General features: G+C 36.8%; 1 protein-coding gene across 2 annotated transcripts; it reads right to left on the bottom strand.

Moving 5' to 3' along the window:
* Positions 1-36,812: 36,812 nt before the first annotated feature.
* ZC3H12C (zinc finger CCCH-type containing 12C) lies at positions 36,813-121,498 on the bottom strand. 2 transcript variants are annotated; one of them, XM_020996150.2, is made up of 6 exons: positions 120,971-121,498; positions 64,213-64,976; positions 48,105-48,244; positions 45,967-46,201; positions 44,669-44,775; positions 36,813-43,998 (listed from the first exon to the last, which is right to left on the bottom strand). In XM_020996150.2, the coding sequence occupies exons 2-6, from the start codon at positions 64,902-64,904 to the stop codon at positions 42,602-42,604; spliced, it is 2,571 nt and encodes an 856-aa protein (XP_020851809.2). In that variant the 5' UTR covers positions 64,905-64,976; positions 120,971-121,498; the 3' UTR covers positions 36,813-42,601. The 2 variants fall into 2 exon arrangements, with proteins under 2 accessions (XP_020851809.2, XP_078012971.1); XM_078156845.1 differs by lacking the exon at positions 120,971-121,498 and adding an exon at positions 120,462-120,738.
* Positions 121,499-144,179: the final 22,681 nt, after the last annotated feature.

Below are 144,179 nucleotides of genomic sequence, written 5' to 3'. Positions count from 1 at the left end.
TCTATGTGACCCTATAACATATCACCATATTTCTTTGGAAGATTGAAATGATCTGGCCTCAGAACCTAGGAGACCCTGGTTCAAGTTTTACCACTGACACCTACTGGCAGTGTGACTTTAGGCAAGTCACTTAACCATTCAGTGTTATTGGCAACTTTCTAAGATTATGTAAGTTACAGAGAAGGTGCTGCCAAGAAGGAATTAGCTTATCTAAGAATTACATATGTTAATGAAATCATAGGTTCAGTCCCTGTCTCTATCACCTTGGAAAGCTATATCATCGTAGATGGACTTAAGGGTTCCTGTAGAAGTTGTCCTACTTTATAATTTGTGGCAGTTATACTTCTACTTATTAATAAAGTCATTTTTAATTTCCAGTGCTAGACTTTTCCAATTATGCCAGATTTTTACTTGACTTATAAACTTCAGAAGAAACATAAATAATAATAGTCCATAAGCAATAAACCAATCAAGCCAAATATAATATCAGCTACTTGGGAATATTTTTTCTGTGTCTTCTAAATTATTTAGTGCTAGTGGATTTAAAGTCAGCAATAAACATTTCCCACATCTGACTTAAAACCATTGTGTTGCTACAGAAAAATATTAATATTTATCAATCACTGCAAGTGGTACAACATATTTCTATGTCAGACTAGTTAACTGCCTGTGTTCCATCTTTGTAGGACTGCATATAAAATAGTTCTGTATTCAAATATCATATAAGAGGGAAAGAAAGATGGAATATCAAAGTTATATTAGTATTAAAGGAAACTATCTCCCAGCCTTTTGGTTTGCACATATAAAGACCATCCTAGACAAGCTAAAAAGTGTTAATGGCTGGGTGTATGTATTTTATAAGCATTTTAACATTTTTAGGGGAAACATATCTTTGGATTCATTTGGAATCAGGAGGCCTGAATTTAAATTCTAATTAATGTCATTTATGATCATGGATAAGTCCTTTAACTTCTGAGTCTTTTTACTCATTTGTGAAATGGGGATAATTAATAATTCTGGTATTACTCTCATAGGGTTGTTGTAAGGAAAGTACTTTGTAAACCTTAAAGAGATTTAGAAATGAGTTGTTATGGTGGTATTGGTGGAAGTATTGTTATAATGATATAACCGGTGAAAGTTTTCAAAAACCTAATAACTTAGATTACAAAAGCAATTGCTTCTACAAAATAAAGTCTTCTAGTCTTGCAAACTCATTGTCAACCTGAAATCTTTATTCTTATTCTCCACACATACCTGGTCTGTTGCCACATTTTGTCTGCCTTTGAAACATCTCTCCTGTACCTTCCCTTCTCTCCACTCACATAATTACCACCTTGGTACAAGCCCTCACCACTTTTTGCCTAGACTGTTGCAATAACCTTTTTAAAAAATTTTTTATTGATTTTTAAAAATTTTTACATCCTGTAAGTTTTCCCCTGCATCCCACTTTCCCTCCTCCTAGAAAGCTAACCATAAAACAAACAAAATTTAAAGAAAAAGAGGAGGGGGGGGATCAGCAAAAGTGAGCACTACATCCCTACCCCCACCCCCCAAAAATTCAGTGTTCTGCCTCTGGAACTCCTGCCTTGATAAAGAAGTTGGGTTGATGCTTTCTTGTATCTCTTCTTTGAGGCCAGTGCTCATCCTTTGTAATTTTGTAACACTTACTTTGGGTTATATTGTGGTGGTAGTTTTTTCCATCTCTGTTGTTGTAGTTGTGTGTCTTTTTTTCTTGGCTGCACATACTTCGTTCTGCATCATTTCATGTCTTTCCATGCTTCTCTGTATTCACCATATTGGGCCTTTCTTACATCACAGTAATATTCCATCACATTTATATACCACAATTAATTTAGCCATTCTCCTGAAATTAATTTCCAATTGTTTTCGCTGCCTCACTTAAGTCTCTTCCCCACTGTAGTCCATTCTCCACTCTGCTGCAGAAGTGATTTTCCTAAAGCACAGATCAGACACCCTCCCTCTCAGTAGACTGCAATGGCTCCCTATTACCTCCAGCATCAGGTATAAAATTCTGGCTTGTAAGTCCCTTCACAACAAGTCCTCTTCCTACCTTTTCAATCTTCTTACATTTCACCACCCTCCATGTATTCCCCGATCCAGCTCCATTGGCCTATGTGCTGACATCATCCATGTTTCTGCTTCTGCATTGACTGTCCTTTATGCCTAGAATCCTCTTCTTATTCCTGCTTCATTTTCCCTGTCTTCCTTCAAGATTAAGCTCATAAACCACCCTATCCAGGGGGCCTTCCCTGATATATCCCCTCCCTCTTCTGCCCAGCTGCTACTGTCTTTTTCTCTGGAAATTCCTTCTGTCTCCTGTATATATCTTGTAAAAATACTTGTATATATTATTTATAAGCTGTCACTCCCATTAGAATGCTAGCTTCTTGAAGGCAGGGACTGTTTTTGCCTTTCTTTGTACCCTCAACACTTAGCACAGTGCTTGGCACATAGTGCGCACTTGATAAATGCTTATTAACTGACTGAGACAGTTTTTTAAAATTATTATTTAGGTCAGTAATCTTTTTTACCTAAAATATACAGAGAACTACAACAAAGTTCTGCTCTGAATCATAATATCCTCATCTTTAAAATGAGTCAGTTCGGACATGATTTCTTAAGGTCTTCCTGCTCTTAAATCCTATCATCCTATGGTTTGGCCTTGAATTATCTGAATAGGAGATGGGAGAGCTGAGTTTGAGTGAAGAGAGCTGGCACTGTCACCAACAACTTTGAATGAGACATGACCTCTCTGGGTCCCAGATTCCTTGTCTTTAAAATGAGTGAATTGAACTGGATCATCTCTAGGATCCCTTCTAGCTAAAACACTTCGATTCTTTGAAAAATTAAAAGTCATCATTCTCACTGATTTAAAGAAATAATAATGAATTCTTTTGTAAGGTGAAAAGCCTTTATAAGAGGGGAGTAGTTACTGCCTTGTATCTTCTCCCTTTCCCTTTTGGGGGAGTTAGATTTTTTTTTTTTAACACATATCATGTTTGCTCACATCACAACTGCAGTTGACTCAGGCCTTGAAAAGCAAAGAGCTAACCTAAAACCTATGCTGAAGTAAGGAAATCACATTTGATTTTCTGAATACAGTGATTTGGGAGTGGGTTTTTTTTTTTATCTTTTGGTCTTTTTGTTCCTAATACTATATTTCTCCATGCATTATTTTGTTACTATGTGGTTCATGATTATATAATCTAATTGGTAAAACACTTAGCTAATGCAAAGTACTTTGTCAAAACAGCTATTAAAAGTAATAATGCTCTGCACAGATCCTATCCTTCAGGATTTCGTGGACTTTGAAACTTGCTTGAAGTGGGGAGAAGAACTTTAAAGTGCTTTTCTGAATATTTAAAAATAAACTGAAAACGTAATCTCAGTTGATGAGAAAAGAAGGAAACACATACCTCCAGTTAAAAAAGAAACTTAAGATCATGTATGATTATCCTTGTGAAACTGAGGGAATGCCCTTGAAGTGTCATAACTTTTGTTTTCTAGATTAAAGATTTTCCTGGTTGCTGTGAAAATGAGCCTTTAGGCTGTAAATGATCTACTTTACTCTATTTCCTATAGCTATAACAGTTTTTGACATGCCAACCAGTTTATCAAGATTGTTTTCTCAGCCAGCTTGGAAGGGATCTTCAAGTGAGTCCAATAGAACAAACCCCTGCCTATTAAAGCATAACAGATATTTAAATACCATTCTTAAAAATATTCAGAAGAGGACATTCAATAATCTCTCTTGGCAGCCTATTCCATGGGTTCTGTGTTGGCTGAGCTGAAAGCTAGAACCCAGTGGCCCTTGTTATACAGGTCTTATAGCTTTAATAATTTAACCTCCAAAAATTTTTACTGCTGTGAATTGCTAGAAGGAAATGTCCAATCTAAGTTTCTGCTGCTACAAATGATGCTCATTTTTTCCTCATTTTTGGTGGAACACTGGAGATCAACCTTCCTTAGATAAAAACATTTCTAAATTTTGTCTTTTTTTTCATCATGAATTATATATTCTAGCAAGTTAGTTTTTTATTGGTTTTCTCTAGCACCCTAAGCTTGAGTATAGTTCTTGAAATCTTATGTTTTTTAAATGTTCTAGGTTTATTCTGTTCTTTTTTAGAAACTTTGTTGTTAAGACTGTTTCTCCTTTACCTTCTGGTCTGTGCTGTGATGTCTGTTGCTAGACCTATGATATCTTGTACCTGACCAGTTATTTCCATTTGATCCCATCTGGGTAGTCATGTTTTCTTCTTGGTTTTCATAGCCTTACGTGTTTACACTGAAGCTCCTGTCAGTTTTTGAATGACAATTTCTCTAACTGATCAAAATAATTTTAAATTCTTGTATTTCCTTAGATTTTAGCAACTTCTAGTTTAGCTTAATCTTTAAATTTAATGACCATGTTCTTTATTCTATTTTTGGAGTAGAGATTTTTTTTTTCTTTCCCTTTTGATTTCATGAGTATGGGGAGCTACCAGAGAGGAAACTTCTACCACTAATGCAGATGAACTTATCTACAACTTATGGCTTTAAAGTTGACTGGAAGCTGAGAGATTAAGTGATTCACTCATGGTCACACAGCTGTCAGACATGTCATGTCAGATATGTCATGACACACAGGTGTGAGAGGCCAGACCTGAACCGTCTTCCAGACTTTAATAATGGCCATTTTTTTTCACTACGCCTGTGCCAAGTTGGCACTGAATCATTGCCATGCAATGCAAATTCAGCACGCAGTGGTGCTCCCACTTGGCAATAGTATGATTCAATGTGTCCAAAAGACAACTCATTCCCTTTCCCCTAAATCTTCCCCATTTCTAAATTTTCTATTGCTGTAGAGGGCTATACTATCTTCCCAGTCCTTTAGGCTCACAACTAATTCATCACGTATTCCTCTCTCTCACCTTACCCCCATCCAAGCTGTTGAGAATATCTGTCGATTTCACCTTTGCAATATTTCTCCAAAATGCCCTCTTTTTGCTTTGACATTGCCAGTACCCTAGTATAGGCCCTCATCTCATCATGCCTAAATTATTGCAGTAATGATAATCTCATGTTCTACAGGAAGTCTTCTCAAAATCAAAGAACTCATGATGAAACATGCTATGCTATCTAACTCCAGAGAAAGAATTGATATTGTCTGAATACAGACTGAAGCATACTACTTTTCCTTCTTTCTTTTTTTCTCTCTCTCTTTCTCTTTCTTTCTCTTTCTCCTTCCTTCCTTCCTTCCTTCCTTCCTTCCTTCCTTCCTTCCTTCCTTCCTTCCTTCCTTCCTTCCTTCCTTCCTTCCTTCCTTCTTCCTTCCTTCCTTCTTTTTCTTCCTTTCTTTTCATCCTTCCTTTCTTCCTTGAGTCTTCTTATACAAAATGACTAATATGAAAATATTTTATATCACTGTACATGTATAACCTATATCAGCTTGCTTGCCATCTCAGGGAGTGGAGAGGGGAGGAAAGGAGGGCTAGATTTTATAACTCAGAATTGAAAAAAAAATGTTAAGAATTGTTTTTATATAATTGCGGGAAATAATGTATTATTAAAACATCAAACAGCTTTGTTGAAATTGTTTAAATAAAACATTTAACATTTGAAAAAAATAGTATGATTCAAAATAGAGGTGATTCTTTTTTTTGGCTGCCTTCCCTGTTACCTACTTCTGATAGTGAACTGTGATTCTGGCTTTACTTTATCTCAGTCTCCATTCCTACCATCTATTTTTGGGGTACACCCTGAACTTCCTTTAATTTAGGCTAGTGTAAATTACTGTTTTCTTTGGCCAGAAAAGACATGGAAAAGTCTCTCTTTTTGTCTCCTTTATAATGGGATAGGGTCCCATGGAGCCATTTTGCATATAACTTTCATAAGATTATCTCAGATACAGACTACATTTTCCTAGTTTATTGATGGAAAAAATTCTTGATTCTCTACCTGGAAGGATTAGAGGGCCTCAACATCTTCTCAGAAATTCTAATTTTTATTGATCTTGTATAGTGTCAGCAAAGTAAAGCCAGGCACTACATAAAGACCTATGCTGAGTGCTATTCTTTTTCATTTACACTCCTTGTCTGGTTTGAAAGAATAGACTGCATAGAGGAATTTTTTTTCTAGTACAAAATAAATCAAATGTCACTTCTCCCTCATGATTTACCTTCAGAAAATCTTACAGATACATGTCTTTTTTTTTTTTTGGTGTTAGAGCTATCAGTTATTTGCTAGTTATATTAGTTTATATGTTATCTAGGACTCCTGCTCCCTTTCTAAAGCTCCTTTTTCTAGCAGGTTCTTTTTGTGTTTTTATACTCATTCTTCTGCTTATTTTATCAGAAAGTAGAAAGGGGAAAAGATGAAAACTGAAGCAGTCAATTCTGCTCCTGGCATCTCTAAAACATTCCTCCTCCTTTTAATTCCTTCTTCCCCACTCCCCATCCCCCTGAAGCTAAGGCTTAAATATGGTTGGTACACTACATGTATTCATGCTATCCTTGTTACATTTACATCATTGTAGTGGGTACTACTTATTACTAACTGTGGCAACAATGCAGAATGAATTGTGTAGCTCTTTTTTAAACTTTGTGTTTTTATCATGCAAATTTTTGTCATACCCTTAAAATTCTATGAGGCACTCACATTGATAATAGTTGCTCTTCATAGATAACAGAAAAGACCTTAGGGGATCATCATAAAATCATAGGACTGGAGTTAGAAGGGGCCTCAAGGTCATCTAGTACAAGCTCCATGTTTTCCAAATGAAGAAACTGAGGGCTAGGAAGGTTAAGAAAGTTGCCCAAAGTCATATAGGTAGTTAGAGGGCAAATTTTTAACCCAAGTCCTGTGACTAGAACCATTACTTTTTATACTATACCAAGCTGCCACATCATCAAGTCTAATCCCTTTTTGAAGGAGAAGCTGAGTCCAGAGGTTGTGACTTGCCCAAGATGATACAATTACTTATAAGATGCAGCATCAATTCATTTCAACTCAACAAACATTATCTCCTCATTCCTACTCTGATGTTCATCAGTACTACAGGATTTTGCAGCTAGGGATCAACTAGTCCCAACCCCTAGTTTACAGATGAGGAAATGGGCCCTCAGAAAGGGTATGATTTGTTTGAAGTCACAGTGAGTGGTACTTTTCCAGAGATTAAACTGAGGCACAGGAAAGTGATTTTTTGCCCATTTTCTACAGCTGGTTTATCACAAAGATAATGTTATAATCCCCCAAGTTCTGACTCCCCAATACAGTTTCCATTCCTCTAAACTTGGAGCCAACAAATTGAAGCAAATTAGATTGTAGTATATCAGTGATCCCAACTTGTGATGTTTGGGGGATGTCATTGTCCCTTGTGTGAAGAAGAAAAGTGTCTTCTTTTTGGTGTATTTGCTAATCATTCAATTTAAGGAAGTCCAAAGTAACAAATGTCTGAAGGCGAGATACCACAGAAGTAATGCTCATCACTACAGGAAGAACCCAGAAAGCTCTAGTGGTTTGTTTCTGAGGTTCTGACAGATAATGCTTAGTGATTCAACACTGACTGTGCAGACTTTTCTGGGTTCTTATCAGAATGTAATAAGTTTTTCTGAGACAGATTCCCATGAAAGAAATGGTAGCTTAAACCCTTGCCTTTTGGTGAAAAAGTACATGTCTGGTGTTAATAAAGAAAATGACTCCTACCAACTCCCCATGGGCAGTGTCAACTTTAGAAAAAAGAGAAGAGGGAAAGGATCTTGAGGAATGCATTTCAAAAATAGTATTTTCATTGTCTATCTCCTGCCCTCCGCCCCTTTATTGTATAAATGGTGTCTTCTCTGAGGGTGGTTTAAGACTATATAGAAAAAAATTTTATTCACCTGGAATGTGCAGACTAAGAGGAATAAATTCAGTATGTAAAACTCCTTTTTTGCTTAATACCATTTGTTTTAATGGGCATCATTAATTCCTTAATGTCAAGGAATTAACCAAGCAGGTACAAGTATGATTGTAAAATCAAATAGGAAAAAAAAAAGTCCTTAGAAATAAATGATCCCCTCTCTTTTCCTTGTCTCTGCTGCTTCTCACCCAGAGTAATCACATTTGAGCCAAATGCCTTTTCCCTAACTTTCTGGGTACTCACTCATCTCCATTATGAATGACATTATGAAGTTTAAATGGCTTTGGAATTAGAACTTCGTCTTTTCCTTTACGTGATAAGATTATATGGGCTAATGTACCATGTTTTCATAAAGATTCAATCAAGCTTCCCAGTTTGGCATGTGCAGCTTCACACCCCTGTCTTTTTAGGGCCAATTATCCACTATTCTTTAATAAAGCAATATCCAGGGAAAGATAGGCAGGAAAATATCCATCCTTAGGACTGCAGAGAGAGACAATTTCCACCAAACTGATGTCACTGATGCAAAAACCAAGTACATGTGAAACTTCTCTTCATTCTGGAGAATTGCTGAGTATCTGAAAATCATAACACTAAAGTACTGTGGTGGGGTATGCAATTCCTCAGGTACCCTCTATGAACACTGGGAGATAACTTAAGACCCCAAAGAATCTAGTTTCATAAGGGACAGTGCCAATATCTTGAATGAGTACCGAGGACTTTACAGATACTCCTGGGAAATGTATCTTACCATAATGAATATACATGATTAACTGTGTATCATCCTACTTATATTTATTTATTTCCCCCCCCATTGAGTGAAAAAAATGTGTACATAAATACCAGATGTCAACATATTCACCTTGTTAGCTAATTTTGCATGGTTTGCATAACAGGTCATTCAGATTATACAAAAAAAATCTAATAACAAAAATACCATCCTGAGTTGGTGTTCATTATTAAAATAATTTGCTTATCTAACTTATCTACCACCAGCTAAATTTTTTTCTGAATTGTTTAAAAGCTAAATTATATGTTAAGTCAAAGGCACATTTTCCATTACCACTATCCTGTATAATGAGCAAATATGATCCAAATTAAAGAGCAGACTAAAGGAGAAAAATTCATCTAGAGTTCAAAAGAGAAATGTCTTACAATGATATTTAAATTTATTAACCAAATGGCAATGTTTATATGTATAGTCATCTAACAATCAGATTTGGCTGAATATAAGTTCTAGCTCAAACAACCATTTTGAGAACATTAGTTATATTTCTCTTCATTTCAAAGAGTTCAGTGCACTTTCATATATGTTATCCTATTCGTCTTCTCACTATCCAAAGAATGTAGTCATAGAATTAGAGAATTTGAGAGCTAGAAGAGAACTTAAAGATTGTATAGTCCAGTCCCTATGGCCAGGTGTTTTTCTCGAATTCAAGATTTGGGAACTAAGGCTTGAAATATGTAACTAGCCAGCAGAGAAAATTCATGTAGAAAGAGAATATTAAATTGGCTTTCAGAAAGTAGATATGACAATTATTTCATTAAAATTCACTAGTTAATTCTTTGTAATTTACTAAAAGGATTAGAAGGGAGGGGAAGTAACCTAATAACATGGGATCTCCCAAAAGTTACCAATGATCTCTTCATTACCAAATCTAATGGCATCTTTTCTATCACCATCCCTCATGACCTCTCTGCAGCACTTGACACTGTTTACCACCTTTTCTTGCTGTAGTCTTTCCTTTCTAGGTTTTCATGACCCTTCTGCCTTGGGTTCTTCTATCTGTCCAACTTGGATGTTAATCTCTGTCATTACAACTAATTGGGTATCCCCTAAAACTCTGACAGGGCCCTCTTCTTTTTTTCTATGTTCTCTTGCTATATTCTCCTCTCACTATGTTCTCTTACTATGAGTTGATCTCATAAACTTTGATGAGTTATAATTATGCAGATGATTCCCAGATCTGTTTATCCAGTCTGTTTCTCTCCTGGTCTCCAGTCCCCTATCACCAATTGCTTGTTAGACATTTTGAGCTGAACGTCACACAGTAATCTCAAACTCAACATACCCAAAACAAGCCTCACTCTTTTCTCCCAAACCCTCCTGCTCTTTTGAACTTCCTTATTACAGGGTAAGGCACCACCATGCTTTCCAGTCACCCTCAGACTTCTCTTTTGCTAATGCGTGTATCTAAACAGTCGCTAAATCTTATAATAATGTTTTATATTATCTCCTGTGTACATTTCCTGGCCCTTCACACAGCCACCACCCTAAATCAGGTCCTCATCAATTTTCTCCTGGACTATTGCAATAGTCTTCTAATTGGTCTCTCGGTAGTCTCTTCCTATTCTAATTTATCTTCCACATGAATGACAAAACGATTTTCCTAAATCACTTCATGGTGGAAATCTGACCTTATCATCTTCCTTTCTTTCACCCCCACTTTCCTCTTTCCTTTGGCTTCTTAATTTCCTATGTGATTCAATCTAATGTCCTTTTTTTCAAGTCTTTGTAACTTGATCCCTTCCCACCTTTCCAGTTTTCTTACATTCAACTCCCCTGCACACATTCTGCAGCCATGCTGGCCTACTTACAGCTCTTGGCATACAATGCTTTGTGTCTCACTTATGTGCCTTTGCAGTAAGATTTATAAATATTATTAAATGAGATAATAATCATAAAACACTTAGCACAGGGCTGGTACATATTAGGTGCTTAATAAATACTCCTTCACTTTCCCTTTTCTTTCCCTTTCAGATTAAAAAGAACTCCAGTTTTAAGTAGTGTGGAAATATTATAGTTTTGTTTTGCATTTATCTGGTTTTTTTTTAAACTGTGGCCACTGATTTTTCCACAATAAAGTTTTTCTTTAAAACATTTTATATCCTTAGTGTTCAAGAATAACTCTTACAATATGTACACTTAATTCCACCTTTTGTAGCATTTCTAACAGAAAAATTTCCCCAAAAAATTGTCATTCAGGGATTGATGAATGCCAAATTACTTTTAGACTTACTCTTATTTAGTAACCTATAGTTTGGCAAATATAGGCACACTGAGTTACAAGTAACTGAGTTGTGCATATCATACATACTTGAGTGGGTGGTGTACACTTTGCAGATACACCTACACATACATACACATACACCCCCCCCCCCATATTCTGTTCTGATAATTACAAATTCATTCAGGAAATTGTCTGGTACTCTTGGCACCACCTGGTGGCCCCTGTGGGCAACTATCCTATCCAACTTCACGTCCTTTCTTCTTCCTAGGAAGAATCGTGAATATTACCTTTTCCATTTGCTTATTTGTTTGTTTGGCTTGGTTTTCATTGCTTACAACTTATTTACTTCCACATCAAGTATTCCTCTTCTCACATTTTAGACATGTCTTCTTTAACCTCCTTTTCCCTTCCATATCTTTTCCAACTCTGTTCTATTTTCTTAAAATCTTTCCTTCCTCCTTCTTTCTCTCCTTTTCTTTGTTCCTACCCCCAATCATGGCTTATCAACATTAAAAAAAAACAAAGTGTCAGATCTAAATTCAAGACGACCTAAGTTAGAATCCTGTCTTAGATACTTATTAACTGTGTGCTCCTGAGCAAGTAACCTCACTTCTCTTAGCCTCACTTTCCTCATCTGACACTCAGGACTTTTGCAAGGATCAAATGAGATAAAGTGTGTAGAGAGTTTTGTGACTCTTGAAGCATTTAAGTACTAATTCTTATTATAATAAAAATAGTGCTAGGGATGCATTGTAAAGGAAAAGGAAAACTGTAAATTTTTAAATGAAATCAGACACAGTTAACAGGTTCCTTGCTGTCATCTTCTAAAGCCCTTACAAATTCAAGAAATTGCCTTTTTAGTTTCCACAACAGCCTCCATTTACTTTTTATCCTTCCTTATGTCTACCTGCTTCCAAAGAACAAGTATTTATGATAAATTTTAAGCAGTGGTTTTTATTCAAGTTTGAGAAGTTTAAATAGTAGTGATGAAATAGTATTATTTTCTGCCTTTTTAATGCAAATTCCCAATATTTCAGATATATTTCAGGTTAAATAGACTTATATAGATTGTCCTGAAACAAATAGCTACTATTTACAAAATTCTTTCTATAGGAAAATATACTCTTTCATTTTAAAAAATATCAACTTGCAGATGAATTTTTACAATAATGTCTATATCTAAAGTACCTGTGTTTTCATTTGCTCAGTAATATAGTCACCCAACTTTCTCTTGGTCATAGGACTATGATAAACTTTATTTGCACCAGTTATAAACACATTCTGGCTTTGCTATTTCTCCATGCAATGTTAGTGATAATCATGAATTTTCAGTATCTATTAAAGGTCTGAAGCAAAGTGGGAGAAAGGTTGGTGACCTTACTATAGATAATTGGTGAGGGGGAGGCAGGAAAAAGAAGGTGGAGAGAGCAACTCTAGAACAGAGACCCCCATGTAATAATGCCAAAGTAGCCACAGGGAAAACATTTTCTAAAGAAGCTTTTCATCCACTCTTCTCAGTTTGTTCCTTGGCCTTCACTATTCACCAGTTAGAATGGTTTTATAGAACAGAAAAAATTGTATTCCATTTTGAGACCTAGCCCCAGCAACACCAAAATTGCCAAACTGTCCTGGAGAAATAGGATTTCTGGAGAATTTTTTAAAAATTCTTTCTCATTTAAAGGGCTTTGGTCTCCCTGGGGGAGTTAAACAGTATTTATTTTTGAACATTACTGGGCAGAATGATTGTGCCTAATAACTGTACTATGTGCATGTTTGGTGGGGAGGAGTGGAAAGAGAGGACTCAATATATGCTTGATTTCCTGGTAAGAAAATTTGCAAAACATAGTAGTTTCCCAAACCTATCTAAATGCAGAAACCAGTGAATAAATACAGAAATTATGCAAGTTACTACGAGGCCTGTCTGGCTAGCACCTGAAAGAAAATAAAATTAAGACTACAGATAAGAATGATAGTAATAGTAATTATGACTTATGATAATTCTGTCTCCAATTTACATGGAAAATTATGAAGTTTACAAAGTTCTTTCTTTATAACCACCCTGTGAAGGTAGCCTGTGCAAATATTCAGGGAAGAGACAAGCCCAAAGTCACACAAAATAGATGAAATGAATTAATATCCAAGTCTTCCAGCTCCAAGTCCATTGTTCTTTTCACTGTATACTGCCTGCACTATGTTTCAAATATTGTTGCAAATAATAAGTCAGGTAGTTCTTTTTCTCAAAAACTCTCAAAACAATATCTTTAGAACATCATCTGGCTTTCCAGTATAAGATTATATAGTAGTGATTTCAGCAATATACATCTCATTATGTGGCTCTCTAAGTTTTACCTCCTTGTTGGTATTATCCCCCAAAGTAAAATTTAAGTTTTCTGGATCCTTTGTAATTTCTGTCCCCCTCCCCCCTCTCCAACCCTCAATTTTCACTTTTTAAAATAAATTTTTTTTTCATTTTTTTTCATTTTTATTTTAAAGTAATTTTTTCTTTAGGGGAAAAAATGCTGATGATTCGGCTGACTGCATTTACTGCCCAAAGTAAGAGAAAGAAAGTCTTGACAATTCACTAGTGATGTCAAGATCAACTGAGAGGAAGAAATATTGAATTTCCTAGGAATGAATCTATTAAGGGATTAAGGGAATTGACAGTTGTCACATCCATCAACTTGAAATGTCACAGGTGACAGCCACGGAGAAGTTGCTGGTCTTTCTCTGTAATGTATAATGTTTCTCACCCAGAATCAGAGCATTCACTTTAAGTCATCTTGGGGGTAGAAGAGATAACTTTGCTTTGATCTATAATATATAATAAATATTCTGTTCTTTGTTGTTAAGATATCCATAAAAGAGAGGGCTGTCTAGGTATAGAAGTGTAGAATGTGGTCATGACACATAGCACAGCATGCTTTGAATCTATGGGATTGAATCCATTTTCCTGGCCTCATTAGCTAACTGGCAGAGCTAACCAACAGCATTCCTGTGCCATGAACATGCCTTATTCCTGGCTCTAGGCTTCTTGGTCATCTCTAGGCTCTTGTTCTTCTCCTCTCATAGCTGTTTGTAACTTAGGAAGCTAGGTCAGACCTTACCTGGAGATTCCCTTTCTGTTACCTGTTTTTCCAGCTTGCCTTGATATCACATAATTTCAGCTCTCTGTATGGGGAAGTGGCCTGAGATAGAGCTAATGGTGAAGGAGCAAATAGGTGCTGGTGTGAAGCTTCAGTCATTGGAGGCAATACTATCCCAGACTTAAAAGCTTTGTTTTTTTTAATCCTCCTTGGCTTAAAATACAGGAATGTTGGGTGAATAGAGTTACAATCTTGTTTTCTGAGAGCTATTTCAGTCCCAAAGAGTCTCAATAGCAAGGCTGGGATGATGATAGTAATTGAAGACATTGGCTTAGGGCCTTATGCCATCTCCCTTGTTACTGATATGTTTGTTTCTTTATCCATCTGATTTGAGGTTTTGATGCTTTGGAAGAGCTGTGCTTTCATCATTGCGAATATTCCCTCCTATTCCCTATTATGCAAGTAACAGTTGTTCCACATTTCAACCTTGGTCCATGCTCTCCTCTGTGGTAACCACACAGATTCTACCCAACATACTTCAGGCCTTCCTCTTGTTCTTTTATTATCTCAGTGCACTACTCAGCTATTCATCTATTTTTCCTCATTCTTACCACATGGCCAGCCCACCTCATTTTCCATCTGGTTAAGGATGATAATATGAAACGATACCCTTACAAATGGTTTTGGCATTACTATAATTCTATTCTTGGTTGTTGCAAGATAGAATTATACTACATTGTGGTAAGTAGGCTCTCACTAGAGCCCAAAATAATACTAGCTAAGTTGGGGATAGAGTATACAATATGTGAAAGCTTTCTCCATACCCTCTGTTACAACTTGGTTTCCCAAGGAATGGCATTAGCTGTCAAGATCATTTGTCTTTAACAATATTCCATTTCCCTTAGTGTACCCTTAGGAACTCAGTTCAATCTCAGAGAAGTGTCTGAGGCACATTAAGATCAATATTAAAGAGAGTGTCTGCATGATTGGAGATTTCCAGTGTTGGGTTTTGCTTGATGCCATCACAATAATGTTGAAATTTACTCATTGTTGGTTTTTTCTTCTTTCCTAACTTTGCTGCTTAATTTCTCTGTCTTTGTGCAGGTCACTGGAATCTGATCTCTGGCGAGCCTTAGGATAGACACTTTCTAATGATCAAATGTTTTGAATATATGGTTTCCATAAGTGGAACCATTTACAGCTAAAACAATGTGGAAGAGTCCAGGCTCTCAACCAAGGTTCTCACTGATGCTCTCTCTACACTTTCTTGACTGCTGATTTTTCCTTTCTTGGTCTACTATGTTTCCTTTTGGTCATCTTTGATTATGTTTTCCTGGATAGATTTTAGGAAGGTGAGCTGTGACTTCTGAGCCCTGCATCCCACCCAGCAGACTCAATCCAGCATTCCTTAGTTGATAAGTGACCAATTCCCCTTTTCAAACAGGTGCATGAGGTCACCTATCTATTGTCAACCCTCCAAGTTCTGCATGATCAACTTGTGGGGAAGAAAATGCAGTCTGATTTCCAAAGACCTTTCAGGTTTTGAAGAAAATGTACATAATTTGTATTTAGCTCTGAATCAGAAGAAGGCAATTGTGTACAGCTCTATATGCCAATATACATCTGTGCTCTCCTTAATACATTGTGGCCACATTCCTTTTCTGCAGCTGTTTGTATATGTGTAAATAAATGGGACAATAAATATATTCTGACATTATAAATGAGTCCTATTTTCATTTAACTCCACCTTGGGATCAGGCATGATTTTTAAATGCAGATGTAATTATCCTGCTTACTGGGAAGGAGGGTTTGCCTGCCCCACTCAGGTTGTAATTTTTTTCTGATGGCAAGAAAAATGTCATTGTAGTTAGTTCCCAGGTACTTTGTGCAGTGCATGGATTGAAGAGGTAATGATGATGGTGTTGCTTTTATCCAATGTGGCTTAAATTGCCTGGTGTGGAAGCTGAACACATCAAGTAACAGGAAGGGAGTTTGGGGTAACAGGCAAGCTATTTGAGCATCTGGGCATGAACATGAAGATCCATCACTTCTAGGATATTGAATTTCCTGTCACTCAGTGATCTACTCTGAGACCAAGAGGCCTGTACTTACTTTCACATGGAAGGAACAGCTTCAGGAAGATAATTCTCTTTCTACAGAGAGGACATTAGCACATCAGCCATTAACCTTTTCACATGGTAGGAATGATGCTGTTTATCTGTGTCAATTAACATTTGTTCCCCAACTTGATTTGTTATCATTTGGAGGTCTTTATTTATTTTAACAAGCATTTAAAAAAATGTTAGTGTGGAGGAGCTGATTGTGTTTATCATTTTAAAAGTTATTTAGTAATTTGCTCTAGCTTTGTGTTTAAGCTTCTTTCTCACCGAAGGTGAGTTGTTTCCAAAATCAATGCTGTGCTTTTTGCACAAGGTATTCATACAAAAAAAGAGATTCAGGATGGGATTCTTACACTCTAGCCACTGGTCATATTCTTATGATCTAGCCAATAGCTTACTAATGTTCACACTCCTTAAGAGTCTGTTCAATATGACAGATGTTCTAATAAACCTAGTCTTTAGCTGAAAGAAGGTTTGGGTTGAATTCTTTTGGACAGGACCTGTGTTGTGATTTTGGGGTCCCAGCACCGTCAAGCCCTTAAATCTCATCAGACTGATTGATAAGACTACAAATAATTGAGGTATAGTAGATTAATATAATTCTAGCATAGAGTCTGCCCAATATGATGGATGTTTTAATAAACCTTGTCTTTGCTGAAAGAAGGTTTGGGTTGAATTCTTACGGACAGGACCCATGTGTTGTGATTTTGGGGTCCCAGTATCCCTGAACCCCTAAACTGCATCATTCCCAAGTTTTTCTGAAGTCATCCTGCTCATCATTTCTTTTTTTAACTAGGGTTTTTTAAATTCTTTTTTATATTTTATTAATTTATTTTGATTTATCAACAGTAACTTCCATAAGCTTTTGAGTTTTAAATTTTTTCCCCTCTCCCTCCCCAAGACATCACTCAATCTGATATAGGCCATACATATACATTCCTATTAAACATATTTTCACATTAGTGATGTTGTAAGTAAGAATTAGAACCAATAGGAGGAACAACCAGAAAAAGAAAACAAAACAGAAGCAAAAAAGAGATTCAGACTTAAAAGGAGGACAATATCAACATAAAAGAAGATGGAGCATTATGTTGCATATATAATAGTAGCTAGGTGGTACAATGGATAGAGCACTGGATCTCGAGTCAGGAAGACCTGAGTTTAAATCTAGCCTCAGAAACTTACTAGACTTTTTGTGACCCTGAGCAAGTCATTTAACTTTGTATGCTTCAGTTTCCCCACCTATGAAATGGGGATAATAGTTGCACCTACCTCGTAAGGTGGTTGTGAGGATAAAAATGAGATAATATTTGTAAACTACATTGCAAATCTTAAAAGGTTAACTATTATAACTCACAGTGCTATGGTACTTTAAGGTTTTATAAAGTGATTTCCTTATAATAGGCTTATTAGGTAGATAGTGTAAATAGTGCCATTGACATTTTTCCACATGAGGAAACTGAAGTTCAAAGAGGTTAAATGATTTGGCCACGATCATGTGAGATTTGAATCCAGTTTTTCTGACTCCTAATCCAATGTTTTTTGAACTATACCACACTGCCTGGATTTATAATACTTGAAATATTTCTTAAACATGAAAGGAATAGAATGAGAGGTTAGAAGGGTATTTAGAAAGTCATTTGGGTCATTCCTTCTGCATTCCAGGAGATAAATCTTCAAACTATTCAGGAAAGATGATCATTTGGTCTGTTTTGGGGGATGTCATTTCTAATATTGAGTGCTCTAGAAGAATTTTAATATGTGTCTGCTACATTGGGATCTAAGATTTAGAGCAAGAAGAAGACGTCAGGGGTAATCTTTCTAATCTGACCTCCTCCTCATCTTGAAGATAAGGATACTAAGACCCAGAGGGGTTCCTTGATTTCCTCAAGGTCAAATAGGTAGAAGCCTCTAAGCAAAACTGTTAGACCACAACTACTTTATTCTTTAACTAGGTATATTGAGTGGGGCGGGGGGAGAAAGGAGGAAGGATATCATTCCACAGGCCATTAGCTAGATTGTTTCTAAGAAGGACCAATGGGAAAAAGCTTTGAACTGGCTCCACTTCTAAGTAGCTGTGTGACCTTAGGCAAAATAGTACACTTTACTGGACCTCTATGTTCTTATTCAACTCAAGAGCATCTACAGTATGCAAGGCACCATGCTAGGTCCTGGGGCTATAAAGACAAAATGAAAAACAGTTCCTGAATCTGTAAAATAAGGGGATTATAGTAGAAGGCACCTAAGGTCCTTTCCAGGTCTACACCACACATGGGAGCACTGATGGATAGCCCTAAGGGCAGGGATTGGAAAACAGGGTTTGGAGATTCTGAAACACAAACAGATCTGCCATCTCACCCTGTATTCCTGCCCAAGGTAAGTAATGCCTAAGTTTTCTCATGAGTGCCTCATTCTGCTGAACATGCAGAATGTCTGGTCTGGTGTCTAGTCTGAGGTTGGATTTGAACTCAGGTCCTCCTGACTCCAGGGCCAGTACTCTATTCACTGCACCACCTAGCTTCCCCTATTAGTGTATTCTTTAGACACTAATGAAAAACTTATTTTTCAAAGAATGACAATTCAAAGCCAACAAAGTCAAATCCCTTAATAGACCTACTTCATTCATTTCTGTCCTTTCATATCTATTTTCATTTAAAATATTCTTTTATTTTGATTTGACAAACATGAACATTGCTATATACAAATAACAAATATGAACTTCTCTTTCATAGTTTTAAAGTATATTAAATTAAGCATGGTAGTAACAAAACTGCCCTGCTTGTTTGTTGGTTAAAAAGTCAATCAATATACATTTATTATGTACCTTCTATATGCCAGGCACCATGCTAAGCAATAATGATACAAAGAAAGGCAAAAGACAATCTCTGCCTTCAAGGAGCTCACAGCCTAAAGGAAGAACACAAATAGACAAATAGACAAGATGTTTACAGGATAAATTGGAGATAATCAACAGAGGGAAGGCCCTAGCATTAAGGGGGTTCAAGAAAGGCTTCTTGGAGAAAGTAGGATTAACCTGGGACTTTAAAGGAAGCCAGACAGTGGAGATGAGGAGGGAGGGCATTCCAGGTATGAAGGTAGCCAATGAAAATGCCAGAAGTCAGGAGATGATGTTTGTCACTTTCTGAACTTTCAATTCTTCTATGTATTTTTCTTTGCTGATTTTATTCCTCTCTATCTTGGTCTCTGTCTGTCTCTGTCTCTGTCTCTGTCTCTGTCTCTCTCTCTCTCTCTCTCTCTCTCTCTGTCATTGTCACTAGCTACTAACTTCTGCCCTCCCATTGCATATAAGTTCTATCATTTTATTTCTCATTGGTTGGATTTCTCCTCAGGCTCTTATCAGCTTAGAGCAAAGATCCATCCTTTCATCATCATTGAAACAGGGAAAGCTGTTATCCCAAATTAAAAGTCACTCTAATGAGCAAACCACCTGTGTCTTCAAGAGCTCATGGTGGGACATGGATATCCCTGGGAGATGAGGTTTGACTAAGGCAGATATATACAATGGACTTGTGCTCCAAAGTAGCTGAGGAGACCCTCAGAGATCAATCTCTGGTGATTAGAAAAATGTATTTTCGCCAAAGTTAATGATACTTACAAGTCAGTGTTTCTGTTTTTATTATCTCAGCATGAAGCAAATTGTAGAGTCTGCCTACCATTGTTTGCCTAATCATTGATGGGCAAGGTCATATAGCTATTTATAGTTTTAAAAATCAGTTTAATAGCATTAGCTTTTTCAACTCTCATAACAATCCCTATAATTTAGATTTGTTTTGGTCCAGACCTATGATTTCATCAGTGTTGGGAATTCCTGCTATGGAAACTCCCTCCACTGATGCAGATTGGCAACTCATCTGTAATTTATAGTCTTAGAGTTTCCTGGACTTGCTCATGATCACATAGCTAATAGGTATTAGAAGCAAGACTTGAACTGTGAATTCTCTGACTGATTCCACTGCTAGTCCTTTCATTATGCCACACAACTTCTCATAAGGGAGGTCTACAGGAAATATTCCCATTTTATGGGTGAGGAAACTGACTTTTGAGGAGGTTATGATTCATACACAGTCACTTTAGTATTTTAAGGATCTGTGATTTTTTTTCAATTTTCTCATTGTGAATTCTGACACCAATTCAACCCCATCTATGCTTTAGTCAATGAACTACTATTGCTGAAAATGTCTTCACTTGGCTGTGAACCTCTCTGAAGTTTGCTAGACTGGTCCTCAGACAAGACACACTGTCATATCACCAGCACTTAAGGCTTTTCCAGTTTGTGGAAAGAATTTACACTGCTTTGCAAAGCCTTTAAGGACCCAGGATCACCTCTCTACTATGAAGAAGCACTGGAAGACTTCAGTGGAGACATGTGGCCACATAGTTAGGCAATGTGAGAGGCAGAATTTGAACCCAGGTGCTTTCTGATTCCCAAGTCAAGCACTCCTTCCACGTCGTCCTGCATCTTTATATATTCCCAGGTTAGATGCCATAGGTAGCCATAAGGAAGGAAGCAGACTATCAGTTGAGATACCTGAAAGTTCCCAGGAGACAAAATCCAAAAAAGGAATTGGTAGCAAAATCTGTGGCCACAAATTTCTATAGACAAATGCCCAAAGTTTAGGCAACAATCAAGGATTAGAGGTACTAACAAATTAGAGGGTCAAATTTAACCTTATACATATCATGAATACTTGGTGGAATGTTACCGATGACTGGAACATGGCTCTGGATGAATATACCTTATTCAAAAGAAACAGGCTAAGTAAAAGGGAATGCGGGAGTGGAGTAGCATTTTATAATAAGATATATTCATGTACATCCTGGAGGAAATCTAGGAACCAAAGGCATTCACTTCCTCCAATTGAATTCAAGTGTTGAGTTAATTGTTGGACAAATAATTCACAATTACGGTACCAATATTAGGTTAATGCTTTTAGACAGTCTATAACTGTGTGATTTGTATCACCCTTGGTACTCTTGTTTACTATTCTGCTACTGTCAATGTTATAGAGTGCTATGCAGGATTGAGAATGATTTTTCTATTTTTATTTTTTTCATGGGTTGCCATGGATTAGAATTCATTACCTAGGGAAATTGCGATGGAGTTTGCTGGAGCTGAAAAGTTAAATGAATTGAGAGATCAGCTGTTAGAGGTTATTAATGGGAATATATTCAAGTCCCTCAGGATGATAGCAAGAAAGAATAGTAAAAGAGACGATCATGAGGCTGCAAAAAAGCCACTAAGAAAGATGAGAAGGTTATTTCAAGGGTGTTAGGTAAAGGACAAGAATTTCATGGACTTCCAAATATGGAAGATCACTGAGGGAGGAGAGTCAGTGAAAATGTCTGGAAACTCCTCAAAAGCTTACATGCTAATGTGTGAAAAAGTAGTGGGGAATCACGGAGTAAACTACATGAATGATCAGACTCAAAGTGTAGACACTGATGGTTTGATGTCAGCTTGGCATAGATGACTTGCTTATCAGATGTGCAGATGATATAAACTAAAAGTGAGGGTTAATGCTGAATAGTGAAGCTGATAGCAGTTTGTCTAAAGAATGACTGAAATGTCAAAAGTTATAAGGTTGGAGAGACTCCTCCAAAGTTGATCAAAATGTAATCCACAGGTAGAACCAAGATAGCAGAGTAAAGGCAGGGACCCATCTGAGCTTTCCCAAATTCCCTTCCAATCAACTTTAAAATAATGGCTTAAAACTAATTCTGAAGTGGCAGAACCAACAAAAGGAGGGGTGAAACAATTTTTCAGCTCCAGACAACTTAGAAAATCAGTAGAAAAGGTCTATCTTATTGGAGTGAGAGTGGAGCTTAGTCCAGCTCAGCCTACATCAGCTTCCCAGCAGGTCATCAGCACGTTTGGGGGTGGTGGTGGTGACTAAATTGGTAGTGATGGATTCCAGAACTCTCAGCCCACAGAAGATAGGGGGGTCAGATTGCTGGGGATCCTTTACTGGCACTGGGTGCAGGAGTCTCTGTTATACTGCTTATATGAAGTTTTAGGTCACAGTCTCAGGGTGAGGAGGAGCACTACACACTAGAGCATGTGGCTCTAGGGGAGCAGGAACCCTGCTCACAGTTAAGGGCAGACCAGAGCATGGGCCAAGAGAGTAGTGACTATACCTAATCTTTGATCATGCCACATTCAAAGAACTGAACATTTACAGCTCTTCACAACTAGCTTTGAAAAGAGTAGCATGAAATACCTGAAGCTTGGGATAATGCCCTCTACACCCTGGGAGCAGAGCCCAACTTCAACATAAAGTTAAAAGTCAATTAATAGGTTGGGAAAATAAGCAAGCAAGCAAACAAAAAAAGAACCTAACCATAGAAAGTCACTATGGTCATGTCAAAAGTTATGTCAAAACAGCTACATGCAAAGCTTCAAAAAATGTGAATTGTTCTCAGAATTCCTGAAAGAGCTCAAAAATGATTCTAAAAATCAAATAAGAAAGGGAAAAGATGGGGAAAAAATGGGAGTGATGCTAGAAAATTTTAAAAAAATGTCAACAGTTTGGTAAAGGAGGCACAAAAAATACTGAAGAATATAACATCTTAAAAAACAGAGTAGGCCAAATGCTGAAAGAGGCACAAAAATTCACTGAAGAGCTCTTAAAAAAAAGAAACAATTGACCATATGGAAAAAGAGGTGCAAAATTCGTTGAAAAAAAGAACTCCTTAAAAAGTAGAATTGGCTGAATGAAAAAGGAGGTACAAAATCTCACTGAAGAGAATGATTGGAATTGGATAAGTAGAAGTTAGTGACTCCATGAGAGTCATCAAGAGACAATAAAATAAAATAAAAAGAGTGAAAAATATAGAAGAAATGTGGAATATCTCATTGGAAAAACAACAGACCTGGAAAATAGATTATGTAGAGGTAATTTAAGAATTATTGGACTACTGGAAAGCCATGATCAAAAAATGAGCCCAGACATCCTATTTCAAGAAATTATCAAGGGAAACTGTCCTGATATCCTAGAACCAGAGGATAAAATAGAAACTAAATGAATCTACTGACTACCTCCTGATAGAGATATCAAAAAGAAAACTCTCAAGAATATGATAGCCAAATTCTAGAGCTCCCAGGTGAAGGAGAAAATATTGCAAGGAGCCAGAAAGAAATAATTCAAATATTCTGGGGCCACAGTCAAGATAACACAAGATTTAGCAGCTTCTACATTAGAGGATTGGAGAACTTGGGATATGATATTCCAGAGAGCAAAGAAGTTAAGATTACAACCAAGAATCACCTACTCAGCAAAAGTTATTCTAATCCTTCTGGATATTTAATGAAATAGAGGACTTTTAGGCATTGCTGATGAAAAGATCAGATATAAGAAAATTTGACTTTCAAATACAAGATTCAAGAAAAGCATGAAAAGTTAAACAGGAAAGAGAAATCATAAAGGATTCAATAAAGATAAACTTTTCATTCCTACGTAGGAAGATGATACCTGTAACTCCTAAGAACTTTATCGTTATTAGGGACAGTTAGAAGGAGTATACATATGCGGAGGGCATGGGTGTGAGCTGATTATGAGGGGATATCTAAAAAAATAAAATAAAATCAAGGGGTGAGAAAGAGGAATGCCCTGGGAGACAGGAGAAGAAAAAGGTAGAATGGGGTAAATTATCTCATATAAAAAAGGCATGAAAGTCCTTATGCAGTGGAGGGGAAGATGGGGGAGTGATAGGCAATGCTTGAAACTTACTCTCAAATTGAGAGGATGCCCATAAATTGGGGAATGGCTGAGCAAGTTGTGATATATGAATGTAATGGGATACTATTTTTCTAAAAGAAATGATGAACAGGCTGACTTCAGAAAAACCTGGGAAGACTTATATGGTCTGATGCTGAGTGAAGTGAGCAGAACCAAGAGGACTTTGTACACAATAGCAGCCACATTATGCAATGACTAAGAATGTTAAACTGAACCCTTCTCAGCATTACGAGGATCTAAGACATCTCCAGAGGCCTCAGGATGGAAAATGCTGTCCACATCCAAAGAAAGAACTATGGAAGTCGAATCACTCTCGCTTATTTTTGCCTTCAGTTGAGTTTTGTTTCATCTTTCTGATGGTTCCTCCTATTGGTTTTAATTTTTACTTACAACTTCACTAACGTGAAAATAAGTTTAATGGGTATGTAAATGTAAAGCCTATGTCAGATTGTGTACCGTCTTGGGGGGGGGGGAGAAAAAGGGAGAAAAAATTTTCAACTCAAAAGCATATGGAAAACAAAATTTAAAAAAAATAAAATTAAAATTAAAATAAAAAAAAGAAACTTACTCTCAATTGGCTCAAAGAAGTAATAATATACAAATTCAGTTGAATATAGAAATCTTAGCCTACAGGGAAGTAAAAAAGGAAGTGGTTAAGGAGGGGGAGGGCTGAAGGGAGGATTGATTGGAGGAGGTAGTGGTCAAAAGCAAAACACATTTGAGGAGGGATAGAGTGAAAAGAGAGAGAAGGATAAAGGGGGGGAATAGGATGGAAGGAAATATACAGGTAATCATAACAGTGAAAATAATTTTAACAGTAAATGTCTCTCATACAGGCCTTATTTTTCAGATATATAAGGAATTGAGTTAAATCTATGAGAACATTCCCCAGTTGGTCAGAAGATAGGAACAGGCAGTTTTCATATGAAGAAATCAAAGTCATTTATAATTATATAAAAATGTTCTAAATCACTACTGATTAGAGAAATGCAAATGAAAACAATTCTGAGGTATCACCTCACACCTATCAGGTTGGCTAATGTAATAGAAAAGGAAAATTACATATGGAGGAGATGTGAGAAAATTGAGACACTAATGCACTGTTGGTGGAGTTGTGAAGTGAGTCAACCATTCTGGAGAGCAATTTGGAACTATGCCCAAAGGACTATAAAACAGTGCATACCTTTGACCCAGCAATTACCACCACTAAGTCTGTATCCCAAAGAAATTTTTAAAAAAGGAAAAGAACCTGTATACACAAAAATACTTATAGCAGCTCTTTTTGTGGTGGCAAAGAATTGGAAATTGAGGGGATGTTCATCAACTGAAAAATGAATAAACAAGTTGTAGTATATGTGAATATACTAATGTGGTATAAGAAATAATGAGCAGATAGATTTCAGAAAAACCTGGAAAGACATGAACTGATGCAAAGCGAAGTGAGCAGAACCAGGAGAATGTTATACACAGTAACAGCAATATTATAGGATAATCAAGTGTGAATGACATAACTATTCTCGGCAATACAATGATCCAAGACAATTCCAAAAGACATATGATGAAAAATGCTATCCATCTTCAGAGAAAGAACCGGTGGAGTCTGAATGCATATTAAGGCATATTTTTTAAAAACTAAATATATTTTTATTTTTTTGGGTGGTGGGGAGTTGTCTGTGCTTTCTTTTACAACAATGTTTTTCATGAGTGCACATGTATATAGCAAATTGCTTGTCTTATTGAGAGGATAGGGGCAGGAGAGAGAGAATTTGAAACTCAACATTTTTTAAAAAATGTTAAAAATTGTTGTTACACATAATTGGGAAATTTTTTTTAAAAGTGTAGTATATAAGAACATCAAGCCTGGACTGAATTTCTTTATATAATATGTCACATTAGACAATTAGAATTAGGTAATGCTGTTTTTTTCCCTCTCTAAAAGGGAGACTGAAAATGAACCTTATGTAAGTCAATGCTCTGTGCCCTGAATATTGTCTTCATCCCTAGATTTAATTAAAGTGTAGCCTAAAATAGTAGTTAAAGAGAACAAATTAGGTGAAAGTTTTCATGCTTGCTTTTTGGTCATATTTATTCACATATAATAGTGACCCAAGAGAAATAGGACACAGATAAACGGAGAGAGCACTTACTAAGTACTTACTGTGTACCAGATGCAATGCTAAGTGCTAAAAAGAGAATTGAAGCAACAAGGAAGACAACCCCTGACCTCAAGGAGTTTATGTTCTAATAGGCAAAACCAATAGGATTTAATGCCCAGGTGGTTGGAAAACCAAGTCAAAGATGACTCCAAGGTTTTAGGACAGGTTGAAAAGAATATACTTTGAGAGTTGTCTAAAGTTAGCAAAACGTGCTTCTCTTATGTATTTTTCACATTTGTCCTGTCATAATCATCAGACGGTTTCTGCTCTCAAAGAGCTTATAGCATCTTTTCCTTACCTCCTGCTTAGTGGGACTGGGATTGGTAATTAGTGGGTGCTCAAGCTGGATAAGGTTCGAGCAAGATCCTTCCTCGGGTGTAAGATGAAGTTAGGCACTTTAGGGAAATTGACTAGTTCCTTTCAGGCCACCAGACACATTCATAAGTGAATGCTGTAGGGCATTATATCTTATCTCTATGGTCTAGACGAATTAATATAGCTCCTTAACAGGCTTCTCATCCTATGAGTCATTTATAGACAGAGGATCTGGCTTCAGCTGGCTCTTTTTGCTGCTAGTGACCTCCAGGCTTAGTCTGTGGGTTTTCAAAATGAAGGCACAGAAAGCAGGCATGGGACTTTCTTGGCCTCAACTATCTCAGTGTGGCTCTGGTCTAGGAAGAGAACTCCGGGTTGTTGTCATGGTCTTTCCTTTAACCCAATCTATCTAGGTTATATGCCCACATTTGCAATGATGATGGGGACAGCTTTACCTGTGGGAAGAATATTTACCTTAGCTCTATTCCCCTCAGTGTCCTAGCCTCTTGCATGGTTTTGATTTTTGAAATGTCTTCTTTTTTTCTGCCTTTGCCTCATGGCTTCATCATAGTTTAAACCCATAGGAAAGATAAACTGACACGGAACCTCACCATCATTTAAGGCCCCACAAATCAGCAATTGGAATGGGCTGGTGGGAATACAGTGTGTGTGTGTGTGTGTTCTGAGAGCCTATACCACTTTCAGAGCATCTAGGGTGTAAGAGGCCACTTTGTAAAGGCACTAACCCTTGAAGCCTCTTTTATTGCTTTGCAATGACCAGGCTCCTGTCTGATGGTTTTATAGCCAGAAAGATTTAATGCCTCTCCTAAAATTGCTCCAGTTTTATGTAGTTAAATGCAGACTACTGGGGGCTCCTGAGAGGCAAAGATTTCTGGATGGGATCATATAGAATAAAAATATAATTATTAACCATAGGGAGTATTTGGGAGGCTGAAGGAATTTCTTAAGTATAGGAGGTTTATGGTGCAAGAAAACTAGTCCAATGATTTTCCTTCCAGGTTGATTATATTAACAAACATACCAGGAAAATTCAGACATATAAAAGCCAACAAATTAGGAAGTACACCAGGTCACCTCGACTCCTCTTTTAGAAGTCTGAAGAGCCAGAGCCATGCCTTGGCTCTCTTCTTGATCTTCCTGTTCATTCCCCTGGGCCCTTAAAAGAGGGCATTGCCCAACATATGTAAACTAGTTTTCTTCAACAACATAGTCAAAGCTCGTGGCTACATAATTTCCCACACCACATCATTTCATCAACACTGTAGCAGTAAATTTATAATGCACCAGGTATCACTTCCTGCTATTAATTTAAGAGGTTCCTATCAGGCAAAATGTTACAAAGTGAATTGAGTTAAATCATAAAGTTCCTAATGGTTCCTTTGGTTCGTTCTTGGAACCTGCACGAATTTAGAATATGTAACATCAGTGCCCTGGGCAGCCCCAGGCTAGGAATGAATGGGCCAGCAGTACCTGGGGAACTCTGGACTTTTCTGACAATCAGGAAGTGATGTTGGGACTGAGGAAGGCATGAGACAGAGTTGGCATTTCCTGGACTGTGGCCATTCTGTCTCTTACCTACCTTTATGACATCTTAACTAAACATGAACCATATATAGAAGTTGTACTGTTTGTTATAAAGTAATTTTGCTCTCTGCTTTACTTGTAAGTTATCTATATGTCTGTGAATTCTTGCAGGTACAATACTGGTTTGTCCTTGCTTTATTAAATAATTTGATTAATAGAGCAAGTCCATGAATCCTTGCTGGAATTTATAGAGTATGAGAACTGCTGAGCCACTAAATTTTGTTTTTTTCTATCTCTCTTGTCCCTCAGCTCAAGCCATTTCATAGCATACTGGAGATAATGTTGGGCCTGGAGTCAGGAAGACCTGGCATGAGACTCCTGTTAGCTGGGTGAACCTGGGCGAGTCACTTTACTACTGTCTCCTTCAGTTTCCTCAACTGTAAAATGGGGATAATAATAGGAATACCTCCCAGAGTTTTTGTGAGGCTTTGATGAGATAATTGTTCTTTTAAAAAAAAAGCACTTAACAGTGCCTGTCACATAATAGGCCCTAGGGAATAAATGTTTGTTCCCTTCCCTCTTTTTTTCTCTGCCTCAAAGTTTTTCAAATACCTATTTGAAACTATACACAAATGAATCATTTACTTCATTGAAAGAGGAGAGAGTTTGGAAAGTCTCAGATTTTGAGGCCAGATGAAACTGCTCACAGATTCTTTATCCTACAGAACTGACCCCAAGGCAATAGATATGGTGCTATAGTGATGGTAGGGGCAAACTGGTGACCTTGTACATATTCCACTTACTACTCAGTTTAGGCAAGGCAGAGAGCTGATGAGCAATCAGTGGGTGGGAACCTTTGAATACTTCCTATTCTTTTACACTTCTGGTGGCACTAGTTTATTTTCTTGAAGTATAATTCCCCCATGGTGACTGAGTTGGGCATATATTTGGTGATCTAATTAAACTTTTCCATTTTCAATCTCAGGTTGAATTTGTGCAAATAAGGAAGCACTTGAATATAAATAATAGCTGATTTCAACACAGTGGGGTTGCTACACCAGGAAAGTGGTGTTAGGAAGAGCTAGAAAGCTCTTCAAAACAATTTTTAAGAAAAGGTCCCAGAGGAAGACACTGGCGATGACTACAGATGGCTGAAAATTGTCCTGTTGCCTTTCATTTCCCAACACCACATAGAATGGTCTCAATATATTTCTTTCTGGTAGAAGTAGGCAATACCTTGCAACATGTCCAAATCAGAACTCATTTTCTCCCCAAAATCCCCTCTCAACTTTCCTCTCCAGGGCACTCTCATCCTCCAAGTCACCCAAGCTCACAAGCTCTCTCTCATCTTCCACTCATTTTCACATATCCAATCTCATCAAGTCTTGTTTTTACCTTCACAAAATCTCTCACATAGGTCCTCTTCTTTCCATTTGACTGTAGTGGAAGTCCTCATCACTTCATGCCTACACTATTTTAATAGCCTTCTGGTTGGGATCCTTGCCTTGTTTCCCTCATTTCCAATCCATTTTCTACACAGTTGTCTAAGTGATTTTCCTAAAGTTCCCAGTACGGCCATGTCACATACTCCTCCTCCCATACTATTGTTGTTGTTCAGTCATGCCCAACTCTTTATGATTCTATTTGGAATTTTCTTGGAAAAGATACAGGAGTGGTTTGCCATTTCCTTTTCGAGCTGATTTACAGATCAGGAAACTGAGGTAAGCAAGGTAAGTGGCTTGCTCAGGGTCACACAGCTAGTTCCTAAGACTGGATTTGAACACAGAAAGAGGGGTCTTCCTGACGCCAGGCTCAGAAAACCTCAATGGATTGTTCTTACCCCTAGGTCCAGATATAAAATCCTCTGGTACTTAAATCTCTTCATAACTTGAGCCCTTCCTACTTTTCCAATATTCTTGAACCTTACTACCCTCCACACACTCTTTGATCCAGCTATGTTGGCCTACATATTGAACCTCCTACCTACCACCCCATATTTTATCTCTGTACTTTTTCTACTGGCTGTCCCTCAGGTCCTGTTGTCTTCCCTCTAAAATGATTTTCTGGTTATACTGTATTGATCTTTTACATAGTTTTTGGAATGTTGTCTCCCCATTAAAATGTGAACTCACTGAGAGCAAGGACCCAGTTTTTGCCTTTATTTCTGTCCCCAGCTAGTGCTTCACACTTTGCATAGTGAGTCTTAAATGCTTGTTGACTGACTTGACTGTATGCTGTGGAAACTTAGAGACTGACCAATAGCTGCACACCCTGAATTAGGAGATAAACCATAAAGGTCAATATTTCTATTAATGCAGGAGGCCCCTTAAATCTTCAGGGTTCATTCACGTTGTCATCTCCATCAAGCATTAAGGATTTCCCTTTCAACACCTCTTGAATTCCTTATAGAAGGTGTCAGATTGATTTCCAGGGACTGGAAACCTTCTGATTGAGTCAAGCCTCTCATCTTTTACTAGTTAGTTCTGGGATAATGGATACCACTGGATCTATGCTTAAATCCTTTGCAACTTGGTAAGACTTTGCTAGTGCTTGCAATCTGTTGGCATGGCCTTTTGGAAATGCATGTTATTTCCTACACATCAAAATGGATCTTTAAGAAAGAGTCAATGTTAGTCAATATATCCACAAGTATATTTTGAGTACCTACTAATTGCCAAGCACTGGGGATACAAGAAAAAAGTAAAAATAATCCCTTTGTGATACATTCTATCGGGTGAAACAACATGTACATATGACACAATGTAAATCCAAATTAATTTCCAGGGCAGGTCGAAGGGAAATTACCAAAGACCTTATGTAGAAGGGCATTGTCAATTCAACATTGGAGAAAATATTTAAGAGCAAATGGATCAAGCAAGGTACTTCTGAATAAAATATCCTGTACTCATACCAATGATACTGCTCTGTTTTCAAGTGATCAGATATTACTTGTGGAAAAGATACTATTCACTCTAGATTATCTATTACTCTGGCCTATTTTTTCCCCTTAATCGAATTTGTCAGCTTCTGTTGATCTTAACTTTGCAACAGGTATTGAATCATAGAATCTCAAAGCTGGAAGGGATCTTAAAGACCATCTTATCATTCAGTACAAGATTTCACCTTTATAATTTATACATCAATGGGATCCATGAACTCTTGTATTTCTTCCATTCGTGACTTTATGCTATCCATGCCTTCTCATCTTATGTGTGTCAGTGGTTTCCCAAATATTTCCCATTGAGGATCTACCCAAGGAGCTGGAAGTCCTCCTTTATGCCTTGTTAGTTTACACATAGCAGTACAGTACTTGGTCTGTCCATCTATTTCCCCTTCTTCTTAAATGATAGAAGCATCTCCTCGGTCCAAAATTTGTTATTTTTTAATGCCACTTCTTGCACAGTTTATTAATGAAGATTATGTGTCCATTTCCTTAACATATCGTAAGTCTCTCCACTGCCTTTTTGGTCATCTACAACTTCAGAGATTATGCAATGTTTCAAATTGCAATCTCATGGCATTCCAGAACACTGGTAATAAAGGTAAGTTTTTGTGATGGGGAGCAGCATGGGATCTAGTAAGAACAATGCTTCATTTCCCAAACAAAATCTAATACACTCTGTTCTTCTTGTCAATTCTGGGTGCAGGTCACTGCCCATGTGCAGTACTTGTTTATGCAACTAAATAGCCTGGTTTGGACAGAAAATATGTTTCACCTAAGTTTTTCCCACTCAAAAGATTTCTACAACATCCTTATCTTGTTTCTAGGGTTCCTAGATTTTGAAGCTGGAAAGGAATTCAGATCACCTAGTCCAATGTGCATCAGACCCACCACCCCTATTTTCCCTTGAGTAATTTCAGTTAACCACTTCTTTGTGAAATGGCAGTCCATTTTTACACAGAAGCCCTGCAAATTAGTGCCAAGTATGCTCACTTTACAGATGAGAAAATGGAGTCCCAGAGAAATGTAAACGGATGGCCTAAACTAAAACTAGCTAAAAACAAACAAAACAAAAAACAAAAACAAAAACCCAACACTACAATCTAATTGGCCTGGGTTCTTCTATTCTGCTACTTACTTCCGTATTGTGTAGGCTATGCTAAGTCTATTAAGCCTCTCTAGGACTCATGTTTCCACATTCATTTTTTAAAAAAAGGGGCTGAATGAGATGGTTTCTAAAGTCTTTTGTTTTAAATCCTAGGATCTGAAGTGGCCAAGGCAGGTCTTCTGCTTCCAAAGTTCAATGCACTTTCCATTGCTGTAATTAATATTATGTTCATTATAACAAACCAAAACCTGCTACCTGTAACTCCCCAAAATTGTTCTTGGATGAGCACTCAAATGTCTGTCCTCTTCCATGCTATTACTTCCCTCCCCCACCTTCCCATGTCTTCTATCCAAGTTAAATATCTCACTGCCTTCGACTATTTCTCATTTGACCAAGGTTTGTAGAACCCCTCCCCGTCCCAATTACTCTTGTCTGGACAGCTCCAATTTGTGGTGCCTCAAAATACAATGCCAAGAGTAGGACACAATGCTGTAGTGGTCCGACCCTTTGTGCAACACAAAAAAGGACATTATATTTCCATGAACTCTACTAATGATTAGAACTTCTAAAAAAAAGCCTCTAAAATACTGGAAAAAGAAACATTTCTACTAATTATATTTTTTCTACTAATAATTTTTCATGTATAGGTGGGAAAATGGGTTTATAGAGAGGAAAAGGAAAGAGACAAAAAAAAACAGGTGATGAGAAATGATGAACACAAATCCATGGATGTATGGGAAGGCCTAAACAAACTGATACCAAGGTAAATAAGCTGAACTACGAAAATAATATATACAATGATTTCAGCAATGTAAATGGAAAGAACAACAAAACATTTGAAATGGAATGTTGTACAATTATAATGCCAAGGCTTGACTCTAAAGAAAGGATATGAGAATATAACTCCTTGTTTCTTTAAAGGGCAAGAGATGGAACACTGCATGTAATGTCAGATTTTTTCAATAGGTTGGTAAGTTTTGTGCCACTTTTTTTCTTCCCTTTTTTTCTTTTTTATTGGAGATGTTCTGGTGAGAAGAGTTGGGCTGAGATGTACAATGGGAAATTTGGATGATATAACAAATGATATCAATAATTTTTTAAAAATTGGTACCACCTCCCAAACAAAACCCAGTAACAAACAGATAACCAAGGAAAAGGAAAAGCATATTTAGGAAGAGACCAGAGATAGTAGAGGGTTGAGTTTGTGGGTTGGAATAAGTAGCATTTCTAAAGAAAAATCTTTTCACCAGAGTGGAGCCATATTACCTAGGTTTTTTTTTAAATAGGATCAAAATTAATGTATTGTGTTGTTACTACTTCTAGGCACTGAGCTAAGCAATGAGGATACAAAGGAAAAAGGGTAACATTCCCTTCTCTTAAGAACCTTACATTCTAATGGGGAAAAACAGAAGTGTGAGTTACACACACATATATGAAAGTCATATACAAATATATGAGACACTCACAAAGTAGATAGAGAGGAATGCACTAGCAACTGGAGTGGAGGTGGGGTAAGAACATTTGAAAGGCAGAATTTTCATTGATTCTTGAAGAAAGCCAGGGATTCTAAAAAGCAGAATTGAGGAGGGAGAACATCCCAGACCTGTGGGACAGTGAGTACGGAGACAGAAAGTCTAGAGAGATGTATTGCGGGGGGTTGGGGGAGGGAAGATGAGTTCCCCTTTGGACACGCTGAACTTGAGATGCCTACATTCAGTTTGCAGTTTGTAAAATGGGACGGCAGCGCATGAGATACACCCAGGGCTGGAGGTTGTGTGTGTAAGAGAGAGAACACCATTATTCAGTATCTATTATTATGACCTACAGAGGTTCTGCTAAGGAAAACTTACCTACTGATTTTTTTCTTTAAACTTGAACCTTTAAAATTTAGTTAAATACTTAAAATTTATCAGTTTTCTTTCTTTTTTTTTAATCACCTATATGTTTAATTAAAAGAGCAATAAAATATCAGGACTCCTGGTAACTTCTATTGTATAGTCTCCTCAAAACAGTATTTTTCAAAAAGACAAAAAAATGACAAAGAATGGTCGTTATGTGTCCACTTGGTGACTGATCACAATTTGTGTTTCCTATCTATGCTGTAAGCACGGGTCCATATCCAATCTGCACTTTATATCATTGACAATATATGATGTCAACAAAGTTACCCCTCAAATTGCTGAAATGATACTTCAAGGGAAACATTTAAGTAACAAACTGCCTGTATCAGAAAGTTGAAAATATGTTAAGAATCAATAATTTCAAAATTTAACTAAGATGACATGAAAACTTGAAAACTCCACCTAGAAATGATTGTGTATTCATTCTAGTCACCTAAAAAAAGTGTTTTGTTCTACTGGAGACAGAAAGGGGGCTTAGAGAGCATCTTTGGGGCTACATGAAACCTGGAATCCGTACATCCTCCAACCCCTTCACATTCTGTGCTGTGTATTTATGAGGTCACTAAGCAGGAATATAAGAAAATCCATTGCTTGAATGACATCCTTCCAAACACCCTCAAAAAATACATGGAAATGTTGCATTGCAAACTGTGACTGGAACAAGGCGAAAAAGAAGTGAACCAGGGATCTGTCTTTGATTGAATGAGTCTCCAGGAATTTAGTTAATTTGTATTATAATCATAATATCCTAAATAATAAACTCTTCCTTTTTTGGAAGGAGATTTAAGTTAATTGTATGGGAAGTAAAGTTATCATATACAATTGGATATTTGTTTGTTGAAAATAAATTGAAAATGAATGTTTTCTAGGGTTGTTTTTGTTTTGTTTTGTTTTTCCTCCTGGCATCTGGGAACTGAAGCACCAGTCAAGAGACAGCTATGTAGGACGCACATAATTGTTACTGCTACTAGATTATCAGTCTAAAACCACAATCTGTAATTTATTTTTGTGAATGGGCTCAAGCCTAAACTACTTTTATATTTTACTGGGAGTGCAAAAGCATGCTACTTCATATTTATATAGCATTTTAAGATTTATAAAAACATGGGATTAACCTCACATTCTAACCTGATGGATTAATGAGACAAAAGGAAGTTATATGACAGATTTTCAATCAATTATGGTCAGGGTTTGCTAGCTGGATTTAATGCTGGGGGAACTAGAAATAATAATTTCCCTCATTTTATTTTTTTAGGCAATTGGGGTAAAGTGACCTGTTCAGGGTCACACAGCTAGTAAGTGTCAAGTTTTTGGTCCGAGGCCAGATTTGAACTCAGGTCCTCCTGACTTCAGGGTTGGTGCTCTATCCACTGTGCCACCTAGCTGCCCCTTTCCCTCATTTTTTCATGGATGAGGAAACTGAGTTCCAGGGGGATACAATGATTTGCTCAGTATAGTAAGCCCAGAACAAGGTTTTGAATTCAGGCTATGAGGCAAATCCTGTGCTGTTCTTACTATTATTATTATTATTATCATCTATGTCAACCACAGACACAGAGGTCATCATATTTGTTGACAACACTTCTAAATCTAAATTGACATGGCATATCAAAATATATTAAGGACAAGTAACCTTACAACCACATCTGGACTATGGTGAATCTCATAACACTAAAAATTTTCAATTCCCCAAAATCAGAAAAAGGGAAAGAGAGAATGTGGTGCAATGTTTTATAGCTACAAGAAGCTTAGACAACTTTTTTTTTTTAAAGGAAGGCTCTAGGAAAACTGAACCACAGTTTTCAGGTTCCAACATAAAGGAAAGAATGAGGCGGTGCAGAAGTGGTAGATAAGGAAGGACCTGATGGTATCAGTCTAAAAACAAAGGGCAAAGTGTTTAGGTCAAACATTAGGAAAGAATTCTTAGTTTAAATGGGTAGGAGGGAAGGGAAGTATTCCTAGGAAAAGCAGCTAGAAAGATAAATTTCCTGTTTTACTTGAGAACGAATGGCAGCAGCTCTGGCAGCTGACATCCCATAATACCAATTTATTTGTGGCTCTTCTTTTATCTACTAACATCTACCCCTGTTCCTAGAACACATGTGAAAAATGTTTCTACCTTAATAAAATCAAGTTGGTGACTCTCTCCACCATAGATAGGGTTAAAGGCAAACACTTTAAACACAGTTATTGCCTTCTACTTCAGAATCCTACTGGAGGATATTCACAATCTAAGGACATGTCCAGGTCTCAACAGAACAAAAGTAGTAGAGGGACATGCTAACAGGTAGGATGATGGCCCAAATGAGTAGAAGGGGGTAGAAGACATAGAGACTAGATGACCAGCCCTGGAGGAACTGAGAGTTGCCTTCAGATTAACTTTAGCGTGATGGCTGGGCACCTTCAGAAGCTGTGAATTCTAACTTAAACAGTTCCAAATGTCAAAGGGTTAAATGTTGCATTCTATTTCTGTTATTGAAGGTCTGCTCAGATACTCTTCAAATACCATTTATTCCATGTTTAACTTGAGCAGGGTACTTCTTTCAAATAATGACATTTACTGCTACTACAACTAGACAAATTTTAGTATGGACTATAATCTAGCTCAACCTCTCTTACATGTAGACAAAAGAATAATGTCAGTGTCATCGGGCCTCAAGTCAAAGTTCATCAAATTTGATGAGATTCAAAACATATTGGACAAAACTTGCAAAAGGTTAGAAAGAAAACAATTCTGTCCTCTCTTCTGATACCATTGGTTCTTCTCAGCATGTTTCACTTGCAGTAACAATGACCTTAAGAAACAGTCCATTAAGTGAACACGATCCTCTGAAAAAGGAACTTTTTAACATCATAAATTATGCTTAGTCCAAGCACACTATGCTGATTTTATAATAGCTTCATTAAGTATTTATTATTTTTATGGACAAGGTCAACTTTTTGAAGAAACAAAAACAAATCAACCATAAGGAAAATGTATGTGGTTTTTTTTTAATTTTTTTTTTGTCAATGCCAGAATCACATAAATGTTTGGTAAAGAGTTTCATTAAATCTAAATACTGCTTTTTGGAGATATCCCATCACAGAACAAGTACGGAACATCTTAAATAAAACAACATAATTAATAACACCAGTTTATCAGGCAGTTCATCTCAATACTTTCGACTCACTTTTCCATTTAGAGAAAACTGAATGAGAAAAACTTAAATTCTACCTGTAAGCACACAAAGAATAAAATAAAATTAACAACCTAAAATAGGTTCCATTTTATACTTTCTGCAGGCGTTTGTTAAAGGTGCTTTGCATTTGGTGGTTGACATATATTTGCACATTTAAAAGAGCTGGGTTAAATTCAACATAGACACTGTAAAACAAGCAAAAACCACTCTCTCCCAAGAAATACAACCTGCTTTATGAATGGTGGCACAGGTTTTACTGAACAACGTTTTATTATTCATTTGAAACACCTGGACAAGGTATGGGAAAATTTGGTACATTAGTCTGAAGAAGTAAAAACTTTAAAAACTGTGTTTACCTAAACTAAAATATATAGATTTTTTTGATCCCAAACAATGAGGAGCTTAGGGAGAAAAAAGATTTTTTACACTTTAAACAAACAAAAACACTGTTTTTTTTTAACAAGTACCAAACATTGAGGGTAACAGACAATATTAGAGGAAAAATAATTAATTGATCATTATACAAATAACAATAGCACTGTTTAAAAGCTAAAGTTCTGTACCAGTACACACTTGTAACTATTAAGTTAAACAGGTAGGCATTTTAATATCTGTATGAAAATAATGTCACACAATATAGTACAATTTATAAAGCACTGTGAATGAGAAAATTTTCTAATGTGTCTAGTGCTAATGCACTCAAAATTACTTATGACCATACTGGAGCACCATTCACCAAGGACCACAAGCACAGTCTATCTATATTAAAAACCCAGACAGGGACAAGTCTAGGTATACTTTGTTTTCTAGAAAAAAATACACATGTAACCAATACACTCATAGCTACAGTTATACTAGTCACAATTTTCACATCTTAAAGATCTATAGTATGTGCAATTTCAACAATGGATTTGTTTTCCTCAAAAATGTTTTTTTTTTAAAGATCTGCTGTTTATGCAAAGCACAAAACAGGACATGAATGTGGCTTATCAACATAGTTCCTATAATAAAACAAACTGAATAGTTTTTTTTTTTAAAGCTGGATTTTGGGTCCATATGGCCTATTAAAAATCAAGGAGAAACAAGATAATCCCATTCATCATTATTAAAGCTAGCATGCTTATCAAGATGTCTTCAAACATCCAAAATATTTTAGTATTTTTAGGAAATCTCTATACAGAGCATTTAGTGGTGAAACTTCTGCTAGTTAAAAACACACACATTAAAACAAGCTTGAAATATATCTGATAATCACTTAGTATGACCAGCTGAAGGAAGTAAATCAAGGTGATTTAAACTACATTAAAACCTTCTCGTTGAAATTAAAGTCAACAACTATAACAGGTTTGGGTACTTTTTAGTGGCACTGGAAATAGAATTCTTTTTCTTATTAACAACACATCAAGAGTCTTATGCCCAATTTGCTAATATTTCTTATTCCCTGTTAGAGACAGATGCCAATCTAAAAGCCTTGGTGTAGAGTTCTCTGTTTTCACCAACACCTTCCATGTATTGTTCCTTCCAATTTATTTATTGGCACTTACCTTGAAGGATTAATTAAAAATGACATTCTGTTGGCTTTGTCTGGAATATAAATACTCTATTGTGGCTCATTTCATTCAGAATCAGACCTCAAGGCAACAGAATGAAATGACTAGAAAAATACACATTTATTTATCTTGGACAGGGAAACTGACCAGACGTTATGAAATTAAGATTAAGCATATAAAATGATGAAAGTCAAATGCGTGTTAGAAAAAACATCACAAAGCCTTGTACGTTTTCCTTCATTCAGGAAAACTGTCAGAGGTCTTAAAAAAAAGCAATAACTATCACAAAACTCTGAGGTGTGTTTGTTAGTTTGGATATATATATATATACATATATATATGTATATATATGTATATATATATATATATTACTGTATATGTACATATAGATACATACTCACAAGCCAAGTTAAATAATTATTTTTATAATTGCTAAAATTTTAAGCATTCTTTGTTTTAAAATTACAGTTCTGCTAAAATTATCAAAATAATTCTCTATAAATACTGGGAACAAAATCAGAAGTGTTGTTCTCCTTTCAACTGTGGCCATAAATCTCATCATCAAGCTTGGTCACCTAAAGCCACATAGCTCAATCAGAGCAAATTTTGGCAATCAATAGTAAATTCTCCCTCCTTTAATTTTAGAATATATATGTGTGTATATATATATATATATGTCATATATATTATCTGTACTCACACTTCTTTTAGTTATATTATAATTTTTCATTAATGAATTTACATAAAAACACACAGCTCGAGATTCTACAAGTACTGAACATTTTGTACAGGTGCGTCTCTTCTTCAAATGTTTGAGATCTACAATGAACTCCATCAGGATTCCGAGATCATAAAAATGATACTGCACACAGCATACACTAAAAATGAGGAAATACTCAGGCCAATCGATATGGTCTGGGCACTTCCTCCATACTAAAACAAAGACTATGAACTAGCACATCATTGCACGATACAGTCAATTCTCAATTATTCAGGGTATGACTGACCACTGTAACTTCTCCTTTCCCCTCATGGTGAACCTGTGGGCCATTTCACTACTCATGTTAGCACCTCACGACAAGGTGTTCCAGAAATCCTAGCTATTACAGCTTGAAACCCGTACAAGGACTTCTGGGATACTCCATTGAAGGTTATGACAGGGAAAGTGAGAGAATGTGAAATATCTTACTTCAGTTTGCTTCTAATTAATTCACTTGAAAATGTGGTGGGGAGAATCTTTGAGTTAGGTGTTAATCTTATTTATTCATGAACTACCTCCCCCTCATCTTTTAGATAATTAAGAACTGACAATAACTAAATATTGCCAAATAACCCTTGTCCTTACACCCTGCAAAGTAACTCTGATGCTTCAATACAAAATGAAATGCTCCACTTGACAGGAGAATACTGCAACTTATTCACAATTAGTTGTTATTGAAGAATTCAGCACGGGTAGTCCAGATCTGTTCATTGCATGACACTGTTGTAGGCTATCCTACTGCTTTCTTATAGTTTCAACCATGAGGTCAAACTAAAGTAGCCATTAATATGCAATCTGTTAAAACATCAGAAAACCACAATGAAAATGTGATTGATATACGTCTATATATCTTTCACTTTAGACGGTATTCAAAGCAATCTGGGATAGTTTGGCAGACAGACATATAATTAAAATGAAGAGCGATGGAAACAGAAAATACAAATAAAATCACTGCTACACTATGCTAGCCATACCTACACTATGGTGTAGTATTTAAAAAGTGTGGTTTCATTAAAAAAAAAAACACCCATACAACTACGATAAAAGCCATCTACATACATAACCCTGTTATTGGCACTGAATTAGCCTCTACATTAAAACATGTTCTACAGATAGTGACCGACAAATTCAAGGATAAATATTTCCACAAGTGCAGAAGGTGTCTCCCAGACACCACTCAGGAGAGTTCATGTAGCATCACCTATGTTATTACTGAATACAGATGAATGCAGATCCCACCCTCAAAAACAACAGTAAAAGCTGTATAGAAGAACACGTTCCTGAATTAGGTTTGCTGAACACGGTTCAGATTATTGGCTATGTCAATAAGCACAATGCCTTGGAGAAGCATTTACAGTATACCCAAATCCTACTCCATGCAACACACAGTGTCACATAAGTAGGGAAAATGTCATCCTAGTCAAAGGTGCTTGGGCGTTATTTTCAGGCAGCATTTTACCTTTATTTTTCATTACGTTCACACTAGATAAGTTTTAGGAGAAAGAAAAATGCCAATAGAGTGACTTTAATAGATACTTATATATCATATAAAATTGAGACAGACATTTTAAATTACCTAAACAAATTGTTTCTTTTATTTTTCTACCCTATTCTAGATCTCAATTCTACTTTTCTTTTTAAAAAAAATTAAATAAGGGATAAAATGTTGCCCAAAAGTCTAATCATAGTTACGCATTTGTGTTTTAACTACATCTACAAATAAAAATGGTTCTTATAGTTAAAAAGATACAATTTGTATCAACAGTAAAAGGTACTTTCTGGTTTTTCAGGGTTTCACTCCATACTGCAGCAAGTAGAATAATCAACAGTAAATCACGAACTATGGAACTGTCTCAAAGCCGACTGACCTGAATAATCCCATTATACTATGCAGAATTCTACAACGTAGGCAATAGCCCAAGCTATGTCAATCAACTGTCTACTGCCAAATGCAAAACCTATTTTCTAACCCATGAAAATGGAGCTAGCAAAACCCATGACTTTTAAACCAGAAATATCCCTTACTAATACTAGAACAGACTTTAGTCTGTTTCTAAAACTACTCTATTGTGGCAAGAATCAGGCCCTAATAATATAACAGGCCAAAAAACTACCTTCAAGAAAATATACAGTATCTTACAAAAAAACTTAAGTTACCATTTACATTTCCTCCACCACCATCCCTATAGTGCAGTATCAATAAATTTTGCATATCCTCAATGCATAAAACCATCTCAGGCCAGCCTTGATAAACAGCAAGAAAACTGAACAGTACATTAAATATAAAAGTTGCATTGAGAATAATTAGATTCATTTAAAAATAGGTAAATATTGTGAAAGGGTGTTTTATCCAGTATTCCTGTGTGCCAGTACAAAGAGGCAGACACACATAAAACAAGAGCTTAATGGAAATCTAGGATTTCAATTCCATTTCTATTGTTTAGAAGCACAAAGAGCTGGATAATGATACAGATCTAAATCGAGACTTTTTAGGCTTTTGCCTTATCCATAAGGAATGGAAACTAATTTGTTTTCCATTGATTGCATCTGCTGTCCTCTAAATCAATCATATTAAATCAACTATTTAACTAATAGAAAACAAAATAAAAACAAAAACAAAACAATAAAAAGTGCCATGTATTGTAAATCACTCTAATATACTGTTACCCATTTCAATAAAAACTGGTAACTTACATTTTGTTTAAAAAGATAAAGTCAGTGCTGTATAATATCTTTGTTTTCTATAAATAATGATTCTAGCACAAAAAAGCCCACTTCCCCCAAATAAAAATAATTTTAAAAAGCTGTAAAAGACTCAAATTAAGCCTGGCTTGACAAAAGTATGCTAATCTAGTCAAATGCGCTCAACTTTCTGAAAGTATTGTAATTTCTTGCAAATGATAGGCAAAGACCCAATTAATTAAACATAAAACAAGGATTAAAAAGTGCTGCATATAAACCCCTGATGCACCAAAAATTATTATCAAAGATCACAGATACATCTATCAAACCAACCTGGAAAAATTTCCAGTTGTGAATATAGTTTTAAAAAAAGGAAACATTAAAAAAAAGTCAAGTTTGAAGGTAAAAGAATCCCGTGATACTTCCAATGCATGGGGCTATACATACAGATACCATGATACAGGATTTCACATAAAGGGATTACTAGAGAACCTCCTTGCTGAGAAGGAGATCACAAATGCTACTGTAGCAAACCTCCCTCAGCATCTGAGCTGAACAAACAACGACTAAACACCACGAAGATGCGTCATTGCTCAATAACCCAGCTGTGATTTCTCCACTAAAATAGCTGCAGCAAGTTGCTGAGCATCGGTCATGTGTGGGTTTCTTTTCATGACAACTCTCACAAGGTCGGATGGGAAAATGTTGCACAGGTTGACGTACACCTTTTCTCGGCTGTCCTGGTATCTCGGAGCATCTTGCGGCAGGCCACAGAAAGGTGCCCGCCACGTCTGGTCCTGCTGCTCAGGTAAGCTTTGGAAAGTAAATGGCTCATAGCATGGCTGGGTGGCGTTATCAGGCAACGAGTACGTCTGACGGTAGCCATATGCATCAATGCCATAATTCTGCCTCTCCCAGGTCCCCGGCCCCTCTTGGCGGGAATAAGGCTTTCTTTGTCTAGAAGGAGAACTGTCATAGAGCCGAGAATCTGAAATACTGTCTATCCGTGTGGACACTAAAGATCTCCCCAGGTGTAGTGTCTTAGAGTGTGCTGAATTCTGAGGAGAGGGATAATCGCCAGGGCAACTGGACCGAGCCCCCACAGCTGGATGCTGCAAATGCACAGCCATGTATGGAACGGGAGGCTTATGATGATGCTTTGGTTCTTCATGACTGTAACTTTGCACTCTAGTTAAGGGATCATGGAAAGTTTGTAGAAAGGGCTGGGAATTAAGGCGGCTGTGTGGGTGCATGTGTTGACACTTTAAGCTCTCCTCCAGTTGTGGGTCAGGAGAACTAACATAAGACCTGTCATTGTACCCCACATAGGAATCACTGCTCCCACAACTCATGCTCCCTTCACTACTGCAGTCAGAGGCTACAGAACTGATTCTGTAATCTGTGTCTAAGGAGAAACGCCTTTCAGGACTCCTGGGGCCAGAGACACTAAGATTTGAGTATGCATTCAACATGGAATAATATCCAATGTCAACAGGTGAATCACATTTTGGATACTGTTCATAAGGCATTGGCGTTCCATGATTTTTGGTTGCCATCATCATCGGAGGATACTGACCCTGGGGTCTTTGATCCTGAGGTGAGAAATGAACTCCAGACGGAAGGCCATTGCTTAAAGGCGTAGTACTTTGGGGTTTTGCAGCAGAGGAAGATGGTATACTAACTAAAGAAGGAACAGACCTGGTTTCCAATTTGTTTTTGGTGGGAAGCTTTTCCTCTAAGTCTTGATAGACTTGAGTTCTTATGCTAGGATCTGATTGCCTCTTTGGAGCAGCCCGTTTGACATCAGAAGTGCTATCAGTTTTAGTGCTACAAGGAACACTATTGCTTTTCACTAATCCTCCTTCATTTGCAGTTTTGGCTGCTGTATTTCTAGACATGGCACGAAGTTCATCAGCTACTGATCTCTGTGGCTGACTTCCCCTCTCAGGATGGTAGTATTTGCACTTGTGTCCATAGGTACATTTCTTTCCTAGGAAAAGCAAAACAAAGTGAACTAGAAAGCATAAAAAGGGTCTTTAAAATCCAAATGAACATTCAATTTTAATATGAGAAAAATAAAGGAAATTTGACACATATTAGGAAGCATCCTCTTTCCTCTGGAGAGAAATCACCTTTGAATTCACACATCATTCTTCTCTGTCATGAAGGCTGGTTTGAGTAGATGATTTAAATACTTCTACAGTGCTTTGGCTATGATATTACAATCCTACCTCACAACACATTGATGTAAAGTTTTACATCAGGCAGAAACTACCACTTTGTAAAGTGATAATCATGTTTACTTGAGTTGCACTTTGGCAAAAGACATAAATGCAAGTTTCTAAGAGGGGACAAAGAAAGCTACTGGGTGAAAACTAATCTCATGTGGAACACATCTCTGACTTGTGGAACCACATTTTAATTCAGGCAAATTTCTTCATAACTGACTCTAACCATGTTAATAAATAGGTAGTTGGCAAGTATAAACCTCTTTCTCTGCCACAGATCAACTCAATGAGAAGCTGAACCAAGATACCAAAATATTTTAAAATCTCATCACAACTAAGAAGACTGTGTACCATTCTAAGTTATATTTAATAAAAAATAATAATTAACAGTTACATACTCAACTAAATGCAAGTCTACATAATGCAAGTTACCATAGGGACATGGCTGTTTCTTATGTTCTGGAACAATAGGCTTTTTCCTTAGAAAGTTGTCCAAGCTTGGGCCATGCCGGCCAAGAGGATCATCAGGGGGCATGAACCTAAAACATATAGGATGAAGAATTCCAAATTAACAAAGAAGTGGATATACTAATTCCAATGCAGCTATTTTGTATAATAACTCAGTCATTGTATGGTATTTTAATTAAAGATTTAATCAAAGAGATTTTGTTTAAAATTTTGCAAAGCAAATATTTAGTAACTGAAGCCCAGTTTTCATTTGCAAAACAAACTTAAGTCACCAAGATGTACATAAGTTTGTTTTGCTCCAAATATTATTTGAGATATAAGATTTTCCAATTACTCATTGCCTCCTTCCTCTTAGTTCTCCTGATGTTTTGTAAGCATACAACTGAAGAATATCTTGGCTCAGAATAATGTGTTTTGGCACAATGCTTAATTTCATAAGAATGTTCCTATATGAGTGAACTTATACTCCCATCTGTCTTCAGAAGACTATTACATGTGCATATTTTTTAAAAGATCTTTATAAACATTAACATGCAAAACACATAACTGGCAATTATAAACTCCCTTGTCCAGAGAAAGAAAATGATGTAGAGACCAACCCAATGAGCTGCTGACCCACTAGGAGACCTTAGGACTACTAAATCACAGTCAAGGTACCAGCATTAGAGAGCAGAAGGAAATTTATTTAAGTAAATTGCTGGAAATATTGGGAGGACTGAGGATGAAATCAAAAAAGTCTGGATACACTAAAATATTTTCTCTAAATTGATCAAGAAACAGTTAAAATTGGGCCCCAAATTAGATGTTTCTGTTCTCTTGCTCTTGTACCCCCTGCTATCCCAATTCAAGGACAAGCTAAGATAGGGAAAAATGTTTTAATATCTCCCTTGGGCAAACCCTCAAAAAAAGGGGGCAGGAAGGATATAGTGTGACTCTTTAACCTGCATAATCGAATTAAAATTAGGACTCAGTTCTAATTCTAGCTTTGTCACTGTTTGACCTAAGAACAAGGTAAATCATTTAACAATGTCTCAATTTAACAATGTTAACTGAAATGTTTTTAAAGATGGCTTTGACACCTTAAAGTTGGCCCTGACCTTGAGCGAAGGAGGGACAAATTAGCCTCTGAACTTAACTGTGTTTCTTGTTTGCATTAGCTTAATTTTAAAACTTCAAAAACAATTCAGATCTCTAACAAGTTAGCAATGTTCCAGCATGTTTTTTTTTGTTTTGTTCATAAAGTTCAAAATCCAATTACTTACTTGTCATTAACAAAGGAATACATCAGCAACCGCTCATCTATAAACTTCTTCCATTCTGGCTTTTCATTAGCCAGATCCCTGTAGTTATCATTGGACACAATGATACCATCAGACTCAAAAGCCAATTTTACAATGAATCTGTCATCATAACATACTACTCTTCTTCCCTGAACACGTCGGGATGGAGTGAACACCAAAATTTTCTCCTTCTCCAACTTACGTAAAATTTCTTGATCTGGAAGCAAAAGACAAGCAAAATTTCAGTAACAAGGGAGGGGGGACATACATACACACATACATACATACATACACACACAAACATACATACACATAATATATTACATATATGTACATTAATATATGTATCTGTGTATAAACACACATATATGTATGTAAATGGTATTTGCCAGCACACATATCAACAGTAGGATTTTTTAAACAGTTCTTTCTGATTGACAAAAATTTATTCAAACTATACTTTAAAAAACATTCTTTTCTGCAAAGTTATATAATTTAAACTGTATGTAAAATGAAATAAAAGCACAACTTTGCATTTTTATTACTACTCTCCTAGGGAAAAATAGGCGACCATTTTTGAAAGGGTGATCTGACAAAACTATAAGATGAGAGGAAGTACCACTGCCATCTTCTATGAGAACATGGAGTCAGGATTATTTTTCTTGCGTGAATTTGCTCATTTTCTAACTAATGGGGAATCAATGAAGGAAGAGAAGTGACAGGAAAAACACATCTCAAAAGGCAACGGAAGATGGGCTTCTTCATATCTATCTTAGCAGCGTGATAATCAAGCTCAAGGAGAGAGGCAGACTTAGAGTTGCAGGTACACAGGTAGACAGGCCTGTTTACCCTTAAAGAGTGTACCTGGCAACACAATCTTACTTCACAATCTTCATCCTTGTTTGTGACTGAGTGAATGTAGGACAAGAGGCAATTATAACAAGTGAAACTGGGTGGGTAGGGGAGAAAAAAGGAAAAGACCAGACCAAGAAGTGCTTATAATGACACTTCAGCAATTTTCTTTTTCTTCATCATTACTTCTGTGCTACTCATAGCCAATTGTTCCTGAGATTATTAAACCTCTGGATTGCCCTAGATCAATTAGAAAATCTTTTTGGCATTTAAGAGCCCTTCACAAGGTGGTCCCTTCCTACCTTTGCAGCATTACATTTTATTTCCCTCCACTCACTCTATCACCACACTATACTGGCTGTTCCCCATGGCTGGAATATTCTCTCTCCTCTTTTCTACTTCCTAGCCTCCCAGGTCAATCCTTTCTACAGAAGGCCTTTTTTGGTCTACACTGCTACTAGTGCCTTCCTTCTGAGATCACCTTCTTTTTACATGATCTAAATCTTATTATTTATATTACTGTATCATAGTAATTTGTGTCCTGTCTCTCCCATTAGAATGTGAGCTACTTGAGGGCAGGAACTGTATTTTTCCTTTTTTTGTATCTTGGCACTTATCATAGTGCTTTGTACTTAATAAATGTTCATTTACTGAACTGACTGTGATCCGTAGTGGTACATGGGTGTTATCTGTATATGTTCTGCTTATCCAAGGTGTAGCCGTGGCTCTGGGATGGACCCAACAAGCCAGTCAATGGCAAAAGAACCAGGTTTCCTAACTTTCAGGCTAGTTCTCAGGTGCTGTTATCTATCTCCCATGTGTCAAAGGTTGAAGGAGAATCTTACAGAATTAGTCAAAGGTTCTACAATGAAGCAATATTTACTCCTCTAATTAACAGAGGAAAGAGGTCATGAACCAAGGTCTTCCTGATTCCAAGACTGACTTCCAGACATTATGCCATGTTGCCTCTAGAGCTGTTACTTTCACTTAAATTTTGGTAGAGTAGGATGTACCTTTCCTTGTCATGTACTGAGTAAGTTACTGATCTGGCTGCTACGTTTTATTTGATGAAAAAAATCAGTCTGCACTTGGCAGGTGTGTTGATTGTATTTGCTTGACCATTGGAAAGTTACTTAACCTCTCAGGGCCCAAGCAATGCTAAGATGATCATGGTGAATCTGCAGCAGTGGAGGGAGTTTCCAAACCATGAGTTCACTACCCAGATGAAATCACAGGGTCAGACCAATCTATCTTACCCCAGAGCTTACCTGTGATGAGAGCATCAGGTCTTGACTGCTCTTTTCTCCAAGCAGGAACAAACACTGTAATATCTTTGTGGCCTCTTTCCAAAAACCAATCAACAGCCAATTTTATTCCACGGCAGGAAAATACTTCTTTATTCCCATGGCTGAAAGATATTATTTTAGAACACTTGAAACATAAAAGTCAACAAAATTTAAAGTTCCTACTAAATTTAAGTCACTTTGCCAGGCTAAGAGGGGCTGTACAGAGATAAATAGCCTCTGCCTTCAAGGATCACACAATCTAACAGCAGAGAATAATAAATGCCCAAATAGGAAGTACATTGAAGGTACAAGTAAACTACAACATGAATCCACCATAGGGATGGAATACTTCTAGACAAAAGAACCAGGGAAGGCTACTTGGAAGAGGTAGTGTTTGACTGGTCTTAAAGGAAGAACAAGATTTTCAGTAAAATGTCAGCTCTTTGAGGATAGGGAACTGTTTTTCTTTTTTTCCCCTTTGTATCTCTAGCACCTAACACAGTACCTGGCACACAACAGTGCTTAATTAATGCTTGCTGAATTGAATTTCAATTGGTGGCAATGGGGGTGGGAATTGGCATTAAAGTACATGAAAGAGTGTAAATGCACAGAGGGAAGAAAGTATGTCAGAATGGCGAATAACTAGACTTAGCTGGAATGTAGGGCTCTGGAAGGAAAGGAACTTCTTGCCTGGCTCCACCCCAACTCTCTTTACTCTTCTGTCCAACTGCTTGTTTAACTCTGCCCCAGCAGCTTCCTCACTCTGGAGATGCCTCTGCCCCTCTGTCTCCCTCTTTAGATTGCTGAATTTTTGCCAGAACTGTCATTTAAAGAAGTGCCCTAGCTAGTCATGTTCACTTCTCTCCCAGCTCTGCCCCAGAATCTCCAAACTCTGCCCTTGTGAGGGTATATCCCACCCCTCAACCTCCTCCACAGCTCTGCTCCCTTTTCCATATTATCCTCCTCCGTTAGAAGGTTAGCTCCTTGAGGACAGGAATGGCTTTCTTTTAGTTTGTATTGGATTCCCAATGCTTAGCACAGTTCTTGACACACAGAAGTGCATAATAAATGCTTTGTCCAGCTAAAATAAGGCTGGAATCATAATAAACTATCTCTGCCTATTGAAATCCTTTCCTTATTTGAAGGCTTTATTCTGATGCCATATCCTCCATGTCCTCCATTCCCCACGTCCCCTCTCCTTCCTTCTACATGCTTCTTTGTTTGACACTCACATGTACTTAAAAGTCAGCAAACAGGACAAGCTGGGAAGGGACAAAAAAGGGGGAACTTTTTACAAGAAGGGAAAGTGATAATTTAATTATAGTTTTCAACTTCAGGAAGGATATTCTCCAGAGAGAGAAGACAAGCTTTTCTCCATCATCATTCAACGTACAACCATAGAAAATGGGGTTAAATTGCAATATAAAGAATTTAGATTTACTTTAAGTAAGATATTCCCTTTGGTAAAAAAACACGAAATAATGGAATAGAATACCAAGAAAAGCTGTGGAATCTTTCATTTTCAGGAATTTTCATCTTAAGGTACCCTGGAGTCATCCTATGTCCATGCTTAATGTTAACAAGCATGAAAATGCACCACACAGAATCACTACAAGATAGCTTCCTTCCCTCATGGAATAAAATTACTTAAGAAAAACACACTTTCAGCTGTGCCTTAATGAACACAGTTGGTTTCTGTTCAGTAATTTAATTTTAGATGAAGATTACCAACAACAAAAGAATATCCTGAATTGTATTGACACTCCAGGTAGAGAAAAGAAAATGCTTCAATCAAAGAATGATCAGCACAAATTACAATTTCAGAGCTGGAACGGCCCGCAAAAAGATCACATAGTCCAACCTATACCTGAACAAGAATCACCTCTAAAACATACCTAATTAATGGTTAGTCATGGAAAACCACTGCTCAAAGCTGCCCATATTCCTTTTGGAAACAGTGCTAATTATTAGGAAGTTTCTCCTTGCATCAAGTCTAAATTGCTTCTTTGCAACTTCTAATCACTGTTCTTAGCTCTTCCAGCCCAGGGCCAACTGGATACACATCTTCGTTTATAAGCATTTCTTTAACCCTTTAAGCTATGTTTATGAATTACCACACCCCAAAGAATAAGAAAAACCTTTTTCTTTGATCGAAAGTTTGAAAGATAAAAGGATGTAATGCTTTTCAAATCAAAGACCCTTGATTGGGGTGTAATGATTCAGTCACTATCTTAAGAGTTTAAAGTACCATTATGGAGACCTTTTCAGGAATGTTCTAACTGCAATGTACTCTGCAGAGGAACACCAGAACTTTCTAGTGAAAAGCCAACTGAATCTATAAAAGGCTAGCTAATAGGCTAAACTGGGTCACTGTGTATTTAGCGGCTACAAGTATAAACCCAGCCCTGAAAGGTCTCCAGAACCATTCTAAAGATCCAGGGCAAGATTAGTCACTACTCCTAGTTTTACAGTCATTCTAGGATACAGGAGCATGAGCTGAGGGCAATGAATGAACAGTTCATGGTGCCTTCCAGAAGAAGATAATGACTATCCATCCAATGTCCAAGGGTAGAAGTTAGCATTTACAGAATCCTCTCGAAAACGAAGTAGAACCAGGCCACTGTAGCTGGAATGGAGCTGGGAGATACTGCAGCAGAAGGGGCTCTGTCTAGAGGAAGGACCTGGGTCTGAATCCTGGCTTTGCCACTGACTGCTTGTGGCTTTGGATAAATTACTTTATATTCCTGCTCCTCAGTTCTTTTATAAAATGGGAGGGGGAGGGATTTAGATCAAATGACTTCTAAGGTCTATTACAGCTCCACAATATATGTCCATTTTACAGAGAAGAATACTAAAGAATGGAGGTGAAATAATCTGTCTGAGGTCACCATTTAGTGGCAAAGTGGAACTTAATCAAAGGCCAACTGACTCCTTGGAGTTTAGGGCTCTTTATACTACATCTGCTAATTTGTTACTGCTCTTCTGCCAAAATTTCGAAGTAAGAATGATCAAGCTTAACTAGAAGAGACCACTTATGGGTGAGCCATGTATCTTCCTACAGAACACACTGACTGAACAGTAGGGAGAACACCTACTGTCCAGTACCTGTACTGATACTCAGTAGCTGTGTGCCACTAAGCAATAATGACTTCTGGGAGTCTGGTTCCTCATTTGCAAAATGGTTACAACAAATCTGCAGTACTCTTTCATAGGCTGTTGTAAAGAAAGCATTTATAAACATTAAAGCCTAAACTTTTAAAGTACTACATAAAAATAAAGCTTTTACCTGGCAGATAATAAGCAGTTAAACGCCTTTGCATCATTCCATAAAAAAGAGGGAGTCAGGTAGACACTAACTTAATACTCATCATTTGTATTTATATACAGACACTCCTTGAATAATAAATGTAGATTTATTTACTTTAATTCCCAGAGATTTTAATAGGGCCTGATGCACATACTTAAACATGAGTATATATATTTACATGTGGAGGCACTTTTTCCTTGCCCTGAGTAGTATGCCTCTCATTCCAAGACTACTAATATATAATATGATCTTCTGGAGATAAAAATTAACATGCCCCAAATTCCGAACATCCAGATTACGTGTAGAGCATTGAGACCTAGTTTGGTGCATGGGGGTTTGGGAAGGGGAATAGTTAATTATTTAAATGGAATTTTTGTGGGGGAGAGGGGAAGAAGGGAGGAGTCTGGTTATGTGGTTTCATTCCTGTGGGGAATACAGACAGGAGGCACTGGGCCCGGAGTCAAGAAGATCTGAGTTCAAATCCAGCCTCAGATGCTTAACTAACCATGTGACTTAAGCAAGTCACTTAATCACTGTTGGCCTCAGTTTCCTCAATTGTAAAATGGTGACAAATGAGATATCTGTGGGAAAGAAAGGGCTTAGCATAGTGCCTGGCACATACTAGGTGCTATATAAATGCTTGTTCCATACCCTCTACCAATCTTCAGCAATTTAGTAATGTGAATGCCATAACTTATAGACAGAGTTGCCTGGGGCGTTAGGTGACTTGCCATGGTCACAAAGCTAGAATGTCAAAGGAAGCCCTGAATATAGGTTTTTCTGATTCATGACACAGGAGGGATCTGAAATAATTTATGTAAGCAATGATCTGTCTGGAGCCCCCACACAGAGTTCATTGGCCAGGGAGTAAACAAATGAACGGGTTTTTCTGCTGTATACATCACCATTACCCTCTCTTTCTATTTATGGTCTTTCCTACAAATTAACTGTCACTAGTATTTTCTTCCTGCAAATATTATAAGCAAGGAAGTTTTCATGTCTTATTACATTCAGAAAATAGTAAGTAGCTTCCATTCAATGTTTCATCCCTTAAAGAACCTTCAGAATGGTAAAAATTTTCAAATACTAGGAACTTGTGAACAAAAAGTAAAGTGGATCAGTCAGGTAGTGAGTGTGAGAGAAACTAGTAGACACTACCTGAGTTCTCCACTGGTAATTCACACAATGTCAAGAGATCCAGAAGGCCCTCAGATCTCAAGGTAGACAATGGGGAAAATGGACAGGAAGGCATAGACAAGAATTGCACATGATGAGAAGGTAAAGACAAGTCTCAAACTATACCAGTGGAGTCATCACTCTGATGAAATTACACATCTATAGAAGTTCAGTACAAAAGAAAGTAAGGAGGAAGGTAGGAGTTTGGGAAGGAACATTGATCTCTTCATCCCTACATGAATTGGTATGTCACAAAATGGTTGTTGGATTGGAAGGTGTGGATTATATGGGTAGATAACAAGATGAAATAAAATGGGCAATTTTGGGCTGAGGAGACTAGGATGAACCTAGGATTTGCAATCCTACTAACTAATCCTGATAGTTTTAGGCACGAAGAAGCTCTGTAAAATATTAATAATAATAATGATGCTACTAACATATTTGTACAAAGGCTTTATAATTCACAATGAACTTTCACATACATTGTAACAAGAACATTCTGGCAGAAAACATTTTATAATCTTCCTTTTTAAAAATGAATAAATGGCTTCAGAATGGTGAAGGTCACATGGTTAGTCAGCTGCATTCCAAAACTCTCCTGATGACTGTTAATCTACTGTACCACAAGCCTTTTTGCACAGCAGACAAACTGTTCATTATTGGTCCCCCTGTCTTCATAAGGCACTGTTGCTGGTCTTTTAAGATACCCAGAGCCCTGATGCTGCCCTCTCCCTATCAAAGCCACAAAGGCTTTCAAAATATCCAGGGTTGAGCATGTTGAGGAATTAAAAATGCGGCTTTTCTGGATACCATGCCTGCTTCAAACCTTGTCTGGAGCCCCCACTCTCCATCTTTGTTGGCTAGGGAGTAAACAAATGAATGGATTTTGCTGCTGTATACAAGACTATTACTCTCTCCCTCTACTCTGCTCTGTCAACAGAGCACAGTAACAAAAGCCATGATTTGGTGAGCATGCAGTTATTAGGCACTGTAAACTGCAAATAACTAAAATGAAGTGTCAAGATCCTCCTTTACATGGACTGAAATGGGAGGGGACAGGTGGTAGTTACTGTCAGAACTAGCTTAAGTCAGAAGGGATCTGAAATAATGTATGTAAGCAGTGACTAATGACCTACAGGTCTTGACCAAAATCTAGGCTAACTGGTACCACAAATGGTATGCAAAGAGTGGACCCTAGGTCAAATTCTATTTGGGGTTAGAGGAACTGTGGTTTGAATCTTAGCCCTGCTACTTACTACCTATGACTATTATCATATAGACAGTTAACCTACCTTCCTGGGCCACATTTTCATCATCTATAAGATGAAAGGCTGATGATTATGAATATTATTTTTTCCTTACCTGATTCATTGGAGGGATTGGGGGGGGTGCAAAGAGAATGAGAAGTAGAGAAAGAAAGGAGAAGAGAGACTGACCTCCTATAATGAAAAAGATATTATACTTCAAGTCAGCAAAGATATGAATTCAAATCCCACCTCTGATCCTCTTTAGGTGTTTTATCATAGAGAAGTTATTAAATCACCCTGAGATTTGGTCTTTTCATTTGTGAAACAGGGATAATAAAACCTGCAGTATTTACCTTTAATTATTAATGTCAAAAGAGACAATGAACTTTACAAAGCAAACACTCAAGAATAATAATAGCTGATATTCACATAGCTCCTTAAGGTTTATAAGTTATTATTGCTATAGATGATTTTGAACTATGTATGACTATGAATTTGGCCTCAAAATGACAGTGTCAAGAATGGTAAACATATTCCTATCAAGCCTAGTGAATATTCTACTGTCTTTCAACAACCTCAAATTATACTAAAAATTCACTCTGACACAAGTGAAGTAGACAAAATTATCTTAACTCAAACCACTACAGCTGCAGTTATCATCCTATCTCATTTTGATTGAAAACAGCTCTGACAATTACATGAGTAATTATGCTATATACTAAGATGCTATCTGTATGTCCTAACATGCATCAGGACATGGAGAATAAAGGTAATTTTATAATAAAAACTGTTTAGTTCATTAATTTCCTATTAGACTGAGGGCACAAGATAGGACTTATATTTTGGTACCATTTTCAAAAAAGGATAATAGGACCATTCACATCTTATGTTGAAATGGCCATATTTCTGTTACGACTACTTCCAAGAAAAAAATGCCATACAATTGTACAGGTAAGCCTTCCTTTCATTTATACATTGTCATTGTCCTATAATGGGTAGCACTATTTCAAAACTATCACCTATTCACTTCACTGTGGTAGTTAAGGATTACTGATTGAAAAGCAATCTGAGAAACCCAGGCAAAAAATTCAATAAGGGCATACTTACTCAGACTATTACAGAAAATGAAGGAATATGTTAATGAGAATAGTATCAAGGTTTCTAATATTTCTCTCTCTTTTTTTTTTTTACAATTTGATTTTGCCACAGGTACTGGAATACCTGCTCCAAACTGATATGTTGCTTATGGTATTCTAAGACAGTTCAGCTGAAATCCAACTACAAATATCATAAAGAATGACTTTTGAAACCAACACAATCCAGTAAGCATTTACTGGTTGCTTACTACATGCTTAAAGGAGCTGTGCTACCAATTTTGGAGCAAAGGAAAAATGAAAAATAAATAATTCCTGACCTCAAAGAGTTTACATTCTATTTAGGAATACAACATGTAAAGAAAGAAGTCTACACATGATAATCTGAGACAGAAAACAGCATTGAGGAGTAAAGAACAGGCTTCCACAAAAAAAGCAGAGATGAGTGAGTGCATTTCAGGCACTGCCAACAAAAACACAGTGGTGGGAGATAGAACTGTAATAAAGCCAGTTTGTCTGCAATGTAGATGATGTGAAGGGAATGGATATGAAATAAATCTGGAAATATAAGACAGAGATAGATCACTTAGGGCTTTAAATGCTAAGCTGAGGAGTTACTATTTTATCTTAGAGGGAATGGGGAATTACTGACAATTCTTGAGCAAGTGAGTATGATTCTGGGGGTTGCTGCAATTGTCCAAGGGAATGGAAATGAGTGTCTGAACTAAAGAAGTAGCTGCATTAAATGTAGAGAAAACACAGACACAAGTTACCTCATGCAAATACAATGGAAAAGTTTAGACAGCTTGAATAGCTATAGGAGGTGATGGAGAAGAAAGAGTCCAGAACGACTCTGTTTCAACATGGGGTAACTTGAAGAATGGTAGTCCCCAAGAGAAAAGGGAAGTTTGCTGGAGGACTTGATATTGAGTTTGAAGGAGAAAAGGTAATGAATTGGAGATACTTATGGAACATCTGACTGTAAATGTCCAATAATCAGTAATATATTACTAATGTTCTACAGAGATGATAATTTAACCCACAAAAGCAAATGCGCTTGACAACACTCGTGGTCTTTTGAATTATTAAAATGAGGAATTTAAAATCAACAAAGTCTCTTCAGGTCTACATCCACATAACACGCTAAAAAGTTCAGATTTAGGAATGATAATTATTTTGTAAAAATACAAAGAAAGACAAATAAAATTTAATTTAAATCCAATACTTTATATTTCACCCTGAAAAGTGAATTTTTAAAAGAAATGTATAATAATACTAAAAAGTCACTCACTAGCACTAATACAATTTCAGTATAAAAATGAAAGTAAGCTCAAGAAAACTGGAAGATTCTAAATAGCGAGAAAATTATTTCTCTATAGGATCATTTTGGACAGGAGGACCACGGTGAGGGATAAGGAGAACGTAACTGTCTAGTAAGACTTGGAAGAAAAGATTTTAAAATGGTTTTAGGCAATGAAAAAAATTATAGACCATCACTAGGAACCTCGAGGAATATATATAGTCAACCATTAACTCTGCAACTAGGAAAACTGACTTTAAAAAAAAAGGGCAATCATTACTCTCTCAAGGCACTGTTTCAAGAGTTTTTTTTTTCTTAATTGTGTTATGAAGGGGAAAAAAACCCCAAACTCATTCTTTTTACTTATTTATTTTTAGGCAACTGGGGTTAAGTGGCTTGCCCAGGGTCACACACCTAGTAAGTGTCAAGTGTTTGGTCTGAAGCTGCATTTGAACTCAGGTCCTCCTGACTCCAAGGCTGGTGCTCTATCCACTGTGCCACCTAGCTGCTCCCCCTCCCCCAAACTCATTCTGCCATCCAGATCTAGAACTGAGAATTGTGCAAACAGTAACTGTCAAGAAAATGCTGAATTTACTCTGTAGTGCTCCTGTGCACTTCTCCTATATTCAAGTTTTCATCAGTCCAAGATTGATATACAAGCACTTTATTTTCCTGCCAATTGTGAAAAAATGAGATAGCTATAAAGTACTTCACAAACCTTAAAACACTATATAAATGTTAGCTATTATTACTATTGTTATTGTCAGGTAGTTTATTTCTATTACATTCCTCTTGCTTATGAAGCTCATGACATTTTGATTTCTTTTTTAGAGTGTTATTTATATTAACAGAAGCCTTTAAATTTATATTGAGGGATGGTATAATGATACTTTCTGAAGCTGAAGATTAGTACTAATGCCTATACCATTAGTTATACTGATGGACAATTCTTTTTTTGTTTGTTTGTATGTTTGTTTGTTTTTTTAGGCAATTGGGGTTAAGTGACTTGCCCAGGGTCACATAGCTAGCAAGTGTCAAGTGTTTGGTCTGAGGCTGGATTTCAACTCAGGTCCTCCTGACTTCAAGGCCGGTGCTCTATCCAGTGCGCCACCTAGCTGCCCCTGGACAATTTCTGAGTCAAAAAGTGGGCTCTTTAATAAAGTTACTGAATAAAGGAAATTTAAGGCTTTAAAAATGTTGAAGCCTATTGTGTTGCACTTCAAAGATGTACCTACTTTATCTTTGAACTTTTAACTTACATAATCAAAGAACTGTTTACATCAAGCACACATCAAGCTTTTGGATATATAAGGAAACTTTTTGTATATGCATATATCTGTGTGTGTATGTATATGCATGTATATATGTATGTGTATAGATATTTATAGATTTATATATGCACATATATACATATGTTTCTTTTAAAAAGACATAATTACTGACCTTTTTTTTCAAAATCAAAATAAGTGTTATAATTTAGCTTTAAAAAGTGATTGACTTTAAAATGGGGCACGCATACAACCTTATTTACTTTTCAGTCATATTAATTTAAAACTAAGATTTTTAAACCTTCAAAAAAACCAATGTGTTATAAGCATTAAAGTGAATATGCCATTTTATGCAGGTCTCATAGGTGGCAGGATGAAATATTTGCTATGAATCCCTAAAATGGTTATAGCTCTTTTTCAGGTTAGGAATATGAACCTAAATTTTTCAAATATGATCGAAGGAAATATTGATGAATAAAATAGAACAGAAAATTTCTAACTGCCAAACATATAATCATATTACTAGGAGAACTGCATCACATCAATACTGATATTTTTAATACAAACAAAAGGTAGAAGAAAATTATAGTTAAATGGAAAACAGTACACAAGTACACGTTATCCTCGGAGCAGAAAAAAAGGGGGAGTTGGAAGGTGGTTTTATCAAATATCCTAAAGCATTAGGAAACATCATTTATGAAGTATCTGACCAACTCATCTAATTGTGCACAATGTATACAAGCAAAAAGAACACTACTCAGACAATGGCAACTAAAAGCATTAATGTTTACTACAGAGAATGAAGAGGTAGAGGAAACTACAATATCTGATAAGATCTTTCCAAATATAGTCAATGAGTACTTTGATATACTGGGATGTCATTGAGGAGCAGACATGGAAAGGATAACAAAAAATTAAAAATAACAAATATTCTGAGGTAATTGAGAATGGAAAGACTTATAGGAATTGATACAAAATTAAGTAAGCAGAATCAGGAAAACAATACACATGACAAGAAGTCACTTAACCCTAATTGCCTCACCAAAAGAAAACAAAAGCATAAATAAAACTTTTTTTAAAAGTATTGGCTCTTAGGGGTAGCTAGGTGGCACAGTGGATACAGCATTGGCCCTGGAGTCAGGAGGACCTGATTTCAAATCCGGCCTCAGACCAAACACTTGATACTTACTAGCTCTGTGACCCTGGGCAAGTCACTTAACTCCAATTGCCTAAAAATTAAAAAAGAAATTTAAAAAAAGTATTGGCTCTTACAGGAAAATGCTATTCTTCTCTAGTTATTGAAGGTAAATGGTGATCAAAAAAGAACCTAGACATCATATTTCAAGAAATTATCAAGGGAAACTGTCCTGATATTCTAGAACCAGAGGGTAAAACAGAAATCAAAAGAATCCACCAACCACCTCCTGAAAGACAGCCCAAAACGAAAACTCCCAGGAATATTACAGTTGAATTCTAGAGCCCCTAAATCAAGGAGAAATATTTCAAGCAGCCAGAAAGAAAAAATTCAAATATTGTGGAGCCACAGTCAAGATAACACAAGATTTAGCAGCTTTTACATTAAAGGCTTGGAGGGCTTGCAATATGATATGCCAGACAGCAAAGAAGTTAGGATGACAAACAAGAATCATCTACCCAGCAAAACTGATTCTAATACTTCATGGAAAAAAATAGATATTTAATGAAATAGAGGGCTTTTAAGCATTGCTGATGAAAAAACCAGAGATGAATAGAAAATGTGACTTTCGACTTCAAGACTCAAGAGAAACATAAAAAGGTAAACATGAAAGAGAAATCATAAAGGATTCAATAAGAATTCCTACATGGGAAGACGATACTTGTAACTCTTAAGATCTTTATCATCATTAGGGGCAGTTAGAAGGAGTATGCATAGACAGGGGGCATGGGTGTGAATTGGCTATGATGGGATGATATCCACACAAATAAAATTAAGGGATGAGAAACAGGGATGTACTGGGAGAAGGGAGAAGGGAATAGAAAATCTGACTTTCGACTATAAGACTCAAGAGAAGCATAAAAAGGTAAACAGGAAAGAGAAACTATTTTCACATTAGTCATGTTGTAAAGAAGAATTAGAACCAATGGGAGAAACCATGAGAATAAAAAAAACAAAGAAAAAAAAGAGCAAATAATACGCTTCAATCTGCATTCAGACTCCATAGTTCTTTTTCTGGATGTTGACACATTTTCCATCATGAGTCTTTTGGAGTTCTCTTAGATCCTAGTATTGCTGAGAAGAGCTAAGTCTATCAAAGTCACTCATCACACAATGTGGCTGTTACTGTGTACAATGTTCTCCTGGTTCTGCTCACTTTACTCAGCATCAGCCCAGGTTTTTCTGAAGTCTGCTTGCTCATCATTTCTTATAGCACAATAGTACTCGATTACATCTCTGATAAAGGCCTCATTTTTCAATTTTATATAGAGAACTTATTCAAATGTGTAAGAATACAAGCCATTCTCCAATTGATAAATGGTCAAAGGCTATAAACAGGTAGTTTTCAGATGAAGAAATCAAAGCTATCTATCCTCATATGAAAAAATGCTCTAAATCATTATTGATGTGAGAAATGCAAATTAAGATTACTCAGAGGTACTACTTCATACCTATCAGACTTGACAGAAAAGGAAAATGGCAAATGTTGGAGGGGATGTGAAAACTGGGACACCAATGCACTTTTGGTGGAGTTATGAACTAATCCAACCATTCTGGAGAACAATGTGGAACTATGTCCAAAGAATTATAAAATTGTGCATACCCTTTGACCTAGAAATACCGCTACTAGGTCTATATCCCAAAGAGATAAAAAAAGAAAAAGACATACATACATACATATATACATATATGTGTGTGTGTATATATATATGTATATATATATATATATTTTCTTTTTATAGCAGCTCTTTCTGTGGTGGCAAAGAATTGGAGATTGAGGGGATGCCCATCAACTGTGGAATAGCTTAACAAGATCTCATATATGATTCTGATGGAATACTAATGTGCCATAAGAAATGACAAGCAGGATGCTTTCAGAAAAAACTGGAAAGACTTACATGAGCTGATGCAAAGTTAAGTGGCAGAACACTGTAGAGAGTAACAGCAATAGTATACAATGATCAACTATGAATGACTTTAGCTATTCTCGGAAATGTAATGATCTAAGACACTTTCAAAGGATTTATGATGAAAAATGCTATTTACCTCCATAGAAAGAATTGAATGAGTCTAAATGCAGATTGATGAACTTTTTTATTTTTTCTTATTTGGGGGGGTTTGGAGGAGTCTGTGTTTTCTTTCACAAATGACTAATATGGAATTATGTCTTCCATGACTGCCCATGTACAATCTGTATTAAATTGCCTGCTTTCTCAATGATTGGGAAGGGAAGAGAGCAAGAGAATTTGGGAATCAAAATTTTAAAAAACTGAAGTAAAAAATTGCTTTTACATGTAATTGGAAAAAATACAAAAAAAAACCCAACCCCAACAACTCCAAGAGGCCATAAAACTTATAGACTACCCAGATGCCATATGCCTACATACCATGAATATTTTCTTCAAAGAAGAGAACTTGAGGGTGCTGGACATGGCAAACACTGTAAAGCATCACAAGACAGAAATGGACTATCCCAAAAGAAAAGAAATAACTAATTATTGATGCAGGAGATTTGCTAAAATCAGACCATCAATTAATCAGAATAAAGGCCAAAATCAACATCAAATAAAAAATTATGAGAATACTAGGCAAATATTGCAACATTTTAACAAGACTTATTCAAATAAGCTGCTGACCCTATAATGGGAAAAGGGAAAAGAAAAAGATATGACTTCATTTATCATCATTTTCTAAAGGAGCTTAGCCCATGAAAAGTAATCACCATAATAAGAGACAACTACAAATATTCCATCTTTCTGCCAAGCAGAGGGCAAGGGCAACAATATTGATTCAAAATACAAACTTATTTGCAAAACTCCATGTAGAAAGTTGGTGAAAGATTGTAAGCAGTTCTGCCACATAAAACAACAAAAATCAGTAGTAACAGAAACAAACCTAAAGAAATCTTAGTGTAAGACCCAACTGAGTTGCATCATTACAAGAACATTTACAAAAGATTTGGAAATAGGACAACAAATTTATCCATGTTTCCACAGTGGTATTCTTTTTTCATCAAAAGGGACAAGTGAACTACCACATTTAGACTATAACACCTTAGCCCCAGTGCAAAGATGAAGTAAAGAAAGAGTGCTGGTACCAAAACAAGCACACCCCAAGGAAACCTGCTAAAGGCAACATAATCACTTGGGAATTGTTTTACAAAATATCTCAGGGGGTAAAATACCAAAATAATTGGAAGATCTCAGATAATTCTCTGAACAAAAAGACAATGGAAAGAAATGCAGTAAGTACAGATACATATATCTACTTCCTCAACTTTTATGAACATTATCTACACCTCTGAGTATACCCTTAATGAATATATAGGAAGAGAACAGACAGACTCACCTATGACTCTTTAGAGCTAAGTGCACAATTGACTGAAAGGTGTAGGGACTACCATTGTTTTCACTGCTATCAGAACAAAGATGGATTCTGTAGAATACAATCTTAAAGGAATCTCTCATGAATTTTAAGCATCTATGATTCCCTGAGAGAGATATTTTTTGCTAAAGGTATTTTCATCAGTGATATCAATTACCAGATAAAAATGGAAGACTGATTCCTTATGTAAGGTGAGGTCCTCCAGATGTTAGTGGATTATATTGTGTTGATTACATCAAGACTTAGCCCATAAGTGGGCTTTGTAAGATATATGATTAGTGAAAAAACCAGAAGAATCCACAGAAGGAAAAGTAAATGGATGAAAAATGACAATTGTTCAGACACGCATGTTCAACACGCAGTTGAATGGCCAGTCAACTGAGTTAATATATATGGGACAAGTATTGCAGATGAACAAATGACCTGGGGCCAGAACTGAATGGGAAGAAGAGAGGGATTAGATTGCATTAGGTAAACTGTGCAGTGTTTTTAACAATCTTAAGCTGCTTCCCAGCACAAAACCCCCTTTTTTTTAAAATTCAAATATTCTTCTAGCAAAGATGCGTGGCTATGAATACTGGAATACTATTTTTCCAATGAATCAAAGGCAAGCAACCGAAAAGGCAATGCAGTGTGTGAAGGTAATCTTCAGCACATCTGCAATGAAGACCTACAGGAAAGAGATAGTATAAAGGACATCTTTGAAAAAAATGCATGAGTGGATGTAGAGGTGTACCCTGTCATGTGGCAAGAACATGTGAAAACAGATGGACTTTTCTGTTAAAAAAAAAATGTAAAGCAAGCAACATGCTAATTAAGGCCTCAATGGATGAGAGAAGATCCTAGACAGAACTGCATAGAATGAGAATATATTGATGGACTGCAATCTATACCAGTGAAAGGAATACCCACATTCCCATAACACCCAGAGTTACGTTGAGGTATTGAAGCTCTGACAAAATATATTTTCTGGTGGTAGAAGGGAACAATAAATCCATATTTTCTATCTTTTTTGGACATTAAAAATTAGGCTAGCTTCCTCTATTAGTTGGTGGAGGAGAAAGCTTTTTCTCTTTCATAATTAATTGAGAAAATGCTATTGGATGCAAAGCCTATTATTGTGCATCTATTTTTTTTTAAACCAAAACTATCCAAATCCATTGCTACATCAAAAGATTGCCATAGATAGTATATAAGATGGTTCTGCATCACGAGGTATGGTTTTACGTGAATTTCCAATAATCTAAGTAACTACTATGTTAATATAGAATTGGGGTGGCCAGTGGCATCTGAATAATAGCTAACCGTGAAAATGCATTTCCATGGACTAATTTAGAGTTCCTCAAATTGCTACTTGGTAGTTCGCTGGCCACTAAACTTTTGTCCTTCAGTAATCTTAGGCCAAGAAATTTCTTAACTTTTCCTGACCATCTAAATTAAAAAAACATACACCAGATGACAAAATATTCTCACATCTGCATGATACTTCTCAATTAACTAGGAACATTTGGATAACTTCACTGTGCAGAGCAAACTCATCTAAAATTAACAATTCAAAGAATAATTCACAAAAATTAAGCCACCAAAATATTAATGCCTTTTCACTGGTGGCTTACCCAGTTAATTTTCCGAGCACTTATTAAGTTTTTCCAGTTCCCAAAGATGCTATTCCTTGACTATAGTTCTTAAGATGGATTAGGAAACAAAAAAATAGTTACAACTTCTTCTCACATAAGGAAAAATAGCTAATTTATTTTCCAAGAATTAGGATTTTCCCGATGATTATTAGTTCTCATAAAGAAATAGGTAATTGACTCTACTATACTGTTGCAGAGTCTCACAAAATCTTCATTTCTAGCATATCAGTGATTAAAACTGATATCCTTAAAGTATGTGCACCAATCTAGGAAAGTAAGTAAAAATAAATGACAAATTTGAGAATATATTTGATGTTGGGAGCAAGGTAAGGAAAAAGAGTTCAAATAAATAATAAATGAGTTCATTCTGCATCAAGAGGAATGGAGAGAGAACTTAAATCATTTTTCAACAATTATGATTACATAAGGGCCACAAAACAAGAAATCACTTCGGCAAAAGTGAAGAAAGATTTCCTACATACCTCATTGCCACATTGCTGCCGTCAATAACTACTGGTCTCAGATTCTCACCATCATCTGTCATGATCTCCTGAAGTGGGGAGTCAGATCTCTGAGATTCTAGGGAAGATGTTTCTCTAATTATGCTGCTGTTAATTGTACTAACAGTTGGATCAGTTTCACTTTTATTTCCAAGTTTGACCAGTTCTCCTAAGATATCATTGATTAAAGCATCAGTACCAAGTTTATTTAGCACAAGCTGAACCTGTTCTTCAGAATAACCCAACTTAAGTGCAAATTCCAGTTTGGCTTGGTATTCTTTCACCACATCAGGGGGCTTCTTCACTTCCTTAGGCGTTATCTGTGTCTCCTCTGTTTTTAAGTCTTGCAAGATTTCGTTGCATTTGAATATGTGAGGCTCTAAACAGGGAGACCTACGTAGCTGTCTATGAGTCTTAGTTAACAAGCATGGCTCTACTGCAATGCTACCCAATTGTTCTGAATCATTATCAGAATTTGTGTTTTCTTCCGAATCACAACTGGAGCTTCCAATATCTTCAGATACCACCTTTTCTGCATCTTCCTTTCTAGAGTTAACTTTATCCATCGTTGGTTTCTCCACCATTGACCAAGGTACAATAGCACTTATGTGTGTGTCAGTGCTCTCCACATAAAGGTGGCCTAGGTCATGCCCCAAGTGATCCTTCAAGCCCATGAAGCTGCTGCATGTACTTGACTCCACTTTGCTGTTTTTCCTGTGTTCCTGGAGATAACCTGCCCTGTATTCCTAGGAAAAAAAAAACAAATTGAGATATTAGGCAACTACTTTCACATATCTGAAATTTCACATAAAAATGCAGTTTAACATCAACTGACATAACTCAAAAGTAGATGGTCATTCACATACATGAAAATTTTGTCTAGGAGTGACATTGAGAATATTCAAAACAAAAAAAATCTTAGTTACCATATTAATTATGCTTTAGGATTAAGCTAGTGAAAACTACCTCCCATTTTCTCTAATATAGTTCATAAAAGTTTCAATTACTAGATACCCAACACAGAAAGACTAACTATTTTTATTCCTTAATCAATTGAAGAAACATTTCTTAAGAGCTTACTATGTACCAAGTGCTGGGAAACCGAAGACAAAAATGAAGCAGTCCCTACTCTCAAGTAGATTACATTCTATCAGATGAGACAACAACATACAAATAAAACCAAAGTAAATTTTTTAGTTGAGGAAGAAGAGGCGCTAGCAGTTGGGTGGACTAGGAAAAAAAGTACACAGACAATACCTAAGGAAGTGAAGAAACCCCCTGATGTGGTGAAAGAATACCAAGCCAAACTGGAGTTCGCACTTAAATTGGGTTATTCTGAAGAACAGGTTCAGCTTGTGCTAAATAATGAAGGAAGTACAATTTCAGCTAAGCCTTGAAGGAATCTTTAGCTTCTGAGAAGCAGAGGCAAAGAAGGAGTTTATTCCAGGTAGGTGACACAATTTATACAAAGCCACTAAGGTGGGAAAGCTCTGAGTCAGGAATAGTAAGAAGGCCCATTTAGCTGAATCTTACAGTGAATGAAGAAGAGTAATATACAGTAAGGCTGGTAATATATGGTAAGCTGTAGCAAGTCTGTAAGGGGTTTTATTTTTCTTTAACTTATTTTTTCTTTAATTTACTTTTTGATTTTCAACATTCACTTCCGTAAGCTTTTGAGTTTTAAATTTTCTCTCCCTCTCTTCCTTCCTCCCTCCCCAAGACGGCGTGCAATCTGATATAGGCTCTACATATACATTCCTACTAAACATATTTTCACATTAGTCACATTGTAAAGAAGAATTAAAACCAATAGGAGGAACCACAAGAAAGAAGAAACAAACAAAATAGGAGGAAAAAAAGGAGCAAATAGTATGCTTCGATCTGCATTCAAACTCCATAGTTCCTTCTCTGGATGTGGATAGCATTTTCTATCATGAGACTTTTGGAGATGTCTTAGATCCTTGCACTGCTTAGAAGAGCTAAATCTATCAAAGTCAGTCATCACACAATGCGGCTATTACTGTGTACAATGTTCTACTGGTTCTGCTCACTTCACTCTGCATCAGTCCATACAAGTCTTTCCAGGTTTTTCTGAAATCTGCTTGCTCATCATTTCTTATAGCACAACAGTATTCCATTACATTCATATATCACAACTTATTCAGCCATTCCCCAATTGATGGACATACCCTCAAAGCCCAATTCTTTGCCACCACAAAAAGAGCTGCTATAAATATTTTTGTACACGTGGGTCCTTTTCCCATTTTTATGATCTCATTGGGATACAGACCTACAAATGGTATTGTTGGGTCAAGATGTATGCACATTTTTATAGCCCTTTGGGCATAGTTCCAAACTGCTCTCCAGAATGGCTGGATCAGTTTACAACTCCACTAACAATACATTAATACTCCAATTTTCCCCATGTCTTCTCCAACATTTCTCATTTTCCTGCTTTATCATGTTAGCCAACCTGATAAGTGTGATGTGGTACCTCAGAGCTGTTTTGGTTTGCATTTCTCTAATCAATAGTGATTGAGAGCATTTTTTCATATAACTATAGACAGCTTTAATTTCTTCCTCTGAAAACTGCCTGTTCATATCCTTTGACCATTTCTCAATTTGGGAATGATTTTTATTCTTATAAATTTGACTTAGTTCTCTACATATTTTAGAAATGAGGCCCTTATCAGAGACACTAGCTGTAAAAATTCTTTCCCAGTTTTCTACTTCCCTCCTAATCTTGGTTGCATTGGCTTTGTTTGTGCAAAAACTTTTCAATTTAATGTAATCAAAGTTATCCATTTTGCATTTCATAATGTTCTCTATCTCTTGTTGGTCACAAATTCTTCCGTTCTCCATAAATCTTACAGGCTTTCCCAGTTTGCTTATAGTATCAGCCTTTATATCTAAATCGTGTTCCCATTTTTACTTTATTTTGGTATACGGTGTAAGATGTTGGTCTATGCTTAGTTTCTGCCATACTATTTTCCAGTTTTCTCAGCAGTTTTTGTCAAATAGTGAGTTCTTATCCCAGAAGCTAGGGTCTTTGGGTTTATCAAACAAACTTATAAACCCAGAAGCCCATGAGCACCAAGATGAGTTAACAGAATAGGGCTTAATGAAGAGGCTATGACTGCCATTGGTAGAGGGAGTATACACATGACCAGATTCTTAAATGAATAAAATGTAAGGAATAAATAAATCACTTTAAGATTTACAAAACAGATTTTGCACAGTAACCTAAAATGTTGTTTAAAGAGGAAAGGCAAACATCAATCAACAAAGACAAAATGAGCAATGGTCTACACTATTTAGATTGTTTTTAAGTGCATGATTATTCCTGATCATTAGCTGACACAAAACTTTAAAGTTTACACTTTACAGATGAGGAAACTAAGGCTCATGGAGGTTAAATAATTTGTCCACATTCCAACAAACACTAAGTGTCAGAGGCAGGGTAGAAACTCACATTTTTCCCAATGCTAAATCCAGCATTTTCCCAAGGTATACCAGTGCCTCACTATACTACAGAAAGAACTTCAGTATTCCTGTGAAAAACCACATGTTCAGAATAAATGACCAGAAATTAATTTGAAGATAAATTATATTATACTTCAACAGCACCACCCCCACAAATGAGTATTTCATAAACACTGCCACACAGAAATAAGAGCGGATTTAAAAAGCTTCACAAGACAAAACTATAAAAACTTTTCACCTCTGTCATATGAATAAAACAATATGTATAATTAGCATTAATTAGTCAGTCTACGGGGGTGCGAGGACATGGACAAGAAGATGTGGAAAGGTTCTATGGATAGAGAGAGTTCATGACCAGCCAAGTGACAGAAGGGATCACATAAAATAAAAGGGATAATTTGATTACACAAAATTCACAAGTTTCTGCATAAACAAACCAATATGGCTAAGATTAGAAAGTAAACAGTTAAATGAGAAAAATTTTATCCAGCAAATTCATATGATAAAAGTCTCACATCCAAGATACAGAAGGAACAAATTAATAAAAGTAAGACCCATTCCCTAATTGATAAATGGTTTAAAGATATGAATAGGTAGTCTCAAGGGAGGAAATTCAAGCTATCTACAGTCATATGAAAAAATGCTCCAAATCATGGATAACTGAAGAAATGCAAATTAAAGCAATTCTGAGATTCTACCTCATGCTCATTAGATGGGCAAAGCTGACCCAAAAAAGAGAAAATGAGAAATGTTAGAGGGGCTGTGGGAAAACAGGCATATCTGTATGCTCCTGGTGGAGCTGTGAATTGGCCCAAGCATTCTGAAAATAATTTGGAATCATGCACAAAAAGTTATAAAACCATGCATGCCTGCTGTTAGGCCAACACCCCAGAGATAGGAACAAAAAAGGAAAGGAAAAGGAATGGTCTTTCTTATGTATACAAAAATACTCATAGTAGCTGTTTTCATAGTGGTAAAAAACAAACAAACCCAGAAACTAAAGGAGTACCCATCAATTGGGGAATGGCTACACAAACTGTGGCATATAAAGGAACACTACTGTGCTATATAAGACACGAGGGAAAAGATGATTTTAAAGAGCCATGGAAAGGCTTGTATGAATTAATGTAGAATGAAGTGAACTGAACCAGAAGAAGAATTTATATAATAACATCAATATTATAAAAAGAAAAAATTTAGAAATACTTAAAAGCGCTTTTCAATTAAATGATGAACTGTGATTCTGGAGGACTGAGAATACTGCCTATGTCATAAAAGAAAAATGCAGGAAAAATGCATTTTTGGATATGACTAATATTGGAATTTGTTTTACTTGATTGTGCTTATGTGATACAGGGGTTGTCTTTCAGTGAACAGAGGGAGAAAGATGAATGCTTGATAAGTGAAATTTTTTTTAAAGAAAGAAAAGTCTTCAAACATGGGATTGGGGTTGGAAGGCAGGGGCAGGGGAAGAGGTCAGTGCAAAGACATTTTAGTTTCATGTGTGAGAATGAGCAAGAAGGCCTGTGTAGCTAGATTGTAGACTACACGAACTCTAAAGACTGGAAAGGCAGAAAGGGGCCAGGTTGTGAAGAGCTTTAAATGTTAAACAGAGTATTTTATATTTGATCCTGGAGATAACAAGAAGTCACTGATGCTTACTGAGTAGGGGAATGACATGGTCAGAGATGCACTTTAGGAAAATCACTGGTATACCTAAAACACTGGTAGATTTGGAGTTCAAGGTCCTGCGTTTAAACCCAGCTCAATACCTGTGAAACCTTGGGCAAATCTCTTGCCTCTTCTTGGCTTCATTTTCTCAACTATGGAACAAGAGTGCTAAGATTAGATGTTCTTTGAGGTCCCTTCTAGTTCTGTGATTGAGCCTATGAGCAAGATGAATACCATGTATTCTATAGTTAACTGAATTTTGTAGCAGAAAGATATTGCTCCTATACTGCCCTGGAGAAAACTAACCCCTGCAATATTCACAGTGGTTCATCATTTATCTTATTCTTTCCCCAAAGGAATATATATTTTTTGCTTTAAAACATTTAAAAGTTATGGTTTTTTTTTATCTTTTTACTTCTAGCCTCTTAGAAATTTTATTCCTTCCAATAATCTGTTTTTGAAATGAAATTACTTTCTCATGCCATCTCACTGTAACAATGTGTTCTAGTTCTGCTATTAAGGTAATTACTGTGTTGTGCATCAGAATAAAATGAGTGAGGCAGTGGGTTTAGGTGAAAAATGTCAGCCAAGTACGTGTAGGATTTTAGAAGACTGCAGCTTCATTTGAGATAGTCACAGGACAGTGACTCAAATATTCCCTCAAAGAAAAGCGCAGTGTTAAAAATTTTAACGTCTTTTATTTAAATAAGTTATGTGTCATCTTTGTAACTGGTTAAAATAAATTGATACCTTATTTTTTGAAAAATCAGTCATCTATATCTTTGTGAACCTCCTGTTTATCAAATATGGGTAAGAGTTTCTTTATAAATGTAATGCAGATAAAAAAATACAGATGCTGATAAAAAATGCAACTGTTAGCTTAATTTGAAAAACACTTAAAATTCTTTAAGCACAAAATTTTTCTGTGCTTTTATACAGTTTTGGATTAAAATATTGTTTTATTTGGTAACTTGCCATTCTTTAGTTCAAAGGGAATAGTAAACTGTCCCTGACACTTGTTCTGGGCCTAAAATAAATTATAAGGTGTTGTGTGTGTAGTCATACATACACATGTATGTGTATACATACATACCTGACCATGGACACTCATCCATTTAATTTTCTTAATTTAACATGGGAACATAAGTAAAATAATTTAGATTTAATGCAAAGAAATTTAAGAAGCAAATCTTTATACTCAGTGATTTATTAACTACTGTAATATACTGACAGCATAGTGCCAGTAACAATTCACAACAGCTTCCTAATAAAGGGTTACAGTTAAAAAGGAAAACCTGCCCTGTGGCCTTCACAGAGCTCTCACCAAAAGTATCTTAAACAAGAAAAACCTATTGGAAGCTAGGCTGCCTAGCAACCAGTCTCTTGTTGCTAGGATGCACTCCTTTAACATGCCATCATGAATGCTAGCACAGTGAAAGTATAATTTGGTATGAACAAAAGCCTATAAAAGAGACTGGGACTTAAGTGCGTCTGGTTTACCCTCTGAGAACAATGCAGCTGCCAAACCAATCTGGAAGCTCCGACATCATTGTTCTGTAAACCCCACAATCTGCTCTGACTGGAGGAAGTATATTTAATAGGCAACATTTTTGATCTCCCCAGAAAAGTTTGGGTTAATGCAAGCACTACTATGGCAGGATACTTCAAGATAAAGAATCACTGACCCAATCCATGTGTTATACTGTGAAATGCCATTCTCATATTAAACTGGAGTGTTTTGCATATCAGAGTATGAAAAATGCACTAAGAAGGCTGTTGCAGAAAATACATTGTTAGCAAGATAATTGACATATTAAATTTGTGCATTTAATCAAAATGTCCCTAAAATTGCTAAAACATAGAAAATACCATATTTACTAGTAACCTTCAAAACAACATGCATGAGGAAAATATATTAATAGTTAAATTAACAAAATCTGATACTATGATGAATTAATTTCTCCACCTTAAAGAAATCTGGAAGTATCTTTTTCTGAAACTAGGTGAAACATATATTCCTATTACAGAATTTATAATACAATTAAAACTACAAATAATGTATCATTTTAATAATGTGTAATACTGCACATGACTTGGGATTTTTAATGTTACAATATTGTTTATTTGCCAAAGTCTGTTAATAAATTATAAATAATTTTTGTATGAATGTCTCCTTTCTAATATATAATTCCTGGCTTTTCATAGCTTATATTGTTATATGAATAGGACTTAGCAATCAATAAAATTAAATTTTCTAAAATAATCTATAATTTGGATTATTCACTAATTCTATAGTCTTCTCTTCCTTCAGTATTCTAAATTATTTAAGCTTTATGGTATAACTCTCAGAAATCTGTTCAAAGAACAGCATCATAATTTATTAAACCTGACCTTGTAATTCTCATGAGTTTTAGAGCTAGGAAAAGGATAAGCCATTACAACGAACAGGCCATGCATGAGAAACTAGGTCAGATTATCAGGAAAATGTATTACATAAATGTTTTACTTCAACTTAAAGAAATTTTAATCTATTTTTTCAGGAGACAATACTTAAGATAAATAGTAAGGGACTTTTGTTTTCAGTATCTTAAAACTTTGGTTTCTAGCATGTCATAAAACTTACTGATGTAACAGATGGAAATGTAATGTATGTAAAACCATGACAGCCTCTTCCAAAAAACATGCTTTTGAGAATACATTTCTTGAAAACATTCAGTTAAAAAGGAAATTGTCAGTCATTTAAAGCTTACCACTAAAGCATATTTTTACAATCATGAAGAACCTGTTGCTAATAAAGACTTGTTAGCAACGTAGTTCTAAAAATAACTAATCGTTAGAGACTTTAAGAAGTCTGTATGACCACAATTCATGCTTAAAGAACTGGAAATGAGTAATCAATTTAGAAGGGGAAAAAAGCTAACTAGAAAAATAGCTGATTAGAAAATAACTAGATTCTTGGTTCTTACAGTGGGTAGGAGATAAACTTTTTAAAATCCTGAACCTGAATACGTTTCTATGAATATTATACTTTCAGAGAAACACAAAATCATTTTATACAATATTAGTTACCTTTAAAACAATGGCTAAACAATCAATCCTATTTGTTTGGTAATATAGAAATATTACCTCCACCACCATTTCTTTAAGAAATATTCATTTTTCAATTCTCAAACATAAAACAGGTCTGTGCTTAAACACTCTCATGTGTATGGAACACACAACACATGTGTACATATGTACACACACCCTCATCTCAAAAGAAATAAAGATTTTTAACCTTAATTTCTACAATTCATTTTGGCTTTGATAAACTATTCTCTAAGAAACAAATTTCTTAGCATCAAATTTAGAGATATAAGGGACCTTAAACTAAAAATGAATACCAGTATATACACTGCTTCTCTATTACATCACGTTTCCTCAGACATAGTACCTTAAGTTAAAAATTTTTTATGAGCTTTTCAAAGTAGTTTTTGCATGTGTTGAAATAACTCTTTGTGGAGTTCCAATCCTGCCTCTAACATTAATAGCTATGTAATTCTAGATAAGTCATTTAACTGCTGTTTGCCTCAGTTTCCTCATCTGCTAAATGGGGTTAATAATGGTACCTATCTCCCAGGGTTATTGTGAAGATCAAATGAGTAACACATGTAAAGTGATTTGCAAACATTAAAGTGACACATAAATGCTAGCTATTATTACTGCTGTTGCTGTTATTAATAGCTAAATGGTTAAGTTAAAGGAAGAAAATCTATCCTTCTAAACTGACCTTAATTTAGAAACTTGAAATGTTAACTGAGTGATTTTGACATATTCAATAGATGGAGGAAAATTTCTTGTATGGTTGTAAAATTTCTTATCACTGAATAAACCACATTTTCTAAAAGTGTTTATTAAAATATGACTTGTACAATGTCAAATCAAACTATAGTCAAATGCTTTTTACATATTTTTCACATTCTAAACAAAATATGAATCAGTGGTATACAGACTTGTTAAAACGATACATTTATATTAACATAAAGCTATGCCATGAAAGTAGGTATTGGTTAGTGACCTAAATGGTAATGGTAAGAGGACAATACAAAAAAATAATGAATATGTAATAAATACCTACTGCTGTAGTTTCTATGTATTTAATTACCATTGTGTGTGAGTGCTGTTGTCTGCATCTCTCTAGCTAACAAAGGGAGGATGTCCCATTGAACAGATTGGTTAATGCTCTGGGGCAACAGATGTCTACTGGAACTGCAGGAGACCAGCAACTGGTGGCCTGCCCATCTTCTGAAAACTTTCAATAGACTTATGCATATGTTCACACAATAGGGCATGTGGTAGAAATGAAAACCCCCTTTTAACCCTTTATGTCCTCTCCCTCCCAGATGATATATGAAAGTCTTTGAGTTTTCCCCCCCACCCTTGAGAAGGTTCTTGAAGACACTGGTTCATGGAGAATTACTTTGGAAATTCTTCAACGTAATAGTTGAACTAATGAAGGGGGAAAAAAAATCCTACATACGAATACACCCTAGAATGACTTTTACAAAGTAGTCTTTGAATTCACCAGGAAGTGCTAGAAGACAGCTTGTTACCACCTGACACTATTTAAAGTCCACTAATTGAGCCTACAACAACAACAAATCGCCAGTCTTGCCTAAATCAGTCTCGGTCCTAGCCTGGACTCTTCTAAATGATGAGGGGGAAAAATAATCTGAGAAATCTTATCAGAATTTGTATGGCACCTAGAGATGATACGGACACTTGAAAGAGTTATCAAAGTCTGTGCAAGAAAGACATACTTAAAAATTCATAGCTTGTCATCAAAATATCAAAATATCTTTTAAAAAGTTTTCCAATTTGGATCATTCCTACTGATCACCTGTCACATCTAAAGCACTGCAAAATATCACATTATAAAGTGCAATATCACTCTAGAAAACATAATCCAAAAGATAGATTCTTGATATTTTAAAGGCATGCAATTTGGGGAATTTGGAGATTATGTGTGTATATTTATGTATATATTATATATATAGATATATTTATGTATGTTGTATATTTATACACACACAACATACAGTCTAAGAATGTAAACACTGGTATGAAAAATCTTTAGAATTTTCATTAATAGTGCTTACCATTCTTTCCAGACTTTAAAATGATATTCTGAAGAGTTAGTAAAGTTTAATTTAAAAGACAGTTGGTAATCCAAATACTCACGTTAGTAGGAAAACACAAAGACATTGGTTTCTGTATCAGCTTCAAAAGTAACTCCTTAACCCAATTTTAGCTGCAGACTTCCAGGCAGGCAAGAAGAACAATGAATGGTTGAACAGATGGAATGGCAATGTCTTTGCTTAACCTATTACTGAGTGGAAGAGCAGCCAATCGTAGGCCAGAAAGCTCACAATTAGTTGGCTAGGCAGATGCAAGGCAACCTCAGCACCCTGCGTCAGGTTTGTAGGTTTCTAAGATAAGCAAGTTGATGTCATTCTCAGGGTCTGCCCCGGGCAGCATGTGTATTAACGAGGGGTGTGTAGCAACAATAGGGCATACAAAGAGGACTAGCAGGCAGCTGCTGTATGAGAGCCAGAGTCATTAGGGAGCAGGCTGCCAACAAGAAACACCTGGCTTGGGCAGACTTCAGCTTTCTCTCATTGTTTCTAATTCATGAGACAAAGAAAAGGAATTATTTTTTATAATAGTAAAAGTTGCTTGTTTCAAAAAAAAAGTTTAGGCTATACTGTTATTAACACATCTATTGCAAGAAATAAAGGAAAATGTGTATCACAAAAGCAATTAGCTGCACTCGCTTTGCTTTAAAGATGAATAAATAAATCACTGATACAATAAGACAGGTTGCTACCATAAAAAAAGGTGCATATCACAATAAAAATGTTTATTTTAGAAAAACACTAAGAAATCTAAAATGTCTTTTCTTATCTCATATCTAACACTACATTAAATCTGATGCACAAAATATCTGATTCAATAAAATTAAGAAAGAATAAAAGAATCACAAAGAAAAAAATAATTAGCCCACTAGAAGAAACCCAACCAAAGTGTAGCCTTTAATACACAAAAGCTATTTAAACTTAACATTAAAATCTGGGATATATCCCTTCAGAAATGACAAAACTATTTAAAAGTTTAATTAAAATCAGCATTACCCAGCTTTCCTATTTTACATGGGAATGTAAAATTATGTTATTAAGATCTATGAACTTATAAAAGGAGGGTTAAAAGCATATCTTTAACACGTTATGGTACAATTTTATATGAGAGTGTTAAGTCTACAAAAGCTTTCACATTTCCTTAATCATATGCCAGATTAAATAGAATTTCACACAGCAATACAAGTTGTCTTTATTAAAGGTAACCCCCCCCCCATAATAATAATGATTATTCTTTAAATGCCAGAAGGTGCAAAAATAAGAAGCCTCTTGAGTGCGGAGATTATTGTTCATTAAAAAATAGTTTTAAAGTTCCCAAATGAATAACATTTTTAATCTCAACTAATTCTGACAAGAATTAGTTCCTTTGGGAAATTTTTTTTTAAAGTTATCAGCAATAGTACTGGAAAAAATGCAGTAAGAATTCAAACATTAAGACAAAATTCTCCAAAAAGATTTTCTACTGCTTCTGTTCTGGTAGAATGAATGTTCCTTGAAGGCAGGTGCTATTTTTTGTTTTTGTCTTTGCATCCCCAGTGTACAGCTCACTGCCTTGCACATGGCACATGCTTAATAAATGCTCCTTAGGAGGAGTTGAACCAACACCAAAATAAAAAAAAGAATGAAAATTAGAGGAAATCAAACAAACAAGCAATCCCTATTCACTCTAATGTGAATTCAAGAGGGGAAGGCTAAGAAGTCCTAAAACACAATTTCCTGAAAAGGGCTGTTTATGGTTCAGAACTTTGTACATTTTGATTATAAAAATGTTATGTTTTATGCACTACATATTGAAGAAACAATTAAAAAAAAGATTGATCCTACTGAAAAAGGAAAATCAGTTCACTCCTAAGTTCATTTGTACTAGTACAAAAAAATGCAGGCTACTTTGGGGCCTATCAACATATTTTTGTTGTAGCAGAGAAATAAATGAAATGAATTTTTGTTTTTTTTTTTAACAAAAAGAATTTCTGTACTGTTTCAAAGTTTTCCATTACTTGATCCTTTAAATAAAGCATTACGATTTCTCATTTCCTAAACAATTCTTGACAACAATCACTATTTCCAAAGAGAAGAGAAAAGCAAATTAGAATTTTGAGTTAGATTTAAATATTATAATAGCTCAATTATTTATGGAGCTAAGCTCTTCTACCCCAAGAGTATGTTTTAACATTGTTCTAAAATAGCTTAAATAGCTAAAAATCAGTCAAAAAAGGCTTCTAAAATGCTTTATTGATGTAAGTAGTTGTAAAGATTGCCTCAAAATAAATCCAACTAATTTATATAAACAATAAAATTTTCAATGAATTAAAAAGCATTAACTGCAAAGCACTGTGCTAAGGGGCAACTAGGTGGCGAAGCAGACAGAGTGCCAGATTTCCTAGGGTCAGGAAGATGAATCTTCCTGAGTTCAAATCTGGCCTCAGACACTTACTAGTTTGTGTGATTCTGGGTGAGTCACTTAACCCCAGTTGCCTCAGTTCCTCATCTATAAAATAAGCCTGGAGAAGGAAATGGCAAAACTCTCTAGCATCTTTGCCAAGAAAACCCCAAATGGGGGTCACCGAAGAGTTGGACACAACTAAATACTGTGCTAAGATCAATGTATACAAACAGAAAAGTCAGACAATTCCTACTTTCAAGGAATTCACATTCTCATAAAGGAGACAATACAGATGATGTTTCAGCTGCAAGTCAAATGGAGAAGTCTCCTAGTCCTTGAGGGTATGCAGCAGCAAAGCTGATGAGAATAAGTGGAAATAAGTGAGACAGCCATAAAACTATCAAATTGATGCCAAATCTACTTTCATAGAAATTTAAGATGCATAAAGCTTACATGAGATGAGATGCATCTTAAATTTTATTTAATTTTCAAGTTAGCTGATATGTTTTTCAATTTCATGTCCTGCACAGGCCTATGAAGAAAAGAGGAGTTATGGAAGAAGACATTAGTCTTTTCTTGAAGATCAAGAAAATATGTTAGCATTTCCAACCTAAAGATCAGGAACAATGAAGGGACCATTTTTAGGGATGGCAAATTTAGTTGTACTAAAAGGTAAGCTCCATGAGGAGACAGTCTATGTCTGATTGGAACCTCTTATCTCAGAAGCTTGGTACAGTAGCACACTATGCGTACATTAGATGTCCAATCAAAGTTTGCTGAATTAATCAACCTTATATATAAAGTAGAATTTAAAGAATAAAAATGAGGACACACTATAAATCTATTTATGGTATCTGGGTTTAATGGCATCCATTCTTAACACGAAACATAAATTATAAGTGAGGTTAATATTTTGAATTGATTACATATGTACATTTTCAATGATTTCAACATTTTGTGGTGTGTATGTGTGTCATTTAAAACACACAAAAAAGAAATTTCTTAAAAGGAGCTGTCTACTTTCTCATTCAGCTTTCTTTTCACTTTTATGTGCAGCTACTATAGTTACTACTTTAAAATTTTTAATTCAGAAGGAGGAGGAATCTTCTCACTAATTCCTGCCACTGTGAACACAAAGAATGAGAGAAAGCTACCCAAGAGCCCAGCAGGAAGCCTGATCTTCAGCAGTGGATTAAGCTTCTTTGCAAAGAGCAAATAAAGGCAGTGATCTGAAAAAGCTAATCAGATCCTGCTGTGGTATTTAGACTACCTCAGTTGCTAGTATTGGATAACGTTAAGCATATTAAAGCATCTGGAGGTGAAACAGGGCAGTAGTCCGGTATACTGAGTCACACAGTCCTTGACCTTTTCTCATTGCAACGTGAATGACAACTGCCAGCAGCATCACCTTGTTACTATTATTGCCATAAAAGTCTTAACGGATCCAACCTCTTCTAATGTAATAATAAAGATGTTTATTTTAGAATATGATGATAATACGCAGTCATACTGAGATCCAATTTTAGCAGTATTCCAAGGAACTGCAGATAAAATATAGGTTTATCTTTTTTAAAAAAAAATTAAAAGATTTAAATTTTCATTATTTTTACAAGCAGAAAAATTCCCAAAGCTTATACATTTGGAATGTGTGTATTTGGTAGAAAGGAGGGAGAAAAGTAGAGAAAAAGCAATGGAATTCTTAATAATAATTTTTACTGTGCAGACACATTGTACAAGGAATCATATACAACACACAAAAGGTGGTATCCCTATTCACTAAGTCTGTATATTAATAAGAAGGCAAGATAGACATCAAAATAACTATTGTTAGTGGCTTGCTGCTCCTTGATACAAATTACTTGAAAAACTTATCAGACTAACTTTTAAACAACCTTCAAGTGATGCTAAGGATACAAAGTTCAACAGAGTCCACTTAAAATGAAAAGATCACATAAACTGTGTAGGATCTAAGAAAAATAAGTGTGTCCTGAGCCTTCCCCCAACTAGGCAGAACCCGACAAGCACCATGGGGAAGGTTCTGGCCCCTTCAGTTCACACAATGCTTATTTTGCTCCTTCTCCATTCAAAGCACTTCCATCTTGCAGTTATGGTAGATGTACAGGGCCTGAGAGCATACTAAAAATTCAACAGTATAGTAGCCTACATGTAGACTCCATCCTAAATAGATACCATTTTCAGAAAATGCACACTAGAAAAAACAACCTATTAAAAATGAAACTTGTGTCACCTTCATTGTAATTATGTATAACCATTACGTTAATAACTTTGTTTACATCTTCCTTAAGAACTTGAATTATTTTTTAAATAAGTCATCAACATTTTATTAAATCATATTCATGTGGAGAAAAAAGTATTCACATTAATGTTTTAACGAGTACTTTAGATTTCCTACTGGGAACAAGAAGGGCCACAAAAATCTAAATCAGAGACAATATGGATCCCTTGTGAAAGGCTTTAGTAGCATGAACAGACTATGCAGTACACAGAAACAAAGCTCTAGACACTTGCTACTAAACCTTCATCCAACAAGATGGCTAGCACAGCTATCTCTATCACTAATAATACTGAAATGCAAATAGGGAAAAGCCAACACAATAGCTATAATATAAGGAAATGGCTTCTAAATGATATAGAAGAGAAATAAAGTCATTTCTTGCTCTCCCTGAGATTCTGCAATTTTGTCTTAGATTATATCACTGAATATTAAATTTCCTGTATCACTTTGGCTTTCAAATGAATGAGCATACAGCGAAGACATTACAAGACTAAGTCAAGGTAAAAAGAGGATTTTTAACAGAACACAATGGTGAGAACTAAAGCACACTACAATGAGTGTAGAATTGGTATAAAGAAATCAGAATATCTTAGCAAAAAAATCTGAAATAGTCAAGCAAAGTATAAATAAGAAGGCTGGGCAAATACAAAGAAAGTAAACGACAATGATTACTACAATATGAAAATATTTATTAAAGTTAATCTTCCATATTTATGAAAAAGGCCTCAATGTTATCTATTTTCCTCCTGAACAAAGGTAAGATCAACTCTCATATTACCATCTCAGATAATGTCCTTTCTATTTTTTAAAAAAATTATCTTCTCTCTTCCTAAACAGGCATTAGTTTGGGAAAGGACTTCACTTTTCTATTTCACAGCCATCACAAATAAACATCAGATAGGTCCTTATCCTCCAAATATTTTCTTAGCTTTCTGTAAGATTGACTATTTCAGGTCTGTAGATCCTATGCATGTGCTAAATAGGTATGTACATAGATGGCTATGTGGAATGTTTAGGGTTCCTTGGTCAAACAAGCACTTTAACATACTCTATATGAAATCATTAAAATAGGAAATAAAGAGGAAATTCATTTTTGAACAAAAGATATGGAATTCCCCAGAGTCAATGTCTCAAGACTTTAAGGGAGCTTGATTTTGGCCATGTTTGTGGTATGAAGCTATTATAGAACTGGCAGTTACCAACTTTTAGGATCCCAAGGCAAATAAAAAGTGGCTGCAAAAAATGGATTACCATAGGGTACAACTATTGATCGATATAAATCATATTCAAAGAAGTGGAGCACTACCAGGAAGAAACTTTTTTTGCTGCTTAGTTATACATTTTTTTAAAAATGTATTAAAGGAAAGTCAATCTAAGACAGATGATGGCCTTATATTTTTATAAAAAATGTTCATTCATTTGAGAATAATTATTAGATAAGGTAAAAGAACACCCCAAATCCAAATATAATAGTCTACTTTAGAAGCCTAATACTATTAACATTTCACATTTCTTAAAAAATGAAAACACTTCTGGGAAAACAGATGATTTAAAAAAATATATATGTACACACACACACACACACATATATATGTACATGTGTGTATGTGTATAGGCACTTAGGAGCTCCAATGTTCAAACAGTAAAATTATAGCATGTCAGAACTGAGTGGGATTTTGGAAATTATTTGATTCCACTCCTATTTTTCATAGATGGGGTAACTGAGTCCAAAGCGACTTGCCTAAAAACCATTCAGCTAATGACAGAACTAGGGCTAGAACACTGTGATCCTGGCTCCTCCTTATCCAGGGCTATTTCCAAGTTAGCAACTACTCTAAGTATAACTTAAATGATAAAACTTGTGTAAAAATTTCACAATTATACAAAACAAACCTATCTGAATTTTTCCCCTGAATTACAAAACAAATTTACAATAAATTCTGATACCATGCAAGTATTACCACTCCTAGTAATGCTACCTATTACTACACCTGTTATTCAAACATCTTTATTAGTGATCTAGAGGAAAGTGAAAAAGATTATTAAAGACATATACAGAATATATGTTCTAATATATGTAATATATTCTAATTTATGTGTGTGTGTGTGTGTATACACACATACACGCACACAAATATAATTAGTATAGCTGCAATATTGGCATGGTAACACAAAGATCTTCACAAAGTTTTTACCTGAAAAGAGAGGTAATAATAGAAGATTCCCTGTAGAAGAACCAATGTACATAATACATATATACATATACATGGCATATATTTGTGTGCATGCATTCTATTTGACAAGAAGAAATAGAAAATAATATCAATAAAAGAACCCTGATAAAACAAAGAAATCCTTTAAGTTCCTTCACCCTCCCCTCAAATCTGACAATTTCTGAATGGAAAGAAATTAAGTAGAGCAAATATAATTATATTAAATTCTTATAAGAGAGAATAATATAGTATTTGGGTTACCAACCTCACTATCGCTCATTTTAGATAACTTAAGCAAGTGTTGTTATGTTATGAGGTCAGAAAATAGAAGACAATAATTAAGAAGATAAACATTTACATGAATTTATTTCAAAACCTTAGCTGGAATTTCATTATTCCAAATTCAACTCAAACAAATCATGTGTAATACACTATATACATAAGAAATAACTTAGTCCCAAGAAGTTCACAATGTAATATTGAGTATATGACATATATAAATAGTATGATTTAAAGTACAATGTGATAGAGGCAAAGAAAAGATTATGACAAATTACTCTTAAGAAAATGAAAGAGTTCACTTTTAGGTACAGGGAACTGGAAACACTTCATGAAGATGCTGCCTGGGCTGGGCCAGGATTTAATAGGCGAGATAGAATGCTTTCTTGATAATAGTAGAGGACAGAGAGCAGCCTTGGAGGAGAGTATGAAATATGGCCAGAACAGAAGGAGTCAGATTATGAAGGGCCTTAAATACCAGGCTAAAGAGTTTGTAATTTTCCTTTGGATGATGGTGAACCATTTGGTTGTTGTGAAGGGAGTGGCTTGGCCAGCTAAAGTTCACCACAATATTTTTCATATAATCATAGCTGTCATAGCTGAAAGGGAACTCAGATTACATCATTTCAGAGATTTACAAAGGGCCCTAAGAAGCCATCTAGTACATCCCAACCTGAACATTAATCCTCTCTACCATACAGGTGGTCATCCAGCTTTTGCTTGAAGATTCTCACTGAAGATGAACCATTATCTCCCAAGGTAGCACATTCCATTCTTAGCTAACTCTAATTGTTAAGGTTTTTATTCAAATCCAGCCTAAATTTCCCCCTTTTTTACAACTCCCATACATTGCTCTAGGTCTGCCCACTAAAGCCAAGTATAACAAGTCTATTTTTTCCTCCATGTTATAGCTCTTTAAGCATCTAAATGCGACTATGTTATAATATTCCCCTCTTTCCAATATCTACACCCCCTCAAAAAAAGTTCTCTCCTCCAGACTCTCTCCTTCTTTTTATGGATATTTTAATGTTATGAATGCAACTTAAATTAGAACTAGATATCCTCGGATACCATATCACACTTATATTAAGCCCTAGGGCTGGGGTGGGGAACCCGCAGCTTCGAGGCCACATGTGGCTCTCTAGGTCCTCAAGTGGAGCCCTTTGAATGCAAACTTCACAGAACAAATCCTTTTATTAAGGGGTCCTTTCCACATCAACTGTTTTCTAGTTACGCCTCTTCTACCCTATCCTTATAAAGTTATCTTTTAAGCACAAGTTTGAGATTTAAGCCTATTCAAGCCTATTAAATTTCATGCTTTTAGTAGGTTTGCTTCCTTTGGTCTCCTTGTTTCCAACCTTCATACAAATTCACTGGGCACATCACTGCCAGTACATGCAACTTCCTGCACTCAAAAACTTTCAGTGGGTCCCCCCTGCATGCAGGACAAAATCCAAACTCAGCGTTTCCTCCACAGTCTGGTCCTCACTATTTGGCTGTGGAGTCAGAAGACCTAGGTTCATATTTTGTCTCTAATGTTTCCTGCCTATGTGACGTTGGGTAAATCCTTGGTCTTTAGTTTCCTCATATGCAAAGTGAGAGTGTGGCCTAGAAAGTCAATGAGGTCCCTTTCAGATCTAAAACTACAAATATTTTACTCCAGCCAAACTGGTTGATTTCCTCTACCTTACTCTGTCTAACCTTTCCCCACTCAACTCCATGACTTTGGTTCATGATGTTCAAAGCCTTCCTGGATAACCCCAACATGGAATGATCCTCCTCTGAAATCTTATGAGAGCATCTGGACCATTCATTGGGTCATGTAGTACACATTTCCTTTTGACATCATTTTAATTATCATTCTAGACTGTCATTTAAATATCTTTTAGAGGAACCAAGCCATATTATATTGCTATTCCTGTTGTAAACAAAACCAGAAGCTATAAAGAACTGCAGCTAAATGGAAGGATGACTTACAGGCTCTACTCCAAAAGGATAATAAAATGGGCTTAGCAAATTGAGCTATTCACAATATAACCAAAGGCACTAAGAAATATCATTTCATAGGACACCTGATTATCTTGCTTTGGAGTCCCCAAAATTAAAAAAGGAATAATAAGAGCTCAGTATGTTCTTCTACTTAATATCTGGTGATTTAAGTGCAAAAGTAGGTTTAGGGAAGGAAAGAGAAAAATATGTTGGAAAATATGGTTCAGGATTAAGAAGTCAAAGGCATGGAGAAGATTACACTGAAGTGTCATGCTGAACCGTCATGAATTCTTTTATCAAAGAAGAAAAGTGCAAGATGCAAGGTATGATGACTGCTGAACAATGTCACAAAAAATGAAACTGACTATATCTTAACAGAAAGGAAAAGGAAGTGACTATTTACAAATGCAGGGTTGTTGCACAATATTTTGGGTGCAGTTAGAACATCAATTTGTTAGTACAAAGATCAAAATCAACATTAAATTAGAAGGATAAAGATGAAAAATATGGTGTGCAATTATAACAGTTCCAATAGTCTCATTCAAATAAGCAACTGATGCTGAAAATGAGAGACAGAAAAAGGAAAAGACATCAAACATTAACATTTCCTGTAGAAATTTAACCTAAGTAAAGCAACTGCCACAATGAGGATACCAAGACAGTCTAGAAATGGAACAAGAAAATGGAACAAGATCCACCCAACTGTGCTTATTTTTTTGTGCCTTAATCAGCAAATACTTGATCTTGCTACACGTACAGAAAGATGTGGCAGCCAAGGAAAACATAGATTTAGATATAGATATCTATATCTATATATTATATATAATTATTTATATTATATATATATATGTACAAATTATTTCCCCAAACCCTATATACCTCATTGATGGTAAAGGTCTCCAGACATTTTCAGATGACTCTGATGATTGCATCATGCCAGGGAATATTATATTCAAATATTCAAAATGAATCATAAGGCACCATTTCACCATCATCAGAAAATTTACAGTGCATGTCTTTGGGTAATTAGTTCATTCTCACACACAAATTATCACACAATAACTTTAAATAATAGATCAATCTTTAATGCTAACATAAACAGTACTTCAAAGAGACGAATTTAGACATTAAAATGAACTGTATATACATTTTTCTTTTAATTTAATATATTTCCTCAATTAAACATAAAAACAATTTAAATTTTTTTTTTAAATTTTGCTTTCCAAATTCTCTCCCTCTCTTCTACCTCCTCCTTGAGAAGGCAAGCAATTTGATATAGGTTATTATGTGTGTTTTTTAATTAAGTTGTTGATACTTTTTCTACCTACTCCTTTTTTTATCCATTATCTTAATGATGCTACTTTATCTGTCTTATTTGTTCTTACTGGAAGAAATAATAAACCTATATCAATTCCTAACCAAATAGAATAATAACACTTTTTACTGGGTACCTACTACATGTAAAGTAGGCACTATCTAAGCTTTTTTAACTAACAGAAATATGGATGTAATAGTGACTTTAAGGTATACACAGTCAAGTGTCAGCTTTCTAGTCTACTAATCTCTTCATGACTACCAGCAAGTCATATCACAACTCTCCCCATTTCTCAACATTCCTGATGGAGCAGGATATAGTAGTAAGGGCAAACACTTCATCATAACCTGAAATGCATACTCCCCAAATGTAAAAATAAAATCAGTGGTGGGGGAACAAAAGGGGAAAATCCAATATCAAAAGATCGTTAAAATAGTTCCTCAAAGACAAATAGTAAACCATTGATGTCATCAATGATTCTGAGTAGTTAACGAAAATGGTTGAAAAATCATGAGAATAACCTTCAAATAATTTTTCATTTAAAATTAATCAAAAGGAAGAAATAAGGCCTTTCCCCCTACAAGTAGCATATACTCCAATTCCCCACACTTATCTTTTAACCACAATCTTAAAAGAAAAAACCCACCCAACTTGCATTTAAAAAACCCACACCTAATTTATTTGAAGAAAAACAAAATTTGTCACAAGACTGAGAGGGACAGCTGATATACTAAAAGACAAAATGAGAATCTCAAAGAACAGAGACTAAAGCTGAGAATTCATAGACAGAAGGAATTCTCTGATGAGGAAACTCCCTCTATCAATGCAGAATAGTACCTTTTAAACAACTTAGTCTTACAAAGTTACCTAGAGGTTAAAAAGACTTGCTCCCTAGATCTTCGTTGTCTCTATCATGTTGCCTTAAGATAAGATGATAATAGGCTAGAAGAGAGGTAAATTTATTTTATAAGGGAAAATGTAAAGTCCCATAGTTGGGTTAAAAGAATAAACTCAATGAGTATAGGATAGAAGAGACAGAGCTGGATGAAAAGCCACATGTAATGGCCTTCAGGTTTCAGGGGATTGTCAGCAGTCAATTAGACAGCCAAAAAAACTTAATGTGGTAATAAATGTATAGTGTCCAGAATAAGGAAAACAATAGTCTCATTGTAATCTTCTCTGGTCACAAAACATTTCTGTACTGTTTAACACTGGTAACACTTAGGGCCACACACTGCTGAACTGCAGAGGAAGTCAACCAAGATGTAAGAGGACTTGAAATAATACCATATGAAGAACTAGCTTAATGAACTAAGGCTGCTTAGCCCAAAGAGAAGACTTAGGGGAGATATGAACACTCTCTTAAAATTTATAGAAAGTCTTCATATGGATAAGAGAATTTACTTGATAGAAGACTCAGACCCCAGGTGCTAAGACTAGAGGCCTTACCTAGCAGTCTCTGTTATTTTTTTAATTGTGGTGTTAAATCTCTGTAACTATTTCAATACTTCTTTTAAAAATGAAAAATATTTATTTTCCCATTATTTAATATACAAAAGTCTAACATTTTATTGTTGAAGGGTTTAAAGTTACCAAAAATATCCCATAGGGATCAAGGAAAGGGAATATTTCCTTCTGCAACCCTTGCAATTTTTCTCCTATTCTTGGCATTGGTATTTTAAAGGGTCTATGTTCCATTCTTTTCTAAACTGTATTTGAGAGGACCTTAGTGATAAGTCATTCCAGTACTTTTGCTAAGGCTGGACTGTGGAGTAAAGTAGGGGCAGGAATTACTCTTTTCCTCATGTTTTTTGCCCAAAGATTTCAGATACAAAGCTCCATTTGACAAGGGACTCAGGTGAATTGCTTTGCTTTCCAGCAACTTGGCAGCCCTTATTTTGACATCTGGTTAATTCAGAAATACACTGTGTATGTAGTAGGAGAAAGGGCTATAGAAGCAGAAAAATATGGGTTTGAATCCTACCTGTTGATACTTATTGGTTTTGTGACAATGGACAAGCAATTTGTTTTCCCTGGGTCTCAGTTTTTTCATCTATAAAATAAACATAATAACACCTACCTTACTAAGTTAAGATGAGTCTAAAGTGCACTGCAAACTTAAAGAGGTTTTATGAATGTCAGCTATTATTATCTGCAACAGATTAGACTTCTTATCAGGCAACAGTGGATAGAACTAGAATAGATGTAGGGAAGCAGATTTCAGCTAAACATAAAGGAAGAACTTCATCCACTTGTTTTTTTCCTTTGTAGATAGTTAGTGAAACTCTAAGTGATTACGGAACTCATTTAGAAGCCTCAGTAATGTTCTAGGGCTTGATCCAATCTGAGCAATTCTTCAAATTCATCACTCCTTACTGCACAGAAATATTCCATTTACATTCATACATCATAATTTTTTCAACCATTCCCCAATCATTGAGGATGTTTTCTGTGTATCTTTTTGTTATCATAAATAATGCTATGAATAACTTTATATGTACAGGTCTTTTCTTACTATCAATAACATCCTTGAGCTATGGTCACAGAAGTAGAAACTTCCAAGTCAAAAGATAAGAAAAGTTTGATGAATTGTTTGCATAATTCCAAATTGTTTTCCAGAACAGTAAATCAAAACACTCATTACATGATTAACTTTCTCCTAGAAATGAAGATATATGTTTAATAACATATATGTACAATACATATAAAATATATATACATATGACACACACAAAAGTATGTTTACTGAACAGTTAGAAAGCATAAATTAAGTAAATTCTTTCCCAAAATAACTGCTACAAGACAAAGAAAAGCTATTAAGATCATCTATTCCATACAGTGGCTTCTTTTAGTTCAGAGATTTTATGTTTCATTTTTTTCTTAGGATACTTTAAATCACCTTCCTATTAAGTTAACAGATTATCTAAATGATCAAACGTTGTTTAAAAACTTGGAAGGACACAAGGGTAAAACCCTCTACTTGTTCAAGTAATCCCATTCCATTCAGTCTCCTCCAACAGACTACCACCTCTGTCATCCCCAATCTTTCACTTATTTTCAATCTCTCCCTCTCTACTGGCTCCTTTCCTACCGCCTACAAACATGTCTATGCCTTCCCTAGCCTGAAAAATCCTCACCTGATCCTTCCATTCACGCTACCTCTTCTGTCCTTTGTAACTAAACTCCTCAAAAAGGCCATCTCTAATAGGTGCCTCCACTTTCTCTTCTCTCATTACAAATCAGCTTCCTATAGTATTCTACATCTCTCTCCAAAGTTATCATCTCTTAGTTGCCAAATCCAATGGCCTTTTCTCACTTTTCATTTTCCTTGACCTCTCTGTAGCCTTTGACACTGTTATTACTTTCTCCTTTTTGATACTCTCTTTTAATTAGGTTTTCAGGACATCACTCTCTCCTGGTTCTCCTCCTCCCTATCTCACTACTCCTTCTCTGTCTCCTTTGCTGGATCCTCCACCAGATCATATACCCTTTAAAACCACAGGTGTCCCTCAGGGTTCTGTCTTGGGTCTGCTTTTCTTTTCCCTCTATACTATTTCATTTGGTGATTTCATCAGCTCCCATGGATTTAATTACCATCTCTATGCTGATGATTTTTAAATTTACCTATCCTGCTCAAACTCTCTATTGACTTCCAATCTCATATCTCCAACTGCTTTCAAATACATCAAACTGGAAGTCCAGCAGACATCTTAAACTCAGTATGTTCAACATGGAACTCATCTTTCTCCCAAGCTCTTCCCTTCTACTACCTTCCCTATTACTGTAGGGGGAACACCATCCTCCCAGTCTCTCAGGCTCACAACCTAGGAGTCATCCTTGATTCCTCACTAGCTCTCAACTTCCCCACACCCAAAATATCCAATCTATTGCCAAAACCTCTCAATTTCACCTTTGTCATATTTCTCATATATATATGCCCTCTTCTCTCCTCTGACACTCACCACTGTGGCACAGGCCCTCATCACTTCACATCTGGACTATTGCAACAGCTTGCTGGTACATCTGCCTATCTCAAGTCTTTCCCCACTCCACTCCAATCAGTCACTAAAGTGATTTTCTTAAAGCACAGGTCTAATCATATCTCGCACTTACTTAATAAACTCCAGCGGCGTCCCACCAGGAGACTCCAGGATCAAATAGAAAATTCTGTCTGGAATATTCAAAACCCCTCATAACCTAGCTGCCTGCTACCTTTCCAGTCTTCTCATATCTTACTCCCCTACATACATTCTTCCATACAATGACACTGGCTTCCTAGCTGCTTCACAAACAAGATACTCCATTTCTCAGCTCCAGGCTCTGGCTGTCTTCCATGCTGGGAATGTTCTCCCTCCTCTGCTCCAATTACTGATTTCCCTAGCTTCCTTTAAGTCCCCACTAAAAATCTTATCTTCTACAGGAAGCTTTCCTCAACTCTTCTGTATTTCAGTGCCTTCCATCTATTAGTGATTTCCCACTTATCCTGTATATAGCTTACTTTGTATGTATTTGTTTGTAAGTTGTCCTTTCCCCATAAGCCGGTAAGAACCTTAGGGCAGGCACTGTCTTTCACTTCATTTTATATCGGAAGCAAGCAGAGTGGGGCATAGAGTAGGTACTTAGTAAACGTTTAGTGATTAACTGATTGAAATCTTCAAATCTGTGAAAAGGCATGAAGATTAGTTTTATAAACTGTCACAGATAACAAAATTATAGATTTAAAGCTGGAAGGAACCTTGGCTGCCATCTCACTTTACAGATGAAGAAACTGAGGACAAGAGAAGTTAAGTGACTTGCCCAAGGTCATATTAATTAAGTGCCAAAGCCAAAATCTGAACACTGGTCCTCTAAGTCCAAACCCGTGGTGAGAAAAAGGAAGAGTAGGATGATCCAAATATATAACACCACATCAACATCAGGCACTACACTTAGTATATAATTAAATTACTTAAATACTAACTCTTCAAAGAAATGTTTTCTTTGACCTAATAAAATTAATTGCTTTTCTATACTGCATTATTTTATAGGGTGACTACTTTTTGCTTCATTCTTTCCTAAATAAACATTTGTCAAGGACCTAATATGTGAACAAACTGCTAGGTACTAAGAAAAATAAGTCAGAATCCACGTCATAAAACATTTTACAATTCAGTAAACATGGTCAAGGAGAGGCAGAATCAAATGCTAGCAACAGAGGTGCATTTTCTACCTCTGGTGCCTCAGACCAATGATTTCCAATTTTATGTCTACTATACAAGATTTAATTGGTATGTGATTCAAGTTTACATACACACACACACACACGTATACACACATGGTTTTTCCCATTCATAAATTTGACATTGGGTTAGAGTCAGGCAGTCCTTGGCTCTGCCAATAACAAGCTCTGTGACCTCAGAAGTTACTTTAAAACCTATGACTATTACTTTCTTCATCTATTAAAAGAAGCAGATTAGCCTAGATGATTTCTAAGATCTCTTCCAGTTCAAAATCAAATTATCACTTTTTATAAACAGCAATTTTTTACTCATTATACATGCTCAATAAACCTATTATTCCTGCTATGCAAATATGTCTGGGTCCAATTCCATCTGTCCAGTATAAATCTTACTAATGTGCTCTCTCTATCCCTCAAAAAAATGCAGATTTTCCTGCAATCTCCATAGTGCCATCTTTTGGCCATGAGAATTATCACATAACCAAGCCATATTTGATACGTTACTTGTGTCCTTCTTTGAAAACTGAAGTGTAAGCATTCTACAGACTCCATTATTAAAATTAAGTTTAACATCAGTCAGCATTTCTTGATGTGCCCAGCACAGTATTATGTATTGTAATAATGAAAAGAGGGGAGGCCCTAGGTCAATTTAGTTAAAAATTGGGCTATCACGCTCATCTTATCCTGATTAGCATCCTCAGTCTCCCACAATGCCCCATCTCTTTCAGTCTTCAATTGTCTGGCTCCACAGGACTCTAGAGAAGCAAGAAGGGAAGAAAATTTTTTTCCAATGTCAGAGATTTTCAGTGGCTTACTAGATACCACCAAGAACATGAGCAAAACTGCTAAGTGGGATGTCTTTGTTATGCAACTCCCTTTTAAAATTCCTTTTCCACCTCATACTAGGGTAGAACAACAAGTGGCCCTGGAATTGAATGACCAGTTTTCAAACCCACTCCGCCCGACGTCTGCTACAGGTGCACACAAAGGAGGGAGAGATCACTCCTTCTCCCCCGACCGCAGAAAACGGACAGAAGGCACTGGCCACTCTCTGAGGTCCCTGGCAAGTCTTGATCATGACCCTATGTGACCTTCTTATTCTCAAAACTCAGTGCTCGACCACAGCCCTCTAGTTGTCTATTATCACACTCTGTCCAACTCTGCCAATCTAAAACTTTTCCTCCATCACCTCAATCCCAATCAAAACACTTATTCTACTCAATTAGGCAATGATTTGATTAGAGCAGTTTACATTACGATATATCCTACATGACACAGTGGATAGAGTGTGGGCCCTGGGGAAGGAGGACCTGCGTTCAAATCCAGCTTTAGACACTTACTAGCTGTGTGATCCTGGGCAAGTCACTTAACTCTGTCTCAGTTTCCTTGTCTGTAAAATGAGCTGGAGAAGGAAACGGCAAACTGCTCCAGGATCTTTGCCAAGAAAACACTAAATGGGGTCACAAAGAGCCAGAAATGACTGAAACAAGAAAATTTCAAAAGAATCTGTAAATCTTATTTTAAGAATTACAGACTTTAAAACTGAAAGGAATTTTAGAAATCATCTAGCCCAACTTCCTTACTTTACAGATGTAGAAACTGAAGCCTTGATTGGTGAAGTGGGATTTTTGGGCAGGGGGCTTTAAATGTTCTTTTCCATCTTTAACATGAGTCTGTTTGTGAAGACAGTCTGTGGAATCAACAACATAGATGTATGCCATCCACCTGATTCCATCATACCAACCTCCTCATCTTTCACACCACTAAACTATACAAAAATATTTATATAGCAGCTTTCTTTGTTGTAGCAAAGAACTCAAGGAAAGGCTGAACAAATCATGGTACATGAATTGAGCTGTAAAGAAATTATGAAAGTAGTGGTTTTAGAGAAACCTAGGAAGATTTGTTTGAACTGATGGAGTGAATTGAAGTGAACAGAACCAGGAGAACAATTAATCCAGTAAAAACAACACTGTAAAGAAAAAAAAAACTTAGTAAAACTTAAAAATTATGATCAATGCAATAAACAACCATGATTACTGAGGATGATGAAGGATGTCACCCACATCCTGACAGAGGTCTGATGAACTCAAGGTACAGAATGAAGCACGCATTTTTGGTTGTGTCAAATATGCAGATATCTCTTGTTAGAATATGCTTATTTGTTATAAGCATTGTGGTTTTCTTTTAGGGAGGGCTTAGAGCTAATGATAGGGCTGCCAAAACAAAGAAGAAAAGAACGAAGAGGATCATTTAAGCATTTTTTTTTAAAAAGGACAGGAGAGGGGGGGAGGTGGAGCCAAGATGGTGGAGTAAAGTCAGGGACTTGCGTGAGCTCTCCCCCAAACTTCTCCAAATACCTTTAAAAATGACTCTAAACAAGTCTAGAGCAGCAGAACCCACAAAAAGACAGAGCGAACCAAATTTCTAGTCCAAGACAACTTGGAAGGTCAACAGGAAAGGTCTGTTGTACCAGGGTGAGAGAGGAGGGCAGTATAGCACAAGCTGGGCCCCAGCAAACCCAGAGCAGCCCTCAGGGCAACTGAATCAGTGGCAGCAGTGGCAATTTCCAGACCTCTCAGCTCACAGATACCAAAGACAACTTAGAAGGTCGGTGGGAAAGGGCTGTCACACCTGGGTGAGAGTGGAGCACAGTTCAGTGCAAGTCGAGCCAGCACAGCCCTGGCCACAGCAAACCAGGTGCAAGTCTTGGGAGTGACTGAATCACTAGTGGCAGCAGCTGCTTCCAGAGCTCTCAGCCCACCAGTGGTAAAGCGGTACAACAGCGGTCAGAAGGGGATTACAGGGGCATTTTAGCCAGCACTGAGGCAGGACTCTGTTGCTTTTGCCCATACTTGGATCTGGGTGGCAGTCCTGAGTGGCAGCCCCAGGGCGAGGAGGACCAATAGCATAGCAAAGCTTGTGGCAACAGGGGAGGAGTGACACAGGTCACACAGTTCCAGGGTAGAAAAGAGTGCCTGTGGTCACTCACAGATCACAGTACAAGCCAGGAGAGGAGTAAACACCTTTCCTTAGGTGATACCCCCTTGGAAGAAATGAAAACTTACAGGCCCCTAGAAGTATTTCTGAAAACAGTTGCACAAAACCTATGAAGCTTGGGACAGTGCACCCTCCACACTGGAAGCAGAGCCCTACCTTAACAAAGAGTTAAAAAGTCGAATAATTGGCTGGGAACATGAACAAACAGCAGAAAAAAATTCAGACTACAGAATCTTACTTTGGTAACAAAGAAGACCAAAACATACAACCAGAAGAAGACAACAAAGTCAAAGCTCCTATATCCAAAGCCTCCAAGAAAAATATGAATTGCTCTCAGGCCATGGAAGAGCTCAAAAAAGATTTTGAAAAGCAAGTAAGAAAAAGTAAGGAAAAATTGGGAAGAGAAATGAGACTGATGCAAGAAAATTATGAAAAACAAGTCAACAGCTTGCTAAAGGAGACCCAAAAAAAATACTGAATAAAATAACACCTTAAAAAACAGACTAACCCAAATGGCAAAAAAGGTCCAAAAAGCCAATGAGGACAAGAATGCCTTAAAAAGAAGAACTGGTCAAATGGAAAAGGAGGTCCAAAAGCTCACTGAAGAAAATGATTCCTTAAAAATTAGAATTGAGCAAATGGAAGCTAATGACTCTATAAGAAATCAAGAAACTATAAAACAAAACCAAAAGAATAAAAAAATAGAAAGCAATGTGAAATATCTCACTGGAAAAACAACTGACCTAGAAAACAGATCCAGCAGAGAGAATTTAAAAATTATTGGACTATCTGAAAGCCATGATCAAAAAAAGAGCCTAGACATCATCTTTCAAGAAATTATCAAGGAAAACTGCCCTGATATTCTAGAACCAGATGGTAAAATAGAAATTGAAAGAATCCACCAATCACCTCCTGAAAGAGATCCCTACAGGAAAACTCCTAGGAATATTATAGCCAAATTCCAGAATTCCCAGGTCAAGGAGAAAACACTGCAAGCAGCCAGAAAGAAATAATTCAAGTATCATGGATCCACAATCAGGATAACACAAGATTTAGCAGCTTCTACATTAAAGGATCAGAGGGCTTGGAATATGATATTCCAGAGGGCAAAGGAGCTAGAATTACAACCAAGAATTATTTACCCAGTAAAACTAAGTATAATCCTTCAGGTGAAAAAAGTGGACATTCAATGAGACGGAAGACTTTCAAGCATTCTTGATGAAAAGACCAGAGCTGAATAGAAAATTTGGCTTGCAATGCAAGACTCAAGAGAAGCATGAAGAGGTAAACAGGAAAGAGAAATCATAAGGGACTCATTAAAGTTGAACTGTTTACATTCTTATATGGAAAGATTATATTTGTAACTCATAAGACCTTTTTCCCTATTAGGGTAGTTAGAAGGAGTATCTATAGACAGAGGGCACAGGTGTGAGTTGAATATGAAGGGATGATATCTAAAAAATAAAATTAAGGGTTAGAAAGGAATGCACTAGGAGAAAGAGAAAGGGAGAGGTAGAATGGGATAAATTATCTCACACAAAAGAGGCAAGAATAAGCTTTTACAGTGGAGAAGAAGAGGGGGAGGTGAGAGGGAGAGCAAACCTTACTCTCATCAGAACTGGCTAAAAGATGGAATAACATACACACTCAATTGGGTATAGAAATCTATCTTACACTATAAGAAAGTAGGAGAGGAAGGGGATAAGAGGAGAGAAGGTGATAGAAGGGAAGACAGATTGCGGAGGGGGTAGTCAGAAGCAAAATACTTTTCAGGAGGGAAAGGGTGAAAGGAGAGAGAGAATAGAATAAACAGGGGGGAGGAGGAAAGGATAGAGGGAAACTGTTAGCAATAGTAAGAGTGAAAAAAATTTTGAAGCAAGTTTCTCTGATAAAGGCCTCATTTCTCAAACTGAGTCAAATTTATAAAAATAAGCGCCATTCCCCAATCGATAAATGATCAAAAGGTAGTATTAGTTTTCAGATGAAGTAATTAAAGCTATATATAACCACATGAAAAATACTTTAACTTACTACTGATTGGAAAAATACAAATTAAAACAATTCTGAGCTATTACTTCATACCTATTAGATTGGCTAATACAACAGAAAAGGTAAATGACAAATGTCGGATGGGATGTGGGAAAAAAAGAGACTTTAATGCACTGTTTGTGGAGTTGTGAACTGATTCAACCATTCTGCCGAGTAATTTGGAACTATGCTCAAAGAGCTATAAAACCTTCCATACTTTTTGACCTAGCAAAACCACTACTAGGTCTGTATCCCAAAAGAGATAAAAAACAAAAAGGAAAAGGATTAATATGTACAAAAATATTTACTGCAGTTCTTTTCTGGGGGTAAACAACTTGAAGTTAGGGGATGCCTACCAATTGGGGAATAGCTGAACAAATTGTGGTATGTGATTATGATAGAATACTATTGTACTATAAGAAATGATGAGCAGGATGCTCTCAGAAAAACCCATGAAGACTTGCATGGGCTAATGCAAAGCGAAATGTACTATGTACAAAGTAACAGCAATATTTTAAGATGATCAGCTGTGAATGATTTAGCTATTCTCAGCAATACAATGACCCAAAACAACTTTGATCAACTTATGATGAAAAATGCTATTCATCCCCAGAAAAAGAACTGATGGTGTCTGAATACAAATTGAAGCACATTGAATATAGACTGAAGATATTTTTACTTTATTTTTCTTGAGTATGTTTTTTCCTTGTCTATGTTTTCTTTCACAACATGACTATTATGGATATGCTTTACATGACTACACAAGCATAACCTTTTTCTAATTGCTTGCCTTCTCAATGAGGGGGGTTGAGGAAGGAAGGAAACGAGAGAATTTGAAACTAAAAGTTTTTAAAAATGAATGTTAAAAATTGTTTTTACATGTAACTAGGGAAAAATAAAATACTAAATAATTTTTTAAAAAAGCATAGAAGAGGACAAATGGAAGTTCAGAAGGAAATAAACAAGGAAAGCTTTTAAAGTAACATGTTAAATTTATTACATACTCAAAAAAGCAGGTTCTATATAACAGAAAATCAAGGTTTCAAATGTAACATTTTCCCCATTGTTATTTCTTGGTGTTTATTAAATTAAGAATAATATACATATATGTGTGTGTGTGTGTGTGTTTTAAAGTGAAGCTTTAATTCTCCACATACCCATCAATCCCCATTTTAGTGATATACTAATAAAAATAAAGAATCACTGCACTGGAGGCAGCCTTGTTTGGCAAAATCAACCACTATAAATGATATGAAATGATACAATTACAAACTGAACTCCTATATTAGTCATTCTTAAAAGACTAAAATATTTCTTGGGAAGAAATGTAGCACCCTCCCATTTATGTTATTATATATCTTCTGAGAAAAGAGATCACAAAAACTAAGTTATAGAGTAATAATATATGTTATTATGCATTATGTGTGAAAAGATTGTACATACTAGAATTATAAGCTAAAATTAGTTATAATTCCTTTTATGCAAATCCATTTAAATATGCTTTTGCATATTTGTCCTATCATTTTAGAAGGCCCTTTCTATTTCTAATTAGTACAGTATATCAAATAGATAATTTACAATAACATACTTAACAAAGATATTTAACATTTATGTTAACAAGGCAGCAGACATAAAATTAAGGCTTCAGAATCATTATAATTATTTAAACCTTTGCTGTGCTTGACATGAGGGACCACCTCCTCCTTTTTATTTATTTATTTTTACTAGAGTGGGTCTCCCAATCTTGGCCAGGTTGGAAATGCGGAGGCCATTCACTGACAATCCCACTCTGATTAGCAAGAGAGCTTTGACTTGCTCCATTTCCAACTCAGGTCAGTTTACCTCTTCTTAGCCAAACTCATTCCCCCCTCCCCCATATAAATGCCTTAGCCCTCTGCTGCTCAGAGCTGCCAAGCTCCAAAGATCCAGCAGCCTCTGCCTCCTAAGTAGCAGGGTTTCCAGGCAAGCACCACTGCAACTCAGCTTTCCCCTCCTTTTTGAAATACTCTTTCCTGTTTTATCTTCTTCACTAGCTCTTACTTCCTCCTCCTACCCCTTTAATTTCTTCCCAGAGTTCTAACCTCAAACTTGGTCTCTTCTTTCTATACTCTTTCCCTTAATAACATCAATCGACTCCTATGGCTTCAAGTATAACTTTTATACACATGATTAACAAATCTTTATCTATAGTCTCAAATTGAACTTCAGTATCACATTTCCCAATGAATACTGGGCAAAAAGAATATTAGTCAATAAATAAGCATTCATTAAGAACCTAATATGGGCCAGGCACTACGCTAATGGCGATATAGATACAAAAACTAACCAGCTTCTGCACTCGAAGGGCTTACATTCTACAGGGAGAGACAATATGGACACAAATAGGAATATATAAAATACATATAAAACAAATACATGGCAATGGGGAGGTACATGACAGCTGGGGAATCAGGAAAGGCCTCATGTAGGAAGGGCTATGTAAGCTGAATTTTGAAGGCAATTAGAGATTCTAAAAGGTGGAGAGGAGAGAGGGCATTCTAGGTATGGGGGACAAAGGCATGGAGATAGGAAATGAAATGTGCTATGTGAGGAACAAGAAGGCTGGCTTGGCAGGACTGAAGAGTCAAATAACTTATTTCTGGACCCTCAAAAAATCAATACCTCCTAAATTCATCAGCCTTCCCTCCAAACCTACTCTTTCCTGATTGTTTCCATTAATGCTACCAGCATATTCCCTCTCACTGAGGTTCTAAACCTTGGCGTCCTCTTTGATTCATCCCTCTCACTAATCAGCCCTCCTCCACATCCAGTTTACCATTAAGTATGACTACAGCCATCTTTGTTTCTCTCATATCCATTCCTACCACCACTCTAATTGCTTTCCCTGTCTCTAATCCTGCTCTGCTCCAATCCATCCCTCAGTGTTGCAGCCAGATTAATCTTCACAGTCATAGAACATTAGTATTTTAAGGGACCTCAGAAGTCATCTAGTCTATTCCATATCTAAGCAGTACATCTCCCAAGGTCATAAACAAGTGACCCCTCCCCCCCATGAGATTTATCTCCACTTACCCTATCTATATCTTATTTGTACAGTTTGTTTGCAGGTGGCGTCCCCCATTAAACCATGAGCTTCTTAGGAGCAGGGACTGTTTTTTCATATCCTCAGTGCTTAGCAGAGTGCCTAGTACACAGCAGGTGCTTAATAAATGCATGTCAAATTGACTTAGTCATTTAGTATCCATTGACGACCTCCAGTGATGGGGTGCTCACTACCCCTGCAGCAACCACTCCACTTTTGAACAGCAATTAGTGTTAGTTTTCCTTACTTATAATGAACTCAAATCTACTGCCACTTCTTTCTATCCTTCCTAAAGCACAACTCCAATCATATCATCACTGCTGAAAAACCTCAAAGATCCCCTATTTCCTACCAAATAGTCTGAACTACTTCTCCTGGCATTTATTTAAGATTCTCTATGAAGTCGTCTCAGCTCATCTTTCCTTCTTTGTCTTTCAGGAGGCTGGACTATCTTTGTTTCACCTTCACTCACCCATGTACCTGAGACTTGATCGACCCTATTCCTCTTCTGTACAGAATTCACTTCCTTCTGCATGCTTCAGTCCAGCTCCTGCTTCTTTCTAAGCCTGAGAACAAAGGCCACCTGCTTAATGAAGCCTTTTCCTCATGGTCGGGCTTAGCAGGAGGCATTTCTCTTCTTCCTGGGAACTCTCACGGCAATTTCTCTATTGCTAGACTAGTTTATTTAACTAGTCTATTATTGCACTCTCATATCCTACTTTATACATAACTTTAGGGAATGTGATAGGAAATTAGCTCTGGAAGAGCAAGAACAGTCTTGTATTCATCTTTGTGATTTGTTAAACACAATGTTGGTATACAACAGGTGCTCAGTAAATTTGAATGAATACATGGAATTAAAATGAACATTCCCAGACTAGGTTTGTTCTGACTTTTCATTTTTTCTTGTATAAACTGTAATTCTCTAATAAAAGAAAAGGATGGTGAGGAAAAAGGGGTAAAAAATATCAGAAAGCTAGATAAGAACTAAGAAAACCATAGAGTACAGTGCAGGAAGAAAGGGGAAGCATCCTTGGGGAGATCATGCTAATTGTCAAGCAAAATCAAGTCAGCAGAGTAAAGAAAAATCAGTTATAATAGGATCTTAGAGATGAAAGACCATGTTTATCACCTAGTATGCCCCCTTTATTTTACAGATGATGAAACGTGCCCCAAGCGGTGAAACTGACTTGACCAAAGTTATACAGCAAATTTGAGGCAGTGCCAAGATTCAAACCTACATTTTCTAAATCCCTTTACACAAGTGGTGCCAAATTCAAATAGAAATGGGGGCCACATGTTGACTTAGAGAACCACAAATCAACATTATCTATGTTCCACTGCACTTTTATTTAGTTATGCATTTCCCAATTACATTTTCATCTGGTTACAATTTAATCTGGTTGGAGTTTTGTGGTTGCCCACCTGTAGCAAGTTTGACAGCTCTGCTTTACACCCAGCCACCTTCTTCAAATTAAGTCCTCTGAAGCTTAAGCTAATAAATGGAGAGGCCCAAGGAAGAGAAAGGTCAAGTGATGGAAGGGTAATGATCAGTGTGTTAGCAATTAGTTCAGTATATGAATGTCAAAGTAAAGGAATAGCATATATAGGTTGTTTCTCTTTATTTGCTCATTCCCATAGCCAGAAACAGTGAGATATTAAGCACCTAACCTAAAGGTGTTCCGATCTACAATATTCTTGGATCTTTCAAGCTGTTAAAGTGACATAAATCTCTGGGGCAAGCCCCAAGAATCAGCATACATTTAGGTAAGGCCACACTAAAATATATATTCAGATTGAATGGAACAACCACTCACTTCATAATAATGAAACTGATCATACAGGAGCTAGGTAGAAGACAAGTTAAGATAAAGTAAGAAAGCTTGAAGCAACTTAATTGAGAAAGGAGGTCCTCACCAACCAGGTGAATTATAGTTGAATTAGTACAAACTGTATATCACCATGATTAATATATAACTTAAACTTATCCTCACCAAAACCTCACACAGCTTAGGCAAACAGGACTACAATGGTCAAATGGCAATAATAAGACAATAAAGCTAAAATCCTCTCCTAACTCACGCCTCTACAGTATGACTGGCCTCTGGAGCCCCTTACTCCCAGGGATGGGAAAGGATAGTGAGTAGACACTGGAGAGCTCTTCGAAGATTCTCTATTTAAAGAGGACAGCCATCTCATAATTTCCCACCTGGCTATCGGACTAAATCATGTCTCTAACCAGGCACCTCTCCCTCCCCACTCTTTCAGCTTCTTTATATGTGTTGTGGTCCCCTCTCAGATAGGCAGCTCTTTCAGGGCAGGGATTATTCTTTTGCCTTTCTTTGTATCCCCAGTACCTGACACATAGTAGACCTTTATTGTCTATTAACTGACATTAGCATTTTTCCAATCAATAGTAAGTTAAAGTATTTTTCATATGGTTATATATAGCTTTATTTCATCTGAAAACTAATCATACCCTCCCACACACACTTTTCACCATTCTTCAATAAACTGTAAGTCATTGGTATGATTCAATTAATATATGGATCTATAGAATTTAGTATGGCTTTTTATCTTTTGGACCAAGATAATTTACAAAAAGAATTTCTGTGATGGTTACATTAACTACCTGTAACATTCTTAAAATTAATATAATTTATCTTTCTTTAAAAACACTGATCAGAGACAGAGAACATTATGAAGTGCAAAACGGATACTTTTGATTACATTAAATTGAAAAGTTTTTGCACAAAGCCAATGCAACCAAAATTAGGGGGGAAGCAGAAAATTGGGAAAGAATTTTTACAACCAGTGTCTCTGATAAAGGCGTCATACCTAAAATGCATAGAGAACTGAATCAAATTTAAAAGAATACAAGTCATTCCTGAATTGAGAAATGGTCAAAGAATATGAACAGGTAGTTTTCAGATGAAGAAATTAAAACTATCTATAATCATGTGAAAAAATGCTCTAAGTCACTATTGATTAGAGAAACACGAATCAAAACAACTCTTAGGTATCAACATCACACCTATCATATTGGCTAACACAACAAAACAAAAAAATGATAAATGCTGGAGAAGACATGGGAAAATTGGAACACTAATGCATTGTTGGTAGAGTTGTGAACTGATCCAACCATTCTGGAGGGCAATTCGGAACTATGCCCAAAGGGCTATAAAAATGTACATACCAGCAATACCACTTCTAGGGCTGTGTATCCCAAAGAGATCATAAAAATGGGAAAAAGACCCACATATACAAAAATATTTATAGCAGCTCTTTTTGTGGTGGCGAAGAATTGGAAATTGGGGGGATGCCCATCAATTAGGGAATGGCTGAACAAGCTGTGGTATATGAATGTGATGGAACACCTTTATGCTATAAGAAATGATAAGCAGGCAGACTTCAGAAAAACTTGGAAGGACTTATATGAACTGATGCTGAGTGAAATGAGCAGAACCAGGAGAACATTGTACGTAGTAACAGCCACACTGTGTGATGACTGACTTTGATAGACTTAGCTATTCTCAGCAATACAAGGATCTAAGACAACTCCAAAAGACTTAGGATGGAAAATGCTTATCCACATCCAGAGAAAGAACCATGGGGTTTGAATGCAGATCGAAGCATACTGTTTGCTCTCTCTCTCTCTCTCTCTTTTTTGTTTTGTTTCTTCATTCTCATGTTCCTCCCATTTGTTCTATTTCTTCTTTACAACATGACTAATGTGAAAATGTTTATATTTTCATATATCATATTACATGCCGTCTTGGGGAGGGGGAAGGGGAAAGAGGCAGACAAAATTTAAAACTCAAAAGCTTATGGAAGTGAATGTTGAAAACTAAAAATGAATTGATTAACTAAAATTAAAAAAAAAACCACTGGTCAGAGTTTACAGAATTTCAGTATGCTTTATTTAATCTAAATATTTAGAAAGAACTCATTGATTTTATGAGTCTCCTTAACCCATAGCACAGACTCTTTTTCAAGCCAAGCTTTTCCCAAAAAGTACATTAAAGAATTCCCACTTATTTAGGTACTCATCCTTAAACACACCTTTTACTAATTCAATTCTATTCAGAGATCAAGATAGTCAAAAACCACCTAGTTATTACCTGTCTTCTCAGAATGAACACTGCAAACAACTGAACAACCATGTCTGTTCAGGACAGTATGCTATTGTTTGAATAGAATCTTAAATGGGAGTTAGAAAAGTTGCAAAGTCCTAGGTTCAGCTAACTTATTATGTAACTAAAGGCAAATCACTACTTTCTGTTCCCATCTTTACTGGAGTCAAAGACTGTCGAAAAGAGAATAAGCTCTGTTTTGGACATGCTGAGTTTGAGGTGCTGACAGGACACCTCGTTTGAAATGTCCAACCGGCAGCTGATGGTGTGTGACTGGAGCTCTGAAGAAAGACTAGGACTGAATTAAATAAATATGGGAAGCATCTATAAAGAGATGATAACTGAACCCTTGGGAGTTGATGAAAGAATATAGATCAAAACAAGAAAATATCTAGGAAGAGAAGGCAGCAACAGTGCTAAATGCTGCAAAGAGGTCAAGAAGATGAGAATCGGAAAAAAGCCCATTTTAATAGCATTTAAAAGATCATTGGTAACTTTGGAGACTGTAGTTTCAGTTGAATGATGAGGTGAACAGCCAGACGATTGAAGGTTTAGAAGAGAGGGAGAAGAGAGGAAATGGAGGTGCCTAGTGTACTGGGCTTTGTCAAGAATATTTAGAAGGGAAGGAGAGACATGGGATATCTAGTGGAGAGACATAGGCTATGTTGTCTTCAGAGATGAAGTGAAGCAGGAGATGGGGAAGATGATATTAATGAGATGTGAGATGAGGAGAGAAGAGAGAGCTCTTGGAAGACGGCCTCTCCTGGTTGTACCTATTCTTTTCCTACTGTCTCTTCTAACCCCTCCACTTTTCAATAAATAAATAAATGTCTAGATTCATTTAGGAACCTTTACTGACCGCAAAAAAAGAGAGAAAGAAGGCTGTAAGGAACCCAGCAGACTCAAGGACATTCTATCACACTCCACAGCAAGACATGAGAAAGGTAAATCAAGAAGCTGAAACATTCCTGTGGTTTCCGCAGTAAGAGCTCTAGCTCTGGAGTTATTGTACCTCGATTCAAAGTTCACCTCTGCCATTTACTACCTGTGCGACCTCTGGCAAGTCACTGAACTCCCCTGGACCTCAGCTTTCTCATTTACGACATGGGGAGGGCGTGGATTTGATGGCACCTGAGATCTCTTCCAGTTCTAGATGTGTTTCTATGAGAACACCACAGGCATGGAACCACGCCAATATTTCCTGACTCTAAACTTGTCAGGTAAAGGAAATTTTCCTCGATTCTACTACCTCTTCTGGTTTTGGCCCCACCTAGTTACCTATTTAACAGAGGTTAACTCGGCCTCTGGCTTGATATGTTTCATTCCCTCACATCCACCATGGGAGGCCAAAGGAGTATTTCCAGTTTAAAAATATTTCGAATGAGTTATGAACTACCATACTATGGTTTCAAATATGAACTCGGTTACCACCTTTGTACTCTTCTTAAAATGTAACAATCCAATTATACTCACATAATTTTATGAATGTTTATGTTAATAGAAGTAAAATAGGTAGATTAGACTCAAAATATAAGTATTGGAAAAATTAGGTAACTTGGAACCCCAAAGTGGCAAAACACTACGGTCTAAAGAGCAAGGGACTACCAGGTCAGCAAACTACTGCCCATGGCCAAATCTGTCTCCCCGAAGCTAAGAAAATTTTTAAATGTAAAAACTATTCTTAGTTTTCCCACCATACAAAAACAAGTGGGCAAGGCCATAGTTTGCTGACCTCTGGAATTAAGTGAAGAGACCTGCCCTAAAACCTAGGCTCTGACATTTATTATCTGTGTAAGCATGGGCAAGTCATTTAACCTTTCAAGGACTCGGCTTCCTCATTTGTAAAATGGGGATAATACTTGCACAACCTACCTCACAAAAATTTGTGGTAAGGATTAAATGAGATAATGTATTTGTACCTTTAAAGTGCTATACAAAGCAAAGCTATCACCATTATTATTAACTCTTTTTCTGAGGATGGAAATTATAGAACTAAGATGATCCACAATCCTAAAATTCTGTATTTGAAAGTAACTCCTCTGAAGAAAGTTTCAAAAATTACCATGAAAAACCACACAGATGTTTTTAACAGTCATGCACAGCCAGAAGGTCTGAAATTTCACATTTTGTTAGGAAACCTCTAATTATAAATTTAATTTCTATTCCAAGACAAAGTGAAGCATCTAATCAAGGCAACAGGAAAAAAAAAAAAGACTCCCATCACCTCACCCTTTGATTCCTGGCCAAAAAAAAAAAATCTGGTGTTTTATAAGTCTGTGTCTGTCTCTGTTTTTATGGCTCTATGAAAGTGTGTGTGTGTGTGTGTGTGTGTGTGTGTGTGTTTCAACATACCAATGAACACAATGCAAACTATGCCACATGATCAGTGGAAACATAAAAACCTCATTTCATCTTCAGCTGGGAAAAAGTAATCTCATTGGTGTCCTTCTCTACCTCTCCTTCCCCCCATAAATACCAAATCATAGATATCCTGATGTATTTTGAAAAGAATGCAACTTTATCTATTTTTAGAGGATAGAAATATTCCATTTAAATGCTAGGAAACCTACCTTAGTGTTGCAAACATAGTAGTCACAGTTGTTCCCTTTCCTCATTTTCAAGTTAAAAAAAAGTTTAAACTTTTTATTCTAGAAAGCACTTATGTAGGATTTCATTTTATAACTTGGCTGATGGGTCTACTTTCACGTAGAAAACAATCAATCTTGTGGAATTTTAAGATTTCATTATTAAAAATCAATTTTACCATAACTTACCTGATAAATTATAGGCATAAATGATTAGTTCCACTGAATCAGTGGACCCATTTCCTGAATATCGTGACTGAATTTTACCATAGTAAATACATAGTAAATAAACACAAAAGTGTTTATTATACTTAAAATATTATAGTTAAAAAAATTTTAAAGCAAAAATGCTTTATATAAATTTCAATCAATTAAATTTTCAGTTAATCCTATGGATGGATAATTTCTCTCTGGGAGAAAGGGTATCTTGTGTGTGTGTGTGTATGTGTGTGTGTAAGCTTACATATATGGCTTAAATATATATTGTATATTAAATTTTTACCATCTAAAGACGGTCAAGCATGCAAATATACTGGAATATATGAGTAACATATTTTAATTAATATTATTGGTATACTTATAATACTCATCAATCCACTCAAACTTTCAAAATCAGCCACTGTTGTAAACACATTACCTTTCTGTTATTTCGCAATTTATGTACCCCTTATGACAGCTAGGTGGTACTATATTCAAGTAAGCTTCTAAACAGCTATTAAACAGGTCTAAGAACTGTTTTGTCAAGCTGTATGAACCTTAAATTTAACAACAGTAAAGGCTACCACTTCAATGAGCTTGTACAGTTTTTTATCTCTGAACAGAGAAGTAGGCAAGTGCTTAAATGCACAGTTAATATAACTACCACTAATAGAAATAAGTTAACATTAGAAAAGAGGGGCTTCTCTTTGTATTCCACCAGAGAGAATTGTTTTTTAAAAAAAGGCGTTACAGGGCTCAACTTCAGGATATGCAAACTGGTATTCTGTTATTATATTCCTTGGAAAATGCCCAGCTCCCAATTTTCCTAAGCATAAATCTGGAAAACATTAAGAAAAAAATACTCCAGCAGATTTCAGCTGCTATAACAGAAAAAAAAAAAAGAAACATGTTCTTTAGTTTAACTAAGACTAGGAGCAAGGCTGTAATATTAGGGCCAACCTACACATGAGAAGTGAATTAAAATCAGTACAGCTTGGTTATATCAGAGTCCCATTTCCTATATGGGAAAAGAGAAGCACCAATTTCAACAGATCATAGAACCATAATTTGTCAATGAGAAGAAACATTACATTCAAATATGTGACTCTGGGCAAGTCACTTCATTTCCTATAGTTAAAGAAATGAAATGACTTGCCCAGAGTCACATAGTTTATAAGTGACAGTCAGATTTGCCCCAGTCACATAGTGTCAGAAGTGAGATCTAAATCAAAGTCTTTTCTGATAAAAGTACAATACTCTTTTCATGACACTTCACTGCCAAAAACTTACTAGCTAGCATTTTGTTTCAAGAAGGCAGACTAAATTACCAATTGACCCTTAAGTATTTCTTATTATCCCTTCGTAATGAATCAAATATTGTCAAAAAAAGTTATTCTTTTAAAGTGATGATTAAAAAACCCCCAAAAATCTAAAATGTGAAGTTAAATAGTATCAAGGTAAAAAAAGACCTCACTTAATTTAATCAATTACAATTATATCAGAAGACTGCACTAATATGGTGAAGTCCTAGGAAGCAGGCTCCCGGGACATTCATGTGGATTCCCTGCAAACGCTGTTGTGGGCTCAGAGGTTGAGAGGTTGTGACCCCTCAAAGACTCAATTACAAGATGGGTCGTCTGCAAGGAATTCACAGACTCAAGCATTCTTTAAGCCAAGGTGGCAAAGTTTATTATTACGCTTTTCAGCGGGCAAGGATTCTTAAAGGATCCTACCACCTTAGAGAGGTACAGTTAAAGATTATATAGGATAAAATACAATAAAACATGTGACAAATATGCTAACTAGGGGATTCAGGGTGGGATTAGGGAGTGGTTAAGGAGTGGTCAGTTCTTAAAAGAACATGCACTTCTTGTACCTACTGCGCAGGTGTTTTACCCAGAGTTCATTAGGAAAAGCCCACAATGGGGGCCACGTGGAGGGTGTGGTTTTAGGCCTGCTATGTCACTAAGTCAACCAGAGTTCAGGGTAACTGAGAGTTGTCCAGTCTGCCACCAATCAATGCCTTGTTTGACAAGATAGATGTAGGGAGTATACATATGTCTTAAGTCTAGAATACAGTTAATGAGGAGCCCAGGATGTAGATAATGTGGTAGGGCAGTAGGATAGGACATTAGTGGTTAAGAATGTCTTTATGATCCAGTGCAAAGCCAGTTTAAACTAATAAATCCTTCAGGTGCTGTTTGGAACTGCACCAGGGAGAGAGATAAGCTGGGGCCCACTCATGAGTAATTGCTAGGCACAGGGTCCTTGGGCTGGGGAGAAACTGTCAGGGACAGTGTTTCTGAGGCTAGGGAGAAATTTGGTCCCAAGTACAAGCACCCAAACATAAGCACCCAAGCATAGGCACCCAAGCACCACATCAAGAGCAGGCATTATCTTTTACTTTTCTTTGTATCCCCAGCACTTAGCACAGTGCCTGACCCACAGTAGGTGTTTAATAAATGTTTACAGAATGACAAAATGACTCTCCTGTCCAACTCCTATCCTGATTAGAAGGGATATTCTTCACAATCAAAGCCAAAAGCACAGAGTAATATAAGGAATAAAAATGAAAGCCAAGATATGACACACATTGATAGTCACAGAATAAAGATAGAATCAGCCCACATTATTGTGAGTAGGAAATTAGTGAGATTAACTGAGGACAGGGAACACAAAGTAATTTTATCATCTACCTCAAACAGGACATAATGGAGATGAAAGCCCTTTGAAAGAGCTGCAAGGGCTATAAAAACACAAGGTATTAGCGACAAGAAAACAATGGTATCTCACTTAACTGGAGGTCATACATCTCCACATAATTAAACACTAGGAAACAAGCAAAAAAGGCCTCTAAGCTGTCAAAACAGATATAACAATACATCCCATAAAGGCTCAGGGATCATACTTGTAGAAGTCTCACAGACCCTCAACACAGAGCCTATAATTTTATCTTAGACACCTAATATGTTAGGTTATCTGTTTTCCCAATCTACATGCAGCACATAAGAAAGGAACTGCAAAAGGCACCTGCACGCATACATACACATACTTGACAACAATGATCAGAAAGAAAAACTATAAAAAAGAAGAAAAAACATGGTAGTACGGAACCATTTCACATAGGGGCAAACACACACTAACATACGTCAGCAATTACTGGGCATAGTGCTGTGTATCACAGCACAAAATAATGATGGATGCTGGGATGGATAGCCCAGTACAGAAACTGAGGAGAAAGCTGGATGGGTTCCCTGTCCATAAATATTTAAGGTCTTATCAACTGGAAGACATATTTAGATGTGTTCTTGCTTGAGTCCAGAAAAAAGAACTAGGACCAAGGTTGGGAGAGGGAGGTGGGGAGAAGAAGGGGGCAGAACAGAGAGATTGAGGTTGATTTGGCTCAATATAAACAAAGACTATGTGTGTATACATACATACATATATAAATATAAATGTATATCTCTCTCTACAGAGAGAAACACACACTCTCCATTAATGGAGTCATCAAAAAATGGAATGGGATGATGTAAGATGACTTCTTCATTAATGGAGGTATTCAAGCAAAGGCTGAACAGTCACTTATTAAAGAATACTGCAGAGGAAATTTATGCTTCAGGCAGGCCGAGTTAAATCAAATGACCTTTAAGGTACATTACAACTCTTAAGAACTGATTCTAATAATCCTGTAAAGGTCGAATTATAATCCAATATTACTTAAGAAGTCAAGTATATGCCCAATACATTTTAGAAAGAATACAATTAAAATGATTTTTATAAAATTTTGGAAAGCTTCTGTTACTTGTAAAATTCAGATATGTGAAATACATCATTCTCTGATAATACTGAATAAGGTATTATCACACTCTCATCACCAGAAAGACAAAAGCATGGCTCCTCAAAATCATTACTATAATCACAATACATTCTAAGACAAATATATTAGAAGATTTTTTAAACATTTTACTCACTGGCTCAAGATGGTTATTACAACAGCCTTCTAAATCATTTTCCTCCTGTGAACTACTTTACATCAGAATAATTTTCCTAAAACTTATCATTATAACTAGTATATTGGTATTAACCCATGAAATGATGTAAAATACAAAATGGCACTACATACTGGGAGATCACTTTGGCTTTTGCAGTGATGGTAGTGGCCAAGTGGAAGAAAAGAAGGTAGAATGTATAAAGAATCATATATTTTTTAAAGTACTAATTTGGCTATTTGGTACTCTAAATGTGAGATTACTGTTCAGTGACCAATGAGGAGGTCAAAGGAATGGAACCATATCAAAACTGATGTTCTCATTATAAATGAAATGGGAAAATAAAGAGAAAATTCAATTAAGCAGAAGAATGGCTCACAGGTTCTCTTTCTTGGAAAAGTAAATAAAGGAATCGATGAATTTGGTTTTATCATGCATCCAAAGGCAACAAGAAACATTTTATGGGACACTTGGTCAATCAATCAACAATATTTTACTAAGCACCTGCTATATTACCCACACACCAGTAGGTGCTGAGGATTCAAATACAAAAGTGAATTAGTTCCTGCTCTAACAGAGTTTACATCCTACTAATCAGCTACAATAATTAGAGGTTAAGTACAAAATACATATTATAATGATAGGCAATGGGGCATTAATAGCTGGGAGAAATCAGAAAAGGTCTCTTGAAGGAATTGGTGCTTGGGTTAGCCTTTGAAGAAGCAGAGGTGAGGAGGGGGCACAATTGAGACAGGAGACTGCTTGTGCAAAGGCACTAAGTTGACAGATGAACTATAGGGTGGCAGAAACGGCAAAAAGGCTGGTATGGCTGGCCTTTAGAGTGCATAAAGGATAATAATATGTAATAAGCTTGGAAATGTAAGCTACAGTCAGATTATGAAGGTTTTTAATGCCAAATAGTTTACATATAGGGCAATAAGGAGCCATTGGAGCTTATTGATCAAGGTAGTGATATGGTCAGGTCTGTGCTTCAGGAATAGCACTTTAACAGCCATTTGGAGATGGACAGAGAGAAGATGCAGAAGGGCAATTAGAAGGCTACAGAACAGTCCACATTAGAGATAACAGTCTGAACTAAGGTGAAGGCTATTTGAATTGAGGCAAGAAATCAACAGACACAGGATCTGTTCAAAATGAGTGTGATGACATTAGACATGAATAGTACCCAATGTCACAACAAACATGGGAGTCACTTCCAAAATATGGGAGTCTATATACATTCAGACCACTGACTTGTTATAGAATACCACAAAATCAATACCGAATTGGAACAAATAAAGAGAACATATGATATTGAGGCATTTTATATTGAGGCAGCTCCAACTCAACTTCAACGAGCTACTGAAAAAAAAAAAACAACAACAGGGAATAGAAAAAAAGAACAGGCACTAGTGGCAGCTATCACAATATCCTACAGAAACGTAATCCATGTAAATTAATCCCCAAAGAGAGAACAAAAAAGCCTAGAAACTTCCTAAGCCAGCAAATAATTTCCTTTCAAAGCACTGAGATACAACTGCTAAGATTAACACCAGCCTAAAATATAAATTTGTTTGCAAAACCTTACAGAGATATATGATGGAAGAACCTTTGGTGAGAAAGCTTAGCATGCAATTCAAGTAAGATTATTCTGAGGGCATTTATGGATGGAAGTAGAAGGAGGATGACAAACAAACAAAAAAGATCCCTGTAACTTGTTCGTCTATCAATAACCATACACCAACCACATTTGGATTCGAACAAAGTTTCCAATGTGCTGCATCAAGACACCAAAATAGCACTTCACCCTGTGTTTATTGTTTGGTTAAAAAAAGACTCTGCAGGGCAAAATGAAGACTTACAGGCTCTCCTCAAATAAGCTACACACCACACGTTAAGGCCATACAAAGTCCCCAAACAAATGAGACTAGAGATATAATTTTTTTAGAAAACCTAATGAGTTTCAACATCAAGCAATTAAAAAAGAGAGATTTAAGTTCACCAAGTGCTCACTAGTGTTACAGAGGATATTCTATTCAAAGTCCAAAGAAGGGGATTCCCAACTGATGGAAAAGTTCCACTGGTGTTCATACTAGCAGGTATCATTATTCCAATGACCTTAAGCCCTAGGGCACTAAAGGGCCTTCTGAATAAAGACCCATTGCACTGAAGAGATCAGTCTAACTTTCCACAAATTAAAAAAAAAAACCCAAAGTGGTTAAAGAATATACATTGCTCAGATTATGACACATAGTTTGATATTAGTCTATTAAGTACATATGTATATCTTAGACATGGACTACGAAGTGGATGGGCTCAGAACTAAAGGCCAGATCAGTCTGTATTTCAAGCGGAAAGCTGTAGAACATTTCCATAATCTCAACCTGTTCCCTGAAACACAAATCTTATGTTTTTAGCACCAATGTTTTTCCACTGATACAAAGAGTAATGGAAAGATACACAGCAAATTTAAGCAGGTTGCTCAAGGCCATCAGAAAAGGAGTGGGCCAGTCATTTAGTAAGAATTTGGTATAAAAAAAAAAGCAGCCCAAGTGTTACACTGGTCTTCACAAAATATTAACAGAACCAGAGAGGAAGGCCTCCAGCATAGTGAGCGACTGCTCTAAGATGAAATTATACAAAAACATGGACAAGGATCACATAGCATAAAAATGCATGGATGAGTTGTGAACTGTAGTACCAGTGATGTGTGTACCTACAATGAGATTGCAGATCTTTTGAAGCACTGAATATAGTACTTACATTATTATGTATATATGTGCATATGTGTATATATATATATACACACACACACACACACACACACAAATACACATAAACACATCTGTATATAGTCTATCTTCCAAACTATAAATTCCTTGAAGGCAAGTTTCAGAAGCAGCTGCTTCTCTTCACTTCCCTCAGCCCATCACAATTCCTCTCTATGCACTGCTCCCAATTTCCTATTGAGCCACATGCAAGGCTGAAGGTAAGGACCTACCTCAGTGGTGACCACTAAAAGTCCTGGCATTAGGCAGAGAGCTAAATCAACCATCAGAGTCTTTTGGTGGATGAGCCATGCACCTGTTCAATCTGAGTCTGTGACAGTCTATCTGAACTGCTGACTCTAAAATCCACTTAATATCAAGTTTATTTGTTTCGATTCTTATCTCTGGCATCGGAGTTTCTGATCCCTAATACTCATTCTGTTTCCTTGGAGTCTAAACCTATTTTTGTCACTTGACCTTACCATCAGAGTCTTTTTACCTTGCCTATTTAGTCTTCAGACCCACTGGTGATTGATACCTATACAAACATTCCACTCTTGGCTACTAATCTGATACCCAGCTGTTGCCTTCACCTTTACCACCAGCTTTCAGGTCTATTCTTGGGTCTTATCCACTTCTGCATCTATTCCCCAATGCTACACTGTTAGTCTAGGTGAAGGGGTGGGGTATCTGCAGACTTGAGGCCAAACGTGGCCCCCTAGGTCCTCAAGTGCAGCCCTTTGACTAAATCCAAACTTCACAGAACAAATCCCCTTAATAAAAGGATTTGTTCTGTGAAACTTAGACTCAGTCAAAAGGCCCCACCCAAGGACCTAGAAGGCTGCATGTGGCATCGAGGCCGCAGGTTCCTCACCCCAGGTAGGGTCTACTCTACTGGTCCCAGTTCATCCTGTGTCCATGGCACTCATTTGACAATTTACTGATTATCCATATCCCTGCTCCCTTCCATTACAATTACAATTAAGAAGAATGACTATAGGAAGAAAGGAAGGGAACAAATGTTTACACAGCACCTCCCATGTGCCAGGCATTGCGCTAAGCACTTCTACAAATATTATCTCATTTGGCCTTCACAACAATCCTGTGAAATAGGTGCATTATTATCCCCATTTACAGCTGAGAAAACTGAGGCAAATAGAGGTTAAGTGACTTGCTCAGAGTCATATAACTGACTAGTAGTGTCTGGGGCCATATTTGAGTGCAGGTCTTCCTGACTCCAGGCCCTGGGCTTTGTACAACCAGTGGCTTCTAATGAGGCCTATGTGACGAACCACAGAGATTTAAATCATCAAAAACTTTTAAGAAGAAAGTCTACTATGTTTTTCTCATTTCTATTGTTTAGTACTAATACAACATACAAAAGAGTAAAGAAGAAAGGAGGAAAAATATTAAGATCCTTAAACATATCTAAAATCATTTTTTAAAACCACATATTGGCAAAATTTTCTCAGTTACACTTGAAACTTCCATTCAAATCAACCCTGACTAGCATAAATGACTTAGAAAACTGTGTTCCTAGATAATTCTTATGCAGTGTTCTCTCCTATGTAGGCCAGTTCCGGGAACAATTGCATACTTTAAAAAATTCCTTCTCAAGCAGTTACGTATTTTAATTGGGATCCAAACTGAATATTCAAAGCAAGTTAGTACAGATCTTATTTTTTTTAATTATGATTTGATCTAAAAAAAGAACAATTCCTATTTTTAATATTAGTAGTTAAAAGATTTTGATAAAAATGTTTCAGAAATCTCAAAAGTCATTTGATCATGTACCACACAGAGCAAGAGAGCGAATTTTTTTATTACATTGTTATTACAAGAAAACATCCTCAACTCATTTAAACTCTCCTCTGTTTCAACTACTGTAAAACTGTCTGGATTTAAAAGGGTAAAAAGTCGGTCTCATTTAAAGTTTGAGTTACATAACCTTTTAAAAAGAATATACTATTTCCACATTGTTAACGGAATAAAGGAAATTTTGGAAAGTCCTAGATAGGCTTTTAATAAATAAGAATCTTAATATTCAAAGTAAGAAACACACTACTGCATAAGGTAGCTCATTCTACTTCAGGACAGCCCAGGTTGTTCAAGCTTTTCCTCACATAAAACTAACATCTGTGTCTATGTCAAATGTACTCCCTGGTCCTCTTGCCGACACATTAAGCCAGTCTGTTTCCTATTTTAGATTAAAGTAATAGCCTCCTTAAAATGGTGCCTAGAAGTAAACATAATATTCTAGATATGGTCTGACCTAACCAGAATAGTGATTATCACTGACTTGGTTCAGGACCCTTTATTTCTACTGACATAATTTAACACGCCAAGGTCTTTTTCATATGCCCTAATATCAAATCAAGTTTGTCTCCATCCTGTAATTGCACAGGTTAAGTTTTTGAGCCTAAAATACAGTATGTACATATACTCCCATTACATTTTCTAAAAATACATTTTAATGCCTTTTTTCTTTAGACTATCATATCTTGGGGAGAACACCCTCCCTTTCTTTCACATTAAACACTCCCCTGTGAGCAAAAAAATAAAATCAGCAAAAAAAAAAAAATCCAATACAGGGATCTCACTCAACCACACATACAAGATTCTGCTCTCATAGTTCCCCACCTCCCTGTTGACAGAAGGGATATGTTTCATTATTTGTTCTCCATGATCTTCAATGGTTTTTCTATTATACAGAGTTCAACTTTCTTTTAGTGAACACTCAATCAATAAGCAGGTAGTAAGTGTCTTCTATGCACCAGGCCTTAATGTGTTGTGCATATTAATTCTCTTGGGGGGCACATTTCACTTTGCATCAGGTCACACAAAAGTTCCCAGGAGTCTCTGAATTGCTCATGTTCTACCATTTCTTAATGTACAATAATAATTTATCAGAATTTTTTTCAGCCATTCCCCAATTAATTGGCTCCTAACTTGTTTTCAGGTGTTTGATACCACAAAGAATGCTGCTATGAACATTTTGGTATGCATGTAACTTTTCTTTCCATTTTTTTACTTCCCTTAGGATATATAATCAATAATGTGATCACTGGATCAATAAGTAAGTAGAGTTTCATTACTTTTCTAGCATATCAAGTCACCATCCAGATAGTTGGACCAATTAATAGCTTAATCAACAACTTCCCGTAATCTTCCACCAATGACTGTTCTATTTGCAAATTTTTAGGGTGTGAGGTAAAACCTCAGAATTGGTTTAATTTTCATTTTCTTTTACTATTAGTGATTTGGAATATTTATAGTTTGGAATTCTTTTGAAAACTTCATATCTTCTGAATACTTGCTACTGGGAAATGGGTCATGGTACTATATTTGTCAACCCACTATATATGTGTGTGTGTGTGTGTGTATGTGTGTATACATATATATGAAAAAAAATCCAGTGAATATATACATATATATAAAACACTAGATTTTTTTCATTGATAATGGATACTCTTAATTACATCTTGTTAGTTTCAGCCCACTGTTTCCTCTGTTGAGACTCTTTTGAATTATGGTTCAGGAATATTAGCTAACCTTACCAGTCTAGTGTCATCAAAACATTTCAGCAAATTTAGTATCTCTTCATCTAAATATCCAATTTTTAAAAAAGGTGATCAAAATGGTGGCAAAACCCAGGGCTCTATCTCTAGGGATACTTCCACCTTCCCAACTTCAATACTTTATATATTATACTGACTAATCAAGATGTAAGATTCATTCTATAAGCTACAACTCCTTTTAACTCTATAGTATCACTGTCCAACCTACATATTTGTCCATCTTATCCCCAAAGATATGAGGGATTTTACCAAATCAATAAGATAACATAGTTCACTTAAAAGTGAAGGCTAACCCTGTTAAACACTAGTTTAATAGCAATTTTCATTTAAATACTGAATGTGTTAGTTACAAATAATTATTTGTGAGTAGTTAGGGAAACAGTGAGAACTAGGAGCTAGCCTGAGTTCACTAAGAATAAGTAATGCTAAACTAACTTCATTAAGTTTTTTTGATGGGGGTTTCTACTCTTGCATATTAGAATACTTTTTGGAAGACAGAGGATTTTATTAAAAAGCAAACAAGGACAGCATGGAGTAGTAGAATGTTGAAAGTGGAAATCAGGAACACCAGAGTTCAAATCCCATATCTGGCACCGAGTAATTATAAGTCATTTAATGGGTCTGAATCTCAATTTCTTAATCTGTAAAACAGGGGTACAATAAGACCTGTAGTACTTACCTCACTGGGCTATCAGAAAGTTCTGGTAAAATAATGTATGTAGAATCCTTTACAAACCTTAAAGTGCTATGCCAGCCATCATTTTAAGAATCACTGCTTTAGAATGTACACATCTGATACTTGAAAATCAGCTGGCCAAATAAATCAAATGTTTATAAATAACCCGGCTTAAGATATAGCACATCCATATCACATTCTTGGCTGTCAGTGCTATTTACCCAAGGGTGTGGTCTCTGGAGCCTATTCAAGGCATTGTTTTGCCTCTGCCTTAATAAGAAATTGTCTGATATGTATTATTCCCAGGTGTTAGGAGTGTTATTTCCTCCTCCTGCTTACTCTGCCAACCACTGGAAAGTGCATTTTTATGCCCAGAATCCATTCTGGAAATAGGAGGCTAGATACTTGGCACCATTATTACAAATTACTGAGAAAATATGTGTCATGGGATGCAGTGGAGTTTAGGAGAAAAAAATGCATTACTAAATATACATAATTTTCCCTGTTAATAGTGACAAATTTTGTGATCGTTCGAATTCTGGTGCTACTAAAGCCTGAGACACAAGAAATGAAATACTATTGAAAATCCTTTGGTCATTCCTCTCCCCCTCAAAAACACATCAAAAAAAGAAGTCTTTTTTAAAAATCCAGACTCCTAGAACTACCTCTGAGTTTTGGGGGTTTACAATCTTAAGTTTATAAACTCTGTTTCTTTTCTGAACATTAAGGCTTTTTTGGGTATATTTCTGGCTCACCAGGTAATTTCTGAGCTTGATGGAACTTAAGAAAACTTCTAGTCCTATTCTTTGTTTTTACAGATAAGGAAAAAGCAGCCCAGAAAATGAATTCCTTGTCTAAAGTGCTATGAACTCTGTAAGGGCTTTAGCTAAGGTCTTTAGATGCCTAGTCCAAGCCCAGCACTCTTTCTTTATGCCATTTGGTATAAACATACGCATTGCCCAACCTATTACATAGTTCTCCAGGAATAACCTCTTATGTGGAACAGCTGGCCAAAGTACTTTACAGTGAGGTTTTGCTATAAGGAATATTTTATGACATTACTGCAAAATGACACTAGTTGGGGCAATGTCATGTAGGCCCACTTGTATTTTTCCAATTATTAATAACTTTATACCAGACTACTGCTTACCAGCTTTATGTTTTACTACTCCCACACATGTATCTTTCGTTCCAGTTAACCCAAATACCACATCATTCCACGAACATGTTCCATCTATATTCCTATTTCTCTGCCTCTTTCCATCCAACATTTAACAATAAGGAACTAGAACACAGGGATGAAATAAATAATGGCTGGAAATAGAGACCTGGATCATCCGCAAAGAAGTGATCACTGAAGCTATGGGAATGAATGAGATTGGGGGAGAAAATATATTTAGAGACAGAAGAGAAGAGGGTCAAAGAAAATGTTCTGAAGGATGCCCATATTTTGGGAGCCAGAGAGGGAGGATAAAGAATAAGAAGGAATGCTGAGAGAGATAAGAAGGACAAGTGGCCAAAGGTCTTGGGAGCCAGCAAAGAGGAGTTTATCAATATAAGCAAATATGGCAGAAAAGTTAAGGAAGAAGAAAAGACCTTGTGATTTGGCAATTAAGAGGTCAACCGGACTTCTGAGAAAAGTTGCAGTAGTGTGGTGGGAATGAAAGTAAAAGTCCAACAGGTTGAAGAGTCAGTGGGTGGTTAGACAGCAGAGGCAGAAAATATGGGGTACTCTTTCTAGAAGGTTGGTAGTGAAAGGTAAATGGGAAGGATCATGGGAGAGCTGAACATAAGTGTGAATGGAAGGAGAGCCAGTAATGGAGAAAGATTTCAATATGAAAAAGAAAAGAAGGAATGAACAAGGTCCTAGAGGATATGGGAGGGGATCAAGGAGTGAAGTAAGTCTTCACTACTGAGGAAAGCAAGGTAGGAACTCACCTTGGGGGGGGAAGATGGAAGAAGACAAAGAAGTATGGCAGGGGCTTACTGACCCCTTATACTACTTTGCATTATGGTTGTGTAGTCAATCTGTACATTCTTCCTTCCTTCCGATTAGATTATGAGCTACCTGAGAACAGGGACTATGTCTTATGAATCTTTGAGTCCCTTGCTATAACTTGTACAGTCCTTTAGAAATAATAGGTAGTCTAAAAATACATAATAAATAAATTAGAAGTAGTAGTAGAATTTATTCAAATAATGATAGGAAAACTCAATATTCTCATATTCTATACCTTTGCAAAAGAATAAGGAATTTCCAGAGAGGGAAAAAATCCTGAATAATCATTCCTTTATGCTCAATTAATTTGATCTTGGAGGAACACTCTCTCAAAAAATTAATATCAGGATAATATAGTAGTCTCTTGAATGTATGAGTACAAAACCAAATGAAGAATTAAAATAGACAAGAGTTTTAAAGGAAATAGTTATGGAACCAAAATGAGTATGAAAATCATTGTAATCCATTGGAATAAAGATAAGGTAACCAACCTGAGAAGAAAACTTTAGATATCTATTTTCTACTAACCAACTATTTTTGTATCAAATTTGTTTTTTGTTGTTGTTGTTGTTAGGCAATGGGGTTAAGTGACTTGCCCAGGGTCACACAGCTAGTAAGTGTTATGTGTCTGACACCGGATTTAAACTAGGTCCTCCTGAACCCAGGGCCGGTACTTTATCCACCGCAACGCCTAGCTGCCCCCAAATTTGGTATTTTCCCCCATGAATTATCTACCTTTAAAGAAGCCAACTATCTAATTAATCTGGACATTTTAAAATCTGGATACACCTCTAAGCAAAAAGTTAATAAATAATAGAAATGCCACAAATTTTTCTCTTTTCCTGGTCTAAATCATTTTCATTAGCATGTAATGGTATAACTAAGCCTAGATAACAAAAACATGAAAACAAGACTAGGAGCTTGGCATTATTTTATTAATGGTATTTAAATACCCTTTGTGGTTTACCAGATGCTAAAAGCACCTAGAACTAGTCTAGTCTGATTTTAAAATTATTTTCGAAGACAAAAAAGTCTATCTTTTATAAATAGATGGCAAACACATCAAAGGAAGTTTCTTCAGTCTCATCTGAAAAATAATTTTCACAATTATACAGGTGCTGATAACACCAAATTAATTTTCCCTCTAAACAGGGACAAGAGAAAAGAGGACAAAACCCTAAAGCTAGTCCCACAGCATGCATTTTTCTAGGCATTACTATGTCTCTTGTAAAACTACAGCTTTCCTGATCTTGGCTGAGATTTTCTCCCCATTCTAATTTCAGAAAACAACATGCAGTATTTACTTGCCAAGAATAGCAACCTGGAGTTAAGAAAGAGGTGAATTACATACATAGTCCAAAGATGTAAATGGAAATCATGCCTTGACTTCCTTCCTAACATTTTGGATATTTTACTGCCTCAACATTTTCAAGCCTTGCTCAAAAATCCTAGAAACGCTTCTTCCCTTTGATGTTGTATTTGTCATTAACAGAAGACTCTGGATGAAAATGCACAAAACAGGTGAATGTCCCACAGCACTAGCTAAAGAAACACAACACAAGGCAACTTTCACAGATTTCCAAACCCAAGGTCCTTGAGCCCCTGTCCTTTTTACGGCCAGATGTCAATCTGAGGCGAGACACTTGCAGAATTGGGGTGGGTGCTCCCCCCCAAATGCCACAACGCAGCTCCGGGACCCAGATTAGAACTGCCCCGACCCCAGATTCCCAGGATGCTGGTCTGCCCCAAGGTGAAGAAAACCCAAGTTAAAATCACCCCCGGAGAGGTGGGGAAAGGTTGCGGGCGGGACTTTTAAAGGGGCTAGCGGGCTGGTGTCCGGGGCCGCAGCCTTGACCTCCCTCCGGGGCTTGGGGCAGGGCGGCCACGCTGACCGTTTGGTGGGAAGAAAGGATGGGGTCAGGGCACGGCAGGGAGGGCCGAGCCGGGGCCGGCGACCGTTTGAGGATGGACAATCCAGGCGGCGGGTTGGGGGTCAGAGGGTGTGGTCCCTCCCGCAGCTACCCGGGAGACAAGGCGGGGACGGGGGCCAAGGGGAGAGATGGGGAGGTCTCCCCCTGCCGTCTGTCCGTTCTCGGCCCCTTGGACACGGGGCCGGGCTCCGGCCGCCTCCATGTTGGCCGCCCCTCCCCGGGATGGAGCTGGCCGCGTCTCACCTTCCTCGGGGTCTCCACGGCCCTGGGGGGGTGGGGGGAAACCGAGGACCGGGGCAGCCGCGCTTTCCGCTCCGCCCCGGGGCTGCGGCCTCTCGTCTCCGGATCTCACCAATTCGACCTCCGGGGAGCCCCGACCCTCCGGGGCCTGGAAAAGAGCGGCGGCGGCGGTGGCCGGCGGCCCGGGCCGGCAGCCGCTTCCTTCTCCTGGAAACCCCCCGGCGCGCCCCCGCCGCCGCTCCCGCTCCGGCTCCCGCTCGGCTCCGAGCCCGGCCCCAGCTCCGGCGTGCTCCCGGCACGCACGCCCGCCCGCCCCGGCCTCCCAGGGGGCGGCCCCGCCCAGCCCGGCTCCCGGCCCCTTCCCGAGGGAAGGTCTGATCCCAGCGAGAACGGCCGGGACTGGCGGCCGCAGCACCTCCCCCTCCGGCTTTTACAAACGCACACACCAACACACACACACGTATACACACACACTCACACACAAACACCCAAGAATCTGAGGCTCAACCTACTTGCAGCCCGACAACACGTCCGGCTCGTCCGCTCTGCCCGCGCCCTGCCTCCGCCGCCGCTCGGCCTCCGCGCCGCTGCGCTGGGCTCCGCTCGGCCGGCGCCTGTCCCTCACATCCTCCCGGGCCGCCGCCGCCGCCCAGCTCCGCTCCCAGCAGAGTCCCCGGGGTTCCGCCCGCGCCCCTCTCTGGCCCCCTGCTCCTGGGCGCGCGGAGCAAGGCGGAGGTTTCTGCCCCGCTGCTCTCCCTCCCTCCCCCTCCTCTCTCTTTCTCCCTCTCTTCCCTCAGCAGCGGCCGCCGCTGTTTCCTCCTCTTCCCCTTCTCTCCTTTCCTTGTCCTCAAAGCGGGAGAGTTGGCAAACCAGCACCTGCTGCTGGAGATCACCAAGAACTGAAACAGGAAACCCTGAGCCAAGGGGGAAAACCTGGGAGGCGTGGAGAGCAGGAGAGGGGGAGCTGCTTTAACCTGTTCAGCTCGGCCCGGGTGCTGCCCAAACGTCGGGCTGCGTGCCCCGGCTCCTCTGCCCCTCCTCTGGGCTCGCTCTGTCTATCCCAGGGAGACCCGGAGGCTGCTGGATTGGACCGGGATGCTCCGCTAAGGGCTACTAACCCCGGGAAGCTTCCACTCGTTGAAGTCTAGCATTCTTCCCCGCGGCAATAATCTGGCTCCTCCCTGAGCTACTAGAAAAATGAGAGACACCTTCCGAGGCCGGTTTCACTAAATCATTTGCCTGTTTCTCGGTAGTGTGGTGTAGTGGTAGAGAACCTCGAGAGAGTCATGAGACCTAAATTCAGAAGCATAGCCCTGATGGTTCCTGGCTGTGGAACTAGAGGCAAGCCTTCGAATATCCGAGTGCATTTCAAACTTGTGATTATTTTAATCTTCCAAGTCACTGCATACAAAGAAAGTGAAAATAGTTCTTCTATACTGTATATAATACTCTGAAATGCCATATAAGTTAATACTTCATATATACTATTCCAAAATGCCAGGTATGTTAATTCTTCATCCGTATTATATATGATGCTATAAAATACCATATATGCTTCATCCATACCATCTATACTATAAAACACCATATGTTAATACTTCGTACTGTATATATACTATAAAATAATATGTACATTGATTATATATAGACATATATCTTAAGAATCATAAATATGGAATGGCATTAATTAGTTATTTAATAATAAGGAAAGAACAATAAGCATTAGCAAGATTATTAAGGGAATGTAGCACAAGAAAAGAAATTTGTTTAAGAAACTGGGCATTACAGAGAGTAAGCAATAATATTAGAATTTAGGTCAAGTTCTAGGTGAATCCTGGCATCTTTCCTTGGTTAATTCTTAGTTAAAATAGCTGACTGAACTAAGGTTCGTCGCTTAAGGTTCTCACAGTGAAAGGCACTCAGAACAAGCCTTTCTATTTTTGTGTAGTGTACAGCACCCAACACAATCTAGGTCAACCTTGCAGAAAGCTTCAAATCATTTTATCTGACAAAGTATTTGCCTGGATGCAGAATTTCACCAGGTTTTCCTACCCTTTCCAAAGTCCTAGGCATGAAACATCTGTGATCAGGAATTCTTGGAGAATAAAGATATAGTTCAGGACCAATGCTGTGGGCCATGCTTTCCATTTTCATTAAAATCATTGCTTGCCTTGAGCCAGATGCTTTTTCAATTGGGCCAAATTTAGTTCAGCCCTGGATGTGTTTGTCCTCTTTTACTTTATTTGGCTGCCCTAAGTATATTTTAATTGTTGGTGATATTTATGAAAATGATCAGAGTCCAGAATTTATGGTTTCCAGGTTGCTGGTAGCTACAATTTTGCCTTTATGACCGATTGTTTGAGCAATACAACTGTCCATGTATTCTGACAGACTTCTAGTCATCTTTGGCCAGTTCCTGTTGCCCAACAGTTATTACTGATAGACAAAGGTACCATGCTGAGAGCACAAGACTGGTGCCCTTGGGCTTGCTAACTCTGCCTAGTAGGTGACAGGTAGAGAATCCTACTGGGAATACAGCCTACTCGCTATTCCAGCATTGTTTCTGGGACAGAAAACCTCTTCTATTGGTCCACAACTTTGGTAACATCTTCTTGGTATCCCTGCAAAAAAGCAGCCAGTATTTGATATGCAGGCCTGATGATCATTTAATGAGGGGGGCGGGAGGGTGGTGGTAAGTGGGGATCTGAAGAACATCAGAAACATCAGCAGAACAGAAACTTTTTGAGAGAAGCTTTAAGAAAAGGGTCAAGAATTTGAAATCTGGCTGGTTCATCTGACTGTTTTAAACACAGAAATATCCCTATGTGTACACAGATTGGAAAGTACCAAGTATGTTGTATTGGCAATAGAGGAAAGAAATTATTTGGGATTGGAACAGTCTGGAAAGGAAGCAGAGATTTAAGCTGGATCTTAAAACTCATAACTAGGATTTTAATAGGGAAAAAAAGAGGTGGTCATTCAAGATTGGGAGGTAGTGTAGGCAAAAATAGGAACTAGGGTAGGAAAACACAGTGCCTGTTCAGGTAATAGTGATTCTTCCCAGTTCTGGAGTAGAAGGTTGTGTAGATAAGTAGTAAGGGGGAAAAAAAAAGACTAGGATGTGGCCAGATTATAGAAGACCTTGAAGATGAAACTGATGTGGTGCTTGATGTGGCAGGGTTTTGAGCAGGGAAGATGACATAGGGAAAGAGGTGTTTTAGGGAAAATCAGGGCAGCAGGGTCAAACTCTAGGTAGATCTAAAATATCTGCAGAGATTGGAAGTAGAAGACAGCAGAAGTAGAGAAACCAGTTAAGGAATCCACTTCCATAGGCCAAGTATGAAGTGATAACTGAAGTAAGGTGCTGGGCTTGGGAGAGGGCAGGAAAGATTTGAGAAACATGGTAAAGGAAGAATGGACTTACAAGGGTTTGATTATAGAAGCTGGATTTGAGAGACAAATCAAAGATTATTTTACATGATCATAGAATTTTGACCTGGAAGGGAACTTAGGGATAATCTCATCCCACTCTCTCAGTTTTACAGATGATAAAACTGAGACTAAGAAGTACAATGATTTGCCCAAGCTACATGCAGCTAGCAAGTAACATAGTTAGACCCCAAACCCAAATCTCCTGTCTTCTAGTCAAATACTCTTTTTAATCCATCAAGTTTTGAGCCTAGGTGATTGACTGAAATAGGGAAGCTGAGAATAAAGGAGGTCAGTTAGGGGTGGATGGGAGATGATTAGCTTAGTTTCAGATATGTTAAGTTTGAAGGATACCACATAGAAAGGTTCAACAGCATTATCTAAAAGTGGTTAGGTAAATGAGGTCCTTATTTGTTACAGAAAGGGTAATGGGGTAGGAAAAAAGATGACAAAATGACATAACTATTCATTTTAAACTAAATTTGAAAGAAAATATCTAAAAATCATGGCATGTTTATGTGTTATATTGTATGCTGTAAATGAGTAGTAGGAAATTCTAATTACGTTCTCTTTTGATTTCCCCAAACACCATTTAACACAAAAGAAAAGAGACTACCCAGGGAAAGGATTTTCATAGCATCACAGTATTTTAGGGCTAGAAAGAACTAAACCCTTCATTGCACAGATACAGAAACTTAAGCCAAGATTTTGTCTATAGCATAATTGAATAGCTTTTAAGATAGCATTTAGAGAAGCATAGTAATGTCGCTGTTATCAATTCATAGTACATCAATTCATTTCTGATTAAAAAAAAAAAAGGTTAGGCTTGACCTTGAATTGACCATAGTTGAAGAACTAGCCTTCACTTCCTATATCTAACCAGTTATCAAATCGCAGGATCATAGCATAATAGGATTTAGAACTAGAATGGACCTTAGGGATTAGTCTAACACCATCATTTTATTTTTTAATTTTTTTTTATTTCTTTAAATATTTCCCAATTTCATGTAAAAATGTTTTAAACAATCATTTGTTAAAATTTTGAGTTCCGAATTCTCTTCCTCCCTTCCACGCCACCTGCTTGAGAAGGCAAGCACTTTGATTTCAATTATACGTATGAAGTCATGCAAAACATACTTTTCATGTTAGCTATGTTGCAAAAGAAAACAAACAAAACAATAAAGATAAAGTTGAGAAAAGTATGCTTTAATCTGCGTTCATAAGTTTTCTCTCTGGAAGTGGAAAGCATTTTTCATCATGTATCCCTTGGAATTGTCTTAGATCATTTTCTTGATCAGAATAGCCACATCTTGAAAAGTTGATCATTCTTACAATATTGCCATTATTGTTTAAGGTGTTCTTCTGGTTCTGTTCACTTCACTTTTCATCAGTTCATATAAATCTTTCCAGGTTTTTCTGAAACCATCCTGCTCATCATTTCTTGTAGCACATATAGCTCATATTTATAGTATTCCATCACAATCATATACCACAACTTGTTCAGCCATTTCCCAATTGATGGGCATCCCTTCATTTTCCAATTTTGCCACCATAAAAAAGAGCTGCTATAAATATTTTTGTACAAATAGGACCCTTTCCTTTTTCTTTAATCTCTTTGGGATACAGACCTGGTAGTGGTATTGCTAGATCAAAGGGTATATGCACACTTTATAGCCCTTTAGACATAATTCCAAAATAGTTCTCCAGAATGGTTGAACCAGTACAACTCTACCAAGAGTGCATTAGTGTTCCAATTTTTTTACATCCCCTCCAGTATTTGTTATTTTCCTTTTCTTTCATGTTTGCCAGTCTGATAAGTGTGAGATGGTATCTCAGAGTTGTTTTAATTTGCATTTCTCTAATCAGTAGTGTTTTTTCTTACGACTATATATAGCTTTGATTTCTTCTGAAAACTGACTGTTCATGTCCTTTGACCATTTATCCACTGGAGAATGGCTTTTTTTTTAATATAAATTTGGCTCAATTTTCTATATTTTTGAGAAATGAGGCCTTTGTCAGAGAAACTTGCTGCAAAATCCTCCCCAGCTTCCTGCTTTCCTTTTAATTTTGGCTGCATTGGTTTTGTTTGTGCAAAGGCCTTTTAATTTCATGTAATCAAAATTATCTATTTTACTTCTTGTAATCCCCTCTGTCTCTTATTCGGTCAAACTCTTCCTGACAGATACATTTTTCAATGCTCTCCTAATTTACTTATGATTTCACCCTTTCTATCTAAATCATTTATCTATTTTGATTTATCTTGACATACAGTGTGAGGTATTGGTCTGTACCTATATTCTTCCAAACTGCTTGCTAGTTATCCCATCAATTTTTGTCAAATATTGAATTCTTATCCTAAAAGCTTGGATCTTTGGGTTTGTCAAACTCTAGATTACTATTGTCATTTACTACTGTGTATTGTGTATCTAATCTATTCAACTGATTCATCACTCAATTTCTTAACCAGTAGCACATTGTTTTGATGATTACCACTTTATAATATTGTTTGAAATCTGGAACTATAAGGTTGCCTTCCTTAACATTTTTTTCATTGTTTCCCTTGATATTCTTAACCTTTTGCTATTCCAGATCAATTTTGGTACTTTTTTTTTTGCCAACTATAAAATAATTCATTGGTAGTTTGATTGGTATGGCACTGAATAAATAAATTAAATTAGGTAGAATTGTCATTTTTATTATATTGACTTGGCCTGCCCATGAGCAATTAATATTTCCCCATTTCTTTAGATGTATCTTTATTTTTGTGAAAAATGTTTTATAATTGTGTTCACATAATACCTTGGGTTTTCTTGGCAGATAGACTCCCAAGTATTTTATATTCCCTGCAGTTATTTTAAATGGAATTTCTCCTTCTATTCCTTCCTGCTGGGTTTTGTTGATAGCATATGGAAATACTGATGATTTATGTGGGTTTATTTTATATCCTGCAACTTTACTGAAGTTGTGAAATTGTTTCAACTAGTTTTTTAGTTGATTCACTAGGGTTCTCTCCAACACCATCATTTTAGAGATGAGGCTAACAGAGGCTTCTAGAATACCTCTCAAATCCATTTTATTCTTTTCATTCCTACAACCACAACCCTGGTAAAGGATCTCATTACCACCTGTACAGGGTCTTGCAGTAGCCACCCAACTAGTCTCCTTACCTCTCTATTCCTCCCTTTAATACATTCTTCCTGCTGCCTACAGATCTTTCTTGTTATTCATCATGTTATTCCTTTGCTTAAAACCTTTCAATGCCTCTTTATTGCCTGGCGAATACATTCTAAATTTCTCAGCTCAATAGTCAAGGCACTCTACAATTTGGAAGTTCCTACATTTCCAACCTTATCTGTAGTAATCCTTTCCAGGTGTACTTTATTCTAGCCAGAACAGACTATACATTGTCAATTAAACATATCCAACATTTTCCTACATCATGCCTTTCCTCATATTATTCTCTATGCCTGGAATGCCTTCCTGCTCTCATTCATACTTTTTAACATCTACTCATCTTTTAAGATGGAACTCATATTCTACCAGCTTCTTAAACTGTGGGTCACAACCCCACATTGGGTCAAATAACTGAATGTGGGGGTTGCAAAAAATTGGGCAACAGTGAAAGGTTTTTGAACATGTAACTATCAAATATTAATTCGAGATCAAATGCATTAATGAATCCAGCGTGTTTCTAGCAGTGCTTGCCTGTGTTGCATTGCATGACTTTACTGCAGCCTTCACAACATGTGAATTTGCACTGCACATGCCATCACACTACACGAGGCCAACCAATGCTGCCAGAAACACCTCAGCTCAGATTCAAGACTATTTCATGTTATGAATTGCAGTGTTTTTACTGTACGTACAAGGTTTTCTGCTCTTACATAAACATAATAGTTTAATTATGGAAAATAAAGACTTTTAATATTTTCCTACTGCCATTTCTCAGCATGTAAATATCGAATTAGTATGTCTTTGGATTGTACTGTGTTAGAATGCTTGATTTTAAAATTTTCTGTTATCTCCTTCTTTTACAGAAACATATTTGATTGCAGCAAATAAAGACAAAAGCCCTTTAATAATATTTCTCCACCATTACTGCTGTCTGTGTCTGTAACTATGAATATCAGTTTTTTTAAAATTAAGCACAAACAAATGTAATTTCATAAACTGAAGCTAGTATTTATTTGAGAAATTATTAGCAACATTTATTTATATTTTAGGAGAAAAATATTTTTTGGTTATGGATAAGTGGCTAAATTTTGACAGAAGAGGTAAAAATACTGATGACAATGTGGCAGAGTTTTTGCTACCAGGTTGTAGCACACCTAAATTGACAAGAAAAAGAAAATATGTCAAATCATTTTTGCAATATGGATTTACTTCTAATAATGATGATGGTGTGGAAAAATCTCTTTGCTTAATTTGTGACAAAGTTTTGGTTGTGGAAAGCATGAAACCAGCCAAACTAAAATAACATCTCAACACCAAGCATGCAATGTACTGCAATAAACCAAAGGAATATTTTGAACAACTTTTAAAATCTTCAAATAAAGAAAAACAATGTCTTGAGAAATTTGTTTCCATCAATGAAAAGCATTTGCTTGCATCTTACAAAACTTTGTATTTAATTGCAAAAACTAAAAAACCCTGTATGATAGGAGAAGATCTCATGTTACCTGCTGCTATTAAAATGTCACAAATAGTTCATGGGAAAAAATATGGGGATGAAATTTGTAAAATGCCTATATTGAATGATACTGTTTCCAAAATAATTTCTGAAATTAGTAATAATCAATTCTAGTAGTTTATTGCCAGACTTAAGGGTGGCCCAAAGTTTGCAATTCAATTAGATGAAACAACTGATATTTCTAACATGGCACAGTTGTTACTTTGTGTAAAATATGTTTATGAAGGAAACATACATGAGGAATTATTGTTTCATCACCCTTTAGAAGGGCACACAAGAAGGGAAGATATGTATCTTAAAGTCAATGAATTTTTCACAAATGAAGGTGTACAATGGAAAAATTGCATTGAGTCTGTGCAGATGGTGCTAGAGCAGTGATGGGCGAGAATGTTGGATTTGTAGCACAAGTTAAAGCTGGTGGCAATGAACATATCACTTTTACTTGCTGCATGATCCATCAGGAGGCACTTGTAGCTAAAAAAAAAAAAAAGAAAATCACCAGCATTAGATGTTGTGCTTTACAATACTATCAAAATCATTAACTTCATTAAAAGCCATGCCCTTAACAGTCATTTGCTTTCAAACCTTTGGAAAGACGTGAACTCTCATTACCAAAGCTTATTACTACATGCAGAGGTAAGATGGCTCGCAAGAGGGTGAAGTTTAATCAGATTATTGAAATTGAAAGATGAAGTTGTTATACTTTTGACTGAGCAGAAATCTGATTTTGTTAATTTTTTTTCATAATGACTTATGGCTTTCAAAACTGTGTTATTAGTGGATATTTTAAAAAAAACCAAAGATTTAAACATGTCACTTCAAGGAAAAATTATAACATATTTATGTTAAAAGGTAAAATTGAAAGTTTTACTAAAAAAAAGTTAACATATGGAAGAATAGAGTAGAAAATGGTTCTTTAGAAATGTTTATAGCTACAGATGGTTTTATAATTGAAAATAACCTTCCCAAAGATTTAGTTGTAAGAGTTATAGTTGATCATCTGAAGTGCTTAGAGACACAGTTTCAGAAATACTTTCCTTCAAATTTTGATTCTAAAAAACCAAGTTGGGTTCGTAAACCATACTCAATTGAAATAAAAAAAAACCACGTCACAAGTCATTAAAAGTTCAAGAAGAATTTGCCAAGTTGTCAAGTGACACAAGTTTAAAACTTGAGTTTCCTAAAAATCATTCAATGAGTTATGGCATGGAATTAGGATGGAATTTCCAACAATTTCTGAAATGGCCCTAAACATACTTCTGTCGTTTTGTGCTGTGTATTTATGCAAAGTGGCATTCTCAGCATTGACAATTATAAAATCAAAATATCAATCAACTCTGAAAAATGTTGAATATGCTCTATATCCTACAGTATCAAGTATTCTGCCAAAATTTAATTCTTTATGTAAAAACAAACAAGCACAGCATCTCATTAGTATGCAAATTTGCTTTCATCTTTAATAAATGGTAAAATTATACATGTACCAAAGATTGTTTTAAAATAAATTTCTTTATGATTTATTGTCAGTAAATGTTTGATTTGTATACCTATTTTATATACCTATATACCCAGGGTCATGAGTGGAAAAAGTTTAAGAAGACCTGTGCTATCTCATGTACCAAAAATTCATATATCACCAGACCCAGATGAACTATGTTGGAGAGTACTGAGAAGGCTGGAAGTTGTGATTGCTCTGCCACTGTAAGTAATTTTTGAAGGTCATGGAGAATAGGAGCAGTACTGTAATATTAGTAAAGGAAAAGTGTTTCAATTTTCAAAAAAGGGAAGAGTAATATAGTTTACAAACTGTAGGTCAATAAGCTTGACTTAAAATTTTTGCAAAATTCTAAAATTTATTATTAAAGGAGTTAAATGTAGAAAATGAGGCAGTAATCAAAAAGAATTAACATGGCTTCATAAAGAAGAGGTCATGTCAAAATATTAACCTAATTTTCTTTTTTCTCCTGAAGGAGGACCTGAGTTCAAGTCCAGTCTCAGACCAGACACTTGACACTTACTAGCTGTGTGACCCTGGGTAAGTCACTTAACCCCAACTGCCTCCCCCCCAAAAAAATATATACACATATATATACATATATACATACCTATACATACATACATACATACATATATGTATGTATGTATGTATGTATGTATGTATGTATGTATGTATGTATGTATACAGTCAGAAAAGAAAATCAAGGTTAAAGGAGAGGTTGTTCCCTTTTATATATCCATAGCTCTTCCAAATCTACAGGGGAATCTTTGTCATCACAAAGTACAAGCTCTTTGACTAGAGGCCAGCCCCAAAGTTCCCACGTGGTTGACCAGGACCAAGAATGATAACTCTAAGTATGCTCTATGAGATGGTCTCTTTAGGCCAATTCAACTTCATTACACTCTGCCTAGGTTTTAGCAAAACATTTGAAAAAGTTCCTCATGCTTATAGAAAAGATGGAAAGACATAGGCCAGATGATAGATTCAGAACTAATTGAATGGTTGACATTAGAGAGTAGTCATTAATGGTTTGATGTTAAATTGAATGACTGGATAAGTGAATAAATGAAAAAAAATTATGAAATACCCTCTATATAGCAGGTTAGGGGCAGCCAGGTGCTAACGTGAGTGGACGGAGGGGCCTATATTCAGGAAGACTCTTCTTCCTGAGTTCAAATCTGGCCTCAGATACTTTCTAGCTGTGTGACTTTGGGCAAGTCACTTAATTCTGTTTGCCTTGGTTTCCTCATCAGTAAAATGAGTTGAAGAAGGAAATGGCAAACCAGTATCTTTGCCAAGAAAACCCCAAATGGGGTCACAAAGAGTCAAACAGGTCTGAAAATGACTGAACAATAAATGCCACAGATTAAGTGTGAGGTGCTGAGGATACTGCTACAAAATGGAGGAGGGAGTCCCTGCCCTAGAGGAGGAGCTTATATTTGACAAGGGGAAAGATTACACCAATAGGATTATAGTTTCATAGAGATAGAGCAAGAAGTGACTTTAGAAGCTATCTAATTATTTTAAAGATGAGGAAACTGAGATTTTTAAAAGTTGAGAAATGATGATTAAAAAAAAAAGGGAGCTTTGGTCTGGAGAATTAAAGGGATTATGAGTGGAGAGCCATGTATGTACCAGGCACTATGTTAAGCACTTCACAGATATTATCTCATTTGATTCTCACAACAACCCTGTGAGGTAGGTGCTATTATTATCCCCATTTTACAGTTGAGGAAACTGAGGCAAACAGAATGGATCACATAGCTAGTCATTTTCTGAGGCTGGATTTGAACTCAGATCTTCCTGACTCCACACCCAGAACTCTTCTCCACTGCCTCATCTAGCTGTCTTTAACAATGATAGTATTGATTTGATTACTGTTAACAGAGCAACAGGTAGAAACTAGAAGGGGAACAGCACCTGGTGATCATTTTGCTTTGCATGTTAAGAATTAGTAATTTTCTTTGAAGTATAGTTACTTGTAACTTTATAGTTTCCATATTAAAATTTCAACAATTCTTTCCCCTTTCGAACTTTTTTTTTTTTGCAAGAAGCTCTTACTGGTTTTTACCTTCTTACTTACTCCCAACTCTATGATAATGATGTTTTCTTCAAGGTCATTCAAACTAGCCACCCACAAAGATGGTCATATTCTTGATCTTGCCATTACCTAGAAATGTATCATCTCTCTGTTCAAAAATTCTGAAATTCCCTTATCCAACCAGAATCTATTGGCTTTTTCATTTCTTCCTCTGCCTTCCTTTACATAGCCCTACTCTTCATCCATGCTGTGACTTCCAGTTCCTTGACCCCTTAAGTCTTTCCCAAGCCATCTACCCTGCACCAACCACTCTGTCCTCCTCTCTCCATCCTGACCTCTCAGTGAACCAATTCAACCCCACCCTGTCCTCCTCTCTTGAATCCTTAGACCCCTTCTCATATCTCCAGGAAAGCCCAGTCACACCTCAACCTTGGATCACTTCATACCATTCTTTGCTTTTGTTCCTACACAGTTCTGGCAGCTGAACATAGGTAGAGAAAATCATGCAACTGTTTTGACTGGGTCCGCTACAGATTTAGGCTATATCACCTCAAGTGGGCCTTTATTGGTGCTAGGCAATCCTACACTACCTCCCTTATCAAATCACTATCCCATTCTCCACAGTGACTCTTCCAAAACCTTGTCATCCCTCCTCAAATCTCCATGACTTCCCAACCTACTTCTCACTTTCTCAGCTGAGAATCTTGCCTCATATTTTACAGAAAAATTGAGGTCCATCACCATGACCTTCCTTTTCTCTCCTCTTTCTCATCTCCTATCATTGTGGTCTGCCATTGTCTCCTCCTTCACTCATGTCTTACATAATGAAGTGGTCTCACACTACCAAGGCTAATTCCTCTACTTGTTTAAGTGATTCAATTCCATCTTGTCTCTCCAACAGATTGCCCTTCTGTCATCTTCACTCTTTTACATATTTTCAGTCTCTCTCTCTCTATTGGCTCATTCCCTACTGCCTACAAACATGCCTATGTCACTTCGATTCTGAAAAAAGCATCGCTTGATCCTTCCATCCCCTGATATCCATTATCCTATACCTCTTCTGTCCTTTGCAGCTAAACTCTTTGAAAAGCCCATTACAACAGGTGTCTCCTCTATCTCTCTTATCACTCTTTTCTTAACTCTTTACAGTCTGGTTTCCAACCTAGTCATTCCACTGAAACTGCTGTCTCCAAAGAGCTCCAGTTGTAGATGCTGCCTTCAGCCTTCTATTCCCAAGGACACCACTACCAACTCTGATGGGAAGTGGCCTACCTTTTGAAGTTCACAAGATCACCTTTGGGTCAAGGGATGGTGAGGTAGGAGATGGAGACTGTCTTTCTCCTTCTCATTGCCAAGTCATTCTATCTCAGGAGCCTGGTTAGAGTTGCTCTACCATTAGGCTGGCCTGCTGTTGAAATGCAGGATTCCTATCTGGCTTGATTTTTTTTAGGGCTGACTGATTCTCTTCGACCAAACATGAGACATTTCCCAGTGCAGCCATCCAATTATCGGTACCTAATTTAAAATCCTGATGGATTCAGTAGAGGTGTGTTTGAATTGTTTACGCCTGGTTGCAACTTAGATTGCTCTTTCTCCATCTCAAAGAGACTCTCTCACCAGATTAAGGTATCAGGGAATAGAGTATCTTGTTAATTACAATAATTGCAGTTAAAGGGTATGTTTTATCTCTCAATTCTATGCTGCACTATAGTTATTTTTAGTTATTGTACATTATATAGTATTGCATATCTACACATGCTATCTCCCCTGCCAAGACTACAAGCTTGGTGAAAGTTGGGGGTATGTCTTAATTATCCTTAAATCTCACCCAACATCTTGCACAATCCTTTGCATGTAGTAGGTGTTTAATGAATCATTTCTGAAGAATGAATGAAGTTACTATTACTAAGCGGCAGATGAAGAGGTAGGAGAGCATCACTATAGCATAATGTAAGTGCTCTGAGAACAGGCCTAGGAAACCTAAGGATTTTGAAGGACAATTCTTTTTTCAATGCTAAGCTTGTCCCGCCTCTACATTTTCACACGTAGCGTTTCTCCAAAAGCCATTCATTCATTCATTCATTCAACAAACATTTATTGAGCACAGATTTTGTATAGAGCACTGGGGCTAGACAGGAATGAGATATAAATTAGATTGTAAATTCTTTGAGGGGAAGGATTGTCTTGTGCCTCTTTTTCTATCCCAAGTGCTTAGCACAGTGCCTGACACTTAATAGAGGCTTAATAAATGTTTATTGATTGATTGATACAAAGTTAAAAAAAAAAGCTAAGATCCTTAATCTCATGGAGTTTACGATTTAATAGGCCAATGCTTTTGTTGCCCCCCCCACCCCAATCCTGCAATGGCTACCAGTGATATTTGCTTCTACTTTGTACCGAACAGCAACTTTGGTTTCCATTGGGAGAAACTTTTCAATGGTGCCTTCATTGGCAGACCTCATCTAGGATTTATTTAGGGATGAATCAAAATCAGCTGCCACTGGTAGCTCCTATGTTGAGGGATTTCCCAGTTGTTCCCTCAGGGTCTTGAAGGAACACATTTTAAAGGAATTTATTATTATGGTTATATTAATGCCTTTTGTTTTTACATTAGTCATTTCCAGATACCCTTCCTACTCCCAGTCCATGTCTAGAAGCCTCATTTCAAATAAAGACAGTTAAGCAAAACAATGAATAAGGTGACTTAATTTGACATTATGTGCAGCCTTTTTGCCCCTTTTCTCCCCCTTGCTGACCTCCCACCTCCATCTCTCTGATGAGAGAAGAGAGATAGGTTTATTATTTTCTTTCTTCTGGAGTAAAATTGGTCCAGCTTTCTGAGATGTCATTTTCCTTTCAATGGTCTTTTTATTTACATTAATGTAGCCATTGTATGTACTGTTCTTAATATTCTGATTATTTTACTCTGTATCAGTTCACCTATGTCTTCCCATGTGTTTTTCTGAATTCACTTATTACCACACAACAGAATTGCATTCCATTTCACTCATATGCCTCAATTTGCTTAGTCATTCCCCTATGAAAAAGCCCTGCTTTGTTTTTAGTTTTTTTAGTTTTTTTGTTTTTGCCACCACAGAGTTTTGCTATGGATATTTGAGGATATTAAAAGATAAATTTTAAAGGCAAAGCATAGTGATTGTGGTTTGAGGAGCAAGAGAACCATCTTTTACATGTACTATGCCTGTCAGTGCACAAAACTGATGCCAGCAGACTCTTAATTACTACTTCACTTCCAACTCTTCAGCTATTGAATAATTTCCTCTGGTTGTGGGATTTGGCATCCATGGCTTTCTGGAGTTAGAACAATATTGCCTGGAATGACTTTACATCTACTGTATACCTTAGATTATTTAAAGTATAATATTATATGATTCTAACATTCTAAGAAATATGAGGAATATGAGATTATTTCCATCCACAACAAGTATTTGCTAGTCATTTAACGTCATGGATGGGACTCTGGGCTATGAGTCATAGATATAAATCTGTTAAGTATAAGTGACTAGAAAGAATGAACTGATTACTCAATTAAAAATTAAACCACAGGGACTGGTAGGAAAGGGAAATCACCCTGATGTTGTGACTACAGCAATAACTTTCATTTATTTTTTTTTGTGCACCCTTCACCACTAATGTTTTTGTGAGATTTGGATAATTCTGAATTCTTAGGTTCCCCATGAAATCTTGGAAGGTCAAAGGGCCCCTTTTTTTCATTTGTTTAAAAAGATATACTTAATATGAAACTTTCAAAGGTGCTAAAATAGAAAAGAAAATCATTTTACATGGTCTGAAGCCACGGAATTATGAAACTTTCAGCGTATATCATCATGTGCCAGAGGACCCTTTACCTCTATTGGTGGGATATAGGCATTGTATCCTTTCACTAGACGCACAAAACTACCAGACATTGTAAACACGTAGGCAAAAGGAAGCTGAGAGAAAGTTTCAGGAACTGTGTATGTCAGGGAATTCCAAAGCATGAGAGAAATATCTGTGGTTTTGTGAAGGAGGATAGAACCCAGAAAGGGAGAGCAGTTAGCATATGCCATGTTTTTTTCTCAGTATGGGTGTTCTATTCTTAGTATGGGGTAGTGAAACAGTGGTGATGGGGAAAGGCCAGGTCCAGGAGTCTGGCTTGGCAGGTACCATGGATTGAGGGAGGAAGGTACCGTACATTCAGGCAGGTAATTAGTCAAATTCAGAGAAATAAAAAGAGGTAAAAAGATTAGGTAGAGATCACAAGTCAGGCAGATAAAGTGGCTATCACAAATATATTTCATCTCCCACCTCCAGACCTTTGTATCGGCCATCCTCCACACCTAAAATGTGTTTCTTTATTACCTTTTTCTCTTATAATTCAGTTTCCTTCCAAACTAGTAACAACTATTACCCACTATATGAGGCCTTTCTTGATTCTGTCTGTTTGTGTGCTAGTATCTTCCCCCACCCCTACATCATGCATATTTATTTTGTACATATTCTAAGCAAAGTAGAAAATTAATATTATCTATAATATACATGAAAAAACAAAAGCAATAAAAACTGTCTACTTTTGACCCAGTTAAGTATATATATATATATATATATATATATATATATATATATATATAGAGAGAGAGAGAGAGAGAGAGAGAGAGAGAGAGAGAGAGAGAGAGAGAGAGAGATACTGTTTTGTTTTTTTCTCAATAATCTGCATAATCACCTTAATTCTCATTTCATTTTCTGTAAGTAGATACAACCTGTGGGGATCCTTGTGGCATAGGGGAGGTTATTCCTATAAAGACGGGAAAAGATTCTTCCAATTACATGGCTAGGACTTTAACACTGATCATCCTCTAAATGTAATATTTCTAGATGATGCAATAATTTTTTTTCCTTGAGTCCCAGAGATTAAGAGAAAAGCCTATATTCTGCCTGAACTTTGTTACTCAAAAGGCAATATGGTTTATTGGTAGCCATAGCCTTAGAGTTAGGTTCATTTGGGGTAAGGGTAGAATGGAGAAGGAGCCATTGAGAGGGAAAGAAAAAGTGTAAATTGGATGTTTCCCTTACTTTGTGTTTACTCATATTTTGCACGTGTTTTCTATTCTAATAGAATATAAGCTCCTTGAGCTCATTTTTACCTTTGTATTCCTGGAGCCTCACCTAGCACAGTGTTTGGTGCAAAATAGCCACCTAATGAATACTTTTGCCATCTTCACTGCCTCTGCACCCACCATATGGGACCTCCAGAAACCATGCTCTAGATTCTAGAGGTGTTAGTCTACTCAGTTTTGGAACTTCTAGGCTGAGGGCTGAGTCCTGATTGGTAAATAAGTAAATGCAAACTTAAATAGGTCATTATATATAGCCTCAGAATAAACCATGCTTTACATCTCATCTAGTCATGTGCCTATCTTTTTTGCTATCCAACTGTCATTGAGTTTCTACCTTCCTGTTCCCCTGTTCCCACCTTACTCTCTTCTACCTCTTGCTCTGGGAATAGTAATAAATAGTAAATCAATAGTAATGAAATCCATATGATCATTACTTCTATAAAGGGCATGTGAATTGTTGGCTCTTTGGTACCACTCAACCTTCTTGTGACTTCCCAAGGAAAAGAAAAAAAAAACCTTCTCTAGCCATCTTTCCCTTACATATGGTCTCCCCAGTTAGAATGTAATCTGAAGGCTAGGGAATATCTGACTTTTGTCTTTATATCCCCAGTGCTTAGCACAGTGCCTGGCACATAGTGAGCACTTAATAAATAATATTCACTCCTTCATGCATGCAGAAACCAAGTCAAATCCACAAACCTGTGGCTGTATAACTCTCAGAGGGATGGGCATAGGGGACTAGTCAGGCTCCAAAGTAGAAGAAGCTGGCGAGTCAGTGAAATAAATACTTTTCTGGGTTTAGGCCTGTGAATTCATTGGTGTTGGGAACTCACAATGAAGAAATTCCCTCTATCAGTGCAGGTCAGCAATTCTCTGCAAATGAAAGTCTTACAAAATTACCTGAGGCATTGAAAGATTGAATTATTTTCCCAGGGTCTCTCAGCCAGCATTTGTCAGAGATGGGACTTGAATCTGCCTCTTGGATGCTGGGAATTGAATGCTGCCTATCATAAGGAAATACAGAGGTATACCTTGATCCTAGGGTACAGGCTCTATTCTTTTTAGTCCATTTTATTCTGCCCCTCTTTGTTTGTAGCAAGAAGCAAGGTCAGAGCTTTTAAGATACAACTTGCTTTATAGAATCTGATCAAGGCAGAGAGATTGGTATCAAATGCATCTCTTCCATAAAGAACAGAATATTTGTTGTTGGCAGTCCCCACTACCTCATGGAACCCTTCATGGAAAATCTGTGCATTTGTCACTTCAACTCTGGATTGCTTAGGAAGCATAGTAAAATGATTTACAAGCTCTAGCAAGGACAGCCTCTTTACTAAAAGATACTTTCCCAATAGAATATATTACCAGTGTTCTTTCTGGTTTGTGAGTACATTTTAGGGTGTGGGTTAGTTTTGGTCCATAAAATTGTCTTTATTGTCTTCCAAGCTTGGTCTCTGTGTACCATTGTACACTGGCCAGGGCCCTTCTACTAACTGCTTGTAGGTTCATGAACTATGGAGCTAAAGTACATACACTTAAGCTGAATAGGCTTTTGACCAGGAATTGAGTCATTCATTCCTTTATTCATTAATTTCACAAGCATCTATTTCAGGCAGTTCACATTACTAGGTTCTGAAGTAAGTAGGTGGTGAAATGTATAGAACTCTGGGCCTGGAATCAAGAAGACCTAAATTCAAATCTAGCCTCAGACACTTATTACTTGTATGACTCTGGGCAAGTCATTTAACTTCTGTTTGCCAAAGTTTTTCCAACTGTAAAATGAGGATAGTGATAGCTTCTACCTCAAAGGGTAATGGGGCATACAATATGTAAATGACTATATAAGACATATAGACAATAGAAGGAAGGTAATTTCAGGGAGAAGGAACTAGTGGCTGGGGGCATCTAGAAAAGAAGGGAGTTGAGGTGAGATTTGGAAGAAACCAAGGAAATTAAGAGGCAAAGGTGAGCAGGGAGTGCATTCTAGGCATGGAGAACGGCCAGTGCAAAGGCATAGAGCTGGAGGATGGTAAAGATATTGAAGTGGTTTGCCATTTCCTTTTCCAGCTTATTTTACAGATGAGGAAACTAAAGCAGAGTTAAGTGACTTGCTCGGTATCACCTAGCTAGTAAATGTCTGAGGCCAGATTTGAACTCAGGAAGATGAATCTTCCTAATCCAGGCCCATCACTTTATCCACTGCATAGAGATGATAAATAAACCCATAATATCTGATGAGATCACCAAATGAAATAGTACAGAGGGAGAAGAGAATTCCCAGCACAGAGCCTTAAGGGACACTTATGGTTAGTGGATGTTAAGGTGGTTGAGGCAACTGGGTAGTACAGTAGATAGAGTACTACTGAACTTGGAGTCAGGAAGATTTAAGTCCAAAGCCTGCAAGTGACTCTGATAAGCCATTTAACTTCTCAGTTTCCTCTTCTGTAAAGTGAGGATAATAATATTTACTTCCTAGAGTGGTTGTGAAGGAAAAGGGAGCTAGTATTTTTCAAGTACTTGGTTATTATTAATGGGTGTGAGTGACATAGATGAAGAACCAGCAGAGGAGACAGACATAGGAGGAGAGAACATGTTGCAAACACCAAGAGATAAAAGATTATGCAGGAGGAGAGGGTAACCAGCAGTATCAAATGTTGCAGAGAGTTTAAGAAGGATAAGGATTGAGAAAACATCATTATATTTGACAACTAAAAGATCACCATTACCTTCAGAGAGAGCAGTTTCAGTTGAATGATGAGATTGGAAGCCAGATTGCAGAGAGTTTGGAATCAAGTGAGAAGAGAAGAAGTGGAGGCACCAGATGGCCTTGTTAAGGGATTTGCTCAAAAAGGGACAGAAGGGATATGGGCATGCTATCTAGTAGGAATGGTAGCATCAAGTGAGAGTTTTTAAATGATTGGGAAGGCATAGGCAGGAAGCAAAGAAAGAGGTAGTAGGTGGGGGGAAAATATAGGAAGAAAGAGAGAGATAGAGAGAGAGAGACGGGGGAATCAATGAGAAAAGATGGAGGGGATGGGGTCAAGGGTTCATATAAGGAATGGGCGGGGTGGGGGGATGGCCTTGACAGAGAGAAGGGCCATCTCCTATGATTTGATTCAGGAGAAGTGGAATGATCTATTGATGGCCATGAGAGTCCAGTTCAGATTAGATAGCACAAACTTGTAGTAGACCCAATTTGCTCTTTGAGCTTGAGCCCACTATCTCCTGGATTCTGTATGTACTTTTCAGACACTTTGTGGCAGACTTTTAGAGATATGTTTTATATCAACTGTTCTTAAGGCTGGCTAACTAAATTGATTCTCACCTGATAGTCTTGAGGGGGAAGCATATCAGTGGGGCTCTTGAGCTGTAGTACTAAAAAGACAACCCCTTCAGCCCATTAAGTCTACCCCTAGAGCTCTAAGGGAATATTATAGTCAAACTATAGGGTACCCAACTTATCAGAGTGAACGGGAGCTGGGATAAGCATCTCAAAGAATGTGCTTCGAATGGTTTCTGATATGTGGTACTCAGAACCGAACATAATACTCCAGTTGTTATCTCATCAGGGCAGAGTACAATGGGACTTCTTACGATTTGGGTGTCTTGCTTTTCTTTCTTAGTAAAGGCTAGGATAGTATTAGATGTTTTTGGCTTCCAAATCATATTGTTTTCCCATAAACCCCCCAGATCTTTTTCCTATGTCTAGTTTCCCCTACCTTATATACTTGTGAAGTAAAGTTGATTTTTTGAAACTAAGTATAAAATTTTACATTTCCTAATATTAAATTTGATCTCATTAGATTTGGCTCATCAAGTCTTACAAGATTTCTAACTTTCTTTACTTCAGTCAATGACCATTTAATGAATGCTTACTATATTCCAGGTACTGTGCTAAGTTCTGGGTATACAAAGAAAGGCATAAAACAGTTCTTGCCCTCAAGGAACATACATTTTAATATGGGAGACAACATTTAAATAACTGGGTACCTAGAAGTGTAATCTCACCTAAGGGTAGGGGAGGAGCATCTCAATACTGTGTGCTATGTCTGAAGAAGATGTGACTCCTGATTGTCAGAGGGAATACTGAGTTTGCTATAAATCTGTGTAAGGCACTTACCAAACTGGTACCAGACCCTCTTGGGGAGAGACACATTAAGAGGACACTCCAGGGAGGGAGAGAAAGACTTTAGAATGGAAGGCTTGCATGGGAAGTTGGTTCCATTGCATCTTTGGTCTTTCTTGAAATTCTAGTGACTGATAGAATGGACTTCCTTTGAATGAGAAAGTTTTTTATCTTCTGATTTGAGCTGAGATCTAATTTTACTCCCAGCTGAAAAACTAATTCATTCTTGTATGTTCTTTTATGTATTATAATCTGTTTAACTTCTCTGATTTCTGTTTGCTATTTACTTGTATAAATGGGTTTACTTGCCATTTGCTATTCATGTCTGTCTTCTGTGATCAGCATTTGGTTGGAAGGAGCTAAAGGTGGCAAGTAGAAACTAAGGCCTATCCTCCCCCTTAACCAGGAAACCAGGGAAAGTTCTTCTTTTCTGCTTACCTTCATGCTCTTAGTCTGCATAGATACCCAGAGTGTAGCAAACATAAATCTAGTCCTGCTGGAGAAAAAAGCAAAGAAATCTCATTTCCTCATTTCTTCTCCATGCCCCTCTTCTTGTCCCCCTCCCTCCCACCTCACCCTGCAGCACTCTATCCATTCAGATGTTGCCTTTAGTTCTGTTCTGTGCAGAGGTCAGTCAAGGGTCAGGAATAACTATCCGTATGACCCACAGACTGGGTTGGGGGGCAAGATTTATACACAGAGAATGTGAAGAATGGAGGTAATCTGAAAGGGGAAGCTGGAAGTGGGGAAAAGTGGGGAAGAATGGACCTGGAAAGGCCTCCAGTAGAAGATAGTATTTTTGCTGAGTCATGAAAGAAGTCAGAGAAACTAAGAGGTAGAAATGAGGGGGCAGAACACTAGACTGGATCTCAGGAAAGAGCATGTGGCTTAAGGGGGTGGAGTTTTCATTGGCTTTGAGGTTCTTCATCTTTGTTACTTCAATTAAATAAACATTTATGGAATGCCTGTTATTTTACCAGTATAGAGTAAGCCAACTGTATGTGTGGTATAATGGAGGAAAAGCACTTGATTTGGGAAGAGGGATAGTGTAGTCCTAGCTGTATGCCTTTGGACACAATAGTTAAATCTCTCTGGGCTTCAATTTCCTCATCTGTCCAATGAGAGGGCTAGCTTAGTTTTATCAGGGATGGGGAACCTGTGCGCCTTCAGGCCCACATGTGGCCCTCTTGAGGACCTAGAGGGCCACATGTGGCCTCAAGGCTGCAGGTTCCCCACCCTTGACCTAGATTATCTCCAAAGTCCCTGGTAGCTGAACATTCTTTAGTTCTAATCATCACCCTCAAAGACTTTAAACAGTTATTCACAAAACAAGGTTTAAACATGTAAAACAGAGGACTATATAAGACAATACCTTTTAAAAATACTCAGGTGAATTCAGTTAAATACCACAAGGAGAGAGTTCTTTGAGTATCCACAATTTAAAGAGATAAGTATGGACTAGAGCAGGGGTGGGGAACCCGACCTCAAGGCCCACATGTGGCCTTCTAGGTCCTTGGGTGGGGCCTTTTGACCGAATCCAAGTTTTACAGAACGAATCCTTTTATTAAGAGGATTTGTTCTGTGAAGTTTGGGTTCAGTCAAAGGACTGCACTTGAGGACCTAGAGGGCCACAGGTTCTCCACCTCTGGGCTAGAGTATGGCAGTTTCCAGGAAAGCTTTATTATAGAGGTCAGATTTAAGTTGCACTTTGAAGGATCAGAAAGATTTTAAAAGAAACAGAAAGGACATTTCAGACGGGGATAAAAAACATGAGCAAAGGTGCTGAGATAGGAGAAGACTGGCCTTTCTAGAGAAGATGTTACATATTGGGAAACAGTGAGAAAAAAGTGATGTTTGGATTGGTAAAGTTTGAGGAGTATACTCTAGAACAGGGGTTCTTAACCCTTTTTGAGGTTTAAACTCCTTGGCAGTCTGTTCCATAGTCCGGTTGTCAGAAAAACAATTTAAATTCATGATTAAAGGAAATATTAAATTTCAACAGAAGATTAGTGAAAATAAAGATGTAATTTTTTTTTCCTATTCAGATTTACAGACTCACAGGCTTCTTGAGGGTCTGTGGACTCCAGGTTAAGAACCTCTGCTACAGAGAACATTTTATGTTCCAATTAAGAGATTGGGCTTGGTTCAATAGGCATTTGAAAGTTGCTATAAATTCTTGAGTAGAGGAATGATATAATGAGAAAATTATTTCAGGAAGATTAGTGGATATGGGAGGGGCATGGGAAGAGAATAAAAGGAGAAAGACCATTTAGGATTGTAGTGTAATAATCCAGCTCTGAAGTGTTGAGTGCTCGGATTAGGGAGGTGGCAATGATCATGGAGAAAAAAAAAACCCAAAGTGACACTGTGAAGGAAAAAATGCTTGTAGATATGTAACAGATATGTCTAGGCATGCTTAGAGAGGTCAATTCTTTCCCCTCTGGTATTTCCTTGGTTAGGTATGAAATCCCTTGACAAGGTATGTAATCTCTAGATGAGGTATAAATTTTCCTCCTCATAATTTCCTCCTGAGGCTTTGTCTGTAGCAAAGATTCAAATTCACATACCTCTTGGCCTTGACCTTTAAAAGAGAGGTACTACAGAGGAGGAGAGAGTGCAGACATATAGGACTCTATTCTTTGGAGAGAGGCCTAGACAACCATCCTGTCCCTCTAGGGAATCATGTGCATTTTGGAGCTGGTATCTGAGGGAGAACAGATCCAAAGGAAGTGGGAGATAGACAAACACATTAAGATCTGAAATGCAACCGTATCACTCTTTAGAAGAAAAAAATGTCCCAGGTGGGGACACAGACCAATATCC

Source organism: Phascolarctos cinereus, unplaced genomic scaffold (assembly GCF_003287225.1).
Source record: "Phascolarctos cinereus isolate Bilbo 61053 unplaced genomic scaffold, phaCin_HiC Scaffold_726;HRSCAF=1367, whole genome shotgun sequence".
Lineage (NCBI taxonomy): Eukaryota > Metazoa > Chordata > Mammalia > Diprotodontia > Phascolarctidae > Phascolarctos > Phascolarctos cinereus.
Note: the sequence above shows the minus strand (reverse complement) of the source record. Positions and strands in the feature narration are given on the sequence as shown.

Coding starts and splice junctions, on each gene's coding strand:
- ZC3H12C (XM_020996150.2), bottom strand. CDS start 64,904: ATGGGCTTGAAGGATCACTTGGGGCATGACCTAGGCCACCTTTATGTG. Junction 48,245..64,212: donor GGCAGCAATGTGGCAATGAG/GTATGTAGGAAA, acceptor AATATCTTTCAG/CCATGGGAATAAAGAAGTAT. Junction 43,999..44,668: donor GAAACAGCCATGTCCCTATG/GTAACTTGCATT, acceptor TGCTTTTCCTAG/GAAAGAAATGTACCTATGGA.